At 60.9% G+C, this 135,447-nt stretch overlaps 8 protein-coding genes and 2 non-coding genes across 19 annotated transcripts in view; 7 read left to right on the top strand and 3 right to left on the bottom strand.

Annotated features, from left to right (window-relative positions):
• LOC142429926 (transmembrane protease serine 9-like) overlaps positions 1–13,927 on the top strand; it is a 15,147-nt gene extending 1,220 nt beyond the window's left edge. Inside the window, exons 3-15 of the mRNA XM_075535146.1 lie at positions 176–317; positions 590–820; positions 1,061–1,266; positions 6,205–6,296; positions 6,634–6,790; positions 7,000–7,141; positions 7,583–7,813; positions 7,954–8,104; positions 10,922–11,056; positions 12,352–12,508; positions 12,600–12,744; positions 13,038–13,295; positions 13,759–13,927. Coding sequence (XP_075391261.1) covers positions 176–317; positions 590–820; positions 1,061–1,266; positions 6,205–6,296; positions 6,634–6,790; positions 7,000–7,141; positions 7,583–7,813; positions 7,954–8,104; positions 10,922–11,056; positions 12,352–12,508; positions 12,600–12,744; positions 13,038–13,295; positions 13,759–13,914 — 2,203 coding nt within the window. The 3' untranslated portion in view covers positions 13,915–13,927. The remainder of the gene's footprint in view (positions 1–175; positions 318–589; positions 821–1,060; positions 1,267–6,204; positions 6,297–6,633; positions 6,791–6,999; positions 7,142–7,582; positions 7,814–7,953; positions 8,105–10,921; positions 11,057–12,351; positions 12,509–12,599; positions 12,745–13,037; positions 13,296–13,758) is intronic.
• Positions 13,928–14,876: 949 nt separating this feature from the next.
• MED16 (mediator complex subunit 16) lies at positions 14,877–24,267 on the bottom strand. Of its 4 annotated transcripts, none has more exons than XM_075543918.1 (15): positions 24,132–24,267; positions 23,228–23,383; positions 22,557–22,664; positions 22,295–22,464; positions 21,092–21,523; positions 20,059–20,164; positions 19,374–19,529; positions 18,775–18,986; positions 18,195–18,401; positions 17,881–18,091; positions 17,372–17,505; positions 16,612–16,804; positions 16,072–16,288; positions 15,714–15,797; positions 14,877–15,509 (listed from the first exon to the last, which is right to left on the bottom strand). In XM_075543918.1, the coding sequence occupies exons 2-15, from the start codon at positions 23,358–23,360 to the stop codon at positions 15,383–15,385; spliced, it is 2,490 nt and encodes an 829-aa protein (XP_075400033.1). In that variant the 5' UTR covers positions 23,361–23,383; positions 24,132–24,267; the 3' UTR covers positions 14,877–15,382. The 4 variants fall into 4 exon arrangements, with proteins under 4 accessions (XP_075400033.1, XP_075400051.1, XP_075400042.1 ...); XM_075543936.1 differs by having other exon boundaries at positions 23,228–23,378; XM_075543927.1 differs by lacking the exon at positions 24,132–24,267 and adding an exon at positions 23,935–23,966.
• A 278-nt stretch (positions 24,268–24,545) lies between these two features.
• On the top strand, positions 24,546–24,652 carry LOC142438144 (U6 spliceosomal RNA). Its single transcript, XR_012782574.1, has one exon. It is a non-coding gene; the product is annotated as a U6 spliceosomal RNA (small nuclear RNA).
• A 2,603-nt stretch (positions 24,653–27,255) lies between these two features.
• On the bottom strand, positions 27,256–36,364 carry R3HDM4 (R3H domain containing 4). The gene is made up of 8 exons (XM_075543906.1): positions 36,241–36,364; positions 31,689–31,843; positions 31,078–31,202; positions 30,443–30,569; positions 29,819–29,904; positions 29,564–29,649; positions 29,418–29,473; positions 27,256–28,249 (listed from the first exon to the last, which is right to left on the bottom strand). The coding sequence occupies exons 1-8, from the start codon at positions 36,324–36,326 to the stop codon at positions 28,146–28,148; spliced, it is 825 nt and encodes a 274-aa protein (XP_075400021.1). The 5' UTR covers positions 36,327–36,364; the 3' UTR covers positions 27,256–28,145.
• Positions 36,365–46,157: 9,793 nt separating this feature from the next.
• KISS1R (KISS1 receptor) lies at positions 46,158–48,788 on the top strand. Its single transcript, XM_075535133.1, has 5 exons — positions 46,158–46,401; positions 46,759–46,883; positions 47,656–47,791; positions 47,986–48,218; positions 48,345–48,788. The coding sequence occupies exons 1-5, from the start codon at positions 46,158–46,160 to the stop codon at positions 48,786–48,788; spliced, it is 1,182 nt and encodes a 393-aa protein (XP_075391248.1).
• Positions 48,789–57,980: 9,192 nt separating this feature from the next.
• On the top strand, positions 57,981–93,513 carry ARID3A (AT-rich interaction domain 3A). Its single transcript, XM_075543892.1, has 9 exons — positions 57,981–58,095; positions 61,022–61,654; positions 62,496–62,838; positions 84,033–84,105; positions 86,194–86,377; positions 86,884–87,131; positions 88,130–88,408; positions 89,097–89,195; positions 90,309–93,513. Exons 2-9 carry the CDS (start codon positions 61,281–61,283, stop codon positions 90,512–90,514), a joined length of 1,806 nt encoding a protein of 601 aa, XP_075400007.1. The 5' UTR covers positions 57,981–58,095; positions 61,022–61,280; the 3' UTR covers positions 90,515–93,513.
• An 8,022-nt stretch (positions 93,514–101,535) lies between these two features.
• On the top strand, positions 101,536–106,561 carry WDR18 (WD repeat domain 18). Of its 2 annotated transcripts, none has more exons than XM_075543872.1 (10): positions 101,536–101,779; positions 102,965–103,075; positions 103,970–104,103; positions 104,198–104,339; positions 104,588–104,731; positions 104,849–104,913; positions 105,005–105,129; positions 105,317–105,483; positions 105,904–105,972; positions 106,163–106,561. In XM_075543872.1, exons 1-10 carry the CDS (start codon positions 101,570–101,572, stop codon positions 106,292–106,294), a joined length of 1,299 nt encoding a protein of 432 aa, XP_075399987.1. In that variant the 5' UTR covers positions 101,536–101,569; the 3' UTR covers positions 106,295–106,561. The 2 variants fall into 2 exon arrangements, with proteins under 2 accessions (XP_075399987.1, XP_075399997.1); XM_075543882.1 differs by having other exon boundaries at positions 101,536–101,787.
• Positions 106,562–109,903: 3,342 nt separating this feature from the next.
• On the top strand, positions 109,904–120,207 carry GRIN3B (glutamate ionotropic receptor NMDA type subunit 3B). Of its 6 annotated transcripts, none has more exons than XR_012783449.1 (9): positions 109,906–110,421; positions 112,048–112,640; positions 113,840–114,872; positions 118,402–118,547; positions 118,623–118,738; positions 118,820–118,971; positions 119,069–119,333; positions 119,416–119,492; positions 119,743–119,879. XR_012783449.1 is itself a non-coding variant. In XM_075543820.1 (9 exons), the coding sequence occupies exons 1-9, from the start codon at positions 109,990–109,992 to the stop codon at positions 120,149–120,151; spliced, it is 3,123 nt and encodes a 1,040-aa protein (XP_075399935.1). In that variant the 5' UTR covers positions 109,907–109,989; the 3' UTR covers positions 120,152–120,207. The 6 variants fall into 6 exon arrangements, 4 of the variants coding, with proteins under 4 accessions (XP_075399927.1, XP_075399945.1, XP_075399958.1 ...); XM_075543820.1 differs by having other exon boundaries at positions 109,907–110,421; positions 119,169–119,333; positions 119,743–120,207; XR_012783450.1 differs by lacking the exon at positions 118,623–118,738 and having other exon boundaries at positions 119,169–119,333.
• On the bottom strand, positions 120,142–125,443 carry TMEM259 (transmembrane protein 259). Its single transcript, XM_075543860.1, has 11 exons — positions 125,021–125,443; positions 123,261–123,524; positions 122,890–122,989; positions 122,466–122,576; positions 122,270–122,392; positions 122,074–122,174; positions 121,891–121,948; positions 121,721–121,804; positions 121,504–121,636; positions 121,297–121,396; positions 120,142–121,117 (listed from the first exon to the last, which is right to left on the bottom strand). Exons 1-11 carry the CDS (start codon positions 125,246–125,248, stop codon positions 120,623–120,625), a joined length of 1,797 nt encoding a protein of 598 aa, XP_075399975.1. The 5' UTR covers positions 125,249–125,443; the 3' UTR covers positions 120,142–120,622.
• Positions 125,444–125,780: 337 nt separating this feature from the next.
• LOC142438145 (U6 spliceosomal RNA) lies at positions 125,781–125,887 on the top strand. The gene has a single exon (XR_012782575.1). It is a non-coding gene; the product is annotated as a U6 spliceosomal RNA (small nuclear RNA).
• The last annotated feature ends 9,560 nt before the right edge of the window (positions 125,888–135,447 follow it).

Raw genomic sequence — 135,447 nt, 5'->3', positions numbered from 1 at the left:
GGGCTCTGAGGGGGGTGGTAAGACTGGGGGGTCTGAAGGGGGCATAACTCTGATGTCTGAAGGGGGGACAGCTGTGGAACAGAATTAGACTAGGATGCCGAGCCCCCGGAGTGGGGAAGGCAGGGCTGGGAGGACGGTGGACAGGGGCAGGGAGACCAGTGCCTTGCTCCCTCAGGGACTCCACCCAGGTGAGTGTGGTGCTGGGGGCCCACGACCTGCAGGCCTTAGAGCCCAGCCAGCAACAGTTCACGGTCTCTCGTCTGTTTGAGAACAACTACGACCCCGAGGAGAAACTCAATGACGTGCTCCTTCTGCAGGTGGGGGCCGTGGCCCGGGGGCCAGGAGGGGGCCCAGGGGCGTGGGAGATGGGGTCCACCACTGATGACGACTGGCCCCCAGGCACGGAAGAGGGCACAGTTGGCACCCAGGGGCGGCCGGGGCAGGAGGGTCAGGGTGTCCTGAGGGGACTGAGGGAGAGTGGTCATGAGCAGTGCCCAAGGAGGGTGGCACATGGCCCCAAGGCATTGGTGTACTGGGGCCAATCGTAGGGACCTGGGGCAGCGTCTCACCATCCACCCTTCTGCCCCAGCTGGACCGGTCGGCCAACCTCAATGCCCAGGTGGCAGTGGCCCCACTGCCTCAGCAGGAGCAGCCACTGCCCCATGGCACGCGGTGCCTGGCCATGGGTTGGGGACACCTGGGTACCCACCTGTCGACGCCCCGGATCCTGCAGGAGCTCAACGTCACCGTGGTCACCTTCCTGTGCCGGCCACAAAATGTGTGCACACTGGTCCCCCGCCGCAGGGCGGGCATCTGCTTCGTACGTCTTCCTCCCTGCAGCCCCGGACTGGATGCTGGTGGGAGCAGAGGCAGAGGGACCCCGGGCAGGCTGGGGGTCGAACCCCACCTCCTCTCGCTGAGCTGTCTAGGTTTCCCCTGCTTTTTATAAGAAAGCGTTTCACCCCCAAGTGCTGTTTGTTCAGGCCCCCAGCCCCACCCCACCCCCAGCACCCTTCCACCTTGGGCCAGCCAGGTAAGTGACAGCCGCCCGCCCTCCCAGGGGGACTCCGGCGGCCCCTTGATCTGCGACGGCGTCCTGCAGGCCGTGGACTCCTTCGTGATCCGGGAGTGCGCCACCCGCAAGTACCCCGACTTCTTCGCCCGGGTCTCCCTCTATGTGGACTGGATCCGCTCTGTGCTCAGCAAAGTGGAGGCGAGGGGAACCCCTGGGTCACCCCAGCAGGCTCTGGGGCCGGACCCCAATTCGTGAGGGGGGACTGTGGCCAGATCTTCCCTGGAAAGCTGCTTCGTGTCAGCTGTGTCCACGGACCAGCCTGGGCTCCGGCCTGCCCCCGATGGAGGCCCCACGATGATATCAATAAAAGTGAACCCCCTCTTTTGGCTCCTAGTCTGTCCTCCCCATGTGTGGAAACAGGAGATTGCCTGAAAGGTCCTCATATCTAAGTCCTGAACCCTAAACTCAGGGTGGGGTGGGAGCGGAAGCCGGAGCAACCACACACACACACACACACACACACACACAATCACAATGGGATTCTGGCAAGGCCCTGCCCTGCCTGGGCTGCCAAGTGTGGTCACCCAGACGTCTCCCGGACGGCCCTCAGCTCAAGGCTGTTAGAACAAGGGGTGACCAGCGCTGGGAAGAGGGTGCTGGGGGAGTGCAGAGTTCCAGCCCAGCTGCAGGTGGCTGGGCCACAAAGCCATTAAGGAGGCTTTGTGGGCCAGCCAGAGGCCAGCCAGGCTACTGGGGCGTGTGGGGAGGGGGGTTTATGACCAATCCTAGGATGTGGTGCATTCGTTATGCAAGGCCAGCCCCAGCCGCTCCCTGGGAGAAAGATGGGGCTTTCCCCTCGCATAAAGTCAGTCTCAGAAAACCCTCCGGGCTGGGCCGTTCCACTCTGTCCTGTAGGGTGGCCCTGAGTCGGCATCCACTCCATGCTGTGAGTTGGGGTTGGGGTTGGGGGATAGGAAGGTCCAGGCACTGCCTGGCTGCAACAATTGGGGGCAGGGGTGTGTGTGGCAGTGGAGTGCAGGGGTCGGAGGGAATGGGGCGCCCCAGCTCACTGCTCTGTCCAGAAAGGAGGGCTTTATCTAGTCCTTTCCGTGGCTGCCATCTGGTGGCAGCGTACCCACTCTAAAAGCCTAAGACGGGCCTTCCGGGAGCGCTCCTTCATGGGCCGCGGGGTCGGCACTAGCCGGCTCACTTCAAAGTCAGCCGTGGGAGCCCACCAGCCACCCTGCGGACAGAAGACAGACGAGGGGTGGGCTTCTGCAAGGACGCGCAGGCCTGGATGCCATCGGGGCTGCCATGCAGGGTCGCTGAGAGGCGGGATGGGCTCCGTGGTGGCAGTGGCGGCAGCAGGCTGGGCTGGTTGTGAGGACCCATGCTAAGGCCAGGTCTGGCAGGAAGTTCCGCAGAGAAGCCCCTGGAGAGGGGTCGCGTGGGGGGGCTGCCATGATGCCCACAGCGTGCTGGGGTTTCAGGCAGCAAAGCCCTCAGGAAAAGCAGGCAGAACTTGAGCAAGTGAGATTTGGGAGACCTTGGGGAGTGAGGGGGTCACAGTGACTGGGGGAGTGCCCAGAGGCCCCAGTGGGTAGGGACCCCACAAAATCCCTCAAGTTGGTGCTGACTCACAGCGACCACATTGGCAAGGTAGAATTGCCCCTGTGGGTTTCCTAGGCAGCCCCCCTCCATGGGGAATGACAGCCTGGTCTTTTCTCCCTCCCGGAGGCTAGTGCGAACAGCCAGCAGGGACAGCGGTGGGCTTGTGACTCGCTTTTATCACAGGGTGACTTGGATGGAGCGCCTGGCTCATGTCCTCACCGTCAGCTCGGTGACACTAAGCTATGGCCTGTCACCACCCCTGTGGCCTCAAAGCCAAACCTCCCCGCCCACCCTCCCCACCCCACCGTCACCCAAAGACCCAGCCTCCCACCCTGCACCGGCATTGACTGAATCCGTGATTGACGATTCAATACGAGTCTTCAGTGTGATGGTGGGGTCCCCCACACCTTCAGTGGAACGGGTTCCACTCAAGTCTGTGTTCGCACCCTTCATGTCGCCCGATGAGGGCATGAAGCCTGCTCACTCAGGGTCCGGGCAGGACCGAAAGAGGCCACCAGCAAGACAGACAGGCGTCACCGGGACACCCCCCACCCCAGTGGGGAGAACTTGGCTGAGATGATCCGTGATTTCAGGCCAGAGCTGTTCCCAGACACGCTCCCCCCAGCACACCCCCAACTTCCTGCAGAGACCCCCAGGGCGGCATGGGCAGCAGTGAGCGTCCAGAAGCCGAAGCCAGGCCTTTCTTCTGAGGCGCCTCTGGGTGGACTCAAACCCTGCCCCTTGCCGGGGAGCACACCCCTGTCTGGATTCTGATTCGCAGCTCTGTTCTTGGGGTGGGGTGGGGGCAGCTGCTTTAGCCAGACAAGGCAGAAGGCGTCTTTGTGAGGAGGGTTGCGGTTATGATCAGAGTCCACGGTGCCCCCACCCCTGTCCGCCCATGCGCAGACACTCACGGTGCCCCCACCCCTGTCCGCCCATGCGCAGACACTCACGGTGCCCCCACCGCTGCTCCGTGCAGATGGGCGCCTCGCATCACGCCTGTGGAAGACTGACCCGGTCTGGCTTGTCTGTTCAGGCCTCTTGGCCGCTGATTCAGAAACATATGTCCATTATGTGTCTTTGGAAGCCCCCTGGGGCCTGTCCCAGTCTCCCCACCACCATCACCACCTTCACTTCTCCAAGCTAGGTCACGGAGATGGGCCCCCCCCACTGGCCCCCCCCCATCTTCCAAACGCTGTTCTGTCTCACCCTCGCACGAAGACGGGAGACTTCTGAAATCCGTTTTGCAGATGAGGAAGCCGAGGCTCAGAGGGGTCAGGTCGGTGACCCGAAGTTACACAGCGGGCAAACACGCTGGGATCCGAGCCTGGAGGGGACACCCCTAACCACCCCGGGCGGGGGTATGCAGTCGGCGCTCAATAAATGCCATTATCCCCTTGGGGATGTCTGCTCTCCAGCCTGCCCTTTCCCCGCCAGCCAGAGACTGGGCACAGCATTGTGTGCCGGTGTCCTCAGGCGCCACCCGTCGGTCCACCACAGCGACCCTGTGCAGCACAGAAGGAAACGCCGCCGGTCCTGCGCCAGCCCCACAATCGTCCCGTGCCCACTGGTGCAGCCACTGTGTCTGTCCATCTCCTTGAGGGCCCTCCTGTCTCTCACTGACCCTCTGGCGTCCTTCTCCAGGGACTGGTCTCTCCCAACAACATGTCCAAAGTACGAGTGGCCGAGTCTCGCCATCCTTGTCCAAGGAGCACCCTGGCTGTACATCTTCCAAGACAGATCGGTCTGCCCTTCCAACATTAATCTCCTGCAGTTCACCTGACTGACAGACCAGGGGAGGGTGGATACAGCAGGCTCGTACTAAGTGCTCTGTGGAAACTAGCAGCAGGGTGTGGACCCCACCCAAGGGAGAGGCAAAGGCAGGACCTATTAGTGTGTGTCTGACCAAGCAGGGGCTGGAGAAGGGCCATTAACTGAGCACCTACTGTGCATCAGGTACACACTGGGACCTGTTGCCTGTGGTCACACAGTGAGAGGGGCCAGGGACAATGGCTCCAGCCAGACCCAGGCTCTGAGTGTCTCGCCGCCCCCACCCCACCACCCGCCTGTCCCAGAGACAGTCCGTTGGCTCCCTCCCCCAAGGCCTGTCCCAGAGCCAAGGGGACGTTGCCTCTTGCAACAGCCTTGGATGCGGCCGTTGGAGCTGGAGCCCCCTGGGGGAGGTGGGAAGAGGAAGCGGGGTCCGGGCACGTTCCCATCCTGTTGTTACCCCTTGGCACCACGTCCAGCAGGAGCAGAAATCCTCTCTGTAGCCCCTGCACCAGGCTGCTCGGTGGGCAGGGGGTTGGAAGCAGCTCAGCCAGGCAGGGCCAGGCAGCCTCCCGTCCTGAACCTCTGCTGGCCTCCCGGCACCGCAGGCCCCCGAGCAGGGGTGAACGCTCTGCCATAGACAATAACCAACTGAGGCTGGAGGGCCAGGCCCTGAGTTGGCAGCCAAGCCGGGAGCCAGAGGCAGCCCCAGTCACCACCCAGCTGTGACCCGGAAGCCACAGGTTCGAAGCCTGTCACTCCCACTTTGTTGCTGGGTGGATGGCCTGTGGGCCAGGGGCTCTCCACCTAAACGGGTCTCAGGATGAGCCCTGGAGCGTCACGTAGCTGCCACCGTCATTGTTAGTTTTTTAATCGTTTTCCTCGGGCTCTTATAATATTCCATGCCCAATTGTTTCAAGTATGTGTACGTATGTTGCCATCATCATTTCCTAAACATTTACCTTCTGCCTGAGCCCTTGGTATCAGCTCCTGTTTTCCCCCTCCCTCTTCCCATCCTCGTGACCCCTTGATAACCTATAAGTTTAGTATTGTCTTCATGTCTTACCAACTGCTGTCTCCCTTTACCCACATTTCTGTTGTTCGTCTCCCTGGGAGGGGGTGTTATGCATCCATCTACCCTCCTGGTATCGCTACTCCCATTTCTGTACCTGAGGGGATTATCTGACCTGGGTTCTCATCTGTACCAGTGCACATGTTCCTGTCTAGCCAGGACTGAAAGGCAGGATTGAGGTCATGATAGTCGGGGGTGAGGCAGCCTCAAAGAACCAGAGGAATATTGTGTGTTTCATTGGTGCTATACTGCGCCCTGGTTGACACATCCCTTACCTGTGACCCTTCTGTGAGGGGATGTCCCATTGTCTACATATGGGTTTGGGGTCTCTGCTCCAGGCCCCCCAGGTACACAGACGGCCACAGGCTAGGCTGCACCTAGCCACGGTCCCTTAGACCAAGATGCCCAAATGACGGCATTCCCAGAGAGAGGAGTGTCAGGTAACCTGACCCGGCCCTGTCCTCTGGGCTGCTGGCGGAATCTGCCTGGTGGCCGGTGAGTTTGGTGGGTCTGGGATTCTGCAGTGCGTTTGGGATGCGGTTGTCCTTCTGCTCAACAGTGGACCCGCTGTGTCTCTGCAAAGCGGGCGTCCTTGGGTGTCCCGAGTCTCCTCTCCTGGCCCTCTGCCTGCTGCCCCCCCTCTGGGTTCCACCCCCTCGGGAGCAGGGAGAGGAAGTGGGGGTGTCCAGCCCTGCCATGGGGCAATGACAAACGGCCACTGTGTCGGGGCTATAAGAGGGGCAGGCTGGCAGGGGGCAGAGACCCAGAGTCCCTGCCTGACCATGACCCTGGCCCTCCTCCTCCTGCTACTGGCCGTGCTGCTGGGCGGTGAGTGCAGCCCCTTCTGCCCGCCTGTCTGTCTCTGGGACCCATTCTCCACCCGCCGGGCGGTGGGGTGGGTGTCAGCTAGGGTGAGGGGCTTCATCATCCAGAAGAGGAGACTGAGGTTGCCAGGATTCAAGCCCTGGGCCAGCAGGCACCCTCTCTCAGGCCCATGAGCAAGTGTGGCTCCCGCTGTGGCCTGGGTGGGGCTTCCTGGGCAGACGGCTTCCCCACACCATGACTCAGTTTCCCTCTCTGGGAAATGGGCGGAAAGCATCTGGGCTCTTGGGAGTTGAGTGTGGCACCCTTGGCTGGGGCTCACCGCTCCCATGTGTGATCCCAGGACCCGCCCTGGCCTCCGAGATCGTGGGTGGCCGGGAAGCCCGGCCCCATGCCTGGCCCTTCATGGTGTCGCTGCAGCGGCGCGGGGGGCACTTCTGCGGGGCCACCCTCATCACGCCAAACTTCGTCATGTCTGCGGCCCACTGCGTGAACCGCTTGTGAGTCACCACAGAGGGCTAAGTCCCTTCCCGAAGCCTGTTTCCGTCTGGAACATGGGGAGGGGCACTACAGGGCTCCCACCAGTCCCGCTCCCCTTAGGCACCCAAAAGAGGGTCAGACAGGGGAGGGGCTGCTTCAGGGCCCTGAATGGAACAGGGCTGAGCCGTGGGGTCCCCTAATCACCCCTGCCCACACCCCTTGCCCGTAGCGACTTCCAGTCGGTGCAGGCAGTGCTGGGGGTCCACAACCTGCGGCAGCGTGAACCCACGCGACAGACGTTTGCCATCCAGAGAGTCTTCGAAAACGGCTTCGACCCCACCAGCCTGCAGAACGACATTGTGATTCTCCAGGTGCACAGCGGGGGGGGGCAGCTGGGGCCACTTGTCGGGTCCTGAGCCCCAGACCTGGACACTGTCCGGGCAGGTGTCCCCGGCTTGTACCTGGACTCCACCTCTGCCACGTGGGGGAGATAAGAGCCCACCTCCCAGGCTGGCCACCTGGGGTCCTACAGTGAGCTGCTGCCAGTAGCCGAGGGCCGTCCACTCGCCAGCCCCGGTGGCCTCGTGGTTCTGCCTCAGACAGCTAGCCACAAGGCGAACAGGTCAAAACCACAAGCTGTGCCCTGGGAGAAAGAAGAGGCTCTCTGCTCTCACAGAGAAAGCCAGTCTCAGAAAGCCCCGGGGCCAGTGCGACCCCGTCCAGTCGCTATAGGGAAACTGGGGCACAGGGGGAGGGGGGTTACTGCCCGCCACCCCAGGTGACCTGCTGCTACTCTGCCCTGCCCTCCACAGCTCAATGGGTCTGCCACCCTCAATGCCAACGTGCAGGTGGCCCGCCTGCCTGCACAGGGCCAAGGCGTGGGCAATGGAGCGCAGTGCCTGGCCATGGGCTGGGGCCAGCTGGGCACAAACCAGCGGATCCCCAGCGTCCTGCAGGAGCTCAACGTGACGGTGGTGACCTCCCAGTGCCGGCGCTCCAACGTGTGCACCTTCGTGCGTCGCCGGCGGGCTGGCATCTGCTTCGTATGTACCCTGCCACCTGGCCCCGGGGACAGCAGCAAGGCCTGCAGTCAGGCTCCAGGGAGGACTTCCCATGCCCTCTAGGGTGGCGGGTGGGTGGCAGGCCTTGCATCCCGGCCTCCTGACCTTGCCTGCCTTCGCAGGGGGACTCCGGGGGCCCCCTGGTCTGCAGTGGGGTGATCCAGGGTATTGACTCCTTCATCCGGGGAAGCTGTGGCTCCGGACTCTACCCAGACGCCTTTGCCCCGGTGGCACAGTTTGCAAACTGGATCAACTCCATCATTCGCAGCCATGGTGACCACCCTGCTCCCCACCCCAGGGACCCCGCCAGCAGAACCCGCTAGGAGGGGCAGCCTGGCCACGCCCCTCCCCTCCCCTGCGCACGGCTGCTTGCCCTGGTTAGGCACAATAAAAACCCTTTCTGTCCTGAGATCGCGCCTGGGAATCTGTTGGCTGTGTCGCTGGGGGCCTCATGGGCGTCTCTGTCTGCATATGCTGTCACTGGGTGGCGGCAGTCAGAGCACTGGGACAGGAAGCCAGGAGCCCTTCCCTGACCAGGAGCTGGATTTGGGTTTGGAGCCCCAGCTCTGCGACTCTGAGCAGGTTGCCCACTGGGTCTCTGTGCCCTTGTTTCCCAGGGGGAGGGGCAGGTGCTGTCTGGGAAGGACCCAGCCTGTCTTGTCCTCCCCTCCCCCCAGCCTGTCTCCCCCCGGGACAATGTTGTTGGTGTTGGGTGTCATAGAGCCAACAGGACCCAGCGGCCGCGTGCTCAGCAGAAGGAAACACTGCCTGCACCTGCCCCTGGGCCCGAGCCCATGGTGCAGCTACTGCCTCCGTCAATCTTGAGGGCCTGCCCCTCTCACTGCCCCTCGACGTTAGCAGGCACGATGTCCTTCTGCAAAGACCGGTCTCTCCTGATAACGTGCCCAAAGTTGTAAGACGAGGCTCTGTCCTTGCCTCTAGGAGCACTGGCCTGACTCGATGCCAAGGCAGACCAGTGTGCCGTGGGAGCGGCCCACGGCACTTCCGCTGTCTTCTCCGCAGCCCCGTCCAAACGCATGGCTGCTTCTTCGGGCCTCCTTATTCCATGTCCAACGTTGCCGGGCCACGGGGATGCCAGGGGGACGCCATGGCTGGGGTCAGTCCTCCGAGTAGCATCGCTGCTCTTCAGTACTGGACAGCAGGGGGTATTTCCCAAGGCAGCCGCAGCCCTAATGGAGGGCAGGTCTGAGGCAGCGGCCCTGGGGGAGGGACTGGCCCAGACCCTGCTGTCTGCCTCCTGACCCACCTGAGAAGGACCCACTTGGACCACAGGGGAGTCCGTAACAGACACATCTCTCCATTAAGCGCCCCGCCTCTGACCAGAGGCAAAGTGACCCAAACACGCAGATCAGCGAGAGCGAGCACGTCCTCCCACGAACCCGGCATAGCCGCCCGCCCCGTCCTTCCCCGGCCTGAAGCCTCTCTCCCTGGACTGCCGGCCAGGCTGGGTCCCGTCTGTGCTTCGCCCGCCCAGTGCAGCTGAGGGACAAGCCACTGGCCAGAGACGGCCTTTAGCAGCCCGGTGTCGGGGAGGCCACGGTTAGCGCCCCACCCAGCCTTCTGCCTCACGTCCCCAGACCCTGTTGCACCCTTGACCGGGCCTCCCGCCCTGCAGCTCGACTCCACAGCCACCGGCGTTTGCTCGTGATTGGTCAGCGTCTCTGATTTTAATGAGGAAGCACCTGCGACTGAACCCATCACCGTGTGAATTGTGTTCTGTTCTTCTCTGTGTGTGAAAGAGCCCAGGGGCAGAGAAAGGGGGGTGGGTCTCACATGGCTGCTCCCTGGGGACCCTGCGGGATACACACTGGGCTGCTTACCACCGGGTCATCGGCCAAACCACCGAACGTGCCATGAAAGAACGAGGCTGTCTGCTCCATGAAGGCTCCACGGCTCTAAAGCCCCACGGCTCGGCTCTGCTCTCCAGTCACTCTGAGTAGGAATTGCCTCGACGGCAGTGGGATTTTGATTAACTCCCACATGGATACGCATGACACCCACCCACTTCTAGTCCGGCACCTCCACCCTGTGGGTTCAAGGGAGCGGGACCCAACATCGCTACCTACAGAGGCCACGTGACCCTAGCTCAGCCAACCAGAACATGCCATCTCCAGCCCACAGTGATTGGTTTTGGAGGAGGCATGTCAGCCAAGCTCAGCCAATCAGAGGCAGCCCTGAGACTTTAGCTAGATTGATGGGGAATCAGGCCTTCAGTTTAGGGGGAACTGGGGTGGGGAGGCCCTGCTGGGCCTCATGGGAGAGTCTGGGGCCCCTGCAGTGACAAGAGGGAAGCCTGGTGAGGAGGTAAGCCATTGAGGGGGGAAGGAGAAGCCAGAGGTAGAGTTTTGACATTGTTCAGGCTCCTGGATCGAGCCACACCTAAAGGCTTAAAAAGAAAGTCTAAACCCACTGCCATGAGTCGATTCCCACTGGGTTTGTGAGACAGCCCATCTTTCTCCTGAAGAGCGGCTGGCGAGTTTGAACTGCCAGCCTGTGGTTAGCAGCCAGCCCGAACCCACAGCACCACCGGGTCCTGATATGGCAAGGCAGACACCCTAAGCTTTGCATCGAAACCCCCCTTGGAGGCTCCCCCCGTTGAGCCTGCTTTTCCTGTCACTCACAGGCAGCTGCCCCCACAGGCCACCGTTGGAGGTTCCTTTCCCTGTGGGTGCATCAGGCCTCAGAGGCTGCAGGGACAGGGGGTGTCAGGGGACCTTCCCCCACCCCCACACCCCCTCCTCTCCAAGTTGGAGGAGGAAGAGAAGGCAGAAGATGAGGAAATGGGTTGTTTACAAGCTGTGGTTTCCAGCGGTTGTTACGAAACTTCAGGCTGCAAGGACACTCAGGGGTCGCCAGGAGATGGGGGTGGGGGACCCAGTCCTCCTCTGCCCCTGCCCATCCTGAGGAGCTGTCCTCTCTCGGCCAGCCTGGCAGAGAGGCTGAGACCCCTGGCTGCTCTAGTGCCAAGTCTGGAAGGAGGTAACCCTCACACCACCTCCTGCTGGAGAGAGACAAGGCCAGTACCCCTCCCCCCAGCTGGACTGCTGCCCACCAGCAGATGTGCCTGAGGGAGCCGCCCAGCCCCCTCCACCCTCATAAAAGCCCCCCCCGGCCCTGCCTGGCCAGTGCCTGGTCACAGCAGCAGCATGGTGGACATCTCAGTGTGCCTGGTGGCTCTGGTCCTCCTGGGAGCCTCAGGGTGTGGTGAGTGGGCCTGGGTCTGGTGGGATGGGCCCCAGGCTTAAGAGGGTCAGTGAAACAGGGCCACCTCTAGCTCCACCAGGGGTGCAGGAGTGGGGGTGGGCGCTGAGTGCACATTGCTGCCGGGCACCCTCACGTCGGCTCCGCCCCACAGCCGCCCCCTGGACACCAGCACGAAGCCCTGCCTGGCCCTGCACTGTGCTCACAGTTGTTCTGCTGTTTGAGCCCAGCTGCAGCCCCAGGGTCGGGTCGGTCCGAGCTGTGCAGGGCCTCCTCTACTACTCGTTCCCTCCCCTTTACCAGCGGGAGAAAGACAGGCCGTCCACTCCCGCAGAGAGGGACAGTCTCAGAAGCCCACGGGCGCCCTTCTGCCCTGTCCTGTCGGGTCTGGGTCAGAACTGACTCGGTCTCTCCTGACAACATGCTCAAAGCACGCGAGACTCCCATCCTCGCCTCAGGAGCGCCCTGGCCACACTTCGCCCAAGTTCTGCTGGCCGTCCGTGGTGCTGTTGGTATTCCTCGTCAACACCACAGGTTCAAAGGCACCTGCCGCCCGGGGGCCCCTGTGGGACAGAGTAGAACGAGAACTGCCCATGCCCGTCCTCTTTACTGGAGCGTGTGGACAGTCTCTTCTGCCGCTCCTCAGAGGCTCTCAACATCAAGCAGTGCACTCCGGCCATCCAGTCTCCACTCTGCTCACAGCCCGGTAACTTGTCCGCATCCGCTTTTGGGTGTGAGGAGCCCTGGTGGCCCAGTGGCTATGCACTGGGCTGCCAACCACAAGGTCAGCAGTTCAAGACCACCAGCAGCTCCGCTAGACAATGATGTCATGTCATCAATGATGTCATATCATCAATGATGTCATGTCGTCTGTCTGCTCCAGTAAAGAGTGACAGCCTCAGAAGCTCACAGGGGGACGGCTCTACCCTATCGAGTCACTATGAGTAGGCATTGCCTGAGTCTCCTGTCTGGGCGTCAAGAATCTGAAACCAGAGGGGTAAAAGTGGAGGCCCGGCATAGCGCGGCAGGCAGGGGCAGGGCTGCGACGGGTCTCTTCTCTGGGGCTTCCCTTGAGCACTGAGGGGGACGCAGGGCTGGCGCCTGCCCAGCCCCCATCACGCCCTATCCTTGCCGCCTGCCCTGCGTTTCTGCCTGGGGCCCGGGAATCTGAGTTTTCAACCTGGGCAGGAAGACCCCCCCAACGGTGGTGCGGCCTGAGGTTTGGGGGTGTCTGAGGGCTGAACCTAGGCAGAACCCAGGTCCTGTGCTCTGCCCTCACCCCCTGTGCCCACCCGCAGATGCACAGCCCCGGGGCCGGATCCTAGGGGGCCGCGAGGCCGCGTCCCATGCGCGGCCCTACATGGCGTCGGTGCAGGTGAATGGCAGGCACACGTGTGGCGGCTTCCTGGTGTCCGAGCAGTGGGTGCTGAGCGCAGCGCACTGTCTAGAGGATGCGTGAGTGCTGGGGGGCCGGGGCAGGGCGGGGTGGGGGCGGCGCTGGGTGGGGAGGGGCTGTAGTCCGACCCTGGGCCCTGTCTGCTCGCAGAGACGGCGGGAAGGTGCAGGTGCTCCTGGGCGCGCACTCCTTGTCACTGCCTGAGCCCTCCAAGCGCCTGTATGACGTGCGCCGCGCGGTGCCCCACCCGGACAGCCGGCCGGACACCATCGACCATGACCTCCTCTTGCTGCAGGTCAGCGGAGTCTCGTTGTAGTCCATCCTGCTGCGCCCGGACCCACATCCACCTGTGCCGCCCCCTTCGCGTCCCACCTAGTCTAACCGCAGTCTCCTCTCTTCCGGGACCCACGTCCACCTGTCTGTCCCACCCAGCAGTCTAACCGCAGTCTCTCCTACTGTGCCTGGGACCCACGTCCACCTGTGCCTGCCCCTTCCGGTCCCACCCAGAGTCTAACTGCGGTCTCTCCTGCTGCACCCCACCCCACCACTCGCTTCCCGCCTTGACTCTCTCCCCTGTGCCCCCCGCAGCTGACGGAGAAGGCCGCGCTGGGCCCCGCCGTGCAGACCCTGGCCTGGCAGCGCGAGGACCGCGACGTGGCGCCCGGCACGCTCTGCGACGTGGCCGGCTGGGGCGTGGTCAGCCACTCGGGCCGCCGGCCGGACCTCCTGCAGCACGTGCTCGTGCCCGTGCTCGCCCGCTCCACCTGCAACCTGCGCACCTACCACGACGGCGCCATCACTGAGCGCATGATGTGCGCCGAGAGCAACCGCAAGGACAGCTGCGCGGTAATTCGGGCTGGGACAGGGGGCGGGGCCTGGTGGGCGTGGCCCATGGGGGCGGGGCGTGACGGAGGCGGGAGAACTGGAGGGTGGGGCAGGTAATGGAGTGGGGCGGACAGGGGGCGGGGCTCAGAAAGAGGGCGGGGCCTGAGCGGAAAGGAGGGCAGCGCTGGGCAGGGTCTAAAGAGGTGGCCCAGAGGGACGGTGTCCGGGATGGGGCGTCCCCGGGGCAGAGACCAAAGTAGGGGTTAGAGAGGGAAGAGAGGCGGATTTAAGAATTAAGGGGGCGGGCCCCAGATGAGGGCGGGTCCTGACTCAGTGGGCCAGAAACTTTCAAAGGGGTGGAGCCTAAAGGAAAGTCTCGCATCTTGGTGGGCGGGGACCTTCCTCAAAGGGGCGGGGCCTGGGGCAACGAGGGGCTGGAGTGGGGCAGGCGCGGCGCCCCCACTCACGGCCCGACCCCTCGCAGGGCGACTCCGGGGGTCCGCTGGTGTGCGGGCGCGTGGCCGAGGGCGTGGTGACCTCGGGCTCGCGCGTCTGCGGCAACCGCAAGAAGCCCGGCATCTACACGCGCCTGGCCAGCTACGCGGCCTGGATCGATGGCATCCTGGCCTGCACCGCCTGAGGCCCGCACCCCCCACCCCGCAATAAAGCCCTCAGCCCCGCATGTGGTCAGCCCTTACTGAGCGCCCCTTGCAGGTCGGGGATCCCTGCTTACTCTTCCCTGGAGGCCCAGGGTACTGGAGGGATGCCCCACCGCTGTCCCTCTAGGTCTAGTGTCCACTCCTTCCTCTGGTGCCCTGGGGGCCTGCTGTGTGTGAAATCCTGCTCGGGACTGAGACACAGGTGCGCAGAGACCCCAGGGCCGTTCTTATGACATTTCCCAGAAAGGTAAACTGAGGCTCAAGGTCATTCCTGTGCTCAGAAGCTCATGGCCAAAGCATGCCATACTCGGTGCTTCCAAGTTCAAATGAAACAGGGGCGTTGGTGGGTCTCAGTTTACCCTCTGGACAGGAACGGAGGTGACAGGGTGAAGCGCCTTGCTCTTTCTCCCACTGGACACGGGCCACGCTTATGAGCCACCAGGCAAGAAGCCTGGACCACTGGGAGGGCCCCTGGCCCATTTGTCTAAGAAAAGACAGCATCTGAGAAGTGAGGCCACAGGCCCCCTGGACTCCTGCTGCCCGGCGGTGTGGGGACGGATGCCCAGCACTCCGCAGCACGGACCGGCCTGCACGTCCTCCTGTGGTCTCTTCCACGGGGAGAATGAGAATAGACTACCACGCAGCAGGCCGCACACTGGGCCTGCCAGGCCTTTATGCCCCATCACCCGGAGGGCCCAGCGGCTTTAATCGGTTGGAGGGCATGTTGGTGCTGAAGGCTGACCACTGGGGAGGGGGCTGAGCTGCCAAAAAGGGGGTGGGGAGGGAGGGTGTATGGTGGCAGAGAAGCTGACACCTGCCCAGATTTCAGAGCCCCCACCCACCTGCCCCCGCCGCAGCAGGCCTGCCTAACACACAGTAGGTGCCCACCCCAGACAGACAGCAGGAGTGGCGAAGCAGGGGGAGAGATCAGACGGGCACTGGCTGCAAGGACACTGGGCAGGGTTTATGAGGCTGCATGTACCAGCCAAGCTGCCTAGTTTCATAACAGCCACCCAGCAGGGTGCTCAGGCACCACCAGGACGGCAGGTAGGGCCCCAGCCACTGCTGCTCAGACCCTTCAAGATAAGACACCTGGGCAACCCTGAGCTGGAGCCTGGGTTCCCCAGGCAGTCTAGGGAAATCTCTGTCCAGCCCAGAGCAAGATTAGTCACCACTTGGGTCAGGCGTCCTCAGGTAAGCGCTGTGGAGAACAGGGGGGTCCTCCCCACTGGGCGTCCACACATCCTCACTGCTCGGTCCAAGGTCTGAGGTGCCCCGCAGCCACATCTGCAAGGCCAGCTCTCTTCCTGTGTCAGGAGGTGGTGCCGGGGCGTGTAGCGGTAGCACCCAGGGCGGTGGCAGTGGCACGGGCTCGGTTTATAGAGCCAGTACATGGGGCTGCAGTGTGGAGCCAGGGCTGCCGGTGAAGGCTGCTTGCAGGGAGGCCCCTCAGGGGTAGCCGAGTCGCAGGCGCCTCCACAGCCCCCCACACAGGCAGTTCTTGATCCAGCGCTGCTCCCACTGCCTCACTGCCGTCGTCTTGTTGGGCGACTTGAGCATGGTCACGCAGCCACACCTGCAGCAGGCCGGCGGGCAACATGGGTAAGCCCGCTGGGAGACCCACTGTCCCTTGGGTCTGGGCTCTGCACTCCCCACGCTCCCAGGAGCACCGTCCAGGGCCACCACTTTACTCTGTTCACTGGCTCCTGAATGCAGGTACAGTCCTGCCCCATGCGGTGTGACCCATGGGGATGGGGACGTGCAGGTGGGAGGGGCTCACCTGGTGCAGGTCTTGCACTCCTCTGTGGGGTAGGCCCCCAAGTGCAGCCGGCGGAGGTGGTCGATCTTGGGCTGGCCTGGTGCTCTGGGTGGACAAAGAGGAGAGTGTGAGGGAGGCCACCGCCATGCGCCAGGCCTGGGCAGGACGTCTGCATGACAGCCCTTCCAGGTCTGTGTTCCGAGAACCCTGTGCAGGGGCCACTCCACCCACCAACACAGGGACCAGGCCTCGCTAAAGGCTGCCTGGAGCAGGGCCCGAGCCAACGGCTCTTCCTAGAACAGCCTCCTGCAGGAAGAGCTCACCCCAGGGTGAGAGGAGCAGTGGGCCAGCACTGATGAACCTCCTGAGTGGCACCCACCTGGCCAGGCCATCAAGCTGAGAGGCGGCAGCACTGCCTGGCAGCGTGGGCGCCCGGCCAAAGTGCAGTCGCAGGGGCTGCTTGGGCTGCAGGCGGCTGACGAGCCCGTCACTGACCGGCAGCCAGTCCAGACTGGGGATGAGCAGCTGGCTGGGCAGCAGGCAGCACTCATCCACCAGCGCCTCGTCCGGCTCACTTGTGGGGCCCTCGTCACGGCCTGCGGGGGCAGAGTCCAGTCCTCCCTCTGCCAAGTGCCTTTGACAAGCTCCCCCTTCTGGTCCCAGTCACCTCATTTGCCAATGGGGACCCACTCATTCATTTAAGATTCACTCAGTCACCCCGGGGACAGCAGTATGCCAGGGCATGGTCACGGCAGGAGTGAAGCACACAGGTGCCCCCTGCCAGCCTCCAGCCCCATTACTTGCTGCACCCAAGTGGACATGGCAGGCCATAAACAGAGCTGGTTTGACCAGCAAGGGCTTATTTTCTGGCGGGGGTGCCAGCAGGACTAGTGTTTTGGGAGGCAGTGGGGTGTCTTACAGCAGATCCAGAGCTTGGTGAGCAGCCGGAAGAGCAGGGACATGCTGTCCTGCGTGTCAGAGGTGGCCGTGTACACAGGCAGACAGCTGGGCTTCAGCAGGCCCCAGATGCGGATGACGACCATGAGTTCACGCAGGATGCCCAGCGAGGTGCCGTCCCGCAGGAAGCTGTGGCCAGGCCGCAGTGGGGAGCCCTGCAGGATGCAGGTACACACACACACACACACACACACTCATTTCTGCAGGTGGGCAGCGTCCCAGGTCTCCAAGAGGGGTCACTGTGGGACCCAGTCTCTGGAGTGTCAGTGGGATCCCCTAAGCTAGGGTCCTCACCTGGGGCTGACTGTGTCTGCAGCCCTCCCCTGCCTCCCCCCACCCCCACCCCACCGTCTGGGGATATTTGTGGTGGCCGCAACTCAAGAAAGAGCTACTGGACAGGTGGAGGGCCTGGGATGCTGCCCCACACCCCCAGTGCCCAGGGTGCCCGGCCCGAGAAGGACCCGTTGGGGCAAACTCGCTCAGACAGCGAGCAATTGCAGCTGAATGAGCAGTCACTCATGGTTACAGGTTGGGCTGCGATCCGAAAGGTTGGCAGTTTGAAGCCACCATCTGCTCTGTGGGAGAACGGCGAGGCTTTCTACTCCCAGGAAGAGTCAGCCTCTCAACTCACTGGGCAGATCCACCTGCCCGATGGGCTTGGTGTGAGTCAGCATGACTCTGCCTGAGGCCTCGAGGACACAAAGCCGGGTGGGGGCACGCACCTGGTTGGGCAGGCTGGCCAGCAGGTAGAGGACGAAGTCGCCCACCCACTGCAGGAGCTGCTGCAGAGCCTGGAGCGTGCTCATGTCCAGGACGAACTCTTCCGTCTTGAGATTGATCATCACCTTGTCAATGTCTGGGGGAGAGGGGCACTCAGCATACACACACACACTTACGCACACACACCCCTCACATGCACAAGCATCCCCCGTGCACGCATTGGAACAGACACACTCACCTCACCTAAACGCAAGCATGTTTTGCACAGGTACAAACATGCGTCTCATGTGAACATAAGAACATGCAGCCGTGTGCACGCGTAGGGACATGTGCACAAGGGTCCCTTGCGCATCTACAAACAGCAGTACATGTGCCTCATGCATGTGCGCACGCACATAACATGCAGACATCTTGTGCACTTGCACTAGTCTCATGCGGGCACACGCACAAACATACATGTTCACACACTCGCGGAGGCAGCGGAGGGAGGGCGGAGGGGGGCGGCGCCCACCGACATCGGCGATCTTGGAGCAGACCTCGGTCAGCCGGTCGCCGGGGCTCTTGTCGGGCGTGTTGAGGCAGTGGGGGCGCAGCAGCGACCTGAGTGTGGAGCTGATGGCGATGAGGAAGAGCTTGGCGTGGTAGTCGCAAACCCGCGTCACCGTGCAGGGCGAGAGCTTGCACAGCGACGCCTTCATGGCCAGGATGCGTGTGGACAAGACCTGGGGCCAAGAAGGCGACTCAGTGGAGAGAGCGGGGCTGCAGCAAAGGCGGGGAGAAGGCCACAGGCCTGCAGGGGGCAGTGGGTGCGGGCAGGGGCGGCACCTGCTGCAGGGCGGCGCTCTGGCGCGTGTACTCCTCGTGCAGCCTCTCGACCAGGCTCTGCACCATGGCCGGCTGCACGTGCAGCAGGATGTCCCACCAGTCGTAGCCGGTGACCATGCAGTACTCAAGCAGGAAGAGCAGGTGCTGCAGGGCCAGGGGCACCTCCAGAGGGTGGCCCATGGACGGCGAGATGCGCAGCATGTTCAGCTGGGGGCGGGCATGCACAGGGGAACGTGAGATGCCCACCTGGGGAATGGGCCTGGGGCAGAGCCTGGCCTCAGGCCATGTAGGGGGTGAAGCACAGGGGGGCTGTCTCAGGGTCCCAGGGCAGACAGTCCCCTCCCAAGGGTGAACCCGCCAGCAATAAGCCTGACCCGAGGTGTGCCCGCCACCGTGGTGAGGCCCTTGTAGAGGTGCCCAGGTGACGAGCAGCAGAGATGTGCGTGTGGCGGGGACCCTGTGGTGCATGTGAGTGGCTTGGGGAACTGGGAGGGTGCCCGCTGGCACAGTCACTTTTCAGATGAGGAAAACGGGGCTCAGAGGAGTGGGACCCCAGAGGGCAGGGCCGTGCAGGGCAGACCTTCCCGTGGTTGTCGATGCCCACGAGGGCCAGCGAGGTCCAGGAGAGCTGCATAGCCTTGAAGTGGACAGCGGGGCCAGTGGTCCGCGCCCGCTTGACAGCTGGCTCGTCGCCAGAGCGAGGCGCCGCGGAGCTGTAGAAGACCGCCATGGTCTGCAGGGACAGGCGGTGCACGATGTGGACGCTGCCGTCGTGGAAGGCCAGGGCCAGCCCTGGGGGGGCGAGGGCGGGACCGTGAGGCTCAAGGCACGGCAGGGTCTAGCACCTGCCCAACTGCCCACTCAGGGCTGCAGGGTGCCTGTGGGGCCATGGAGCATCTGCTGCCAGCAGTAGGGTGCCCTCCAAGCCACCCAGAGCCCACCACTCAGGGTCTGGCTGCTCTCCCCTCCCTTCCAGTAGCAGAGCCCCAAGGTCAGGGGAGAGGGGAGGAGGGAGCTCCTGACAGAGGCAAGGATCCTGCAGAGACCCAAGGCCCTGCTGGTTCTCGAGGGTCCAGGATGCTGACTGCTAAGGACCCCAGGAGGTGGCCGCCCCCCACACACAGGGCCCACTGCCGGCAGCCCCGCCCCATTGCTGCCCCGTCCCCAGCTCTGGCGTACCCAGGCCAGGGTAGAACTGGGTGTCGCTGGCCACCTTGAGGTCGGTGTTGGTGAGCGAGATGGGCAGCTTGGGCAGCGCCACGGCAGACACTCGGTCCAGGTCATTGGTGGCTGACAGGATCCGCCACTTGAGGATCATGGGCTGCTTGTCACCAACTGGAACAGGGTCAGCGCGTAAGAACAAGTCCAAACTTGGGTCCTGCCCAGTATCAGGGCGGCAACCAGGGACAGGACAGCTCAGTGCAGGGAGGCCAGTCAGGCCCACCCATAGGGCAAAACCTAAAGATGCTGAGCACACCAGGGAAGCCGGACAGGGATGGCAGGCCCACCATCACCTCATGGCCCCTCCAACCAGCCAGGGCCAGCCACGTCCTCTCAGGGAGCACCCCTGACGAACCAGAGGCCCTGATGGATCGTCCCACCCTACAGCTCAGGGGCAGGGAAACCACAGGGTTTCCTCTGGCAGGGGCTGGCCTGGGGTCGGGGGCAGGCCGTGCTGGGCAGGGTGCTGAGACCCCTGGAGTAGGAGCAGGTCAGTGGTGGGACCATGAGCAGGGTGATGGGGTCCAGAGGACAAGAGCAGGTGGTGCCCTGGGCAAGCGTTGGCACTCCCTGGGTCTGTGCCCTAGTGGACGAGGGTTCCCAGAGGGTTCCGTCAGAGGGGTGGGGGGAGGGGCATGCTCACCGACCGGGGAGATCTGCTGGAAGATGTTGTTAACTGGGAGACCCTCCTTCCGCAGCGACCAGCACTCCACCAGGCTGTGCGTCTGACTGGACGCACACAGCAGCACCTGGGGGGGGGGGTGAGGATGTGAGGGGGTCCACAGGGCGGCAGTGAAGGGTGTGCTGGGAACCCAGTCTGGCTTCAGCTGAGTCCCCGCATCCCCAAACAGGCTGGAGTGCCATTGGCAGTGGTGAATCAGGTTTAGAAAGGTTCTCTGCAGTCACTGGCTAACCCAGGGGACCTGGGCTGCCCTGAACACTGTCCTGATGGGAGGAAGAGGAGGGGAGGGGAGGGGACAGGCAGGACCAGCCACCATCTAGCGTCACTGCAGTGCCAGGCCTGGGAGTACTAGGGGCAGAGGCTGCGGGGGCACCCTCCTGCCCTGCCAACACCCAGCCTGATCCGGCCCCCACTGAGAGGTTGTGCCAATTCAGCCCCATTCAGACAGAGGTGGGTCCTGCACATTCAGACATGGGAGTAAGCCACAGGCCACCCAGGCCTTGTGATCTGAGTATCCTCATGGGCGGGAAACGCTTCTCCCTGGAGCCTCCAAGGGTCCTTTAGTTCTAGCTCCCTGAGATCCGGTCCTAGAGCCCTGGAGGCGGCTGGGCTAGGTGCTGGCTGCTAAACTGAGGCTGGCACTTCAAGCCTACAGGCCGCCCCGTGGGAGGGAGAAGGCCTCTGCTCCCTTACCGAGTTCTGGGTCCCTGAGCCCTCAGGGGCACCTCTGGGATGTCTTGTGAGGAGTCGCTCTGAGTCAGAACAGACTGGAGGATGGGGGTGGAGTCTCAAGACTGGTCTCCCCTCCCCAGGGGCCTCCTGACTTAGACTTGGGGGGCGGAGGAGCACAACTGCCCCCAAAGCGATGGCATGCAGGCCTTCCATGCCCACCCGCTACCAAGAAGCACACATGCTTGGGCCGGGAGCCACACACTCCTGTCTGCGGGATGGACACACGCATGCACACGCACCCACGGCCCCCCACGGTGCCCACCTGCTCGGACATGTCGCGGGCCAGGAAGTTGAGGTGGGTGATGGCGGGGCAGCGGCCCCTGCGGTTGGGGTCAGTGGTGCAGCGCATGAAGAGGGAGGGCAGGATCTCAGTGTCGATGCGGCACTTCTCGCTGACCACGCTCACGCACACCTTGTAGAACTGCACGGGCGACGCACTGCTGCCGTCCGCCGTGGCCACCACGATGTTGCCGCCGCCCGTGAAGGCGATGTCAGCCAGCGCCACACGGCCGCGCAGCCGGCACAGGCTCTCGGTAGAGGTTAGCACCTGCCCACTGGGCTTCAGCAGGGACACTGTGACCAGACCGCTGACCGTGACTGCGATCCAGCCCTCCATGGGTTTGCCGCCGAACAGGGTGAGTGATGGCGAGAACTTGACCCGGGAGAACTTCTCGCCGAAGCTGGAGGCGCCCGACTGTAGGGGGGTGGCAGGGGCCCAGGGTGAGACACCTCCCCATGGCTGCACCCAGCTAGAAGACACCACCCCCAGGACCCACCCGGCCTGCAGGGCCAGCCTTGCAGACTCTCCGTCTCCCCGTCCATGCTGAGTGGACACAGGCCCATGGGGCTCAGTGACCACGGGCAGGGCAGGGCTGGCCAGGGGCACGTAGTCCAGCTGGGCAAGGAGACTGAGAACCACCCCAGTCAACAGACGACGGTGCAAGGCAGCCACCAGTTCCTGAAGGAGATGTTACCGACGGGGAACCGGCGGGCTGCCACCCAGGTCGAGAGGCACAAACAGGCTTGCTGCGGGGGCTGGGCAGCAGGCCTCCCACAGCTGAGGTGGATGCTTTCGCCAGGGGAGCAGGCTCAGGAGGTGACATGCACAGTCCCCTTGGGCTTGCCAGTGACCCTGGTGCCAGTTCGGCCAACGTGCCACCAAGCCCCCCTCATGCTGGACAGGGACTCGAGGGGTTTGGCGTCCGGGTGGCTCCCACCCTTCAAGGTGAGGCGGCCGGGGAGAAAGACCACAACGTCCCCTGTGTGATCACAGGGTGGTCCAAATTCAGTTACTTGGGCAGCTCAGAGTAGCGGCCACCAGGCACTGACAGCTGGAGTGAACCCAGGGGAGGGCCTCTGCTCAGGGGGTGCCAGGGGAGGGAATCTGCTTGGGAAGTGCTGGGGGACTCTGCATAGGGTGGGGTGCCAGGGGCCGATAGCTGGACACACATGGGCAGCCACTCACCTTCTCCACGTGCAATGCCAGCTTAACTCCGTTGTGCAGCCAGGACAGGGCCACGATGGGGTCCCCCTCCACCAGGCTGCCCACCGGGCTCTCCCAGCTGTTAGCCAGGTGGTCGGACATGCTCCAGCACTTGATCTGCCCATCGGCGTCTGCTGACAGGAGCCGGGAGCCTGCGGGGGAGAGTCGTGTCAGAGCCTTCCTAGTGAGCCGTTCAGTGCAGGGTCCCGGGCGCAGGTGATGCTGGTGGTCGGGGCTTCCTCACCCGACTGGTCCCACTCCAGGCAGGTGATAGCCTCGCGGTGCTCAGAGTGGATGGAGTGCACATCCCATGGGTGCTCCGTGTCCAGGATGTGGATCAGGCGGGTCAGGTCTGCCACACAGGGCGGGGTGAAGTCAGTGGGCCCAGAGGGGCTGCCCACCCAAGACCCAGCTCAGAGACACCAGGGACACACCAGCGGACACGCCGAGGTGCAGGGAGGCAGGCAGGGACCCATGGCCATCTGTGGACAACCCTATTCTCACTAGAGGCCAGTCAGACGACAGACGCAGAGGAAATAAACAGGGCGCTGGCAGTGCTGCCGGCTCTCCCCCTAAGTGATTCTCTCCTAAACTAAGCTCGCCTTAAGCAGACAAGGGCAGCAGGGCTCGGCCTGGGGCCGTGCGCCTCAGAGCCTGGCAAAAGCCATACTGCAACTCCACTTCAGTGACCCACCGTGCCTGGGCCTCACTCGAACCCAGACAGGGGAAGGCTGAATTCACCCTTGTGCCTCATCCCACTGCACCCCAAGTTACAGGCAAGGAAATGGCAAACGAGCCAGCTCAGTGGCTGGTGGGTAAGGGGTGGCTCCAGGCCAGGGGCACAGTGGTCGGTGCTGTGCTGGGTAGGGTCCATGGTGGACGGCAATGGGTGGGGTTGGCGGTGGGCGGTGGCACCTTGGTCGTCCTGGCGGAGGTCGGTGGTGAAGGCGATGAGGTTGCGGCAGGACCAGGCGCAGGCCAGGGGAACGGACGGGCAGTGAGTGCTCTTGGGCCATTTCTCCCACTCACACACGTAGGCCAGGTCCATCCTGCTGGCTGGGCCCTTCTGTCCTGAGGGAAGAGGCTCGTCAGCCTGGAAGCCGGGGTCTGCTGTGTGCACTGGGCGTGGTGGGGCGGCAGTGAGGAGGGAGACGGCAGACCTCTAAGGGGAACAAGGGGCAGGCACAGCCAAGTGTCCTTCGTAAATAAGCAGGACCCCCGTTGATCACTGGAGCTCAGGCACCTTGGGTGTGGACTGTGGGGCTGGGGATGAATTAACAAAGCGGGGGGAGGATCTGCTCAGGAGGGGGGCTCTCAAGCGACATTCAGAAAAGATGGTTAACCCCAGAACTCGGCCAATGAGGGACTGGGGGAAGGGGCCTTGCAAACGAGAGGATGAAATGCTTGTGGAAGGGCTGGGAGGCGCGCCCCCGCACGATGGGACGAGACTGGTCCAGGCTAGTGATGGGCGAGAGCCTGTGCCCCACCCTCTGCCCCCTCACCCCACGCCTGACCCCAAAGCGTTCGCCCTCCAGTCCTCGCCCCCATCCTCCCCCTCCCCCCGCCGTGACCCGCAAGCCTTGGCCCCCGGTTGGCCTCAGGCTTCCCCCCAAAGTTCTGACCCCTTTCGCCACACGCCCACAGGGCGCCCCAGGCCGCCTACCCAGCACGCTTTGCGCCCGAGCCCCGCCCCCGCCCCGCCCCCGGGCCGCGAACCCTGGAGGCCACGCCTCGGGCTGCTTCACTGCGGTCCGCGCTCGCCGGAGCCGCGGACGCCGTCCGGACGCCAGGTGCTCAGTCGGGGCAGCCCCACGCTCACCTGGCACGCCGTGGACCAAGTCGATCGGGCGTCCGCGGCCTCCACTCGCGCTAACCCGCCGGCTCCGGCGCCGCCATCTTCCGCGGCACCAACGAGTCTCCAGTGCGGCGCCGCCGTTTCCCAGAGACTTGTGGGATGGCGGCGTCCCCGACTCCGCCCCCTGGCTCATATTTGCATAGGGAATATATTTGCATAGAGTTGATTCCCAGCAGCCACCGCAGTTATATTTTTCAGATTAATCGAACACTTTATCTACCTCAGTTGATACTTTAACACTTCAATTATTACGCCAGGTGTTGAGCTAGTTTCACATAAAGCATTTATAGACTACTAGAAAAATTATAACTAGTCACCCTAATTAAAAAGTTCTTTATTTATTCTACTATAAATACGCAGTGATGCGCCTTTGAGTTTGTGCTCGCTTCGGCAGCACATATACTAAAATTGGAACGATACAGAGAAGATTAGCATGGCCCCTGCGCAAGGATGACACGCAAATTCGTGAAGCGTTCCATATTTTGGTCCTGTTAACAATCCTCTTCCTGGAGGCATGATGGCTCCCCGATGGGCTGAGCTTCCTAGGACGGCAGTTCGGAACCACCAGCATCTCAATCCACGTGGCTGTCTGCTTGCCCGGCAGTTGCAGTCGTGGAAACACAGGAGCAGTTCTGCACTGCCCTATAAGGTCACAATGGGTTGGCAAGGACTGCCCCTCTCCCCACCCTCCAGGCGAAACCAGAGGCGCTGTTTCTTTCCCCAAACCTCATTCTCTTCCCTCCTGATGCGGTGAAGACTTCGTGTAGTTACAGGGGCTGGTGCACTATGTTCTAACCCAGACCCCGGGGCACCCCCAGATTCTGGCGTGTGCAAAGTGAGGCAAAGGCCCACACAGCTCCGAATGGGCCGCCTGAGACCCTGTCTGCACCGGAGCAGCCTGGAGGGGAGAGGTGCACCCACACTCCCCCGAGTACCCCAACTCCTTAGCCCATACCTGCAGGTCCCTGCAGCCAGCATTCTTGTCCCCACCCCGGGAACCACCTCTTCAATGTGGCTTATAAAATACTTAAGTTGCCCGTGCCAGATGTATCACACCCCACTAGAAGGAACAAGACTCCTCAGAGGAAATGAGCAATCCGTGGACAGGGCTGGACAAAATTCGGCAGGAGCATCTTGCCACGCAGGAAAGTCAGGTAATAATCAGTTAACAAGCCTCACAGTGTTGGGGTACCTGGAGAGGAGGCCGGAAGCACCCGGCAGCTCCCAAAGGAGGAGGTGGAATAACGAGCCACAAGCGACAGCAGTATTGTATGAGACAAAACCCCAAGTAGGAAGCAAATGTCCTTGCTTTTGTACTGCTAGAAATAGTGATTGTACACACAAAGAAACGGAGCCAGGCAGGCTGGGAAGGCGGCAGGAGTCTCCTGTCCCCGTGTCTGAAGTTAGGACGATTTTTAAGTATTGTCACCAGGCTCGTGGACCTTACCACACCTCGCACCTGGTTAACCTGTGGTGTATGACCACAGCCCACATCGTTTTTAATGCCACCCACTTCTAGGGAGACAGGTGAGGCTTTCTGCGGGGTACAGAGTCACAGCCTCAGACACCCACGGGCGGATCGGGGCTCTATGAGTCAGAAGGGGACAATGAGTTTTGTTTTCATGCGCAAGCATGATGTCCTCTCTGAAACTCCCATAAAAACGTCTCCTTTTGAAAAATAATAATAGGAGAGGGAGGGGGGAAATGAGGAGCTGACACCAAGGGCTCTAGAAAGAAAATGTGGTGAAAGTGATGGCAGCCAATGTACAAGTGTGCTTGGCACAGTGAGGGATGTACGGATTGTGATGAGAGGTGTACGAGCCCCCAATAAAATGACTTTACAAAAAGGAAAAACAAATGCCTCCTTTTCCCTTGTTCAGGGGCATGTTGCCTTAGGCCCCTGCATGTCTCCCCATGTCCCATGCCAGGGGCTTCTCTCACTGATAAACCTTTCTGTGGGTGATCCTTCCTGAGCCGGGGTGCTAGTTTGAGTACTTTAAAGAACCAAATCCACAGAAACTTATATGTATAAGAGAGAGTTTTAGATAAAGGGTAAGTGCACATCAAGAAAACATCCCAACCCAGTGCTACCCAAGCCCACAAGTCCAACATTAATCCATATGTCTGATGACAATCCACAAAGTCCTCCTCCATCTCACAAAACACAAGCAATGACGCCGACTCCAAGGAGGAAAGCCAAATCAGTGAATGTGTAAGCATCTCAGTGCTGACAGGGGTCTCCACACGGCTGCTCCAGCACCCAGGGCTGCATCGGGGTAGGTCTATGTGGCTTCTCCTCAGGGATCTCTTGCAGGAAGTGAGCCTTGCCAGCTGAAGCAGGGAACTGGCTAAGGCAGCTGCACCCTGGTCTGACCATCACAAAGCAAGAGACCCGAGAAATGGAAAAGCGAGGCTCACGGAGCCATTTATCTCTCGGCCCTTCAATTAACCCCACATGTTTATTGGTCAGGTTGGCATAGTAAACATTAATTATCTCAGCTGGGAAAGAACTTCCCATCAGAAGCAAGGGGAGACAATCTCTTCTCCCTGTAGAATTCCAGATAATGGTGTGGACCCTGCACCCGCTGGCCGCTCAGTGTGGATGTCCTTGTAAAGGGCACAGCTGGGAAGGCCACAGTGGGTCACTGTGGTTCCCCAGACAGCCCTGTTCCAGGAGCTGAAAAACTTGGGGTGACAGGCACACCCAAACTGTCCCTACACTGGGAGGGGCAGTGTTCACAGACTACTCCCAACACCTCCCTGTCCAAATTATTTTGGGTGGGGAACCAAAACACCAAACTCACTACAAAATTATATGAAATTTCAGTGGGAAATAAAACTGGCCATAAAGTGTAGCCAAGTGCTCTTCTGTGTCAGGGCACCTGCTTCAGGCCAGGGATTTGCCTGCGTCGATCATCTTAGTAATTATCCAGCCCACTCCCGCGGTTCATTTTGGGGAACTGACTCACCTGGGGCCACGTGGCTGAAAGGAGGTGGAGGAATTAGAACCTAGGTACCTGAGAGATCAGCTGCCCCGTGGGTCCCAGCTCCGTGCCCCGCCCTCTCCAAAGAAAGAGACGCGCAGCCCGAGGGCAGAGCACCAGAAATTTATTACACCCTTCACTTTCCCCAAAGCACAACAAACTACACGCAGGGGGAGGTCCCCAGCACTGCTCTCTCAGCTCAGGGCAAAGACCTGAGGCAGGCTGGGAGGGAGAGGGGATGTGGCGGGCACAGGGGTTTCAGGGGGCGGAGCTTCTGGCTGGAAGTCCGGGGGCCCCAGTAATGAAGGGGAAGGAGGTGGGGTCAGGGGCGTGAGGGTGGGACACTAAAGATGCCCCCACGCCACACAAGCAAACCACATCTACCAGAAGGCACCAGGCGGGCGCGCTCCAAAAAGAGGGTGGAACCAGCCCTTAATGCGCAGCTCCAGGCCTGGGTTTGGGGGCCCATGCACACACACGCACACGCACACGCACAAACACTAGACATGCTCCTGGGGCGGCAAGGCGTGGGGCCCCACAGCCCCTCAACCCCAACAAAGCTGGGTGGGGGCTGGACGGAGACCCTCCCGGTTTCTGGGGGTCGGGGGTGGGCAGAGTTTCAGCTCTCCCGCTGAGACGGGAAATTTAAAATCTACAACAAATCACGTCGAAATCCTTAAAAGGGATTTTAAAAAACCCAGCATCTCCCTTCTCGCCCGAACTTCAGGAAGAAGCCGAGCAGAGAAGCAACTCGGAGGCGTCCAGGCCAGGTCTCCCCACCCAAATACGAGTCCCAGAGCAGGGAGCTCCAGGGCCACTGGGAAAGGGGGTGGGGTGGGAAGCTAGGTCCAGCCACTAGCCCTTATGGAGCGAGCTGGTGGGGGTCGGGTAGGCAGAGGAGAGCGGGATTCCGGGATGAATTCTAAAACAAGGGCAAAATCATTTCAGCAGGGGGAGGGCTGGGCCGGGAGGGGTGGGAGTGGGGGGGCTGCCATCAGCTGCGCTGCTCCAAGTAGGCGGACAGGAGCAACCCAGGTGGCAGAAAGTCCAGGTGTCGGTTGCTGACTTTCATCTGTCGCTTGCCCTCCAGGTCCGCACCTGGATAGGGGGTAGGGGTGGGGGGTGGCGAGAAGGAAGGGGCTGTCAGAATCACAGGCAGACAGCTGGGGGAGGGGAGGGTCCTGCTGCTGCTTTGGGGGTCCTCGGGAGTAGAAGTGTCTGTGACCATACCCTCACTCATTCTGTCCATAATCCCATTACACAAGTCCTGGGGGGGGGGGGCGTGTACCAAGGTCAGAGCACTGGACTGCACACAGGTCAGCGGTTCAACGCCCCCAGAGACTCTCAGAGGAGCAAGTTGAGGCTGTCTGCTCTCGTACAGACGGACTACCTCAGAAACCCCAGACAAGGTCCATGTGAGTCTGCATCAACTTGGCCCGTGGGTTTTCTAGGTCGGGATTTGCCCCATTACACAGATGGGGAAGCTGAGCCCCACACAGATGCTGACCGTGGAGCCTCACCCACGTTCTCTGGCCTCTAGCCTGGTCCCTTCAAGGAGGCAGCCTCCACCGCTCTAAAGCGTCCAGCACCTGGAGGGCATGCTGGCCGCCTCATCTCCCCCCACAAACCGAAACTCTCTCAGCCCAACCCATGACCCTCTCCTCACGCCACCGCAGCATGACTCCCACAAGAGAGGTCCCCCAGCCAAACCTCTGCACCGAGTCTGCAGGAACAAAGGCCGGGGTGGGGGCTCCCTCATCAGCCCGCCTGCCTGCTGAGGGAACAGAACGCAAGAGGAACTATCCTGGGGTTGCCATGGAAACCGTTTCCCCAGCAACTCCAGGCAGGAGAATGTGGCGTGGAGGAGGACCAGGCGTGGGGAGCCGGAGCCAGTCAGGGCCTTTGAGGCCCTCACTGGGGCCAGTCTCGAGATACCCTGTGCAGAGTGGGGGCCAGGCCAGCAGGGGGGCTTGTTCTTCCTAGGGGGGACACAGAGGCAGTATTCTGACTACACCATATACCCCAATAATTCTGAGCCCAGTGAGGCACCTCACCACCCCAAAGCATCCTGAGCCCCCACCCTGAGACTGTGGCCTGAGAGGGGCCTGTGTCCGGCTGTCCAGCTCTCTGCACTGCGTCACTGCATGGGGCCACACTGACAAGGGCTGTGGCCAGCTAAGTGCATTCAGTCCCAGGACAGGGAGCCAGCCTTCCGCTGGGTGCCCAGACCCCGAGTGACCTTCGCCCAGGCCCCCCAGACACTCACTGGCTGAGACGAGGTCCATGTACTGGCAGATGGCGTGCAGCAGGAGCCGCTCGAAGCTGCAGGAGGAGGGGCGGTGAGCACGCAGGGCCTGCAGCCTGGACTGAAGCCCCTAGTGCGCACGCACCCACCGCCTGCCCGCTGCTCACCTGCTGTCCAGCATGGCCGTGTAGACCGCCTGGGGGGACACTGAGAAGAAACTCAGTAGACGTTCCTCCCAGCTCTCCAGCGTCTCCTGTGAACAGACCCAGAGGTCACGCCCTGCCCTGGCTGGGCGGCCCCCAATGCTGACCGACCAGGAGACGCGGCTTTGCACTCCTGTGAACTTCTACTCACTCTGCAATACCCACCACCGCTGCCCTCACCACTCCCATCTCAAGTCCCGCGTGGTGCACAGCACTGACCATGGGGATGCGGCTCCGCTTGAGGATGGCGCGCAGGCGCCTGCTTATGCGCTGGAAGCACTCCCGCGGGCTGTAGGTCGGGTCCTCTGCAAGAGGCCAGGACAGGCTGTCCAACCAGGCTCCACCCCATCTGCTCCAGCACCCCCAATACCGCACGGGCCCGCCTCCAGTCCCTTCTGTATCTACCCCCACACCAGAGCCTAGCTCTCTCACCCCAACCCCACCCACAGATTTCAAGGCGCCACCCCTGGCCCCCAGGTCCCGCCCCAAACCCCAGGTCCTGCCCACAAACCTCATGGCTCCACCCCACGATTTCACTGTGCCACCTCAGGCCCCGCCCAACCACCATGGCCCCACCCACAGATCTCACGGCTCCACCCCTGTCCCCCTCTGTGGCAACACCTAGGCCCTGCCCCCGCACAAAGCTCCGCCCACAGGTCTTAAGACTACCCCTGGTCCTCTTGGCTCACCCCAACCCCGCCCACAGACCTCAAAGTTCCCACCCTTAGTTGTCCTACCTCCAGACCTGAGGCCCCGCCCCATCCATCCTGGCCCCGCCCACAGACCTCATGGCTCCACCCCCGGCTCCCACAGCCTCCACACTGAGGCAGGGCCTCTACGCACCTCGTCTCTCCTCCCCGCGGCAGGGCCCCCTCTTCCTCTGCTGAGCCTTGCTCCTGGCCTCTTCCTCCAGGTAGCGCAGCACCCGCTCCTGCTCCTCCCCGGAGCGGTTCATGAAGTCGTTCCAGACCTGGAAGAGAGGCCGGGAGGATGGCTTCCATCCAATGGACCTCCATGTCCCCGTTCGCCAAGGGGACACACTGTCAGGAGAGGTGCCTAGTGGGCGAAGGGTCCGGACCGTGAAGTCCCGGGGAAGAGCCCCGGCCATGGGTGACATCGCTTCTGGGTCTGCACATTCATCCCTATGGGTGAGTGTGGGTGAGCAGAAGGTGCCAGGTCGGCTCCTAGGGGTGACGCGTAACCGCAATGTATAATCGCAAGCTCAGCAGTTCGAGTCTCACCAGCGGCTGAAGGAGGAAGGTGAGGCCTTATGCTCCCTTAAGATTTATAGCCTCGGAGGCCCACAGGGCAGTTCTATGTGGAGTTGGGGGTTTTCGTTTGCTTGTTTTGTGATGATCACCAGTATTGGGGGGTCCTGGGGGTTCTGGCCTGGTCTGAGGACCCAGGGCAACTGACGTGGCAGTAGAGGTGGGGGCCTCATGAACCTGGACGGTGGAAATGAGGGGTACGGGGCCTACCTTGACATAGGTCTCATTGTTGCAGGCTTCAGCAAAGATTCCGGGGGCTGCAGGGGGCACCAGGTCCCCCTCCTCCAGGCCAGGAGTACCTCCATCAGACTCCAGCAGCGTCAAGAGGTACTGGGCTGGGTAGAAACAGGATTCCTGGGTCATAGGGTCTCCATGGACACCCACAAGTCATGCTTCTCCCCTCTCAAATCCCTTGCCTGCTCCCCCCCAACACCCCCTCCCCAGGCTTTTGCTTGTAGATCTTCCAAACTCTGGCTAACCACTTACTCTGTACATCAGCTGCCCCTCCCAGAATGCACAGAAACCATACAGCCTCTAGCATGCCTTCAATCTCCTGCTGGCTTGTAACACTCTTATACGTCCTGCAAAGCCCTGGCTTCGATGCCCGAGAGCTCTCTGACCTGACCCTGACTTTGCAGAAAGAGCGGTCCCTGTACCTGACTGGGTTGTCTGCCCTACCTCTCTACGTTCCCATCTTTGCCCAGCTCAGGGCTAGCAGCACTGTGAGGCAAGCTGCCCTACCCTGACCCAGGAGCCCCACTACCACCACCACCAGAAGCCCCCCCACCCCTGCCCCGGGAGCCTCCCCGCCCCTGGCTCACTGTTCTCCAAGCGCTGGAGGCTCTTCCGGCCCTTGGCCTTGGGAACAAGGTCTGAGTTGCGCACAGCTTGATTGATAAAATGCTGCTTCCTTTTCGAGGCTGAGAACCTCTTCACATGGGAGCTGGCCAGAGCGGGCAGGCAGCTTGGCAGGGGCCTGTGGGCCGGGAAGAGGGCAGTCCTCAGGGTCCCAAGCCAGAACCCCACCATAGCTAAGACTTGCTTGCTGCCCCCCAGTGATGGGAACTCACTCCCTCCTGTGTGCCTAGTTCCAGACCCTTAAAATCTTCATTTTTGTCTCATGCTCACAAAGTGGGGGCGTGTCCCCTATCCGTGACAGGTTAGTTAAGCCCAGCACAGAGTGGGCAAGACATCTGTGTGAAGTCACAGGGCTGGCATGTGCTAAGGCAAGCTGATCCCATCTGTCCCAGCCCCTCTCCCCACCCCACCCCACCCCATCCCTTTATTTCTGGCCAGAACAAGGCCCTGGCAGCTAATCCACCCTCCTTGGAGGGAAGGGCTCTAATTGTGGAGAGAGATTAGAAGACATGGCTGTGGCAGGGGACCCCTGCAGGTACCTCAAGAGCCAGGCCACAGGCAGCATGTGGGAAGCCACAGGGAGCATCTAGGTTGGTAACTTCCCCACAAAGATAAAGGCCCAGGCTGCCGGGTCAGCTGCCACCGGCTCCTGAACCAGGGGCTACAGATACCAGTCCCCAGTGCGTTCACCGGCCCTGACATAGTTGGATCCGCAAAGGGTCTGGGGTACCGGGACCCGCCATTGCCTAGTGCCCTCCCCAGGAGGCCAAAGTGGAGATCCCTACTCCTGGGTGTGTCCCTGAGAGCCAGGCGGACCAGTCCACGCAGACCGTACCCATGCCCACACCGAACTGCTCACACTCGCCAAGTGCCTATAGGTGGGCAATGACTAAACAAGGGCTAACCCTGCCACACAGGGAGCGTCACCCAAGGACAGTCATGACGGGGGGCGGGGAAATCCCTCAAAATAGCCACGCTCACTGCTGCAGACCCCCATAGAACAGGTCAAACCACTGTCACTCTTTATAGGAGTGGCCAGTCTCGTCTTCCTCCCTCGGAGTGGCCGGTGGATTCAAGCTGCGCACAAAGCCTCACCCACTCGGTCACCTGGCTGGCCTTAGCCGTTACCCCAAACTCACTGCCACTGAGACAATTCTGATGCACCGCGACCCGACCCTGTGCGCAGGGTAGAACTGCCCCTATGGGTTTCCAAGCCTGTGCCTCTCTAGAGAGCCTCATCTCACGAGGAGCAGCCAGTGGGTTTGAACCCCTGACCCCGGGGATCCTCCGATGTAAAGAGTCCTGCAGCCTCAGATCAGTGTTCTGTATCTCAAGCTGCTGAGAGCCTGAGGCCGAGCATGGCGAGGCACGGCACAGGTGCCCGTCCCTGAAGTCCAAACCGGTGCAGACACCACTGAGAGGCAATGCGCACGCATGCGCCTGCATACCCAAGTGCACGTGGGTAGGGGGCACGCAGGCAGAGGCACAGTGTGGCTTCAGCCCAGAGTCAGGCACTGGGCTCTCCCAGAACCAAGCCGGCTGGGGACAGGAAAGCCAGGGAGGAGTGGGGATGAATGAGAGCCATGCTGGGGCTGCCAGTCCATGAGAGAGCGATGTTTGGAGAACGACTAAGGACAAAGGAAGAAAAAGGGAAGTCGCTGCAGGTGCCTGTGGGTCTGAGAGGGACGCCGGGTACCTGGAGCAGCCAGACACCCCCTCAGTCTCAGCTGCTGTGTGCTTGGGTCCCTCTCCCACGGGGAACCCACCTTCTCGCCACACTGGTCTCTCTCTCTCTCATCGCCCCACAAGGCAAGGACTACTGTTCTGAAACCCATTTTGCAGGTCTGGAAACCGAGGCACCAAGAGATGACGTCTCTGCCCAAGTTTCCACAGTTGCTGGGTGCCATGAACAGGGTGGCTGGGGCAGGACACGGTAGCCATGGCCAAGGCCCACAGCAACAATGGGCACCGATTGAGCCCCTCAGAGGGCGGCCTGCCCAGCTTGCACCCACCCTCAGCTAAGATTGGCCTCTGGGAGCTCCAGTGCCTGGTCCCCAGTCCTCCCTCCCCCCCCCCGCAGGACGAAGGCCACATGCCTGCTGGGGCAGATAAGAGGAACTGTGTCACTGTGTCAGCATAGGGTGGGGTCTTCACAGCAGGTCCCTGGCCATGCCCCATTTTACAGATGGGCCCTGAGCTCTGACACTCAGGGGTCTGTCTCTCTGGTGCTAGGAATCAGAGGGCAGCAGATTTGAACTGCTCACCTCACATCATAAGGCCATCCTGCTTCCCTTGTGAGTCCTAAGCAGGAGTCCACTCTGGACCTCGGTCTGCCCTCCTGGCACTCAGGGGAAGACCCTAGAGGCCCAGCCTGCTCGTCCACCCACAGACTCATGAGCACCTCGCTGAGCACTGGAAAGGGAGTCCCACCACCAATCCTGCTGGGCTCCGAGGCAGGGGGCAGGGAGCCACCCACTGCCAGTCCAGACCCAGAGGTGGCAGGATGGGGCCGGGCACAGGGAGCCACTTGTCAGCAGGCTGGAGTCAGGCTGGCAGTGCCAGGGGATGTGTAAACAAGCTTATCCACTCAACAACACCCGTCTCACTCCTCCCTCTGGCTCAGTCAGCCCCACGGCCCTCCCTGGGCCTGACTCACGGACCAGCCTGGGCCCTGGCCCCCAGCTCGGCCAAGAACACAGCTTCCTGGAGCAGCCACCTCTGGTGGGCTTCCACTGACACCCCTCACAGAAATCAGCTCCCACTGTCTGTTGGCTGAAAGGATAGCTAACCTGCTGACAACTCCCACTTGAACTCAAGCCTGAGAAGACCGCCAGGGCACAGGGACCACCCACCCTGGGGACTGTCTCTGGTGACCTCAGAGTCCTGCTGAGACCACAGGTCTGGCCAGGGGCAGCCCTTAGCCAGAGCCCAAGCCTGGGGTGTGGGAAAGTGGTGGCAGCACCCAGGGCAGCGGCTGGGGGCTCCGGAGGGCTGGCCATCCTTTGGTGTCTCAGCTCTGTCCCCTGTGAATTTTGCTGCTGCACCTCTTACACCTGGCCAGGCTTCCTAGGCACACACCCAGGGGAGGGGCAAGAGGGAACCCACTTCCCGGAGCAGGAAACAGGTTGCAGAGCGGAGGTGACTCAGCCAGCTGGCTGGCTGGGGGAGGCCTGGGTTATCAGCACCCCCTAGGACAAGGGGAGGGGCCCATGGAGCATTCCAAGGCAGGTCTGTCTGGCCGGAGACTATGTAGCCAGCACACACTTGGGGGATGGAGGGACAAGGGACACAAGGGGGCCGTAAGTGTGACGTGAGCATGTGGCGGCCACACTGCATCTAAGCACGGATACTTTGCACACCTGCCCACTTGTGCTGGGTGTTTAAAAAACCCAAAGAGAAGCTAGGGGCAGGGGGCAGGGGTAGGGCCTACCCAGGGTACACCCCACCTCGGGGGACTGGAATTTCCCCTAAAAGAGACTTTGGTTCCAGATGCCCATGGTGTTGGGGGACCCACAACGTCTCGGGGGGAGGGGAGTGGTGTTAAAAATGAAGTCCTATTAACAAAAGCCCCAGTGGCACAAGTGCACAGACAGAGCTAACCCAAAGCCCAGGGTTCAAACCGACAGGGCATCGTCTGGTGCACCCACAAGGGTGACAACAGAGAAAAGCCCTCCAGGCCAGTTAGAGGCTGTCTGGGTTGGGATGAGGGGGGCACTGTGACTCAGAAAGGGTCCCACGGCCCCTAAGGACAAGCTCACAGCTGTGCAGAAACAAGGAGCTCTGTTTACAGGACCGACAGGAACCTACGAAGAGAAAGTGTAGAAAACACGTTGAGATGTTTACACTGAATCATTTGCCCACACCTCCCAGCAGCCGTCACTGGAGCTCAGAACAACTCTGGCACGCACGGTGTGAGGGGCGCCTTTTGCAGGGAGGGAGACTGAGGCACAGCCAACGTGGACGATACGGGGGAGGAGAGGGACGGAGAGGCCAGGCAGCCGTGCTGGGGGGTCCTTCCCACCGGCCCCCACAAGCTGGGTTAAAGGGCTAGACAGCCCTGGGGAAACAGCATATGGTCCCGCCCCGCCCCTGTAATCTGGGTGTTGACTCAGAAGAACAGCGAACGGGCGGGCGGGCGGGCGGTCTACCCAGGAGCGGACTGGTCACTCGAGATGGGTGCGGAGGGGCTGGGGGCACCCCCACCCCAGATTAGGCAGCGAGTAGCGAACTGTCTGACATCACAACATATTTGAGGCTAGAACCCCGCGGGTAAAGGCCCCCAGGTGGGTGGACACCCCCCTACACACACACACACACCCCCACACACATCCCGGGGGATGGAAAGGCTAATGCGGGGCGTGCACCCCCCCCCAGAAACCGGTGGGCTGCTGTCGCGCCCTCGGGTGACCCCCGCCCCGGAGATGACCCCTCCCGGGAGGTAAACTGAGGAAGGGGGCCGGGTCCTGGCTGCGGGTGCAGACCGGGCGGGGGTCCCCGCCCGCCGCCCGCGCTCACCGTATGCGCCGCCCGCCTGGGGAACCCCCCGCCGCCGCCGCCGCCGCCGCCTCCGCGCCGCCCTCCGGCTCCTCCAGCGCCACCATGGCACGGCCGCCGCCGCCGCCGCCGCCCGGCAGGGCCTGGGGCCGAGCAGGAAGTGACGGCCGCGGGGGCGGGGCTCGGGACGTGGGGGGCGGGCCTCGGGGGCGGGGCGGGGCTCGGGACATGGGGGCGGGCCGCGGGGCGGGGCTCGGGCCGCGGGGCGGGGCTCGGGACATGGGGGCGGGCCGCGGGGCGGGGCTCGGGACGTGGGGGCAGGCCGCGGGGGGCGGGGCGGTCGGGCGCCGGGGGCGGGGCTCGGGACGTGGGGGGCGGGCCTCGGGGGCGGGGCTCGGGACGTGGGGGGCGGGCCTCGGGGGGGCGGGGCGGCCGGGGGCGGGCCGTGGGGGGCGGGGAGCGGGGCGGGGAAACTGAGGCGCGCTGGCGGGCAGGGGGAGCGGGGCGGCCGGGGGCGGGACTCGGGCCGCGGGGGGCGGGGCGGGGAAACTGAGGCGCGCTGGCGGGCAGCGGGAGCGGAGGACGGAGATACGGAGGAAGGGAGTCGGGGGCGCCCAGGGCAGGGTGGTGACTGCAGAGGAGACTAAGGGCCGGCGGGCGTGGGGCGGGGGCGCCGCAGCTGGAATCCCCCAGGGAAGCGACGTTCACCAGGGGAGATGGCGGAGACTGCGGGGTGATATTGAGCAGGGGCTGCATTGGGGATACCGAGGCAGAGAGCCTGAGCGGGGTGCTGGGAGAGATGGAGTGGGGCAGACAGGGCTACAGATTGGTGGGAAGAGTTTGGGGAAACTGAGGCGGGAGATGGGGGGCTGGCTGAGGAGGGTCTGCAGCAGGGAGATGAGGGGCGATGAGAGGGAGGTGGAGGTGGGGGGACAGGAGCGTGACTGAGTAGGGGGATGGGGTGAGGATGAGAGGAGAAGCCTAGTGGGAAGATGGGGGAAACTGAGGCGGGGAGCCTGAGGATTGACCGCGGGGCAGATTGAAGCTGTGACCCTGAAGGAGACCAGGGCGCCGTGAGACAGGCAGAAGGAAGGCTGAGAGGGGGGGCTGAAGTGAGAATCAAGGGGAGGGGAGATTAAACAGCAGGGAGAGATGGGAGCCAAGGGGAGCTGGGGGGAGAAACTGAAATGGAGGGTCAGAGACACAGGTGGGAAACTGAGGCTGGGGGAGAGATTGGGGGGGCCTAGCACCAGAGGAGGTGGCAGAGGAACGAACTGTGGTGGACAGGCAGGGAACTGGAGGGGGGGCATCCCCCTCAGAGGTGGGGGTGAGGGAACAGAAGACTAATATACCCCACGACCACCATGGAGGGGCTCCCCCCTCCACCACTGCCAGCCCCTGCCAGACCTCGAGAAAATGGAGCCCTTGGGACACAGCTTCCCCAGCCTCAGTTTACTCCTCTCTAAAGATGTCAAACTGCTCAGGGAGAATGGTGGTACTCCCCACTCCTCCCCCCACCCTGCTCACTGTGGCTCTGAGTCACCCTCAGGCTGGCCTGGAGCTGAAATGCCCCCCAAGGCTCAATTCCAGCCACACCATAGACAGGTTTCTAAGGGGTACAATAACACTTAATGAGGTCCCCAAGCCTTAAGAGCAATCAATTAACACCTTAAGAGTAATCAATTAACTCCTTAAGAGCAATCAATTAGAACCAGGAAACATCAAGGGGAGGATATATTTACTTTGGGGAAAGGCAGTCCCTGGGAGGAATCCTTGAAGGTCCGCTTTGTTAAAACTTCTCCGAATTATAGAAAGAAAACAAAAAAAGGTCAAGCGCTGCCCCCACCCCCTCCACCCTTTAGGGTCTACCCACTTGACACGCACCCTGTGTTGGGACAGGACACTTGGGACCCAGCAGAGTCCAGGACAGAGTGGGGGCCACCCTGAGCAGCCAGTGGGAAAATCATGCTGGCAGAGAGAGCAGAGCCCCGGACTGGTGGGGCTTGGGGATGGGGCATGAGGGAAGGGCAGGTGCTCAAGGTCTGGTCACCCTGGGGTGATGGGTCTGGTTTTCAGCCAGGGTGATGGGGGGGGGGGCTATGGGTAATTTTGGAGCGGAGAATCAAGCCTGTCCCAGACGTTTGAATTCACTGTTCAGTCCCCACAGTTCACAAGCAGTCTACGCGACCTTCTGCGAGTAACTATTTCTAATAGCCTATGAATGTTCCCAGAACATTGAAAATAAATGTGAACTTCCCAAGTGCCTTGAGGAAGTAAGGATAGCATCAATGGCCAGACCTCGGACATCACACCTGTAAAGGAAGGGAATTGTCGTCTACTATGATGTAAAAAAAAGAAAAATCTCAATAACACATGAGCAGACAGAATCCACCATGGCTTCAAGAACTTACTGTAACCAGGTGAAATGCATTCCACAAACACAAACTGCACGATAGCAATCCTACAGACTACCTGTCTTAGGCTGGGCTCTCTAAAGAAGCAACACCAGGGGACACAAAAAAAAGAGGCTTATACAATGGACCTGGCTCACATGGTTGTAAGTGTGGGCAAGTTCCAAGTCTGTGGATCTGATGCCTGGCTGGAGGCTTCTCTTGAGTCACAGGCGCAGGGACTGATGGACCCAAAGCCACCATGTCAGATGACAGGCTTGTGACGGCAGAGCAGGGGGAACACAAGCTCAGCAGGTAAGATGCTAAGCAGCTGGCTCAAGTCCAAAGATTTGGAAGTCGGATGATTCAGGATGGAGATCCATCCTAAAAGCAAGCAAGCCTTTCCACAGCTACGACATATATTAGAAGTGGCCTGAATCCCAATAGCTTGGGGGCTCACAGGTCATTGTGGAGGTGACTGCATTATATTAGATCTCGTCATGGGGGGTTGCTGAACTCAACTGCAAAACCACTGGAGAGTTGATACATTTGCACTATGATTTAAAGGTTGCTGAAGGAACTCTGTTAGTGTTGTGGTTAGGAGTCGGGCTACAAATCATAAGATAAGGTCTGCAGTTCAAAACCACTAGCTGCTCCTTGGGAGAAAGCCAGGGCTTTCTACTCCTATGAAGAGTTACAGTCTCCTAAACTCCCAGGGGCAGTTCTCTTCTGTCCTACAGGCTCACTGTGACTTGCCATTGACTCCGTGGCAGAGGATTTGGTTCCAGTTTGAAAGAATATTAATGGCCGGAAGAACAAACACATCTGTCTTGGGGAAGTACCACCGAATGCTCCTTAGAATGGACAGTGGTACGGCTTCCTGACACATACTTTGGGCATGTTATCAGTAGGGACTAGTCCCTGGAAAAGGACACCAGGATTGGTCATGGAGGGTCGACAACAACAAAACCAGGAAGACCCTCAGTGAGGCGGAGGACACGGCAACTGCAACACAGGAGTGCTAGTGTGGCTGGCCGGGGACCTGGCTGGGCTTCATCCTGTCGGACACCCGGACACCGGGTAGCCAGCCAAGAGTCGGCTCTGAGTCCACACCACACCACCACACCACCCTGGTCTTTTCCCCCTTCTGACTGGCTCTCTGTCTCTCCTACGTGCCTATAATAAACAGTGGCCAGAATGCAACTGAAAATAGACGCTCGTGTGAAACAGCACCACAGGGATGCTGCCCATCCACCTGGGGGAGACTGTCCAGGGGCCAGGGCCAGGCTGCTCTAGCCAAAAATGAGGGACGCTGCTGAAGGACCCCCGACCAGCAGCAACGCTGTGCCGTGAGGTCAGAGGAGTGGACGATGGCAGCCAGGAGGAGTTGGGGATGGAGTGGGGGTCCCCAGGGAGTGGAGGGGTTCCCAGTTACTTGACTGGCTCCTAGCTGCACAGACCCCCTTTAAAAAATCTACCGCCGAAGAAAAAGAATGTTTGGAAACGGTCAGTGGTAGCAATTGTACAATTCTGCTGGACGTGACTGAACTGTAGACTATGTTATATGTTTTATCTGCCAATTAATTATTTTAATTTTTTTAAACTGCTACAAAACCCACTGCCACTCAGGCGTCTCTCCCGGGGTCATGTGATCTTCAACTCAGGTCTCCCGAGCAACAAGGCTGAGGGCCTGCTGAGCACCAGGAGCTATCTAGCCATCACACCCTCCACGAGCAAGTCTTAAAAACCACTCTGCAGAAGAGACCTCACCTCAGCTGGATCCGTTTTGCAGGATGGGGAGGGAGGGAGAAGACCACGTGGTTGCTGGCACGCAGCAGTGTGCTAAGGTCACTCCAGAGTGATAAGCAACCCTTACTGGAGATTAAAGCCATGATGCGGGGAAGCAGGCACGCAAGTCTCAGAGAAGGCAAGTGCATTTCTGTGGATGGGTAAATGGGAGGAGCAACCTCACATCAGAAAAAAGGCAAACCATACTTACACAGAACCCCGGGGAGACTATGCCGGCTACTATGTTGCTAACTTTTGGCCTGGTTTCTGTGCAGCCCTTAGTGACCCAGGGTGTGCGTAATGGGCCACTGAGACTTCAGGCTGCTCCTTCCAGGCGCACGACATCCTTCATCGGTCCCACCAGAAGGATCTGATGTGGAAACACCACTAAGTGGCCTGGGCTTTACCTCAAACTCACCCGTAGCTCAGGGACTTAAGTGAAACTCCCTAGTGTGAGAAGAAACAGAGGCCTGCTGTCCTGGGGGCACCGACCTGGAGAAAGTTGAGCTTTAGTCGGCTCTCTTGCCTCGACAGTGTCCACTGAGTGGTGTCCAGTGTCCACCATATACTTATTGATTTCATACGTTCCTTGCTTGAGTATGGCAAGTATTCAGCGGGTTCCGCCTTTGTGAGTGAATATTATTTCAAGCTCTGCCCCATCGCCAAGCATCCTCATTTGTGCCCACAGAATGCAGTCACTCACGAGTCTAATCTGTGGGCGTCACCAACCCATGCATTGTGCTTCATCGCTGGCCTAAACTTGTACACTTTCCTTTTCCCAACCACGTTTTAAGTTCTCTCCCACTGGCTAAATTAATGACACTATCAATAGAACTACTTTGTGCCCCACGGGGGTGATTGATAATGTTCTCTGCCGTAAAATGACAATGGTATCTCGAAGGTGAACCAGAGACCTATATAAACCAATAGTGGGTGAATGGATTGGGGGTTGGCCCTTAACTTTAGCCCCGATCTAAGAAGAGTTAGTTCTCATGACATGGCCCTGCATGTTTGACGCTCACCTTCATGAAGGGGTCACTGAAGATATGGGTGCTCTAGCAAAGTGTGGGGCGACAACTAGGTGGGGCCCAGCTCTTAGACAAAAAATAGTGTCTAGGGTCTTAAAATCTTGTCTTCAAACAAGCAGTCATGTAAATGAAGCATTAGCTAAGCCCACCTGGAGGAAGCACACCAGCCCATGTGAGCCAAGGATTGGAAATCCTAAAATCCAAAGGCGGGAAGGGAATCAGAGCTTACATTGTAAACTCTCAGCTTGCTGTGTGTCCTCACAGGGACATCCTTGTTCTTCAGCTCTCTAAAGAGGTCTGCGCCACGGATTTACACACTGCAATGTCTTTGACCTCTTGACGGCTGCGTCCACGAGCGTTGACTGTGGATCCAAGCAAAGCAAACGCTGGACAACTTCATCCTTGTCGCCTTTGCTCACGATGGTACCGATTGGTTCGGTGCTGAGGTTTTGGTCTTCTTTGCATTGAGTCACCATCCAGACTGAAGGCCAGAATCCATGGTCTTCACCAGCAAGGGCTTCCATCCTCCTCACTTTCAGCAAACAAGGTTGGGTCACCTGCCTATCACAGGTGGTTACTAAACCTTCCTCCTCCAATCCTGATGCCGCATTCTTCTTCAAATAATCCAGCTCCTCTGACGATCTGCTCAGCACACAGATTGAACGATGACGGTGAGAGAGCACAGCCCTGATGCACACCTGGCCTGACTGTAAACTGTGCAGGAGTCCCTTGTTCTGTCCCCACAACCGCCTCTTGATCCGTGGGCAAGTTCCTCATGAGCACGGTGAAGCATTCTGGAATTCTCTTCTCAAAGCGGTCCACAGTTCCTTATGGTCCACACAGTCGAGTGCCTTTGCATAGTCGATGAAACACAAGTCATCGTCTTCCTGGTCTTCTCTGCTTTGAGCCAAGATCCATCTGACATCAGCCGTGGTGTCTCTGGGCCCACGTCCTCTTCTGACTCCGGCCTGCACTCCGGCAGCTCCCTGTCAATGTGCTGCCGCTACCGCTGTTGCAAAGAGGCGCCTTTGAGGACTGAGCGGCGCCTGACCAAGCCCTAGTCTTCTCCGTGGCCTCCTATGCACGTGAAAGTTGCACGGTGACTAAGGAAGACCAGGGAAGGATCCATACATTGAGTCGTGGTGCTGGAGAAAGCTTCTGAAAGCCCCACGGACTGCTGAGAAGCTAAACCAACCTGTGTTGTAAGAAGCACGGCCAGAGCGCCCCTTAGAGGCGAGGATGGCCAGACTTCCCCTCACAGACTTTGAACATACTGTCAGGAGAGAGCAGCCCCTGGAGGAGGACCCTGCGCTTGGTCATGTGGAGGGGGCAGGAAGGGCTTCAAGTGCTGGACTGCATCTGCATCAAGGGGCTCAGACACAGGGACCCTTGTGAAGACAGCATACTGCCCTGCCCTGCGTCGTTCTGTTGGGAACAGGATGGTTCTGGGTTGGAGTCGACCGGATGGATCCTAACACCAGTGTGTGAGAGGGGAACCCCTAACCATTCACAGGGTCCCTGCACCGACATCAGTGAATTCCCTCTGACCATAATCTAGGGCAGGGGTCCTCAAACTGTTTAAACAGGGGGCCAGTTCACTGTCCCTCAGAACCGTTGGAGGACTGGACTATGGTTTTTAAAAAACTATGAACAAATTCCTATGCACAGTGCACATATCTTATTTTGAATTAAAAAAACAAATGGGGGAAAAACACCCGGTGGGCTGGATAAATGTCCTAGGCGGGCCGTAGTTTGAGGACACCTGATAGCTTTGTCGTCAGCAGGGAGCATTGTAAATTTGACCATGGCAGATTCTGCTGGATTACGTCTCATCATTTGGTCTCTCTTTTTTTACACTTTTAAAAGTTGGTTCCGTGAAAAAAAAATGTGAAGGAGAGTACACATGGGTCAGCCTCCAGCGAATCCCCTCCAACCACAGAGCCAGGGAGGTGAGCAGACCTTGCTGGCCTGCGGAGTTATTGGGACGTAGATGTTGCAGATGCAGTTAAGTTAAAAATCTAACCCCTGTCATTTATTCTCCCTTTTGACCTATTTTAAATTTGTTCTCGCTCCTGATAGTTTCTGCTTTCTTTTCAAATGAGGCTTTCCCTCTGCTTACTTTGTTATCGCTGTTAGTTTTGTTGTTGTTCCTGCGTGTTTTCTGTCTATGAAATCCAGGACAGGGGCATCAATAGAGACGGCGACTGGATTAATGATTTCTCAGGGGGATGGCAGGGGGGGTTGGAGGGAAATGGGGCGCTAATAACTATGAATACTAGAAAGATATTCTAAATTTTAGGAAAATATTCTAACAGTGATTGTGGTGATGACCATACAGCCCTTCTTGAGGTGATTGAACTATTGTGTGATATGTGGATAAAACAGGTTTTTGTCAATAACGTGGTTTAAAAAAAAAAGACGCACTGCCATCAGGTCAATTCTGACTCATGGTGTCCCCATAAAGCAGAGTAGAACTGCCCCTGTGGGTTTCTGAGGCTGTAAATCTTTTTATGGGAGTCGAAAGCCTCATCTTTCTCTCATGAAGCAGCTGGTGGATTTGAACTGCTGACCTTGTGGTTAACAGCCCAGCACCTGACCCAGTTCCTCTAACAGAACAGGAAGGAATGAATTCCAGGGGGCAAAGTCCCCTCACTCCTGAGGAGGGAGCCCTTCCCTCTATCTTTAGCACCCCCCCACACCCCAAGCACCCTCCCAGCCCCAAGCACCCACCCATGAACTGCCACTGCTCCCCAAAGCCCCCCCCCCCCATTTGCCTCCTCTGAGCCTTCCTGCAGGCAGGATCCGAAAACCTCCCAGGAGCGCCCTCTGGCCTTCCCTTTCTTCTCCTCCTCCTCTTCCTCCTCCTCCTCCTCCTCCTCCTCCTCCTCCTCCTCCTCCTCCTCCTCCTCCTCCTCCGGCTGGCCCTCCCCCTTTTAGGTCATTGTGGAGCATACATCTGAGATATAAAAAGAACCACTCAGCACATGCCTTCAGCCCTCTCTACTTGCCCCTCCTTCTAGATATTCAATGGCCTTGGAAACCTGAGGGTGGTTGACTCATCCACTCCCCCTGGTCGTGGCTTGAATTGTGTCCCTCAGCAGGACGGATTGAAAAAGCCTAACCTAACCGCTCTGCCTCTTCTCATCCGCAGGGGCCGGTCCCAGGAAAGGACTTCATGCTTGGTCAAGCAGAGGGGCTGTGAAAAGAGGAGGCCCCTCCAGGAAACAGAAGGACCAGCAACGGCAACAAGGGGCTCAGACAAGGGGCCCCTTGTGAGGACGGCACAGGACCCGGTGTTGTGGTGTTGTTTCATACCGTTGTGCCTGTCACTGTGGGTCGGAACCACTGAGAGTGTGCAGAATTGTGGGAGGATGTTTCTGTGGGTTAGAGGCACCCTCTGTGGTTTCTTTGTGGGCACAGCATTGGGTGACTATGGCATCCTGAAGCCGTTGCGACGTAAAGGCCAAGGATGCTAGAGAGTGGGATAATAGCTAAGCAAAGGTTGGTAGTTCAAACCACCAGGGAGCAAGTGTCCGGGGGTGAGGGGACCTGGTGATGCTCCCTAGTAGAGAGGACAGCACCAGCAACACCATGGGGCTGGCTGTGCCCTGTGACATGGGATCGCTGGAATCCCAGAGGCGGGACTACACAAACTAGCGTCTTTTTCTCTGCTGTGTGCTCTTCCACGCACCCTGGCCCTCCTGGTTGCACCTCCAGGTGTGGGGCTGTGGGTCATCTGCCCTTCATCTAGTCCATGCAGCTGATGGCTCACGGTGCCCATGTCCCCCTTGTCAGGAGCTCGGGTGTCTGCCAGTTACTGCCAGCTAAGTGGGCACGGAGGCGCCCCGGTGGCGCACTCTGTTAAGCGTTGGGCTGTCAACCGAAAGGCCAGGGGTTCAAACCCAGCAGGCGATGGGACTCAGATCAGGCAGGCATTCTGCTGCTTCCTTGGAAACTGACAGCCTCAGACTAGAAGGGACAATTCTCCCTCCGCTGTCCTACAGGGTCGCTAGGAGTCCGGATCACTCATAGCTGTAGGTTAGGGGTGCAGGTGGGAGGCCGATCCCTTGCAGCAGTCAACGTCCCGGCGGTGTTGAGCTCCTTATTTAGGCACAGGCATCTTCTGGCCGCCACACCTGGACAGACCTCACCTGCCATCTTCAGTGGCTGCCGGTGGCCAGGGGACAAATGCCTAACCAGCACTCAGGACACAACTAGCAGTCCGGACCAGCCCCCTGGAGACCAAACCCCGCGCGGGTCAGGCTCGGCCCTCAGGCGGCGCGGGCTGCTCCCTCTGGCTTCGAGTCGCCCCCTCCCCCCCCCCCCCGCGCACCCCGCTCAGCTGGGTCCTTCCGGGGTCCACAGTGGCCTGCCCCTCCCCCAAACCCCCTTCCCAGCGCGCCTTTCCCGACGGGCGGGGGAGTGGGCGGGGGGAGGGCCGGGGCAGGTGAAAGGAGGGTGCGCAGGGCGCGGCCGAGGCGGTGGCGAGCGCTGCCGCGGGAGGGGCGGGAGGCGGGGCGCAGGGGGGCGCCGGGTCTAATTGCGCGGCGGTTGCCAGCAAGCAGCGCGCCCAGCAGTGCAGCTCTGCAGACCCGCTGCGTCGCCGGGCCAGACCCCACCCTGAGACTCGGACTCCGCGGGCGCAAGCCCGGCGGGCGGCCGGGAGGAGCCGGTAAGGGCGCGCATCCGGGGGCGCAATCCACACGGGTGGCAGCGAGGCGGCGGCGAAGCCATGCGCGCGGCCACCACGGCGGGGCCCAACGCGTCCTGGTGGGGGACCACCAACGCGTCGGGCTGCCTGGGCTGCGGCGCCAACGCTTCGGACGGGCCGGCCCCGGCGCCGCGCACTGTGGACGCCTGGCTGGTGCCGCTCTTCTTCGCTGCCCTGATGCTGCTCGGCCTGGCTGGGAACTCGCTGGTCATCTATGTCGTCTGCCGCGACAAGCAGATGCGGACCGTCACCAACTTCTACATCGGTGAGCGCCCCCGCGCCCCGGGAGCTCCCTCTGCCCTCCGGAGGGTCAGGTCTCCAACTTCGGGCGGCCGGGCTGGTTACCTGGGGGGGCTCAGGATGTAGAGAGTTCGTGCCCGCCGCCCGCGGGACGGGTGGGACAGCCAATACTGGCGCTGGGGGGCGAGGGGAGGCTGACGCGGCCCGCGGGGCCCAGTTTGCAACGCCCGGCAGTGGCCTGGAGTCGGTGTGGTGGCTGTAGGCCTGCCACTGTGTCCCCATATTGCAGATAAACAAACTGAGGTTCTGCGGGTTAGGGACCAGGGCTGCTGGGTGTGGGGAGGTTTTGGGGGCCCAGGGCCCTCACGCGGCTCGCCTGCAGCCAACCTGGCCGTCACGGACCTGACCTTCCTGCTCTGCTGCGTACCCTTCACGGCCCTGCTGTACCCGCTGCCCGCCTGGGTGCTGGGCGACTTCATGTGCAAGTTCGTCAACTACATCCAGCAGGTGCGCAGGCCAGGCTGGGGGGCCTCGTGGGGCGGGACCTGCGGACGTGGGCGGGCCCATGATGGGCGGGGGAAGGGTGCGGGAGGAGGGGCCAGGATGGAAGAGGGCAGGCCTGTCCCTGGGGCTGGGCAAAGCCATGGTGGGTGTAGGTAGGACCGAGACGGGAGGGGCGGGGCCTCGACAACAGGGTGGGGCCATGACGAGAGGGGCTGTGGGACTGGGGTGTGAAGAACTGGGGGGGGTCTGGTCGTTGGGACCGGGCCCAGATGAGACTTGGGGGTGAGGGCTGGGTGGGGTAGGCCAGGACGGAATGGGGGGGAACAGGTCACAGGGGGCGGGGCTACGGAGAACACAGGGGTTGGGGCGGGATCTGACTTGTGTGGGCGTGGCCAGGAGGCTAGGGGCGGGGTCATGGCAGGCTGCAGAGAGAACACAGGGGTCTGGGTAGGGTCTGGACCGAGCCATGACAGAAGGGCGGGGCGGGGCCTGGACCGCAAGCAGAAGTCAGACCCCTGTGCAGGCCAGACCGCTCCTGCCAGTGGGGTCTAGCGGGCCCAGGATTGCCCTCCTCCGCTTTCTGTCTCAGGATCTCAGCCCAACCCCAGACCCCTTATGCTCCCCAGCCCCTCTGCAGCTCCCTCAACCTGTGATCCCGGGACTGTCCTTCTTGTACTCATGTGGTCGGACTTGAGGGAACCGACTGAGAGGGCTGCGGGCTGGGGTGGGCGCTGGTCAGACAGCGCGCCACACGCCCGGCTCCCACTCCGCGCAGGTCTCGGTGCAGGCCACGTGCGCCACGCTGACAGCCATGAGCGTGGACCGCTGGTATGTGACCGTGTTCCCGCTGCGCGCCCTGCACCGGCGCACGCCCCGCCTGGCGCTGGCAATCAGTCTCAGCATCTGGGTGGGTGAGTGCGGCGCGGGGCCCGGGCGGGCGGGGGGTCACATCCGGGTGGGCCCTGCCGCCCTCTCCGGGCCTCGACTGCGCTACTGGGAAAGGGCGCGATCGCCCTTGCGCGCGCGCGGAGCGCCCGCCCGGAGCGGGCACCAGTGTCGGCGCCTAGAGGCTCTGCGGGCGGAGGCTGAGCCTGGCTACCCGCAGGCTCGGCAGCGGTGTCAGCACCAGTGCTGGCCCTGCACCGCCTCTCGCCAGGGCCACGCACCTACTGCAGCGAGGCCTTCCCCAGCCGCGCCCTGGAGCGCGCCTTCGCGCTCTACAACTTCCTGGCGCTCTACCTGCTGCCGCTGCTCGCTACGTGCGCCTGCTACGGCGCCATGCTGCGCCACCTGGGCCGGGCCGCCGTGAGCCCTGCGCCCGCAGACGGCGCCCTGCAGGTGCGCCCGGGTGGCCAGCCTGGGGCGGCGGGAGGAGGCGCAGTGTGTGGAGGGGTGTGACACCACGGGGAGGGCCCTGGGGGAGGCGAGTCCCCCGTTCAGCCTCCTCCTTCCCCCCACCCCCAGGGGCAGCTGCAGGCAGAGCGCGCGGGCGCAGTTCGAGCCAAGGTCTCCCGGTTGGTGGCCGCGGTGGTCCTGCTGTTCGCCGCCTGCTGGGGCCCCATCCAGCTCTTCCTGGTGCTGCAGGCGCTGGGCCCTGCGGGTGCCTGGCACCCGCGCAGCTACGCCGCCTACGCGCTCAAGATTTGGGCTCACTGCATGTCCTACAGCAACTCGGCGCTGAACCCACTGCTCTATGCCTTCCTGGGCTCCCACTTCCGACAGGCTTTCCGGCGAGTGTGCCCCTGCGCCCCCCGCCGCTCCAGGCGCCCCTGCCGCGCTGGGCCCTCAGACCTGGCCGCCCCCCACGCCGAGCTGCACAGCCTGGCGGCCCACCCGGCCCCCATCCGGACGCCGAGGCTGAGCAGCAGTGGGCTGTGTGTCCTGAGGCAAGATGCAGGCCCTCTCTGAGCCGACTTTGAGAGGTCCGGGCTGCCTGAATAGGGCCTCCCCTTGTTAATCGTTTTATTATAGTTACACATGGTCATAGTGGAAATGTTTGGTCCTTTTCTCCAATTTGGCACACTAAACAAAATGTTTACTCATGGTGTTTGCTGCTATTGATATTGTAAATGACTAGCTCTGTATGTTCTTGTACTGAAGATGACTTCACCTGGCACCTTCTGGATCTTTCCAGAAAACATCCCAAGACGTGTTCACATGCCCTGCCACCTGTGGTTCGATGTAATACTGTCAGGTGTCTATCTTGTTCCAGAGAAAATAAGTTGCTTATAATGGAAAAAGCGAGTGAGACAAGTTATTATTTCTACCTGGAGAGGGTCTGCAGCCTTGGTGGGGGGGTTAGAGGTGGGGGTTCTAGGCAAATCAGGGTTTCAGGTAAATTTTCTGTTGACCACACTGCCCATGTGAGGAGCAGGAGTGTTCGTTACATAACCAACCACCCTAAAGCCAAGAATCATGGGACATCTGTTTATTCTCTTTTATGGTTCTAGAGCAGGCATCCTCAAACTACGGCCCACGGGCCATATGCGGTCCGCGGAGACATTGATCCGGCCCGCCAGGTGTTTTTGCCCCGTTTGATTTTTTTTACTTCCAAATAAGATGTGTGCGGTGTGCATAGGAATTTGTTCATAGCTTTTTAAAAACTATAGTTTAATGGGCCTGAGGGACAGTGAACTGGCCCCCTGTTTAAAAAGTGTGAGGACCCCTGTTCTAGAGCCTGGCAGGGCTCAGCAGGACAGTTCTGTTTCCTGGGTGTCTTAGTGATTCAGGACTGCTATACAAGAAATTCCACAAGGGGCGGCGGCTTTAGCAAACCACGTTATTGTCTCACAGTTGAGAAGGCTGGAAGTCCACATGCAAGGTGGCGGCTGCAGGAGAAAGCTTCCTTTCTTTGTGGGCTCTAGGAGGTCTTTGTCCTCCCTCAACTTCTGTGGGCCTGGCATCCGTCCTGGTCCTGCAGAGATCTCAATGTGTTTGGGTGTTAACCTTTCCTTGGGTCTAGAACGTTCTCAGCACAGGGACCCTAGACCCCGAAGATGCACATTGATCCCAGCTGTTCTTTCTCTCCCGCCTCTTTGCTGGCACGTCTAATCTCTTTCCTAGCTCAGGGCGGATTGACTGAAGACCACGCAGGCGCAGGCGCAGTCTAGTCGTGTAAGCTGCATGCTGCGTCATGGGCATCACAAAGGTTAAGACTCCTGGCATATGGCGTAATTACCTCAGATTTCAGAAGGGAGGATAATTACGTTACCGGGAACGGTGGTCCAGCCAAAGTGACACATGTTTTTGGAAGAGGGACACAATTCAGTCCATAATTGCTTGCTGCCCTCCACTGCCCTGGACTAGGGCTGCCCAAGAAACCCTGCTCTCAGCTGTTGGACGCGCTCCTGAGCGTCCTCACAGTGTGACAGGGGCGAACTCCAACGTCACTCTTTATTCCAAGCACGGCAGGAGCTGGGGTGCTCTCAAGGCCTGGGCTCTGGAGCTCCAAAACATCACTGCTCATTAGAACCGTCCCAAGCCTCCTGGGGGGATGGGCAGAGTGGGTGGGGCCTACAGGAAGGCAGGGACAACTCCACGCACTCCTCGCCCCCACCCCACCCCCCAGGTCTCAGACTTACCTGCTGGGGGAGCTGCTCTAGGGACACTGTGGTCCTCCTGCTAGCTGCCCGCATAGCCAGGCCTCACTCTGGTGGACCGGCACCAGGCGCAGTCACGCGCCATGCCCAGGATCTATGTCCATCCAGACCATGCGGCTCACGGAGGAGTTTCCATTGGCTCCTTCGCCAGGCACTTCGTCCCAGTCCTCCTTCCTCGCCAAGCTCTGCCGAACCCACTCAGCATCACAGCGACGCAACACACGCAGGTGCACGCAGACACACACATTGACACACAGGCACATACAGAGATGGATGGATGGACGGACGGATGGATGGATGGATGGATGGGGGCTGCGCACGGGGTGCAGCAAGCCTGGGGCCAGCCTTGCCCTTCCCGCAGGGAGGTGAGGAGCCTAGCCCTGTGAAGCTGTGGGTGGGGCGGGCGCTGGGCGGTTCAAACCCACCAGCCAGTGGAGGGAGAAAGGTGAGACGCTCCGCTCCTTGTAAAGAGTTAGAGCCTCAGAAACACAGAGTGGATATGCGCTGGAATCGGCTCCGGGGCAGTGGGTTTACTTTCATTAATTAATTTATTTGTTTGTTTGAGCCACCGGTAAGACCTTGAAACATGCCCCTCCCCCCCCATTTACTGAGAGGACAGGCCATGGTGCAGGTTAGTCCATTGCGCCCAGGTGGAAATGCCCCCGGGGGGTGAGGTGCTGCCCTGGTTCCACGTCTCTGGCTCTTACTTGTCACACAGAGTGACTGCCCTCTCCACACCCAACCTAGAGTTCTGGCCACCATCAGTCTAATGTCCTTGTTGCCTCCCACCTTCTCAGCCTTGGTCTGGGGTGACCGTGGGCAGGCGGTGGTCAGCCAAGCACACTACTCACGCCTGTTATTAGGCCTGAAAGAAATCCCGCTGCCTTTGAGCTATCAGTCCCCCTGGTGAGCGGGCTGGGTTCCAAGCTTAAAGGGTAAGCAACCTCAGAAGCAGGTTTGGCAGTAACCTGCCCTCCATTTCACGATGGGCTGCGCAAGGTGAGCAATTTCTCAGAGTTACGGCTTCACACACCCACAGGGGCAGGTCTGCCCTGTCCTCTATGAGTCAGCACTGACTCCATGGCAGTGAGGTAGTAAGAGGAGCCCTGGTGACCTAGTGGTTTGTGTGTTGGGCGGCTGACCTCCAGGTTAGCGGTTTGAACCCACCGGCTGCTCTGAGAGAGAAAGATGAGGTTGTCTGTGCCAATGAAGACTGACAGTCTCGGAAACCCACAGGGGCAGTTCTGCCCTGTCCTGTAGGGTCACTCCGTGTCGGCATTGACTCACCGGCAGTGAGTTTTTCTCTGCTTGCAGATCCTACCCTGCCTCCCTCTCCCTGCTCCCCCAATTCCAGCCCCGGGTGGGGAGGGCTTCCTTCAGGCTTCAGCATCTCAGGTGCTGCTTTTGTACCGAGGACACCTTCTCTCAGCTCAGCTGCCGCCACCTCCAGGAAGCCCCCCTGGGAGCCCCTGCAGCTGGATCAGGCAGTCACAACTAAGATGTTGAGGTCACCCTGGGCTGGGCCTGCTATGCGCATGTCTGCCTAGGTCCCATCATCTCTGAGCAGCACACCTCAAGAAGGCTGAATAGACTAAATCACTGGGAGACGTGTAGCCAAGCTCCGGGTGATTATGAGTGGCGAGGCCATGTGGGCAGAAGGCTGGAGGCAGCGGCAGGATTTCTTGGTACAAACAATGGGCTTAATAACACACTGGGAAAACGGCTTCGTGTGGTTGGAGGAGCTCAGAGAGGGGGAGGTAGGAGAGGCTGCGTGCTGTCCCCCGAACCAAAGGAGCCCCTCCTCAGGGCACTAAGGAGGGAGGGACCTGCCACAGGGTCCCTCTCCAGCGGAAGCCGGCTTTAGCACCAGTCAAGGACCTCAGTGTTTTGTTTGTTTTAATTAAGGTTTCACTACTGTGGCCTTTCATTCTCAGTATCTTTATGATTCCCGTCATTATTGCTCTGTGGGGACATCATACAAACAGGCCTATCAATGCTGTCTGTGATGCGTGGGCTCAGATACCAGGGAGACAAGCCAGCAAAAGGTGGCAGGGGCGGGGGTGGTGTTTGGGAGGCAATGTCATCCAGGCAGAGGACAGACAGCCACGCTGGGGGCAGGGTGGAGGGCGGGGGGTTCTGGCTCTGAGTGGGGAGGGACCCTGAGACCCAGGCTCTGGGCGAGGAAATTACCTGCCCAGTTTGGGACTCTCTTGCACAACAACTGCAGTGTAAAACCAAACCAAACCCGCACTGCCATCGGACGGATTCTGACTCATGCCGACCCTGCAGGGCAGCCTAGAACTGCCCCTGTGGGTCTCTGAGAACATCACTCTTTCTGGAAGCAGAAAACTTGTCTTTCTCCCGTGTGGAGCGGCTGGTGGTTTCAAACGAATGACCTTGCAGGGAGCCGCCCAACTGGTAACCAGGATAAGTGGACAGCAAGTGGACATGCAGGTGCCCAGTCAGCTCCAGGCCCAAGACACATGTGGGACATGCACGTTTAGCAGACTCGAGTCCGGTCTGAGCCGGAGGCCCTGCATGTGTGAGCACAGCCGGTGCTCACCCACTGCCCGCAAGGTTGACAGTTCAAAACTGTCCCGGCTCAGCTTTCCTTCCGACCCAGCCTCGGGATCCCTAAGAAGTAGTTGATTCTGCCGTACAGGCATAGGTGATTGTCTCCATGACAACCAACAGCAATGTTCCCACAAACAAGCCCACTGCCCTGGAGTCCCGCCCACTCACAGCGACCCCCAGGGTCAAGGAGAGCTGTTCCCCGGGCTCCCACTGCTGTGCATCTTCACAGAAGCACTGTCCCATCTTTTTCATCTGAAGCAGCTGGTGGGTTCGAACCTCTGACTTTGTAGTTAGCAGCTCAACGCACAGCCCACTGCTCCACCTGGCTCCCAAGTGTGCATACTTCATGAGTCCTGGTGGTGTGCGTGGCAGGTTATGGCACAGTAGGGCTACTAACCTCAAGGCCACCGGTTTGAAACCACCAGCTGCTTTGTGGGGAAAAGGCGAAGCTTTCTAGCAGCATCAACAAAACCCAAAACTCACGTCCACGGAGTCGAATCGAGCCATACCAGCCCTGTAGGACAGGGTATAAGCGTCCCCGTGGGTTTCCGGGGCTGTGGCTCTTTACAGCAGCAGCCAGCCTCCTTTTTCTCCCGAGGAGCGGCTGGTGGGTTTGAACTGCTGACCATAAGGTCAATGCTTACTTAGCCCAGTACATTAGCTGAAGCTAAAATGTCACCGCTCCTTTCACCGTCATCTGGGGACCCTATTGTGAAGCACTTGGGAGGAACTGCAGAGGAGAACATGGCTCTGTGGGTCTCGGTTGCCCAGGTGGGGTCCGGACAGACGCCTCTCTCGTTTGGAGAAGAGCAGGCGCCACCTGGCGGCCTCGGGCGGAAGCCGAGGCTCCGCCCACCCGGCGGCAGCCCCGCAGGTGTCAGGTAGGTGGCGCGCGCCGCCCGTGGAAGTTTCCTCCTTCCTGGAGTCTCCAGCGCCCAGGGGTCCCAGGCATTTTCACTCAAACCTGAACCCCTGCCTGCGAGTGGGAACCTCGGGGGCCCCATATTCCACCCACGTCGTGGCCTTATCCTGCCCCGGGCACCTAGTGGCCCCCTTCCTCCGTGATGACAACGGTAGGGAACGATGTACCAAGGACCCACAATCAACCAGTACTCATGGAAGCAGTAGTCAAGAGATGGCAAGACAGGTAACATTAGGGAACTATGCTTATTTAGGCTTTTTGGCGTTACCTTGAGGACTAAGGTGTGCCTGACCCAAGCCATGGTCATCTCCGTTGCCTCATTGCATGTGGACGTTGGACACTGAATAAGGAAGACCTAAGAGTAATTGACGCATTGAATCGTGGTGCTGGAGAAGAACATTGAAAGTACCATGGACTGCTGAAAGGACAAACCAGTAAGTCTTGGTAGAAGTGCAGCCAGAGTGCTCCTTAGAGGCAAGGGTCGCAAGACTTTGTCTCACATGCTCTGGACGCTTTGTCAGGAGAGACCAGTCCCTGGAGAAGGACGTCATGCTTGGTAAATTAGAGGGACAGCAACAAAAAGGACAGCCCCTCAGGAGGCTGAGTCGACAGACTGGCTGCATGGATGGGCTCAGGCACGGGAACAATTGCAAGGACAGGGCAGGACGGGCAGGGTGTGGTTCTGTTGTGCTTCGCTGGCACCCAGCACCAGCAACAATACAGTGGTAGAGCCCTGGAGGAGCACTGGGTTGGGTGTGGTTCAAACCCACCAGCTGCTCTGCAGGAGAAAGAGGCTGGCTCGTGCTAAGCTCACAGTGCTGCTGTCCCTGAGGGTGGCCACAAGCCCGCCTGGACTCGCTGCCTGCAGTAGTTCAGTTCAGAGGCAGATTTGACCCAGGCTGGGCCGAGCATCCTGGTGGGGAAATGGAATGGAAAGGTAACTGAAGTCCTCCACAAACACTTTGTGTGCACTGGGCTGCTAACTGCAAGGTTGAGGGTTCAAACCCCTTAAGGCTGCTCCCAGGGGCAAAGATGAGACTGTCATCTTCGCCCATGGAGATCCCCCCCACCATTTGGGAAGCCCTGTCCCGGGTACCTGTGTGTACCAGTGGACGAGAGGGCCCGGTGGATTTGGTTCGCGTTCAGACCCACTGCTACGTTCCCGTTCTTCTGAAACGAGTTAAACCATCTCGTTGGGGGCAGGAAACCCTAGTGACTCAGGGACTTTGAGCTCCACTGTGAAATGGACCGTTGGCAGTGGGAGGGAGAAAGAGGAGGCTGTCTGCCTTGTGGAGATGGCAGCCTCAGAAATCCACAGGGATCCTCTGTCCTGGAGGGTCATCATGAGTGGGGATGGACCCAATGGCTATGTTGGGTTTGCTTTGCCTGGGTTTGGGGCTCAGGCTGCCGGGCACGCAGCATCCTCTTGTTGGCTTTCACAGGAGGGTTGCCCCCCCCACCCCAAACTCCGAACCCAACCTGGGTGGCTGCGGCTGTGACAGAGGGTTAGCCTGGTGCTAGAATTCTTGCTGAGTGGAGGATTTCCAGCCCACACTCTGGCCCTGGGCACTGAGTGGGCTTTGGCAGAGCGAGCTTCCTGACCAGAAGGCCAGTCAGGATGAAAGAGTTGGTGATCGGTTTCCGGAAACAGGTCAATTAAAGCCCTTTGGCCATCAAAGGTCCACTCTGAATGGATGATGGGGTTGGGGCGAGACCAGGGGTCCTGTTAGGGATTCATTGCTTCTTCCCTGAAATCAGAGTCACCCCCTGTTGAGGTCAGCTACCCCCCACGCCCCATCACAGCAAGTATGATTTCATTCATTCAGCTAATACTTTTAAGCACCTACTAAGTACCAGGCTCAGTCCTGGGGCTTACACCATGGGGAGGGGGGTCTTCTGAGGAGGTGACATGCTAGAGCTTGAATCTGAAGGGGCTGGCCATGGGGCTGTGGGAGCTTCAGGCAGTGGGGTCAGCCAATGCAAAGGCCTGAGGTGGGCAGGCGTGAGGGGTATGAGCAGGGTGGGAGGTGGGCAGTGGCCTGGGTGCTGGAGGAGGGTCCCAGACTGTGGTTGTGAAGCTGAGGTAGCTCTTTGGTGCATCTGGCTGACACTGGACACTGGACTTGGGGGTTGGGGAGCGGGGGCTAGGCTCGCCGGGCTGGTTTACCACCAGAGAGGGCAGCTACATACCCAGCCAGAGTACAGCTGGGATGGGGAGTGGGGGGCGCAACTCCCCCAGCTCCAGGCATCCCAAGATGGGTCTGGAGCCAACCAGTCTGTGTATAAATTCCCAGCTCCCTCATTTGGCTAAAAATAGGACCCCCCCACCAGGCAGCTGTGATGTCCATGTAAGCCTTGCTCCTGGGCCCCAGCTGGGGTGGTGGTGGCAGAGGAAACAGACCTGCCCCCTTCCGGGATCCCTGCTCATATCCCTGTGAGCAGATCCAAGTCTCACTAACCCTCAACTCAAGTCCAAGAGGAAGGAGCAAATTGGAACCCATTTTACAGAGGGGGAAACTGAGGCACGGTTTGTGTCCCACCCCACTGTTACCCCAAATGCAGCTAGCCCAGGTGGGGCAAGGGGATGGATGCTAGTCTGTCTGGAGGTGTTGCCTGTGTCTCAGTGCCCTGGCCCTTTAAGGATCATGGCTCTCCCCTCCTCACCCTCCAAGTTCACCTGCCTGTCAGTGAGGCACGAAAATTCCCCCACCTCAGGGAAGACGTTGTGACTCTTCCCTGGAGGTAAGCAGCTGAGATGGGTGTTTAATAGCCTAAAGGTACTGACCTCCCAGTGGGCCAACCAGACCCTAGGACCTCAGGCCCTAGTTCTGTGTGTGTGTGTGTGTGTGTGTGTGTGTAGGTAGGTAGGTAGGTAGGTAGGGGGGTGGATAGAGACATTTCCGGCCTGGGGTAGGAGGCTACTTCCCCCCTCAGGCCTGTCACAGGGCTTGGGGAAAGGGCAGGCTGAAGTGGTCTCCCAGGGTAAAGACGGGGTATAAGCCCTGCCCGCCGGCCATGGCATCCGCCTGGGGTAGGGGAGGGGGTGCTGTCCCCCACATCTGTGCGGGCAACCTGAGTTCCCCGACTGGCCACCCCCCACCCTCTAAGCCCCCAGAGGCCACCGCAGGGAGCAGGTTCTGTTGGATCCCACGCCCACCACCCATTCCCCTGTGTTGTTTGCAGCTCTGTGTAATGAGGCGGTGACAATTTTATGAGCACCCCGCAGTGGACACCGGCCGGTGACGAGGAGACGTCGACGCGGAGAAACGTGGGGACGGCGGTCTTGCCTCTCCTGCCTCTGCTCCTGATGGGGTTCCCGGGGCCTGGCGTCCACCCCACGCCCACTTGGAGGCCAACCCCTTCCCACCTGGCCGGTCCCCACTTCGGAGCCACGGGCCCTTCCCTTGTCCCCTGACACTCCTCTCTACCTCCAACCCTTAACCTGGTCTCTAATCCTCCACCACGCCCATTCTACCGTGGAGCAAACCGAGGCTCCCAGCCGGTTGCAGTGTAAGGGGTCGGGGTAAAACTCCAAGTCCGGAAGGCCGCTCCTCCGTGACCGGTAAGCGAAGGACTCAGACCGCGCGAGGTTCTACTCCCTACGGGGCCGAGGCTCGAGCTCAGCTCCTCCCACCTCGGGCGCTCCCAGCTCCGGCCGCGCCCTTCGCGCCCTCTACGCTCCGTCCCCGGCACGCACTTTGCCCACCGTCCCTAGGGTGAGGGCGGGGCCTCCCGCGTCTACCCCCCCTCCTCCTTTTATTATTTATTATCACTTAAAGGGGCCGCGACCTCAAAAATTTCCGTCCACTCTCTTCGCCCCCAGCACCCCAGGGCGAGTTCTACGTCGCTCGGGACCGAGCGCTGGGCCGTGGGGGCGTCCGGGGGAGGGGGAGGGGGCCTCGCGAGACCCCTCCCCGCGTCCCGGGCCGTCGCGCTGAATCACCGGCGAGGTATTTGCATCAGAGAGCGATTCGTCAGCCGCTGATTTGTCTGCGGGGCGGTGAGCGCGCCCGGGGGTTGGGGGGGGGCAGGGCGCGGAGGGGCGGGGGAGGCCGCGCGCGGGGCGACTTTACCAATCGGCTCTGATGGGGGTGTAGACGCGGACGCGACTGGCGGCGCGGTGAGTCGGCGCGCAGCGCGAAGCCGGCGGCGGTCCCGGGCTGGCCGCGCGCAGCCGGGGCCCCGAGGTCACTGGCCGGGTCCGGCCGGACGCGGGCGCGCTCTCCCCAGAGGCCCCCCGCGCGGTGAGGCTGGGCCTGCCGGCGGCCTTAAAAACCACGGGTTCCGGCCGCAGGGTGGGCGCAGCGTGCCCCGGAGTGGATGCGGGTTGGGGGTGGTCCCCAAAGTTAAGCAGGAAAGTGGAGAGGGCCTGGAGCCCTGAGCGCGACCCTGGACCGTCGGGGCCAGGGTGGACTCCTCCGCGCCCGCTCCTCCCGGGTCTCTCCGTCTCCTAAATTGCGCAGGGGCGCACCGGGGTGGAGGGGGCGGTCGGGGATCACGGGCGCGCGCTCCCCCTCCCCACCCCAGCGGAAGGAAATCGTCTCGGTGCGCGCGCGGGGGGCTACGCCTGTTCGGCTTTGTATTTAATGTTTGCCCTCGTAATTAAGGCGTTTATCGGGGCGCCCGAGAGAGGGGTGGGGGCGCCGGGTGGCCAGGCGCGCGCGCAGGCGGGCGACCCTTCCTGGCCCGCTGGTTTATTTATAAAGTCGCCTCCGAGGGCACAAGGGGCCCCGGGAGGCATCGCTGGTCCCTGCGCTCGGAGTCTGGGCTCGGCTCCCCGTCGGAGCCCCCAGGAGAAAGCGGTCCCCCAAAGTTTCCAAGGCCGCCCCCTACCCCATACAAAAGCGGCCTCAGGAAGTGCGGGAAGGCTTGTTGGTCAATTCCAACGATGGGCGTCCGAGCCCGGCGGCCGCTTGGTCAACGCCTTCCGTTTGCGCTCGCTCGGCGGCCGGGGGAAGCCATTGCCCCCCCCCCCATGCAAATCGGCCGCTTTCGTAGAAGCCTTTGAAAGCCCGACGGGGTTTTTGCAGTTCTATTTCTTGTCCAGTTTTTCTTTTTCACTTCCTCCGCTCGCCCCCACCCCGGGGCCCTTTTCACCCCTTCCCCAGCTTTCTGCCCCGCCCCTCCCCCTCGGCTTCCCCTCTTGGAGTGAGGGCCCCTGGGCCCCAAGCTTACACAACTCTTTAAATAACCGTGTTTTGCAAGGCCCCAGCCCAGCGGGTGACCTCTCTGGGCAGCACTGGGGGAGGGTGTGGCCCGATCCCCCCTCCCAACGACCACCCTGCAACCCCCCCCCTGTACCCATTCCGGCCCAGGGTCCAGGGCCTGCCTCCCCCTTGCCTCCCTCGGTAAGGTTGTCATAAAGTGGGGGTGGGGGCTGAGGACAAAGGGTTCATTGGGGGAGGGGTCTGGAGGAGGTGGGCGTCTCCAGTGTAGGGTTAATTGGTGGGGATGGGGGGGGAGTGTAGTCCTGGCCTGCGTGGGGTGAGGGGGCGCTAGGGTTCCCACCTGTCCCCACCACCCACCCAATGAGGAGGCCTACTTCGTGCCCCTCCCCCACAGCAGGACTGAAGGGAAGGGTCATTAAACCCAGCCGACTTGGGGGGGGACCCTGGGGGGAGTGGCTTCCTCTGGCCTCTTCCTTCTGCCCCCCAAAGGGGTGGCGTCGCCTGGAGCATTTCCGTAGTGGGGGTGTGTGTGTGGCTAGTCTTGAAGTTGTCAAAGGTGGGGGAGGGGCAGTGAACCCAACCAGACCAGACACTGGGCATGAAGTGGCCCCTCAGCACTTCTGGGGCCCGAGGGTGGCCACTGCCCAGGGGGTGGGAGGGTGGGTGGATGCTACTCTTCCCTTCTCTGAAGGTCAGGGGCTGCCTAGTCACTTCCCAGCCCCAGTCCAGGGGCCTTTGTGTGCTGGGACTGGGCCCTCACCAGGCAGACTCGGAGACTGGGGCCCTTACACACCCCACCACCTGCTCCCACCCCACTGCCCCTTCCAACAGTGCTGAAGTCACAGTGGGGATCCTGGGGGGCGGCCATTTGAGGAGTGGGACATTGCAAGGAGAGAGGTGTAGCTCCCCCACCCAGGGGTCCCTACTCCATCTCCCACCCCCAGCCTGATGGGCCCAGGACTGGCCTAGGAGCATTTGGGGGCTCATTGCTCAGTGGTGGGGTGTGTGGAGTTCTGGGCCCATGAAAGGCCTGGCTGTGTCCCCTCCCCCTTCCCTACCATGCAGTGTGGGCTGTCCCTGGGGGCTGTTGGTCTCTGCCCACTGTTTTATTGGTGGCCTTGGTGGGTGGGGGTGGGGGACATTGGTGCTCCTGCCCCTGGTCCCCGGTTGTGTCTAGTGTCAGGGTGTCAGGGACCCTCAGCACTAGTGGGGACCAAGCAAAGTGCATTCTGGGAAGTTACCTCCACTTGGGGGCCCCAGAGGCCTCCCTCCTTGCTAAGCAAGGATCCGTCAGGTATCCTCAGGGCCTCAGGCCCCTGTGCCCCAGCACAAAGAGGTAGGGACAGAGACTCACCCCGTGTGGCCTGAGGGAGGAGGACTTCTGGGGCCCTCTGTCTCTTCCTCCATAAGGGACTGCCTGACCCCCATGGACACACCTATGGGGGTGCTACAGCTACTGCATTTCTCCCGTGGTGGTCTTGGCCCCCCTCCCCATCAGGGCCTTGAGATGAAGTGGGCATGCCCTGGGGATGGGCAGGTGGTAGCCCTGCACGTGTGGCCAGTGGTGACTGCTGTCCTCAGCCATGGGTGAAGCAGAGTGCAGGGACCCCGCCCTGGAGGGATGCACCTATGGGAGCCTGAGCAGCACCTGGAACCCAGCCTAGAAGCCTCCTGGCCCTCCCTGGCAGCCAATCAGAGCAGGAGAGTAGTCTCTAAGATGAGCCATTTTCCCCCAGGGCAGCGGGCCTGGGGGCAGCTGGCAAGGGGGCCCGTGGGGAGTCCCAGTCTGGAGGCTCCAGCTTTGCTCCATTGGGAGGGCTGGAGGGACTTTCCCAGGGTCTCTGGGTGCCCTGACCCCCTTGCCTTGCCTCCCCACAGGTTTGTACCAATGCTTGGATGAGCCGGCCACCCGCTGCCCGGCATCACGCTTGACAAGGAGGCCCCTTAAAGGCCTGCTGCTGGCATGCCCTGCCAGCCCTTGGCCTGAGCCCGGCGGCCCCCGCCCCTGCCCCCTGCCACCCTGCACTGCCCCGGCTCCCCCGCGGCCCCCACCCTGCAGTGCGGCCGGGCACCCTCCCCACAGGGGCCGCCCCCTCCGCCTGCGCCCAGTGCCCGGGGCGGCCCGGCCCGCAGGGCCATGAAGCTGCAGGCTGTGATGGAGACCCTGCTGCAGCGCCAGCAGAGAGCCCGCCAGGAGCTGGAGGCCCGCCAGCCACCCGAGCCCCCCGCCGGCCCCCCGGCCCGCGCCCGGCCCCCCGCCACCACCGAGGAGGACCGGGAGCCCGAGAGCACCCGGATGCAGCAGGCGCAGATGGCCGCCCTGGCCGCCATGCGCGCTGTGGCCGCGGGCTTGGGTCACCCGGCCAGCCCCCGAGGGGGCTCTGAGGACGAGGATGCCACCACCCCCAAGGGCACCCCCAACCCGCCTGCAGCCCCCGGCCGAGGCCAGGAGGGGCCCCCGCCAGGCGAAGGCGTGGGGCACTTTGAGGACCTGGTCTCAGACGAGGACCTGTGAGTTGGGCCATGTGGCCAGCGGACCCGGGGGCTGGTGTTTGGGGGGCATCTCTTGCTGGTGGGGCCCCATGGGCCAGTGCTCCCTTGGGCAGGCCTGTGGCCAGGGTTGGGTTAGGACCGTGCTAAGTGTGTTCCATGGCTTGTCCTTGTCCCCCTCCCCCACATCATGCACCACCTCCGGCCTGTGCTGGAGCTGGAGTGACCCCGGGACCACATGGAGCCTCGAGTCGGAGAGATGTTGGAGGGGAGAAGGGGGACAGGGCCAGGTCAAGGTGCAGCTGTGGAGGATCCCGGGGAGGCTCCGAGGGTTGGGGGCCCAGCCAGCAGGCGAGCAGGTGCCCCGTGCTCACTTACTGAGCTGCAGGAACAGTTAGGTGCACACCCACCCACCCACACACACACACACACCCACGTGTGTGCCAGAGGTTGTGTGGCTGGCCTGAGTCTCTCCCACCCCAAGTCCCTCAGAGTCCTTGCCAAAGGGACAGGCCCGGTGGGGACTCTTGGGAAAGCCCTGCCTCGAGTTTGCGGGGACTGTGTCTGCAGGTGGGGGAAAGCAGCGGGGGTCTTGAAGGCCAGGGTCCCATGGGAAGACGTGACTGGGCTTTGGAGGCCAGTCAGGCTGGCTGTGGAGCGAGGCGTGGTGGGGGGGGGAAGGCAGGCCCGAGCTGCAAGCAGGGCACTGGTGTCTTGTGGGATAGGCCCAGGTAGAGCGGGCCCAACACCCTCCGCTGATGGCCAGGGGCAGCCTCTCTGTAGCGTGAGCTGGTGGAGAAGCCACAGCAGGAACTGGGCCCAAGCCCCTCTGCCCCTGACTCCCGCCCTCTGCCCCCCACAGCAAGCACAGGTGGGAGGAGGAGGAGCTGGAGGAAGACCTGGCCGAGGAGGACGAGGACCTAGATGAGGAGGAGGAAGAGGAGGAGGAGGAAGACTACGAGGAGGACGAGGATGAGGAAGAGGGGCTGGGCCCCCCGGGGCCAGCTGGCCTGGGCTCCGGAGCTCTGTTTCCCCGCAAGGCCCAGCCAACCCAGCCCTTCCGCAGCGATGGCGTACCCCGGGCGCTGGCTGGCCAGGAACGCCAGGGTCCTGGCCCTGCCCACCCTGGGGGCACTGCCCACTCGGTGCCCCCCCTGCAGCCGCCAGACCACGGGGACTGGACCTATGAGGAGCAGTTCAAGCAGGTAGGCCCCGGGGCAGGTGCCAGGGATGTGGATCTCCACTTTGGGTTGTGGGAAGCACTCATTCAATGTGGGGGTGTCATGGGGGTGCTTATTCAATGTGGAGGTGTTCGTTCAATGTGGGAATGCTCCCCAGTGTCCCCTCCAGGGGGCCTGGCCGGCAGCAGGCGTCTGGGCATCAAAGGCCAGGAGGTGGTCAGAGTGAGCGTGTATGGGAGAACCTCGGCTGAGCAGCTCACTGGGGGGCAGGGCTTGCATGCAGGCAGCGACGGATCCCCATGGATGTGGTGTGGGATCTGATGTGATCGGTCAGGTACTGTGGACACTAAGCAGGGTGTGTGTGGCTGTCCTGTCCTCGAGCAAAGTCCAGCCGCCCGCTGTGTCGGAGGGGAGGTTGGGGAGCACAGACACTGGTCCAACTGTGGTTGTACTGGGGTCAAGGCTGTGCGGGTAGCTGAGGTTGAGCCGGCAGGGCCTCGGGGGTCCAGTGGTGGACGGAGCCCTGGGCCTAGGAGGGGAGGAAGCCGGGGCTGAGGCAGGGGCAGAGGAAGTGGCCAGGCGGGGCAGCCTTTGAAGGCGGCCTCTGGGCTGGGCAGATGGTAACCAGATGGCCACCTTGGGCAGCTGGCCCCACTGGACCTCCTCCTCCCATCTGAGGCCGGGACCCCTGGGGCTGCCCGGGTGGGGGGCAGGGCCTGGCACGCCGTGTGGCTGGGGCAGCCCCAGGGGAACCTGGGCTCGGGGCCTCTTCTCAGCACAGAGGTGTCCTGTGGAACCGGCCAAGAATTAGGGCCCAGTCCCGGAACTGTCCTTCCCCTTGTTTCTGTGGGTACTTCGGGGAGATGGGTGCCCTGGGAGCGACAGTGCCGGGCAGTGCTGTGGGGCATGGGGTGTGAAGGGAGGCTCCTGGGGGGTCGTGGGGGGCAGGCCTGGAACTTCTGAGCAGAGCCATCGGAGGATTTGCACAGCAGGGTGGAAGCCATGCCCCATGGGGCTCTGAGGCCTGCTGCGGGGAGGGCCCTGGGAGTGTGTGCCCGAACCTGCCCACTCTGTGGCAGCATGGCTCATCCAGTGGCAGTGGCAGGAAGACCACGGGCTGAAGCAGCAGGCTCTGTGCCTGACCCAGCTGCCACCCTGCCCTCTGCCCTCCTTCCTTGACCACTGCCCAGGCCCCCTTGGCTCCTGAGCCCTTTGCTGATCAGGGATTGGGGGTGGCCAGGCTGGGCAGGGGCCCAGTTCCCTGACCCCAGAGCCACTAGACCCCAATGGTGATGTCGAAGGGCCGCTTCTGGGTCTTTCTGAGATGGGGAAACCAAGGCCGGGACATTCCCTGCCATCGAGTCAATGTGGACTCACGGTGACCCTACAGGACAGGGCGGGACAGCCTCTGTGGGTGTCTGAGCCTGTAACTATGGGAATAGAAAGCCCCGTCTTGCTCCCTTCATGCAGGCTGGTGGTTTCAAACTGCCGACCCTGCAGGTGGCTGCCAACTCCAACACTAGACCGTCGGGACACCTGCTCAAGACCAGACGAGATGGCGGGGGCGGAGTGGACAGGTAGCATGGCCACATAGTCCACGCCCCTCGAAGGGCTGAGTGGTAACGGGTTCATATCCACACTGCCCTCACGGTGTCCTTTTGTCAAGGTTGTCTGGATGCTGGGGTGGCAGCTGGCATCTTAGGCTGGGGACACCCAGAGGGCCCATCAGGAGGAGACATAGGGGCCAGTGGCAGGAAGGAGCCAACCATGGGTTCCCCCAAACCACAAACCAAGCTGACTGCCGAGAACTGTCTCCCAGAGGTTCCAAGACTCAATCTCAGAGTGCCCCTTTCTCCTGAGAGTGGCCCCTGAGCAGTCCAGTGCCCGGCCGCTGAGGCCCCAGGGCCCCAGGTGTGTGTGGGGGTGGTGGGGGTGGGGGCATATGTGCAAAGGCCCTGGGATAGGTGGAATGTGACTGCACCAGGCTCAGACGGCACCTGATTGGGTCTCCCAGAGGTTGAGGTTGGAGGCTATGGGACGGGTGTAGGCCAGCAGGCCTGCCTGTGGCCCGGCCAGCTGCCTGGCTGGGCCACACCTGCGCTGCAGTGTCCACAGTAGCCTGGCCCTGCTGGCCAGCAGATGTGGGTCCTGTTGACTCTGGAGCTGGCCCCCTTCCTGGCACGCGGCAGCCCGGCCGGCCGCCCACTTGGCCCGCTCCCTGCTGCTTCCGCCTGGTCTTGGCAGGCACAGGCCGACTTCCACGTGCAAACCCTCAGCCGCCGTCTGGGGGAGCTGCCAGTGGGCTCCCTGCCCAGGGCACGGAGTGAACGGTCAGATGGGCGACTCGGATGTCAGCCTGCTGCCCCAGTTGGCACTCCTGAGACCCCCTGCAGGGGCCCTGGTGATGTTGTGGCCACAATCCAATCCGCCGGGTGCCTGGCGGTAGGTGGGTGCTCTCGGAGACCCTCGGGAGCTGCTCAGCCCGGTCCTGGGGGGGTGAGGGGATGGGGTTGGGCATGCGGTCGGAGGCATCGCTGGTGCCAGGCCCTTGCGCCCTGATGTGTTGCCCACCATCGTTTCTTGTGGTGTGGCTGTCACTGCCCGTGTGTGTGTGTAGGGGACACTCGGGCTGCGCCGCTGTAATGGTCTGTGTCCCTGGGCCCAGCCCGTCTGTCCACTGGCAGGGGCTGAGCCTGGGTCTGGAAGGCTCCCTCATGGGCAGCCACTTAATTGGGAGACAGTGCTGTGGAGTCCCAACCCCCACGGATGGACGGAGGGACGTGTGTGAGCAGCGGTGCTTGTGTTTCACAGTCGCGTGTCAGCCCGCCACGTCCGACCCCCACCCTCGGCCAGCTTACCACGTGCACCGGCCCCCCCATCCTCAGACACCCGCTGGGCTGCCCGTGGCTGGATTTACCTGTTGGCAACTTTCTTGGGTGCAGGTGGTGCAGGCCTGTGCCTGGCTGTGCTTGCCCGTGTCACACGCAGGTCCTGTCCCTGCTGTGGGTGACCCTGTGTGGGGGCAGGATGGCTGTGTCATGTAACGGTTGTACCGTGTGGTGGTTGAACTGTGTGATGATTGTGTCATGCGGTACCTGTACCATGTGGCAATCGTAGTGTGTGGTGGTTGTGTTGTGTGACAGTTGTGTCATGTGGTGGTTGTGTCTTAAGGCGTTTTATCATGTGGCAGTTGTATTGTGTGGCGGTTGTGCTGTGTGGCGGTTGTGTCGTGTATTTGTGTCATGTGGCGGTTGTACATGGTGGTTGTATCATATGGTGGCTGTGTCATGTGGCGGTTGTGCTGTGTGGCGGTTGTGTCATGTATTTGTGTCATGTGGCGGTTGTACATGGTGGCTGTGTCATGTGGCGGTTGTGCTGCGTGGCGGTTGTGTCATGTGGTGGCTGTGTCACTTGATGTCATCTGAGTGGCCGTCCTATGGCTCTCTGTGTGAGGAGCTGTGGCCTGTGGCTACCGGTGTTGAGAGTAAGGGCCAGTGTTTTCCATCAGTGTCTGCCCAGCCTTCCGCCCTCCCGTGGTTTGGATCTGCATCGTGGCCAGGACCCCCCACTGTCCCAGGTCATGTCCAGGGCCCCAGAGTTGCAAATGGGCCAAGGACAGCAGGAGGGGCAGTCAGGGGACCATGTGCCCTGTCCTCACGCAAAGGAGGAGCCCTCAGCCCCCCGCGCTGCCCCTGTACAGATGGGGGAGCGGAGTTGTTTGCTGGCTGCAGGGGTGTGTGTGTCGGGCTGGGCTGGGATCCAGGACCTGTGGGAGGTACTGCCTAGCTGAAGGGGCCTCACCAGACCACTGGTCTGGGGCGTGCCTCCACCACACGCTGCCCTCTGGGACAGAACCTAGACACATGGGCAGAGGTGGGGCCGCCCTCAGGTGGCCTGGCATGGGCCATGCCCCCTCACCGTCCTTCCCCAGACCTCCCGCCCAGTATCGCAATCTCCCTCCACCTCCAGTCCCTGGGAGAAGCCTCCACCACCAAGGCGCCCTTAGCAGGAGGCAGGGGCCAATATGGGGCGTTTTTCAGCCTTTTATAGGGTCACCCCCGTGCACTCGCACAAGCACACACATGTACATACACCTGCGAGGGGGAGGTACTGGGAGCTGGTGTGTGGTGGGGGTGCTGATAGCTTGGGGCTGGGCCCTGAGAGCCCTTGGCAGGCCTGGCCCGGGCAGGAGTGGAGGAGCCAGCAGGCAGCTAGGCCAGCAGGGCTTCAGCGGGCGGGTTCAGACGGACGTTTCCGAGGACAGCCGGGGTTCTTGGTGGCAGGCCAGCATGGGCAGAGGTCCAGCAGCTGCCGGGAGCTCTCAGACACAGGGTATGTGCCGAGTGGCGGGCAGCCAGGCCCCCAACGCCAGTGGGATCTTCCTGGGCGCTGGGCTGGTGGCATTTGTGGGCAGGGGAGGTGGGCCGGGAGCCCCTGGGGTGCACGGCCGCCCCACCTGTCTATTGCAGCTGCTGTGGCTGCTGGCACAGGGCCAGCTGGGCTGTGGCGGGCATAGGAGGCTGCCTGCCCGCCAGCCCCTGGCACGGCGCCCTGGCCCGTGGCAGCACTGGGAACTGCCCTGGCTCGGCCGGAAGAACCTTATCTGGCCCTCACCCGCCACCCGGCCACCAGGTCAGAGCCCCACCGAGCCTGCCCACGCCCACACCAGTTCTCCACCCTGCTGCTCGCTGCCAAGCGTCCTGCCCGCCCCAAGCTTTCTAATAACACACGCCACTGGGCTGCAGATGCCACCCTCCAGACAGGGCTGCCGGCCCCACCTCCGGCCCGTGCTCACGTCCCACAGGGAGCGGGCCGTCTGCGTGACGGTGGTGGGTGGGCCAGCACAGGGTGACCCTGCAGTTAGTCTCACAAAGACGCGGAGCCTGAGCAAGTGGGCAAGTCAGGCAGCACCCAGAGCGGAGAGGAGCGGGCAGGACAGTGGGAGACGGCAGACCCTGGGAGCAGGGCAGTGAGGAGAGCCAGCCTTCCCCAAGAGCCAGTGCCCTGGCTCAGGCTGGCAGGCCCTCTGCTGAGAGTCCCGCCTGAGGGCTGCCTGCAGGCGTCTGTGGGGCTTCTGCTCCAGGAGGCACTGGCGCACCCAGATGGGCCCTGGTGGTGCGGCTGGGGAAGCAGGAGCCTGTCGACCCCTGTGCGGTGGGGCTGACCCACGGCTGCTCTGAGGGAAGAAGGCAGGAGTTGGTTTAACCCCGTTGCAGCGGCTGCGCCACGTGGTCGGCCCTGAGGGGGGTGCACGGATCCGAATGCATCAGGAAGTGTCCTCTTTCCCGGTCAGGGCCACGCAGTGCTTCCTCCCTTGTGGTCGCACCACCCCCGGCCTTGTGGACGTGAGCCTGCAAGGGCAGTGCCCGTCCCTCCCCGCTCTCTGATGCCAGGGGAGGGAGTCCCTCGGGGGCCGGGTCCTTGGCCACAGGAAGGCGCTGGGTGTTCCTGGTGGAGAACTTGAGAGGCGGGGGTGCCTGGGGGTGCTGGTGACAGGGCAGGTGTCAGGGCTCACGGGACAGGGCTTTCCCAGTCCGGTGGCCTCGGCTCTGCCCACACCTCCAGCCAACACAGAACTGCACGCCTGGGCCCTGCTGGGCGGGCGCCAGGAGGCTGTCTCCAGGGACGAGATGGCAGAGAAGCTCAGAGACAGGATCAGCTCGCCCCTGTGGGTTTCGGAGGCTGTGACTCTTTACGGGCGCAGACAGCCTCCTCCCTCTCCAAGCAGCGGCTGGGGGTTCCGAGTTGCAGTTAGCAGACCCTCGGAAGCCCCTCCCCAGCCAGGTCTCTCCTTCAGACCTCCCGCAACTCAGGTCTTCCATTATCGGCATCTGTGTTAGTCCGGGTAGGCTAGAGAAGCAAATCCAGGGAGACGCATGTGTGTAAGGGAGAACTTTATATCCAAGAGCAATTGTACACTGAGAAAACATCCCAGCCCAGGCCAATCCAGTCCATCAGTCCGATCTTACCCCAAATGTCCGTACTGGCCCATAAATTCCTCACGCAGCACATGCAATGACGTCAAATGCGGGAAGATCACAGGCCAGAGGGTAGGAGGTCTTGTGGACCCAGTGGCGGTGGAAGGATGTCAGCGCTGGCGTGGGTCTCCACGTGGCTCCTCCAGCTCCAGGGCTCTGGCCCCATCAGCGTAGCTCCATGTGGCTTGTCAGCAGGAAGACGGAGAAGCTTCGGACACGACGGACAGGAGACCTGATGAGCCCAGGGAGAGCCTCGAGGTCGCCTTTCATAAAGGAAGCGGAAGGTGGCGGAAGAGACCTGGGAGAACAGACCGGGGGACGGGTGTCGGGAGAGACGCTTGCCCAGGGTCGCCGACGGGGTGATGCCGCCAAGTTGGCAAGGAGGTTCCTGGAGACTGAGTGAGAAGTGTAACAAATACACGGAGGCCCAGAGCACGCAAAGCCCAAAGAGGAGGCACGCACGCAGCCAAAGGAATGGGAGGGGAGAAACCCAGCCTGGAGCTACCGTGTTGACGGGCCTTGTAGACAAGCCGGTGGGCTCCGAGGGAGGGACGGAAGGAATGCCGAGTTGTCTGTTGCCCATCGCCAAAGCCTCTGCTTGACCTTCCGCCATTCCAGGAGGCAGCAAGTGAGCAAGAAGCCAGGTGTGAAAGGAAGAGGTTCAGACTGCCCTGAAGGCATCTCTGGGGAAAATGAGTCTCCAGGAAGCGATGGAATGCCGACGGGATGTTTCAGCAACCTGGTGGAGCTCTGGAAGCCCACACCGGCGCAGACTAAGAATTTAAGACCAGCGCTGCCTGGCCCACCAGCCGGGAGAGGTTCCGCGTCCATCCGGATCCATTCCGAGGAAAGGTGGCCCAACGGAATGTGGGAATGATCAGCCTGGATTTTTCCAAGCGCCAGGGTTGGGAGAGGGCGTGGACGAGGGAGGGCCATCATCCTCCCATCAGACAGACAGATCCACCTGAAGGCAGACAGCACTGGAGAGATGATTCTGCTCCTCAGAAAAGCGTGAGACCGCGTGGGTGACAGCGCACCGTGGGTCCCCTTGCAGAGTACTGTGTCCCAGAACATGCAGTTGTGCTCGTGAGAGATGTCAGGTCAGGAGAGGGTGCCCCAGGGCTGTATCCTCTCACACGCTGTGCCGTCTGTGTGCCGCAGATCTGCAGAGGAGCCGGGTCACCCAAGGAGGTGGTGGTGTCAGGATCGGAGCCCATCTTAGGAACAGCTCGCCCTGTGCGGGTGACGCAGCCCTGCCTGCTGAGTGTGAGGAGGCCTGGAGGCCTTCAGCAGGGACGAGGACTCAGTGTGAGGGAGACCCCAAACAACTGCACTGCTAAACGCCATCGCGGTACACAGAGACAATAACGACGCTGCTAGGGGACTCGAGATCAGTGTTCACAGAGGGAGGTGGTCGGGAAGTCAAAGGAGGCTTCGTGTTGGGCGAATCTTCGGCACGAGGCCGCCTTGAAGACCAACCTCCAAAACAAGCGTGCTACTTTGAGGACTGAGGTGCCCCGGACCCAAGCCATGGCCGCCTCCACGGCCTCAGGTGCATGTGGAGGCGGATGGACACTGAGTGAGGAAGACAGAAGAAGAATCGGTGCATTTGGATGACGGCTGGGAGAGCGTACGGACTGTCCAAAGAGCAGACAGATCTGTCTTGGCAGAAGCACGGCCAAAGTGCCCCTGGGAGGCACCTGGCGAGACGTGGCCTCACCTACTGTGGACGTGTTGTCAGGAGAGACCAGTCCCTGGGGAGGGACGGCGTGCTCGGGAAGGAAGAGGGGCGGCGTTAAGAGGAAGGCTCGTCCCAAGATGGACGGACGCCGTGCCTGCAACAAGCTTGGCTGTCAGGGCAACTGGGAGGGTGACGTGGGGCCTGGCCGTGTCCCACTCGGACCACACAGGCTCACTGTGAGTGGGCCCAAGGGGCCGCTCTGAATCACAGGTGGGGCCCTACAGCGGGCAGCAGGGTGGTCCCAGCACCGCAGGTAGAAAGGCCTGGTGACCGGCCGTGGGGACAGGCTCTGCAATGTCCAACAGCACCTCTTGCGTCCATCTCTCTGTGTCTGTGTGTGGCATAGGCGTCGGGCCTGTTTGGGCGAGTCACGCGGGCCCTGGTGCGTAAGTGTCTGGAGGTTGCTCGCGCTGGATGGAGGGCTGGAGCCTGCACGTGGGGCACCCTCCCCGTGTCTGTGACTGCCCTTCTCGAGGAGCAGCTAGGTGGGGTGGGTGTGGCCGCACCCTTGTTGCTGCGGGGGGCCTGGGCCGCTGGTTAACCATTAGCGGAGGTGGCGGCTTGCCTCTATGGGTCAGTGGCTCTAGCCAGCGGCTGGAATGGGCTCTGGCCCCCCCCTCCCCGCTGGCCCTGCCTGTCAGGGCTCTTGAGACGGCTGTGCTGACTCAGCCCTGGCTGAGGCCTCTGTGCGGGGGTGGGGCGCATCAGGGCTCTCAGCCCCATGTGACCTGGCACGAGCCGCTCTGTGCCTCAGCTTCCCCACCTGATGTCCAGCACCCTCCCAGCCCCCCAATTCACTGACTCTTGGCCTGGGAGCTGCCCCAGCTGCTTACCGCTGCCCCATGGACCGCCCAGTGGGGTGCAGGGGCCCTGGCCCATTTCAGGGACCCAGGAGGTTGCCTGTTAAGGATGGGCTAGCAGACCCAATGCCCCTCCCCCCTGGGGTCAGAGGCCAGCCGAGGAGGCTCACCCGGTGGGTGGGCACGCGAGGGGGCGGGGCCCAGACCGCCTTCTCTCTGCTTGTCCCACAGCTGCAGCCTGCAGACAATTGGGGGTCACAGGGTTAAATGGTAACTAATCTGCCCATTGAAGGCCCATGAGGGACACAGCTAGGCCAGTGCTGTGGCTGGGCAGGCAGGCCCCGGGGTCCAGGGTCAGAGGACAGGGGAGGGACCTACAGCCAGCACCCCCCACTCCGCAGCCCCCTCCAAGACCCCACCACCCATGCATGCTGAGTGTCCAGTGCTCGGGCTTCCTGGTCAGCAAACGAGAGGACAGCATAATCCATGTACCAAAGGAAGCCGGCCCCCCCAAATGACCCTTGTTCCGGTCTGTCCTGACCCATAGCGACCCCACACACAAGGTAACACCCACGCCGTCACCCTCACAGCGGTCCCTATGCCTGAGCCCACGTGAGGCGGCAGCCACTGTGTCCGTCCATCTCCTCGAAGGCCGTCCTCTTCCCCTGCCACCTCTGCGCTTTACCAAGCACACTGCCCCTCTCCAGGGACTGCCCTCTCCTGTCCACTCGTCCAAAGGACACGACACGCAGTCTCTCTGGAGCGCCCTGACTGCACTGCTTCCGAGACTGAGGGTCTGTCCTCCTGGCTGTCGAGTTGTGCTGGATCATCCTCGCGCCCAGGTGGGGACAGTGCCCATGGGGCACTGATTCCAGATCCTTCTCTGTGGCAGCAGCGGGCCAGCCCCCCGGGCCTGTGGGCCGGCACCTTCCCCGCCACACGGCATGTCGGGCCTAGTCTTCAGAGCCTGCCACCAGTCCCCTCCGCCCGCTTTCTCAGCGTCCTCGAAGTGAGACGGGCTGAGGCTGGACCGGACACTCCGCTGCACCGCCTGGGAGAGCGAGGCCCTGCCCATCCGTGTGCAGACCCCCACCTCCGGGAGAGAGAGCTCTTGCTGATCCCACTGCCTGGCTCGGGTGCTTGCTGGATTTGGAAACCTGGCCTCCTGGTCTGGGGCCCCAGCCATGCCGTCAGGCCTGATCTTAGGGACCCCGGGCAATGGGGCAGGATGTGGGCATGGGCATGGGTGGACCTGGCTATCTGCCCTGGTGGTGCCTCTGGGTGCGAGCACTGACTGAGCCCCTGCTGTGTGCCTGGGTGGCACGGTGCCGCAGTCTGTGTGTGTGTGTGCGTGCGTCTGTGTGAAGGTCTTAGTGTATCTGTCTGTGTCTGCATGCCTGTGTGAACACTGAGTGAGCTCCTGCTGTATATACAGGGCACACCAGCTTGGCACCTTTCCTGGATGTGCCGGGTACTCAGAGGCGAGGGCGGAGTCACCGGATGGGTCTTATCTCCTGGGTGTGTCCCTGTCTGGTGCCCAGGAAGCCTGAGACTGTCCGTCTCTGAGTGTGCCCACAGCAGCGTCCTTGGACCTTAGAGGGTGGCCTCTGTACTTCTCCTTGGTCCCATGTGGGGGGCTCACACGTCATGGGGGGTCTGGGCACCTTGGCTTCCCTGACCATATGGCTGACTTGTTCACGCCCGCGTGGGGTTGGTGGCTGAGTCCCAGGAAAGGGGTGTTTACGTGGACATGGGGGTAGAAAGAAGCCCCTTGAGGTACGGCCCCATTTACAGACGACATGCAGCCCAGAGGGGCTGCTCCAGAGGCAGTGCCCGGCCGAGTCCTGCCCCACCGCTGGTCCAAGCGTCCACGTGCCCTGTCCTGGCTGTGGGTCAGCTGGGAGGGCAGGCCAGCCCAGGGGAGACTGGGATAGGCTGGGCAGGATGCCAGCCAGGGCAGGGGCCGCCGCCAGGGCAGGGAGCGGCAGCAGGTCTGTGCCTGAGCATGCCCACTACAGAGAGGGCCGCTTGGAGGGGCCGCCTGCCTGCCTGCCAGGGGGAAGGGCAGCTACAGGGGAATTATAGGACAGTGTGGCTGGGCGGGCCCTGAGAGGAAGAGGCAGACAGGCAGACAGGGTTGCTGAGGCTCAGAGCAGGGTGTCTGTGGGGGTCCCTTTGAAGCTGAGGAATGCATGGGAGGCCAGAGAGGAGAGGAGAGGACAATGGAGATGGGCAGTGGGGAGAGGGGGTCGAGGCTGAGTAGAGGCAGGAAGAGCAAGGGGACTCCTGAAATGAGGGGATCAGCCTTGCCCCGCTTAGGAACCCCAGTCTCTGAGGGTGGGGGGCAGGCCCAGGGCCTGTGAGTTGTGACCCCCTCCAGGATTGAACTAGGATTTAGAAGGGGGGAGATTTGGACTGGGCTTTTGAGATCCGTGGTAGAGATTTTCCAGGTCCCCCAAGGTGTGGGGCCCCTCCACAGCCGCCCTCCACCCGTGATGCTCTGCTGCCACGCCCGGGGTCGCCCTGAACCAGGAGCCAAGGGTGCCTCTGTGCCATGGTTTCTCTGCCTGTGACAGCCTGCAGCACACACACACACTGGCATCCTCCATCTCCTCACTGTGATCTGTGCTGGGTGTGTGTGTGTCTCCCCCCGCCCCCCAACTCCCTTGGACTCAGTTTCCCCAACTGTGAAAGGGGGCTGGTATGCAATGCCCTGAGGGAACCCTGGGGCCAGGTAGTTAGTCGAGAGCCTAAAGGCTGATATTCAAACCCATCCTGGCAGCCCGCCTGGGCCACAGCCACAGAACCCAGGGGAGCTCTCCAATGCCAGCCTGCGCATGTGTGTCCTGAGTACCAGCCTGCGTGCACGTGTGTGTCCTGAGTACCAGCCTGCGTGCACGTGTGTCTCCTGAGTACCTGCCTGCGTGCACGTGTGTGTCCTGAGTACCAGCCTGAGTGCGCGTGTGTCCTGAGTACCAGCCTGCATGCACGTGTGTGTCCTGAGTACCAGCCTGCATGCACGTGTGTGTTCTGAGTACCAGCCTGCGTGCGTGCGTGTCCTGAGTACTAGCCTGAGTGCATTGTGTGTCCTGAGTACCAGCCTGCGTGCACGTATGTGTCCTGAGTACCAGCCTGCGTGCATGTGTGTCCTGAGTACCAGCCTGCATGCATGTGTGTGTGTCCTGAGTACCAGCCTGCGAGCGTGTGTGTCCTGAGTACCAGCCTGCATGCATGTGTGTGTGTCCTGAGTACCAGCCTGTGTGCGTGTGTGTGTGTCCTGAGTACCAGCCTGAGTGCATTGTGTGTCCTGAGTACCAGCCTGCATGCATGTGTGTGTGTCCTGAGTACCAGCCTGCGTGCACGTGTGTGTCCTGAGTACCAACCTGTGTGCACGTGTGTATCCTGAGTACCAGCTGGCATGCACGTGTGTGTCCTGAGTGCCAGCCTGTGTGCACGTGTGTGTCCTGAGTACCAGCCTGAGTGTATTGTGTGTGTGTGTTCTGAGTACCAGCCTGCATGCATGTGTGTGTCCTGAGTACCAGCTTGCATGCATGTCCTGAGTACCAGCTGGCGTGCACGTGTGTGTCCTGAGTACCTGCCTGAGTGTATTGTGTGTGTGTGTCCTGAGTACCAGCCTGCATGCATGTGTGTGTCCTGAGTACCAGCCTGCGTGCATGTGTGTGTGTCCTGAGTACCAGCTGGCGTGCACATGTGTGTCCTGAGTACCAGCTGGCGTGCACGTGTGTGTCCTGAGTACCAGCCTGTGTGCACATGTGTGTGTCCTGAGTACCTGCCTGAGTGTATTGTGTGTATGTGTCCTGAGTACCAGCCTGCGTGCACGTGTGTGTCCTGAGTACCAGCCTGTGTGCACGTGTGTGTGTCCTGAGTACCTGCCTGAGTGTATTGTGTGTGTGTGTCCTGAGTACCAGCCTGCGTGCACGTGTGTGTCCTGAGTACCAGCCTGTGTGCACGTGTGTGTGTCCTGAGTACCTGCCTGAGTGTATTGTGTATGTGTCCTGAGTACCAGCCTGCGTGCATGTGTGTGTCCTGAGTACCAGCCTGAGTGCATTGTGTGTGTGTCCTGAGTGCCAGCCTGCGTGCACACGTGTGTGTGTCCTGATTACCGGCGTGCGTGCCCGAGTGCGTGTGTCCTGGGAGCCAGTTGCTTGCACAGGAGCGTACTGCTTCTACAGCTGTCCGCGGTTGCGTCTGTGCCAGGGAGTGGTGTCTGCTAGGAGCTCAGGCAACGAAGGGTGCTGGGCGGCCCGTGTCCTTGCCCCACCCAGAATCAGTTCCCCAATTCCCTGCAGGGGCGGGGTGGTGGAGGTGGACTGCAGCAGGCCTGGGAGATGACGGGAAATGAATGGGGTTGCCTGGCGGGGAGCCCCAGACTGGCTCAGGGGCACCCAGGTGCGTTGAAGGGGGCAGCGGCAGCGAGGGTCAGAGTTGGTCAAGCTGGTGTCGCCCAGGCCCAGGCCTTGCTGAAGCCCCACTGTGTCCCCGTGGGCCGTGTCTGCCATCTGTGAGTGGAGAGGCAGGCCTGCTGGCCTCGGGGAGAGTCCTGCTGGCTACTCCCCTGCCGGTCACCTCGTCCACAGCCTTCCTCCGGCACTCCGAAGCTCCACTTCACCACACCCATGGTCACCCTGACATCCCCGCCTGGCAGATGGGCGGCAGGCCAGTGGGCGACTCACCTCCATTGGACTCCATGTGGCCCCCTTTCCTGAGGTGGCCCCAGTGTCACCTCTGCAGTCGGCTTCGCCCTCCTCTCGGAGGGGCCATGCTGGCTTTGACTTTGACTTTGGGTCGCCCACCCCCACCAGACCCCCTGTCAGCAGTTGGGGGTGATTCCAGACAACTGGGCTTCTTCCACTTGACTGACCCCTGCTGTGACCCCACTGAGCCCTGTTCCCCCGTCATCCATTCTCCAACCTCTGTCCTCACCATCCACCCATCTGTCCATCCATCCATCCACACGTCCACCATCCGCCCATCCACACAACCACCATCTCTCCATCCACACGATCACCATCCATCCACATGGCCACCATCTGTCCATCCACATTTCCACCATCCACATGTCCATGGGTCAATCCAAACATCCACCATCAATCCATATGTTCACCATCTGTACGTCCACCATCCACACATCCACCATCTGTCTATCCACACATCCACCATCTGTCCATCCACCATCCGTCAATCCATATGTCTACCATCCATCCATCCACATGTCCACCATCTATCCATCCACACGTCCACCATCTACCATCTATCTATTCACACGTCCACCATCCACACATCCACCATCTATCCACCGACACATCCACACGTCCACCATCCATCCATCCACAGGGCCACCATCCATACGCCCACCATCCGTCAGTCCACACGGCCACCATCTATTCATCTACACATCCACCTTCTGTCTATCCACACGGCCACCTCCATCTATTATCTATCCTATCTGTTATCCACCCACCCTCCATCTGCCATCTGGTCTGCTCATCCTTTGGCTCCCTAATGTTCTCACAAGGTCACAAGCTGGGGTCAGGCACAGCCTGACAGTGCAGGCCAAGTCCCTCCCTATCCTGTGGAGCCCGGCAGCAACTGCCCCCACCCTACCCCCTCACTTTCCACAGTTGCAGAAAGGGCTCAAGGGAGGTGGCTGTGGGTGTTGCGGGTCTGTCCCCAGGGACAGCCGCTCCCTGGCCACCTGGGGTCCCCCCGCCCTCGGGCAGCAACAGTCACAAGAGCTGAGTCATCTCGAGCGGGGTGGGGGTGGGGTAGTGCCCCACAAGGCGGGAGGGCCTTATCAGGGACCCTTGGGGCACAGGTGGTGCTGTCAGGTACCAGGCTGAGGCCTGTTGCCCTCTGCCCTCTCCCCTCTCTGTTAGGGACCTGGGCTCTGTCCTTGGGGCCTGTCACCTGTTGGGGGTTGGGGATGGGGGTGTGTTCAGGGAGCAGGTGGGAAACCAGAGCGTCAATGTCTGACCAGGTGACATGCAGCCCTCGGCCATGCTGAGTTTGGGGGCTTTGGTGGAGGGCAGTTTGGGGTCAGGCAGGGTCCCTGATGGTGGATGGGGTCAGTGCAGAGGCCCTGAGGTGGCTGGAGCCAGGTGAGGAGGGGTCAGGCTTTCTCCAGAGGGCGTAGGGAGCCCCACCCGAGGGGCACAAGCAGATCAGATCCGGAGCCCCTTGATTCCAGAACGTCAGCCCCACCCTCTGGGAGGCAGTCCTACCTGACCTTCCTACCTGGTTTTACCTAGGCCTTTAAGGGGGGGGGGGCGGCTGGGGAGACCACCACCAGCTGCCACCTTCCCTTACCCTCAGTTACACTGTAGTTACACCATAGTCTCAGTGTTACACTGTAGTCTCAGAATACTATACTGTAGTATCAGAGAGTTACACTGTAGTCTCAGAGAGTTACACTGTAGTCTGAGAGTTACACTGTAGTCTCAGAGAGTTATACTGTACTCTCAGAGTGTTACACTGTACTCTCAGAGTTACACTGTAGTCTCAGTTACACTGTAGTCTCACACAGTTACACTGTAATCTCAGAGTGTTACACTGTAGTCTGAGTTACACTATAGTCTCAGACAGTTACATTGTAGTTTGAGAGTTACACTGTAGTCTCAGAGTGTTACACTGTAGTCTCAGAGTTACACTGTAGTCTCAGAGTGTTACACTGTAGTCTCAGAGTTACACTATAGTCTCAGAGTGTTACACTGTAGTCTCAGAGTGTTACACTGTAGTCTGAGAGTTACACTAGTCTGAGAGAGTTACACTAGTCTCCGAGTGTTACACTGTAGTCTCAGAGAGTTACACTGTAGTCTGAGAGTTACACTGTAGTCTCAGAGAGTTACACTGTAGTCTGAGAGTTACACTGTAGTCTGAGAGTGTTACGCTGTAGTCTCAGAGTGTTACGCTGTAGTCTCAGAGTTACACTGTAGTCTGAGTGTTACGCTGTAGTCTCAGAGTTACACTATAGTCTCAGACAGTTACACTGTAGTCTCAGAGAGTTACACTGTAGTCTCAGAGTTACACTGTAGTCTGAGTGTTACGCTGTAGTCTCAGAGTTACACTATAGTCTCACACAGATACACTGTAGTCTCAGAGAGTTACACTGTAGTCTCAGACAGTTACACTAGTCTGAGAGTTACATTGTAGTCTCAGAGTGTTACACTGTATTCTCAGAGTGTTACACTGTAGTCTGAGTTACACTGTAGTCTCAGAATAACACTATAGTCTCAGAGAGTTACACTGTAGTCTCAGACAGTTACACTGTAGTCTGAGAGTTACATTGTAGTCTCAGACAGTTACATTGTAGTCTTAGAGTTAGGCTGTAGTCTCAGAGAGTTACACTGTAGTCTCAGAATTACACTAGTCTCAGAGAGTTACACTGTAGTCTCAGAGTTACACTGTAGTCTCAGAGTTACACTGTAGTCTCAGAGTAACACTATAGTCTCAGAGAGTTACACTGTAGTCTCAGACAGTTACACTGTAGTCTCAGAGCATTATATTGTAGTCTCAGAGCATTACACTGTAGTCTCAGAGTGTTACACTGTAGTCTCAGAGTTACACTATAGTCTCAGAGATTTACACTGTAGTCTCAGACAGTTACACCGTAGTCTCAGAGTGTTACACTGGAGTTACACTGTTAATATTACAAAGCATCAGCTCTTCCAGAGCCTGAAGGACACTGGAGCAAGTGAGGTTTCACAGGGATGTTCCTCGCTGCACTGGTCCCAGGGCCAGCCCAAGTGCCCACCCCCAGTTGATGGACAAATGCGATGGCTCTGTCCCTGCCAGTGGCCTCACCAGAGAGAGCACTGCGGTTCCGACACAGGCTACAATACGGCTGACCTTGAACCCGTGCTGCAGAGTTGACAGTAGCCAGACCTTGTGCATGGTGGTTCAGGACAGGCAACCCCCCAGAGACAGGACAGGGGTTGTCGTGTGCTGTGGCCTCATAAGTGTTGGCCTGCTAGCCTCACGTAGTCAGTGGTTCAAACCCACCAGCTGTCTGGACGCTCCTACAAGGACCCACAGCCTGGGAACCTCCCGTGGGAGCCAGACTCGGCACTGGGTGTTAAGCACGGGGCTTGCTGGCGGAGAGATGGGGCCTCGGCTCTGCCCTGTAGGGCCATTGCGTAGGCCCACAGGCTGGCGACTGCACACTTGTACACGGCAGCAGTTTCCCGTAAATTCCAGCCTTGAGACGTTTTGTTCTGTAAAGATCACGTGAGAGTCTCCTACATGCCTTCACTCTCTCTCCCCCACTGCTCACTTGTTTTTTCTCCACCTTTGGTCGTCAGTAACCCCTGAGGGGGCCCCCTCTCCCTGAGTAGGGGGCCAGGGTCTTGCCTGCTCTTCTCCCTGCTGAGCCCTTGAGGCCAGCAGGTGGGTGGCTGCTGAGTGAGACGGAGCCCACCTACTCTGTGCAGACCACCACAGACCTAAGAGAAAGCAGTCTGGGGTTTCCATGGGAGGATGAGGGGAAGTGGAGCAGAAATTGCCCCCTCCGCTCCACCCTGTGGGCCGCACTGGGGTCCCTGTGAACCCCCTGGGCAGTGGGCACATAGCTGGTTCCTTGGTCACCTTTGTCCCCTGGTCTGGTGTCCGCCCGACCCCTCCTAGCTTCCCTGTCCTGGGTACCCCCCTCCCCTCTGCCAGTAGGGAGGGAGGCGGTCCCCACTGGGGCCTCAGGGACTTTGTCCCTTGGAGGGGGCTGAGCAGACACTGAATGGGGGCGAAGGTTCTCTTGGGCCCCAAGAGCAAAGTGAGCGGTCTCTTTACAGCCGGGCCCTCAGCCTTGGGAGAGCACCCCCAGGCCCCGGGGTGGGATTGCAGGTGGGAGCTGGGGAGGGCCAGACTCTGCCACCTGGGGCTTCCCCAGGACCAGAGAAGGGGAGCTTGGGTGTGGGGGCCTTGACTGCCAAGAGCATGCACCTCTCCTGCTGCCCCTCCCCCTGGGGCTGGTGGTTGGGGGCGGGGAAGGGGAGGAGCGGCCTAGTTCCGGAAGGTTCTTGTCCCTTCCTGTGCCCGGGAGGCCCCTCAGTTATCACCGCGTGGTCAGCAGCCCCACTGACCCCTGCAGGATTTCTCTGCCGCCCAGTTTCGCCATAAACAAGAATTTCCTGTTTGCCCGTAGGAGGAGGAGGAGGAGGCTGCAGTGGTGGTGGTTCTCACCCCCCACCCCACCGCCCAGCTCTCAAGCCTGAACACCTCCCTGCAGTCTAGCCCTTCCCCCGCCTGCCCTGCCTCTGGCCATGGGGCCCAGGGGCAGTGTTAGAGGACTGGGGGCAGTGCCTGCGGCTGGGGGCAGTGCCAGGGGCCCCAGGGGCAGTGTTGGGGGCTGGGGAAAGCACTGGGTACCCAGGAACAGTGCTGGGTACTCAGGGGCAGTGCCAGGGGCCCAGGAGCAGTGTCAGGGATCCAGGAACAGTGTTTGGGCCGGGGGCAGTGCCAGGGGCTCAGAGACTGTGTGAAGGGCCAGGGTATGCCATTTTTTCATCCAGAGGGGTTGTTGTGCCCCCTGCCACACCACACACACACACACACACACACACACACTGCCGTGACATAGTAGCAGCAGCAGGCCATGCAGAGGGCTGAGGGAAGCTGAGGAGGGAGGGAGGGTGGGGTGGGAGGGCTGGCTATCCAGGCCCATGGAACAGCCAGCACTCAGGCTGGGGAGGAACCTGCCTGCCTGCCTGCCTGCCTGTGGGTATCCATGGGGAGGGACGAAGCCAGGACTTGGGGCCTGGTGTGCCCTCCCCCACCCCTGACCTGGAACAATGGCTCCCTGCCTCACGTTCCCCTGTGGGGGTACACTTAGGATGTCTGCTGGGTGCCCCCGCACCCCAGGTCAGACGTAGCCATGGGCAGGCTCAGGGTTAGACCATGACCAGGGACACGTCCCTGTGTCCTTCCCCGTGTGGCGGGTGGACTGGCTCCGTGGGGAGCTCCCCGCACCGACCTGAGGGAGAGCCTCTGGTGGGCTCAGACGTGTCCATGGGAGGTAGAGGGGCTGTGTATGGGGAGCTGTGGTGTTGGGGGGATATGGTGCGGGGACTGTGGTCTAGGGGATGCATATGGGATGGTATTGGACAAGGGGCTGGAGTAGGGTGGGGCTCTATGAGGAGCTGGGGTGTGGGGAGTGGGCTGTAGGGGCTTATGGTATAGGGGATGGCGTAGGGGGGCTGTGGTATAGGAGATGAAGTGGCGGTGGGGCAGGCAGGAATTGGGGAAAGAGTGGAAAGTACCGAACACCTAGCTAACTAGCCTGGGCAGAGGCCCCTCCAGGAGAAACTGGGGCAGGAGTGGTCACGTGGCACTCAGCCTACCGGGAAACAGTGGCTTTGCCGCTAAGTGGTCAGGAGCAGAGGGTCCTGACACCCCCAGCACCATCCTCATTCCCACACCCCCGTCACCCTTCCCTCCAGCAGGCCGGGGTCAGCTCTCTCCCGGGGGCTGAGTGAAGGGGCTTCTGAAGGCTCCAGCCCTGGTTGTTGCCTTTTTCCTGCGGAGCCCCCGCTGGTTTCAAACAGCCGACCTTGTAAATTGCACTGTGCATGGACACGGACGTGGGCAGCTCTGTGGCCTGGGTCCACTTCCTGCCAGCTCTGAACTCTGATCCAGAGGGGAGCCTGGACACCATCCCCAGGTCCCACAGGGGACAGCACTGCCCAGCCCAGAGCCAGCTTCACCTGAAGTCTGTGTTGTCAGCTGCCCCCCCCAAGCCCAGGCCTTAAGCCACCCCACCCCCGCAGGCACTGGGGGGCCTGCAACCCCCATTTATGACCCTGCTTCAATGACAGCCCCACGGGAGCTTGCCACACTCTGTTATGGCCTGACCACCTCCCGTTTGGTCTTGGGGGTGCTGGTCCTGCCCCCAACATATGTAGCATCGTCGCCAGCTGGATGCCCAAGGTCCAGGTGTGAGGAGGGCCCTGTTCCCAGGGGTCCAGGAAAAGGGGACAAGAGGAGGGTGGACTTCGGTCTCCCAGGCTTCCTGGGTCCAGTCCGCCTGCTCCGCCGTGTGGCCGCCTGCCCTCTCCTCTGCATTCTTAGGACACCAGCCATGGTGGGGCCTCCCCAAACCTGGTGTTCTCACTTGTGGGCCCTCTCTTGCTGACCCGGGCGGCCATCCCCTGGGACGTCCCTGGCTGAAAAAGCTCACGCCTACCCCAGGGGCCTCTGCCAAGCAGCTGTGAGTGTCCCAACCCCAGGGGGCCCAGGGCCAGCAGTGTGCCCCCGTACCACCAGGCATCTAGCAGGAGGGGCTGGCAGGGCAGTGGCCAGTGCCAGCGAGAGAGTGGGCATCGAGGGCCCCCAGAGGCAGAGCAGGGCCCGCTTCTGGTTCAGCAGAGCCGCGGGCAGGCCGGTAGGAATGGGTGTGTCCGTGCTTGTGAGATGCTGGCCACCCGTCCAGCACGTCCACTGCAGGGTTGGGCAAGCCAGGCCACCGCGGCTACTGTAAATCAGAACAGGAATGTGGGCTGGTCAGTTGTTCTTGGGCGAGTGGGTGGGTGGGGACAAACGTCCCAGGTGGCCCTCAGGCCATCTCGACCACGCAGTGCCCACCTGTCCCCACTATTCACACGGGCAAACCAAGGCCCAGGGAGAGCAGGGCAGCCAAGGGAGGCTGGGACCCAGGGTCCCCCAGGCGGTGGCCAGAACCCTAGTCCTAATGAGGGATCCAGAAAGTGTCCCAACCGAGGCCTAATTGGTGGTTTCAAGACTACCCCCACCCCCCAGTCCTGAGTCTAGGCGGCTGCATTCCCCAGAGCTTAATTTAAAGCCCAATGTCTGCCTGCCCCTCCCCCGGTTCCCTGATATCCCCCCCACCCAGCTCTCTAATTATCTCTGCCCCTTCCCCCACCCACGACTGCTGCCCACCATGCCCACAACCTGCGGCTCAGCAGGAAGAGGGTGCCCTGCCCATCAGCACCCTTTTGAGCCCACTCCCCTTGGTCCCTTACACTTCCTATCATGGGGAAACTGAGTCACAGGGTCACGTGCCCCTGGCACCAGGACTCAGGTGGCTGTGGGTCCAGCAGTCCAGAGCAGCCTCTTCTGCCCCACTCCTCAGTTTCTCCATCTGCAAAATAGGGGCTGACCCTCCAGGGCAGGTCACCTGTGTGTGACCTGGGGGTGGGAGGGTGCCACCTGGAGGTCACCTGTCTGTGACAGCAGATTGCCTGTGTGACCACAGGTGGGCTGGACTGTGTCCCCTGCACACAGTCTTCACCCTGGGCTCCGACGTGTGACCTTGTTTGGAGTTGGGTCTCTGCCAGTGGCCAGCTGGGGCAGGTGGACCCTAGCCCCGTGACAGGGTCTCTGTGGTCAGAGGGGACCAGGACTGTCCGAGGGAGGCCTGTGACCACAGAGGCAGAGCCAGGAGGGATGTGGCCACAAGCCCAGGAGCCAGGAGGCCAGGCCGTGCCCCCCCTGCTGGTCTCCAGTCTGAGCGTCTGGTCCCTTGCCTTGTCCCTACCTCGTGGGACTTCTCGGGGAGCCTCCCTGGGCACTGGGCCTCAGGGTGCCCTCTGCAATGGCTCCAGGGCCACCAGATCCCATCTGAGCAGTGGGGAGATGGCCCGGGGCAGGGTCTGCAGTGCTGGGGGTGGGGGATGCGCACCTGAGCCTGGTCTCACTAACACCCACCCCCACCCCCCCGTCCCGCTCTCCCAGCTCTATGAACTGGATGGGGACCCCAAGAGAAAGGAGTTCCTGGATGACCTGTTCAGCTTCATGCAGAAACGAGGTGGGTACCCCCCCCACCCCGGCTGAGGAGTGGCCCACGTCACTGAGCTGCCCACAGTCCCATCAAGAGGGGGAAACTGAGGCCCACAGGTCATGGAGCTCCTGAGCCACCAGCAGGCCGAAAGGGCATGGCCAGCCCTGGGCTGGCTCTGCTTTGTCTGGGGCCTCTGGCCACCCCTCCCCCCATCAGCTTCTGTAAACAGCCAGCCTGGAGGGGGAGAGATGAAAGGAGGGGCCAGGGTGTCTCTCTCTCTCTCTCTCTCTCTCTCTCTCTCTCTCTCTCTCTCTCTCTCTCTCTCTCTCACACACACACACACACACACACACACAGCAGCCTGAGATTAACCCTTCCAGAGCCGGGGGCAGAGGAGTCAGGATGGCTAAATGGGCCCCCTCCCTTGGTGTTATCAGCTAGGCCCAGCCCTGGCCTCAGCCCTGCTGCCCACCCTGTGTCCGGAGAGCCCCCTCTCTCCCTCCCTTGTTATCGTCTGTTCCCTCCTGGAGCCCCTTCCCCGAGCCAGTCCACAGAGTGGCCACTGCCTGGCCCAGGGACTGGAGTCCAAGCATGAGGGCCTGCCCCAGAGTGGGAGCAGGGCAGGGGCTCCCAAGTCTTTGGTGCAGCCCGTGAGCACACAGGGCCTCAAAGGTCAGTGTCCAGACAGCCTTCCCTCCCTCACCATGGAAGCCAGGATCCAACAAACTCCTATGCGTCCCTCAAAACCCCAGCTCCAAGGCCCTCTCTTCCCCTGTCGTCACTGTGGATCCCTCTGTGACTGTGGCCGCTGGGCCGGAGAGAGACTCCCGCCCCCACCCTCACCCTAACACCAAGTTCTGCATCCTGGGATCCCTTGTTTGTTTCAGCTAGAGGGAGAGTAATCTAACACATACCTATACACCTACACACATACAGAGATACACACAGACACATACATACACAGATACACACACAGCAACACACAGATGCAGACACACAGACACAAGCACACACATCCACCAAGTCTCGAGTCTCGGGGGGCTGAAGAGGAGGGCAGGGGCCCTGCTGCAGCCTGTACCCCTGTGCCCTGCATGTCCCTGGTAACACCCTTCCTCCGTCAGTGCCTTTCCCTGGGGTCTTGCCAAGGCAGAGGCAGTCTGCATCCATCCATGTCGGGGGAGCACTCTGGGCTCTGTGGGGTCTGGTGGGGGTGGGTGGGACCAGGCCATCTTCCCCTCCCCCGGCTGGAGCTGCTTGCTTGAGACCCTGAGGGTGTGGAAGGTGATGCCACCAAACCTGTCCCCCATTTAAGCTGGACCCTGCTAGCTACAGGTGATCCCATGGGGGCAGCCTCACTCTGGTGGGGCTGCTGGGCCTTGAGGACCTCGGGGGAGGGGAGGGGTGGGGAGGTGGGGGGTGCTGCAGAGGAGTGGTAAGAGGAAGGGGCTGGGGTATCAGGGATAGGAGGGTGGAGGTCAGGGATGGACGAGGGGCCCCAGGGTGGGGTCGTAGTCTGAGGGTTTCAGATAACCTGCCGTTCTCCAGGCCAGCCCCCTCTCCCCTACACCAGGTAGCTAGCTCACTGCCCTCTCTGGGCGGCCCCCATGCCCTGCACTGCAGCAGCAGCATGGTTTGGCCAGCCCTCCCCCAGGGGTGCTAGGCTCCGGGCTGGGAGGCCACCCCTGGAGCTCCAAGCAGCTTGGGCAGCTGCTGTGCCTGGTGATGGACATGGGCCTGGTCCCTCCTGTGGGTCCCCGGCAGGCCCTGGCATCTCCTCTCCACTGCCACCCCACCCGAGCCTCGCTCGGCTAGTGACCCAGACCCCAGCTAGGTAAACTGAGGCCTGGAGGGGATCCCAGTCAGGCAGCAGAACCCAGATCCTGGCTGGGGAGACTCAGGCACAGCGGGGTCCCAGGCAGGCAGCAGAGCCCTCTCCTGAGTCCTCTGACTCAGCCCCACCTCAGGGGACACGGGCCAGACCTAGGGACATGGTGGAGGTCTCCTTGGAAAGGTGTTCTGACAGCAAGCAGATGGAGACAGGGGTGCTGAGAGCGGGGACCGGGGCCGCCCTGCTGAGAGCGGGGCTGGGCCTCACCCACACACACCACCCTGCAGGCACGCCGGTGAACCGCATCCCGATTATGGCCAAGCAGGTGCTGGACCTGTTCATGCTGTATGTGCTGGTGACAGAGAAGGGCGGCCTCGTGGAGGTCATCAACAAGAAGCTGTGGCGGGAGATTACCAAGGGCCTCAACCTGCCCACGTCCATCACCAGTGCCGCCTTCACCCTGCGCACCCAGTGAGTGACTCCCAGAGCCTGGCAGCCAGGTGCCAAGTCCTGGGGGCAGGGCAGGGGGCGTGGTTCAGCACCTGGCCCTCACTGAGAGATAGGAAGCTCGACCCCTTAGTGGCTCTGAGGGAGCAGGGCCTGGCCGCCTGCTTCTGCAGAAAGTGACAAAGTCCAACACGTGTGCAGGGCCTGTCCGTGGAAGGGTGTCTGAGTGTGTGTGTGTGTGTGTGTGTGTGTGTATTCGCATGACTGAGTGTGTGTGTCTGAGTGTCTGTGTGTGTGTATGAAGTGAATAGGATTCAGCAGACCTTCTAGACTAAAACGGATGAGGAGGAAAGGCTGGGCCACTGAATTTGGAGGCTAGTCTGTGGGAACTTGGGGCCCGTCTTGAGATGGAGTGGGGCGGCCAGGGACTGACGCGACGGCGACTTGCAGGAGCAGCACTCAGTTGTGGGGGAACTGAAGATGGCGAGAGCCTGGGGTCACCTCTCTGCTGCCCGCCCGCCCGCCCGCAGGTACATGAAGTACCTGTACCCCTACGAGTGTGAGAAGCGTGGTCTCAGCAGTCCCAGTGAGCTCCAGGCCGCCATCGACAGCAACCGGCGTGAGGGCCGGCGCCAGGGCTTCGGGGGCTCGCTGTTCACCTACTCCCCAGGCGGGGCCCACAGCATGCTCTCCTCGCCCAAGCTGCCCGTGTCCTCCCTGGGCCTGGCCGCTGGTACCAATGGCAGCTCCATCACCCCAGCCCCAAAGATCAAGAAAGGTGAGAGGCTGAGGGGACCTGGGTGTGCTCCCGCCCAGCTGTGCAACTCCAGCTCTGGGTCACCAAGATAATGGGCCCCGAGGTGCCAGAGGGAACCGCATTCAGCAGTCCGAGGATGTGACCAGGGGCAGACATTGCTAATCAATCACCATCCTATGGCCCTGCATCTACCCACAGCAGACAGTCACAAGCACTCTCCTCCCATGGCAGACCCTGCTAATCGCTCAACCCTGGGCCCTGGCAGGCATCTCTGACACCGTTTTCTACTGGTGCCTTCACATTAGGCTAAGCATTGAACTGTGCCCCGTTCAGATCCAGGAGAAAGATGAAGCAGGCTGTCCCGGGGCAGAGGCACAGCCTCCGAGAGGCTAGGACAAGTGTGAACCAGCTCTCTGTGGATCAGCTGGTGGGTCTGGACCACGGAGCTTGCTGTCAGCAGCCTCCAGGGCACCCTGTGCCTGTGGCAGGCATTATTAATAAATCATGGCTGCCCAGTCCCACACCGAGGCAGGCGTGACCAACTGAGTGTGCCCTCACTCCTCCGGGGCAGGCAAGATTAATAGCGCGCCCACTGTCCTCCTTCCCTTCGAGCGAGTCTCAGCACACCCCGCTCCCTCTGCACCCACCAGCAGTGGACCAAACCAGCCTCCCTCAGCCGGTCCTGAAGTGACTGCTGGGTGTGTCCTGAGCCAGCCACAGCCCCTTGGTGTGCTTGGCTCTCCATGTGAGCCCAGTGGTGGTGTGAGGCCTCATGGGTGTGCAGGGAGGCGGCACAGCGGGGGCTTCCTCGCGTGCACCGAGGTTTGCCCGCTGGCGACCCCGGCTCGGCCCGAGGCAGACATCACTGATCGATCCCTGAGGCCCTGGGCTGCTGTGTGCCCGCTTTCCCGGAGGCGGGTGAGCACCCTGGTCGGTGGCGGTCTTCAAGCGGGGTGCACGTTCCTGGGTGTGCTTCCGCCCGGACACTCAGGACACCCATGCTCTTCTCCCCTCTCCAGAGGAGGATGCGGCCATCCCCATTACTGTGCCGGGGCGGCTGCCCGTCTCCCTGGCTGGCCACCCCGTGGTGGCGGCCCAGGCTGCTGTGCAGGCGGCGGCGGCAGCACAGGCGGCCGCCCTGGAGCATCTCAGGGAGAAGCTGGAGTCCGGGGAGCCCCCCGAGAAGAAGATGGCGCTGGTGTCGGATGAGCAGCAGAGGTTCATGCAGCGAGCTCTACAGCAGAACTTCCTGGCCATGACCGCGCAGCTGCCCATGAGCATCCGAATCAACAGCCAAGGTGCATGCCCAGTCCCTGTGGGCTCCGCCCTGCAGAGCAAGCGCATTCCGGGAGACGCGGGCCGCGGGGTCTGTGCGTGCTGATGGGGAGCGGGCACCACAGGGCCGAGTGGCCGAGGCAGGGGGCTGGATGGGGGCGGTAGCACGCATAAGTTGAGCGTGCCACTGTCCTCGGCTCAGTGCGCTCTCTAACCCAAGCTGACGCCCCGGGACATGTCCGCGGCCGCCAGCCAGCCGAGGGCAGACTACTTGCGGGCAGCCAGCTGTGTGGGTCAGCTCAGCCGGGACACGGCGGCCCGGCTGGTGGCCTCCGGGTTGGGAGGCGGATGGGAAGCAGGTGGCGGCCCGGGATGTGTCTGGGACGTGTTATTTGTGGTCAGGAACTGTGAGTCAGTTCTGACTCACAGTGACCCAATGTACAACAGGCCGAAGCACCGCCCGCCAGTCCCTGCCCCGGCTTCGCAGTCATGCCTGTGCCGAGCCCATGGTTGTCCAACCGGGGACTGGTCTCTCTTGACCACACGTCCAAAGTCCGCGAGACCAAGTCTCGCCGTCCTTGCCTCTGCAGAGCACTCTGGGCGCACCTCTTCCTGTGCGGATCTGTTTGACCTCTTAGCGTCCGCGGGCCGGTCAGGCTTCCTTGCCCGCGGCACCAGAGTTCCAATGGGTGGTTTGTCCTCTCCCCGCAGCCTCCGACAGCCGCCAGGACTCAGCCATGCACCTGAGCAGCACGAACGGCAGCAGCAGTATTAGCATGTCCGTCGAGATCAATGGCGTCATGTACACAGGTGGGGCCTGGGCCACGTCTCCCCACGGGCACGGTGCGGGCTGGGCTGCTGGAGCTGGGACCTCAAGCAGAGGGCTTCTCAGGATAGGCGGTCAAGGACAGGTCCTCCCCCACAAGACTCGGGACACACTTCCCTGCACGGGGCCTTTCAAGGAGCCCTGGTGGCGAGTGGCTCACGCTTTGGCTGCTAACACTCGGCAAGGCCAGCGTTTCAAACCCACCAGCCGCTCTAGGAGGAGGGGAAGGCTGTCGGGTCCAATCAAGAGTTACAGTCTCAGAGCCCAACAGGGGCAGTTCTAGTCTGCCCTGCGGGGCTGCTGTGAATCAGATTAGACTCCGGGAGCCTGCTCCGGGTGGTGGTCAGCACACAGTGCCCTGCCCCCCATCGACCAGTCCTTCAACCCTGTGTGGGGTCCCTGAGGCTGTGAGTGAGAGAGTGATGGTGGATTACTCCGTGTCAGTGTGAGAGATGGTGGATTACTCTGTAAGTGTGAGATGGTGGATTACTCTGTGAGTGTGAGATGGTAGATTACTCTGTGTGAGTGTGAGATGGTGGATTACTCTGTGTGGGTGTGAGTGAGAGATGGTAGATTACTCCGTGTGAGTGTGAGATGGTGGATTACTCTGTGTGGGTGTGAGTGTGAGATGGTGGATTACTCCGTGTGGGTGTGAGTGTGAGATGGTGGATTACTCTGTGAGTGAGAGATGGTAGATTACTCTGTCAGTGTGAGTGTGAGATGGTGGATTACTCTGTGAGTGTGAGTGAGAGATGGTAGATTACTCTGTGAGTGAGAGATGGTAGATTACTCTGTGTAAGTGTGAGTGAGAGATGGTGGATTACTCTGTGAGTGAGAGATGGTGGATCACTCCGTGGGAGTGGGGGAGAGAGATGGTGGATTACTCCATGAGTGTGAGGGAGAGATGGTGGATCACTCTGTGTGAGTGGGCGAGAGAGATGGTGTGTAAAGCCATATGGTGTGTAAAGCCATATGTGTGAGAGACTGTGTGTAGACCTCTGTGTGTGCCCATGTGAGAGAGGGACAGAGGTGCTCTGTAGACAGGGAGCAGCATGTCCCCTGCCCGGTGGTGACCAGCCTCTCCCATCCCATCTTAGGGGTGCTCTTTGCCCAGGCGCCAGCTCCCACGACACCCACAGCTCCCAGCAAAGGCGGCGGTGGGGGTGGCGGTGGCGGGGGCCGCGGAGGCAGCGGCGGGACCAGCAGTAGCGGCGGCGGCGGCAGCAGCAGCAGCTCTGGCAGCCAGGCCGGACCCCCACCCGCAGCGCCCTCCTCGGCTACCTCAACTAACTCGGTGCCTTAAGCGAAGTCGCTCCCGCCCACCTCCCCACCGGCCGGGCAGGGGTGGAGGTGGGCCACCGGGCCAGGTGCCGGGAGACACGGGTGGGGAGGGAGGGGCCACAGCTGATGCCAAAAACGCAGAGAAGAAAATATATATCTACAGATCTATATAAAGAAAGTTTAATAAAACGAGGAACCAAGGAAGACTGGAAATTCTCAGGTTGTGGACGCTGGAGAGATGAATCAGGACAGCCGAGGAAGTCGCAGGCAGGTGTGTCTGCGGGGGGGCAGAGGGGGCAACCCGTGCCCAGGACCCTGCCTGACGCCTGGGGGTTCTGCCCCCCCCCCCAGCTTTGCAAAGGCGTTTGTTTTCTTACCAAGAGAAGCAGCCACACTCAGTGCCCGCGGGGTCCCCGAGAGCGCCGGGCTTTCCTTTTGTAAATACTGTGTCTCTGCACGGACGGGTGGTGGGGCAGCCTAGTCAGAGCACAGCTATCGCCACTCATGTTCATTCAGGGAACTCATACTTGAAACAGAAAAGAAAAACCAGGAAAAATGTACAAGAAAGCACCCACACACGGGTAATCATCTCTCTTTCCCACGAGGGCTGGGGTCCCAGGGTGCCTTCTCTGGGAGGCGGCTGGCCCCCCCCTGGATACTGGGCTCCTGGCTGGCAGGCTCGCGGGGGGGGGGGGCGCATATTGGTGCTGACTGTCCAGGCTCATCCCCTCTGCTGCCCCTCATACTGCCCAGCACTCTGCCTGGGACCTGGGAGTCTCGGGGTGCTTGGGAGAGGGTAGAGCAGGTGGGACCCCCAGGATCTGTCTCAGGGATGAATGTGGCCTGGGGTGGTGGGTTGCTCCCACAGCAGCCTCTGGCCTCCCACCGCAAAGGGCTGTTTTTAGGGTTTAGGGACCATCATTACTGAGGGGTGCCAGAAGCTGGCCCTGCTCAGGCTGGGTCTGGGAGGCCTCCTGCCCCTCTTGGCTTTGTCTTTGTTTCTGCCTGACCCCTCATCTGTGGAGCCAGCTTACCCCACCCCACCCCACCTCCGCCAGCTCTCTTATCTCATATGGCACCTGCTGCCCCAACCCTTCCATTGACTCCCCAGGTTAGAAGGTGTGATGGGGATTCCTTCCAAGTGCAGAGACACCCAGACCCGTCACTTACCCAGTGCCTGCTGGCTGCCGCCTTCCCCTGGGCCGTGTGGTCCCAAGGGGACCCTGGCGTCTTACCTGTCTTACCTGGAGGCTAGTTAGGTAGTTATGTGCTGGGTTTTAATTTCTCCAGGGGGCAGTGTTAACCCCTCGGTTCCCAGGCTCGTGGAAGCTCCACCTGTAATTGGGCCCAGGGAGCTGGTCCACATGGGGAGGGGAGGTGTCTCGCTGGCCTGCAGGGGTGGGGGCACCTCCCTGGCTCTGGCTCCATTGTGTTGCCGTGGAAACTGTCTTTGGGGATGAGGCGCTCTGGGGCGAGGGCTTTTGCTGTGTCTTAGGGGAAGGAACCCCATTTCTGTGGCCATTTCTCTGGGTCAATTAGGGCCCCTCTCGTGCAGAGTGGGGGGTGCAGGCACCTGGGGGCTTTCACTGTGGCAGGTTCTCTCCTCCTCCTCTGGGGGCAGGCCCATAGCACAATCATGGACGGAAAGGGGTCTTTCTCTCCCCAAAGAGGGACACTGGCCTGTCTGTGCCCCACTGTCACCACCCCACCCCACTCGGTGTTCTGGGTGTCCTGCCCTGTAGGGGGTGGGTCTGCATTCTGTCTACCTCAGCACTGACTTAGATGCCAAAGCCTGAGCCCCAAGCCCACCCAGGGCTCTCAGAAGGTACAGGGGGATCCCGAGGCAGCCCCTTAGGCTGGGCACCCTGTCCACCTGTGTGCAGTGGAGCTGTGAGTGTGGGTGTCAGGGGGGCTGCCTGTGCCATAGACCCCTCACCTGGGCAGGCTTTTAACTCAGGGGACGGGGCCTGCTGCTGAGCCCCTATGGCTGTAGAAGCATGTGGGGCCCGGCTTCTTGGCTGACTAATGAGGAGGTGGGTTGAAGGGGACGCGGTAGATGAGTGAGGAGGCTCCTGGGGACCCTCGTGTCCTGCGCGGTCTGGGCCAGGAGCCCTGTGTTGGCCTCTCTTGTCTCTCTGTTCAGCCCCCAGCCAACTGGGAAGGCCTCATGGAAGGAGTCGCTTTTGGGGGTGCAGCTCAGCATCTCTGATGAAAATCAGGGGGGCACAGGAGCAGCAGTCTTGCCCACAGGGACTTCGCCCCCCCCACTTGTATGCTCTCGATTCCAGAGGGGGGACAGAGCTAGTGGCATGACACGCCTGGGAACCCCACTAACTCGGGGACCCTGGGTGCTCAGGGGCCAGGAGGGGGGCCCCCCTGTCCTGCAGACGTTTGTGGATGGGCTGTTTCCAGAATCTTCCTTGTGACCCGTCAGCTGGCCAGGTCTGGCTGTCTGGCTGCAGGGTGGGGGTGGGGGTGACGGGTGAGTTTGTAACCCACATTGCCTTTGTACAGTCACGTTGTTGTTGTTTTGTTGTTTGCTTTTATCATCTTTGCCCACTTTGTCCCCCTCCCTGCTTTGTTTTCCTATCTTGGCAATCAAATGACATTCAGCCCTTCCTTGTCAGATTGTAAAATCCCAGGCACTCTGGGGTCTGTTAGCAGCGTGGGCTCCACGCCTGAACTCAGGTAAAAAGGATAGAAACTTTTTCTAAAAACCCAGCAGAAACCACATTCTACCTCTGGCCCGGCCCGGCTTGCCCTGCGCACAGTGGGACAGCCCTGCGCACAGTGGGACAGCCGGGCTGCTTCAGTTTGTGCAAAGCATTCAGGTATTAAAGGAAAAAAAAAAGGACTATAAAAGACCAAAAAAAGGGGGGGGAAGGGTGTGATTTTGAAATTTAAAAGAACACTGAAAGTTTACATTTTATAATAACATTATTATGCAGATTGTATTTAAACCTCAGAAATATTTAAGACAATTGTAACCCTGTAAAGTTGATGAACTATTAAAACGAGACAAAAACACTTCTGACTTTTAACAGAAGACAACGGCTCTGTGGTGTTTTTTGGGGGGCACTGGGTGGACAGAGGGCCGGGCCCCAGCGTGTTGAGCCTGACTCTGGATGGAAACACAGCCCTTGTCCTGGGAGACTGTGTCCCAGTGATCTAGGGGCATCTGAGGGTGCCGTGACTTGGCGTGGGGGGTAATGGAACTGAGTGGGTGGAGGCCAGGGGTCCTGCTCCACCCCCTGCAGTGCACAGGGTGGCCCGCCCCGACCGGGACCCTGTGCCGGCAGTGCTGAGTCGATACTGCAAATCAATAACGTTCCTGTGGCCAGGCGATGTCACCCCGAGGCCCCTCCAGCCCGTGACTGGCGTCCCCGCCCCTCCCCGCTCTGTGTGTGCCTTTCGGTGGGCAGTTAAGCACTCATCCACACCTGCCCACCGCGCCCGGCAGACAGCCCAAGCGGTGCGCACGCAGACAGGTGTGTGGTGTGGTGCCAACCACCCAGTTCTGACTCAGCAGCAGCCCTGAGAGCGACAGGATTAAACCGTGCCCCAGGCCAGTCCTGCGTGTGTGAGCTCACTGAGCAGCTGCCCTGTTACTCCATGTCGCTGAGGGTCTGCCTCTTCCGATGACCCTTGACCTGCCATGGTGCCCTTCTCCGGGGTCTGGCCCCTCCTGACGGCATGCCCAAGGTACGTGAGACAGCGCCTCGCCATCCTTGATTCTGCCGGGCAGCTGCGTTCACTGTCTGGCCCTCCGTGTGTCTTCAGTGTCGAGCGCGAGGCGGTCTCTTCAACAGAAGAAGGGAACGTTGCCTGGGTGGAGAAGCCGGAAAGGAGCTGTCACCACCCTTGTCCATCTGTCTGTTCAGGCCTTCAGAGTAGCTGGCTTGCACGAAGCAGAGTGTGGCATCAGCGTGGGGGGAAGGCTCATCCAAGACCCTCAGTGTGCAGACGGCACCGCCCTGCCCGCCGGAAGTGAGGAGGACGTGCAGGCCTTGCTGATGAAGGTCAAGGATGGCAGCCTGCAGGGTGGACGCCCCAGATCTTCCCGTCTGCACCAGTACACAGCGTGATGGACAGAGAAGGCCATATTGCCAAGGGTTTTGCTCTGTTTGGACCCACAGTCCACGCTCACAGACGGAGCCGTCTAGAAACCAAACCATGTGGCCACTCTCTGGGTGATTCCACCGCAAAAGACCTCCCTGAGGACCCGAGCCCACTGCCCTTGAATCCTTCCCGGTCACAGTGACCCTGTAGGGCCGGGGTCACCAAACTCACTTGGCCTCCTGCCTCCTTTTCAGAAGACAAGTTTTAGAACTCAGCGTGTGTCATCCCCCCCCCCCCCCCCCGCACAATGAAACCTCTGTTCCAGGATGAAGTGCCAGCATAGCATCTGCGTTTGCAGTGCCTCCTTACCCGCCCTCCCCCCGCCATCATCCCAGTACCCCCCAAAGGTGGGGGTGGGATCACCCACTTAGGAAAACACTGCTCTGTGGCTTCCGCAGAGAGGATGGCTGCATGCAGCCCGCCCACCGTCCAGTGCCTCACGCCCCACAGCTACGGCCTAGGACATCCTATGGGACACTGGCGCCACATCCTATGGGACACTGGCGCCACCCAGCCCGAGGCTGGCCCCTGACAGCAAGTGTCCCAGGGTATTAGAGGTCAGGATGGTTGGAGGGTCTTGGGGACCAGCGGGGTCCCCTACATTGGGTGCTCGTCTGAGGGGATATAGGGCCCCGTGTGGTTGTCACGGCTGATGGACGTTGGTGCTGCTCACAGGCCACAGTGCCCAGGGACACCCGCCTCCAGGAAGGCCCTGGGGGGTGAGGGCTGGGAGGGCTCCTACTGCAGGCCTGGTGCCACTGACCACTCCATCATCATTGTCCCTGCTGCACAGATTCTCCAGGTGACCTGGCTGGGCAGGGCCTGTCCCTGATGGTTATCTGACCCCAGCCCCTGGCCTGGGGCAGCCTCACTCCATACCCCTGGGGGGGGGTCCCTGTCCCAGGAGCCTTGTCTTCATTTCCACTTCTGGAGGTGCCCCAGGGCCTTTGCACGTGCAGCTCTCCATGCCCAGAAGGCCCCTCCGACCTCACCCACCACCTTTCCTGCTGGGGGGGGGGGGGAACAGATCACCTGCCCTTCCAGCTCCACCCCTCCCCGAGGGCATTACTTCACCCTGCCCTGCAGGAGCTCACCCAACACTGCTTCCTCCAGGGGCTGGGAGTGAGTGTGCTGCTGCTCCAGGGATGATGAGCACACATGCACACACATGCACGCCTGGACACACACATGCACCCTGGATACACGCGCACACGCATGCACAGCTCGTACACATGCACACACCCCGGAGACAGGCACACGCATGCATAGCTTGTATACATGCACACGTACACACCCTGGACACAAGCTTGTACACACCCTGGGCACACACACCTTGGAGACGCACACACGCATGCACAGCTCATACATGCGCCTGGACACACGTGCACATGCATACACAGCTCATGCACACACCCTGGAGACACGCACGTGCATGCACAGCTGTACACACACACCCTGGACACACGCACATGCACAGCTCATGCACACACCCTGGAGACACGCACATGCACAGCTGTACACACACCCTGGACACACGCGCATGCACAGCTGGACACACACACCCTGGACACACGCGCATGCACAGCTGGACACACACACCCTGGACACACGCGCATAGACAGCTGGACACACACACCCTGGACACACGCACATGCACAGCTGGACACACACCCTGGACACACGCACATGCACAGCTGGACACACACACCCTGGACACACGCACAGCTGTACACACACACCCTGGACACACGCGCATAAACAGCTGGACACACACACCCTGGACACACGCGCATGCACAGCTGTACACACACCCTGGACACACGCGCATGCACAGCTGTACACACACACCCTGGACACACGCGCATGCACAGCTGGCACACCCTGGACACACGCGCATGCACAGCTGGCACACCCTGGACACACACGCACATGCACAGCTGTACACACACGCCCTGGACACACGCGCATAAACAGCTGGACACACACACCCTGGACACATGCGCATGCACAGCTGTACACACACCCTGGACACACGCGCATGCACAGCTGGACACGCACACCCTGGACACACACGCACATGCACAGCTGTACACACACCCTGGACACACACGCACATGCACAGCTGTACACACACACCCTGGACACACGCACATGCACAGCTGGCACACCCTGGACACACACGCACATGCACAGCTGGACACACACACCCTGGACACACACGCACATGCACAGCTGTACACACACACCCTGGACACACGCGCATGCACAGCTGGACACGCACACCCTGGACACACATGCACATGCACAGCTGGCACACCCTGGACACACGCGCATGCACAGCTGGACACACCCTGGACACACGCACATGCACAGCTGGACACACACGCCCTGGACACACACGCACAGCTGTACACACACACCCTGGACACACGCGCATGCACAGCTGTACACACACGCCCTGGACACACGCGCATAAACAGCTGGACACACACACCCTGGACATACGCACATGCACAGCTGGACACACACCCTGGACACACGCGCATGCACAGCTGTACACACACCCTGGACACACGCACATGCACAACTGGACACACACCCTGGACACACGCGCATGCACAGCTGTACACACACCCTGGACACACGCACATGCACAGCTGTACACACACACCCTGGACACACGCGCATGCACAGCTGTACACACACCCTGGACACACGCACATGCACAGCTGTACACACACCCTGGACACATGCACATGCACTGCTGGACACACACACCCTGGACACACGCGCATGCACAGCTGGACACACACCGGGACACACGCGCATGCACAGCTGGACACGCTCACCCTGGACACACACACACATGCACAGCTGTACACACACCCTGGACACACACGCACATGCACAGCTGTACACACACACCCTGGACACACGCACATGCACAGCTGGCACACCCTGGACACACACGCACATGCACAGCTGGACACACACACCCTGGACACACACGCACATGCACAGCTGTACACACACACCCTGGACACACGCGCATGCACAGCTGGACACGCACACCCTGGACACACATGCACATGCACAGCTGGCACACCCTGGACACACGCGCATGCACAGCTGGACACACCCTGGACACACGCACATGCACAGCTGGACACACACGCCCTGGACACACACGCACAGCTGTACACACACACCCTGGACACACGCGCATGCACAGCTGTACACACACGCCCTGGACACACGCGCATAAACAGCTGGACACACACACCCTGGACATACGCACATGCACAGCTGGACACACACCCTGGACACACGCGCATGCACAGCTGTACACACACCCTGGACACACGCACATGCACAACTGGACACACACCCTGGACACACGCGCATGCACAGCTGTACACACACCCTGGACACACGCACATGCACAGCTGTACACACACACCCTGGACACACGCGCATGCACAGCTGTACACACACCCTGGACACACACGCATGCACAGCTGGACACACACCCTGGACACACGCACATGCACAGCTGGACACACACGCACATGCACAGCTGGACACACACACCCTGGACACACGCGCATGCACAGCTGTACACACACCCTGGACACACGCGCATGCACAGCTGTACACACACACCCTGGACACACGCGCATGCACAGCTGGCACACCCTGGACACACACGCATGCACAGCTGGACACACACCCTGGACACACGCACATGCACAGCTGGACACACACGCCCTGGACACACGCACATGCACAGCTGGACACACACGCCCTGGACACACGCACATGCACAGCTGGACACACACACCCTGGACACACGTGCATAAACAGCTGGACACACACCCTGGACACATGTGCATGCACAGCTGGACACACACACACAGCTGCACAGGCTGCACATTCACCTTTTATCCACTTCAACGCTGCGGCCCTAACAAAACAAGCCTTGGGGTACCCACTGGAGGGGACCCCCCCCAGGCCCCCAGCCTCCCCCTCAAATGTAAGTGACATACCTATCTGAGCTCAGGACAGTGTGGCCACCACCAGGGCAGGCCCCAACCCTGGCCTGGCCCTGCTGGTTTACTGCTGACGGAGGCGGCTTACCCCTCCACCTTCACCTGTGGCCTAGTTCCACACGGGACTGTGTCTATGGTCTCGGTATGCCTCCCAGGAAGGCCTCAGGGGTCAGAGGCCAGAGGTCAGCCCTGTACCAGCTACCGGGAGATAAGGTCGTCATAAGGCAGGGCCCCTTTAGGCAGGCAAACCAAACCTGAGGAGCCAGCTGGGGTGGGGACAGGCGCCTGGGTCCCAGGGTGTTGGGATTTTTCACGTGTGTGTGTGTGTGTGTGTGTGTGAACTCAGCACTAGACCTCCTTAGCAGCAGCAGGGCGGGCAGTGTCTGAGGGTCACTGAGAAAAGGGGGCAAGTTTAATTTCAGCCAAAATCCCAGAGCTGCAGGCTCCTGGGTGTGTCCCCAGGAGCAGAGGAGCTGCAGTGGGGTCAGGGGGCCGCCAGTGCCCGCAAATGGGGTGCCAGCTGCCTATGCAGGGATATGTGTGCTCGGTGCCTCAGTTTCCCCACCTGCACCCTCCCAGACTTGGTCAAGGAGGGGCGCCCAGCAGACCCTGGTCACTGGGTGGTCCACAGCCGCCCTGGCCTTTTGTCCAGCTCCACTGACACAACTGGTCTGTCCTCATTCCAGGAACAGAGCTGGGGGCGGGGTGACCTCTGACCTCACACAGCCGCCTGGCCAGGCTGGGTCCCCAGGGGAGGGAGGGGGGAAGACGTGCCTGGGCTGGGCCCTGGCTAGAGGCCTGCAGAGCAGAGGGGAGAGGGACTGGGCCGGCTGCAGCTGTTCCAGTCGCCATCAGTCCCCTCCCAGCCCAAGGCCCACATTGGGCCCTACATCTTCCGGGCCTCTCATACTCCCCCACCTGCGCAGGGAACCCGAGGTCCAGAGGGAGGCAGAGCCACTTCCAGACAAGGAGCAGGGCGCCTCCACCTGGAGCCCCGGTTCCAACCCCTGCCCGTGTTTGGAAGACCGACCGGCCATGGCAGCCTGGAGCTCTCAAAAGCCACACTATGCGAGTCCTCGGAGCAGCACTGGCTACAGACTCGGGACACACACAGGGACCCCTGGGGGGGGGCAACAGTTTAGAAGTGTCAGTTTGCGACCAGGCCCTTCCAGGTCTTCCGGAGAGCCGGGTACCCTGCCTCGGGGGCTGCACAGGCCCTGGGGCACCACCTCCTTGATCTTCACTGCCATCCAGGAGCTTCCCACTGGACTGAGGAGAACGGCCCCCGGGGGTTTGCCAGGAGCAGAAAGCCTCCTCTTTCTCCCACAGAGCGCCTGGTGGATTTGAACTGCTGACCTTGCAGGCTCAAAAACAGCTGAGGATGGCACAGGGCACCAGGTCCTGTTGTACATCGGGACACTGGGGTTCAGAATCCACTAGTCTGCACCTAACACCCACCCCCAGCCTGGAGGTGTAGCAGAGGGTCTGAAACCACTACTATTCCCATTCCGAGGGAGGGAGAAAGACAGACTTTCTTCTCCCTAGGGAGTTACAATCTCAGAAACCCAAAGGGGCAGTTCCACCCTGACTTATAGGGTCACTGTGAACTGGCATCAATGCGATGGCAGGGAGAAAGAGACTCTCTATTTTGGATTACAGGAGGTAGTTGGCAAGAGGGGTGATATATATATATTCCTGATATATATACACACACACATATATAGTCCTGATACACACACACATATATATAATCCTGATATATATATATACACACACACATATAGTTACATATATATTCCTGAGAAGCAGGCAGTAGACCCAGTAAGTTTCGAAACCTAGGCTGTAAGGATCCGCCAGGCCCGTGCGGTGGAAGTCCATCTGCACACCGTCCTCCTGTTGCGGGCCTCAGAGCTGCTGGAGACCAGGACACCCTGCCTTCCTGGGCTTACCGACGCTCCCATTGTTCCGGCTTCAGGATCGAGCCCCCGCACCTCCAGGGCCCACTAGAGGCCCTGGCACAGCGGTTTCCCTTGCCTGGCACGCACGCGCCCGGATGGACCTCTTCTGGGACGACCCCTGACGATCCCCGGGAGACCCCGCTGCTCCCGGTCCATGGCTCTCGCCTGCCCCCTGATGTCCATGACGGAACTGCATGGCCGCACGTTGACGTTTCAAAGCAAGGTCCCCGACCTCCCGAGAAGGGACCCCTGGTCCCACCCTCCCCGTAGGGCGCACGCACCCCTAACCGCCCCGAGCTGCCTGGAGGTGTTCTGGGGCTTAAATCGCACCCCGGATCCAGCCCGGTGCGACACTGCTGGTGGGCACCGCTGACCCGGGACGGCCGTGGACTTAAAAAAAAAAAAACACACCAAAACTTTCCGACACGGGTTTGCAAGTTAGGCGGGGTCCAGGCCCCGGCGCGCGTTTGCGGTTCAAATATTACACATTTGAATTCTGCAACGCCCCACCTTAGAGCGGTCTGGGGCGGGCAGGCTGCACCGGTAACAGTCGGTGCGACACAGACCAGATGTGCGCGCCGCACGAGCGTCCGCAATGCCCCGGAACCCACTGATGGCGGGGACACTGCAGGTTTTCTCCATCGGGCCTGCGAGGCCGGGGCCCTGCTCGTTGAAAAAGGAAGAATCCAGAAGCCACGCCAGAGCTCGAAATCTCCCATCAGTTGCTCGCAGCCTGGTCTTGTTTTCGCCTCCACGGGTCTCTAACCGCTCCACCGCCCCTCCCTCCCGTGGTCATCCCTGTCCCCGGTCCTCCCGGCCAGGAGGGGCGCACGCACGCGCGGTCTTCCGGCCTCCAGAGGCGCGCCGGCGTGCGTGCCTCTCTAGCCCGCGCGTCGCTGCCGCCTGCGTCTCGCTGCTGGTAGCGCACTTCCGACGCGGTGGCCCGGCAAGATGGCGGCGCCCATGGAAGTGGCCGTATGCACAGACTCGGCTGGCCAGCTGTGGAGCTGTGTCGTGTGGGAGCTGCACTCGGGCGCCAACCTGCTCACGTACCGCGGCGGCCAGGCCGGGCCCCACGGCCTGGCGCTGCTCAATGGCGGGTACCTGCTGGCGGCGCAGCTGGGCAAGAACTACATCAGTGCCTGGGAGCTGCAGCGGAAGGTTTGGCGGTGCGCGCCCAGGACCGCCCCGCGGGCCTGAGACTCGATGCAAAGGAGGTTTAGAGGGCCTGCCCGTGTCAGAATTGGGGTGCAGGGCCGGTGGGGTGGGTGGGAGAGGACGAGTCGGGATGCTCTGCGCATGCCTAGACCGGGGTGTTTTGTTTGTTGTTTTGGGTGGCGGGGGGTAGGTGGGGAGCGCTTTTGGAAGAAGACGCGCCCAGGGCCGGGTGCGAAACGTTGGTTGCTGTGCACGTGCTCAGGGCCAGGCAGCTGTGTTTTGGGGTGGCTTTGGGGAGCCGGTTTCTGGGAGGCCAGTGTACAAGCACAAGAGGGGCTAGGGCCTGGTTTGGGGTCGTTTGTTTCTTGGACGCCGCACAGGCGCAAGCCCCTGGAGCGCACTGTGGATTTGAGAGAGCGCAGGGTCTGGGGCAGAGCTTTGGAGACTCCTGCACCGATCTCCCTATGTCTTAAGAAGTCACCCCCATGGGGTTGATTTTTGGTGGTTGAATTTTCCGAAGTAGACCTTTCTCACAAGAACTTAAACGACCATCATATCAAGGGCTCCTGGGGTGACTCTACAAGACAGGGTAGAATTGCCCCCCGTGGGTTTCTGAGAATGATTCTTTGTGGGCCTAGGGAGCCTCATTTTTCTCCTGTGGAGTGGCTGGTGGCTTCAGACTGCAGACCTTCCCTCATGCTCTCCCCTCAACAGAGACCGGGCCCTCCCCATCATGTCCCACGACTCCCTTCCATCGAAGTGACCCAAGAACACAGCCCTCAGGGCACCCCCATTTTAGAGACAGGACACTGAGGCTACCAACCAGCACCCCACTGTAGGGGGAGGCAGGGGTTGACGGTGTTGTCCCATAAACATTGGCCTGCCAACCAGAGTGGGCTCTTGAAACCCGCTAGCCGCTCCTCCAGAGAAAAGTGAGACTCCCTGCTCCCTAACAGCTTACAGCCTGTGTCAGGTCTCTGAGTCAAGGAGAGGATGAAGACTGGCCTGGCCACTGAGTACCCCCTGTCCTGACCCCCCCCACACACACACACACACTTTCCCAGAGATAGCCCAAGACAGTTGCTCTCCTTACTTCCTGTCCCAAACTCCTCGCTCATCCCTGGACCTGCCCTGCCCTGTGAGTGAGCCCCCCTGCATGTGATGACACACAACCTGTTGCCCCCCCAGGACCAGCTCCAGCATAAGATCATGTGCCCCGGGCCTGTCACCTGCCTGACCACGTCGCCCGATGGCCTCTACGTCCTGGTGGGCATTGAGGAAAGCATACACCTCTGGGAGGTGAGGAGCCCACCACTGCCCAAGGCTGGGGGGTCTTCCTGCGGATCCAGGTCGCATGCTGCCCACCCTCCCTCAGAGATCCAGAGCGCGCTGGCTGTGGGAGCCCTGCAGTGGGCTTTTAGTTTCTGCCATTGAGTCACGGCGACCCCCGTGGGTTTCCGAGACTGTAACTGTAGATGGGGTAGAAAACCCAGTCGGCCTCCCGCACATCTGCTGCCGCTGCTCCCGAACTGCAGTCCATGCAGCCCCGCTTGTAACCATGTAACCAGGGGCCTCGCTACGGTAGGCAGAGGGTCTCGGGTTGGAGCCCAGAGCCCAGAAGCTGGGATGGGGGTCACCCAGGCCCCGGGAGGAAGACCACAGCAAGAAGCATGGTGATGCCCCCCCCCACCCCCAGGTGGCCCCCAGCCTTGCCAGGTGGGCTTGGGGACAATGGGCTTCCTGTTTCTACTGGCATTTCTGAGCGGCAACCGCTGTGAGCACAAAGGAGACCTGCTCCAGGCTCCCCGACAGCCCCTCGAGGGGACTGTGCCTCTAGGATCCGCCTTCTGGAGGAATCGTGCCTGCGCGTTCCCACACAGGCGGCCGAGCTCCATCTGCCCCAGCCCCACTTTGCATTCATTCTGTGCACGTGTGGGCCTCTCAGTGCCTGGCTACGCTGGCTTAACCCTCCACAGCCTTGGCACCTGGCTGCCCGGGGTCAGAAGCATGTCCCCTGCTTGGCTACATCGTCTCCTTCACCCCCAAGAGAGCAGTGTCCGCTCACCTCTCCTCCCAGAGGATCCTTCCCCATAGCCCCTTCCCTTGGGGCCTGGCTCCCGAGTAGTGCCCAGCTGGGCTGTGGACTTGTGGGTGGGCACTAGCGCGTGGCCCATAAGGATGGCCCACCCCCAGGTCTGTACGGGGAACTTGCTGTGCCTGCTCAGCCGCCATTACCAGGATGTGGTGTGCCTGCGCTTTACGGATGACGGCAGTCACTTCATCTCGGGGGGCAAGGACTGTCTGGCGCTGGCCTGGAGCCTCTGCAGGTAGACATCGCCCAGGACCGGGGTGGCAGCCTCTCAGGAAAGCAGGGTGGGCCAGGACAGTATGGTGGCTGGACTGAGCCCACCTCCCCCACAGCGTGCTGCAGGCAGACCCGTCCCGGATCCCAGCCCCCCGGCACGTCTGGTCCCAACACACTCTGCCCATCACAGATCTGCACTGTGGCCTCGGGGGGGCGCAGGCCCGGGTGGCTACTGCCTCGCTGGATCAGACAGTGAAGGTGGGTTGAGCCCCGCCCCCACGCACCCCACTCCCATATGGGCACCACCCCCAGACAGCTTCAGATCCCCGAGCTGCCCCCAGAGGCAGGCGCTGAAGCTGATCCCGCAGGCCTGGCCGGCCTTCAGATAGCACCACTGGTAGGGAGACAGGGCCCATCCCAACAGTGCCCCAACAGGGGTCCCAAAGCTCTGAGTGCTGGCCTGACCGGCCCCCACCTTCCCTTCTGCCGCGCCCCTGCACCCCCAGCTCTGGGCGCTGTCGTCTGGCGAACTGCTGCTGTCTGTACTCTTCGACGTGGCTGTCGCGGCCGTGACCCTGGACCTGGCCGAGCACCACATGTTCTGTGGAGGCAGTGATGGCTCCATCTTTCAAGTGGACCTGTGTGCCTGGGTGAGCGTGGGCTGGGTGGGGGGTAACTCCCAGTGGGCCTTTGGGTGGAGGGGCGGCCTTCTTCCTGGGCGACCTGTCCACCTTGGTGAGTGTGGCCCGTGGGCCCTGTCCCCACAGCCCGGGCAGCAAGAGAAGAACTTCCAGCCGGAGCAGGAGCCCGGGAAGGTTTTCAGAGGACACAGGTGGGTGGGACTTGGGGAGGGGTGGGGGCTGGCCGGCCATCCTCACCCAGCTCCGGGTCTTGAGCCGCCCTCTCGCTTTGCCCGTACTCAGGAACCAGGTGACCTGCCTGTCTGTGTCCACGGATGGCAGCCTGCTGCTCTCGGGCTCCCACGACGAGACCGTGCGGCTGTGGGACGTGCAGAGCAAGCAGTGCGTGCGCACGGTGACGCTCAAAGGTGGGGACAGTGTGGGGACACTGAGCCTCGGGGCGGGGGACCCTCAGGTGGGCCCCTCCAGTTCACTGCCCACTGGGGCAGGAGGGGTGGGGTGGAGTGGGCCTTGCTGCCTCCTGCCCCAGTAGTGAGAGCGCCCAGGGAGCAAACTGCAGGCTGAAACTGCAGTGACCTGTGGCCCCGCCCCCAGGCCCCGTGACCAACGCCTTCATCGTGCTGGCACCCGTGGCCATGCTGAGCTCCGACTTCAGGCCCAGCCTGCCGCTGCCGCACTTCAACAAGCACCTGCTGGGGGCCGAGCACGGTGATGAGCCACACCGCGGGGCGCTCACACTGCGTCTGGGTGTGCACCGCCAGGTACACAGAGGGGGGGTGTTGCGGTTTGCCCCCCTCCCCCCACAGAGACCCTCCCAGCCCAAGGACCATGACCTGCAGTTTGCTGGTGGAGGCCCCTGGGCCCTACGGGGGTAGTGTGGGTATAGCTGCGGCCGAATTCAAAGAGAGCCCATGTTCCAGCCCAGGCCTCCGTGTCTCACCCCATGGGTGTGAGAGGAGACTGGGTACCCCAGAGGGCTGAAGTGACCCTGTGCCCCCACTGGCTACATGCCCTGCCCCTGACTGGGGGTCTCGGTGTCTCCCAGCCGTCCTAAGGACATCAGCCCCCCATTCTGTGTGACCCCAGGAGCTGGCATGAGGGCACAGGCCCGGTGTGCAGGGAAGCTTGGGGCGGGGGACAGAGGATAGGTGAGTCCTCCGGACCTACCCCCCTCATTTCAGGGTTCGGAGCCCAGTTACCTGGAGCGTGCTGAGCAGCTGCAGGCCATCATGCGCAACGCCATGGAGAAGGTGCGTGGGGCCCAGTTCGGGGGCTGGGCCGTGGACCAGGCTAAGGGGCACAATTACAGCCCCCACCCCACATGCCACCCTGGTCCTTGCCGCTCAGGGGGGAGGTGGAGCAAGCAGAGACCTCACAGTGACCCCCAACCCCTGGGCCACCTTGGTGCCTGCTGGCCTCTGACCTGGTCACTGCCACCAGAACGACCTGGGTGGCCAGGACCAGCTGCGAATCCGAGTCACAGAGCTGGAGGGTGAGGTGTGTAACCTGCGTAAGATCAACCGAGACCTCTTCAACTTCTCCACCCGAATCATCACTCGGCCCCCCAAGTGAGCACACACTGCCTGCCTGGGGTGCCAGGCACCCTGTCCTCTGTGGGACCTGAGCCCCAGGGCCCGGGTGCAACTTTCCTACCTGGACCTGAGCCCAGTGCACCAGGCCTGGCCAGAGCCCCCCCCCCCCCCCACTGAGCTCCGGTGTGGAGGTCTCTGAGGAGGAGGGGACAGCGAGGCCGGCTCCGCTGGTTCTTTTTGTCATGTTTCCTGTTGGCGCTGCTGTGGTGTTTTCTTGTTTTGTTTCATTTTTTAAGAAAAAACAAAAACCGTCTAAATGCTTCTCTTTTTGTGCCGCTTCTGCCTGGGGGTGGGCGGAGGACGGCGCCTCCTAAGTTCCAGGTTCAGAGGGGCCAGGGCACCCCACCCCATTTCTCTCACCACCGGAGGCTCCAAATCACTGCTGCCTCGCCTCCCACCAGGACCCCACCTGGGGACAGATGGACACACACACCTGGGGTGTTCTCACCTGGGGAGCGCTGATGCCCCCATGCACAAACATGGCCCGCCAACTGCCAGAGAGACTCAGGTGGACACACAGCAAACCTGTCACCAAGCAGCATTTGTTCGCTTACAAGACTGACCACACCAGGCCAAGGTGGCAGCTGTGAGTGGCCTGCCCCAAGCGGAAGGAGGGGGCCTGAGGCCTTGCCCCTCCCTATGACAGCCATGGAAGGTCAGGACAGGTGACAGGGAGGCTGTCATCCCCCAGCAGGCTTACCTGTGTCACTGGAACCACCTTCAGGGGCCCTCAGTGCCCCAGGGCCTCTGTCAGCCACTGGCCAGTGCGCCTGGAGACAAGCCCAGACACAGGCCTCAAGGCCGGCGGCAGAAGCTTCCAGAAAGCTGACTAGCTGGACAGCCCTGCTTAACAGTCCAGAAAGCCCTGTGATTTAACAGCTTCCCGTAGCCGCCAGAGCTGAGTTCATGCTTTGGGCTGGTGTCCTCTGCTGGCTGCCCAGCTCTGCGGCAGCACACCAGCCTTGGGCACTGGGTACTGTGTTACCCCCACCCTCAGACTGTGGCAGGGAGCAGGGGAGACCTCAGCCAGGACCTCCCTCCTGTGAGGGATGAGGGGTTTTCTGATCATCTCCGACCATGAAGCCCTGGAGGGGAGGGGCCTGCAAACACATGCCAGCAGGGCTCTGAGACTGCAGCCTGCCCACCCCCACCCCCGGGTTTTGTGTCAGCTCAGGTCTCTGGGGAGCTAGGCTGCAGGCCAGGAAGCGCCTGGCTGGTGTCCTGGTGACTACGTGACCATGCTTCCTGCTGCCACTTCCCCTGGGCTGCCTCCTGGGGGCTGCTCCACCCCAGCATTAGGCAGTGCCACACTGGAAGACCCCTCCCCCCCCCCCCCCCCCCCGGCATTGCCACTGACACCCTGCTTACAGACTGACAGCATGCCCAGCTACAGCAGCGGCACCTGGCACCTGCCCAGCAGAATGACTAACATTCCAGGGGCCTCTGCTGGCCGCCTCTGTCCCTGCTGTCAAGGTCGCTGCCCAGCCCTCTGGGAGGCTGGTGGGCCACATGCCACAGGTGTTGCCCTGAGATGGTGCCTGGGGGACAAGGGCAGATTGGAATGGGACCAACAGGTGAACTGACCCGCCCCACCTCACCCTGGAACTGTTCCCTCCGTGGAGTGGGGGCCAGGCTCCCCTCGGCCCACAGGAGCCAGGGTGGGTAGCTGGTCAGTGGCCTGGGCTCTCATCCACAGGGGCAGGTTAGGAGGGTGGCCCAGGTCTGGTTCCCCTGGAGGTGAGAGTGTGCCTGAATGCCCAGCAAGTGTTTGGGCTGGCTTGGGAGTGGTGCCCGCCCCCCCCCCACCCCCCAGGGGTTGGCCCCTCCCTGTCCTGCCCCTGGGATGTGGGAAGGGAGCGGAGTCCCTCTGCCCTCAAGACTCAGACACCACCATTAATGGGCTGGGCTTCAGCAGTTTTCCATCAGCTAATGGACTCCCTGTCTGCCCTTGCTCTGAAATGCCCCAAAAAGATGGATTTGGGCCGGAAACTCCCTGAGCAGAGCTGGGATGTTCTGTACCTGAGTGGCTGCCACATCCCAAGATCTTGGGAGACTCCCAAAGCCGGGGGTGGGGGCAGGCTGGCAATTGTGCTCTGCCTCCCCAGGGAGGGGGGATGGGAAGACAGAACAGGACTCCTTGTGCTGCCCTGGGGGGTGGGGGCTCCTGGACCTGTCCACATTCCGCCAGCTTTGAGGCCCTGCTGCTGGCTGCCACAGGAAAGTAGGTCACTGGACACCCTGGCCCAGAGCCCCCAGAGAAGCTGCCCCCAGGCCAGTCTGCTCTCCCTCAGTATGGGGGCCCAGTCAGAGGGAGGGCTGGTGCCTGCAGTCTGTGCAGAGCATGGGTCTTGGCAGCATCTTCCCATATGTGGTCTGCTACCCTCCCTTGCTTATGAATCTGGCTGTGACTTAGTTGTTGACACGCCAGGGTGCTCACTGCAAGGTCAGCTGTGCAAAACCACCTGCCTTGGGAGAAAGACAGGCTTTACTCCCTGTGCTCTAGGATCGTTCTGAGTTTGCAGCGACTCGATCACAGTGTTTTTCTTCTGTCTCAAAAGTATTCGACCCTGTCTCCCCTCCACAAACCCTGTCTCAGCCTCACAGAGAGAGACAGGACTACCACCATTGTTGGGGTCTTCCCTGACCCACAGTGACCCCTGTACAACGTACCGGACACAGCCAGCCCTGCTCCATCCCAACAACCAACCGAGGCTGGGGCTCAGTGTGGCAGCAATGTCCATCCAGGCACCGAGGACCCTTCCTTCCCTCTCACGGGCCCGCTGCGTCACCCAGCACGGATGTCCTCCCACATCCGTCCCATTCCTCTTGACAGCATGTGCAAAGCCTTGTCTCAGACAGGGCAGGATTTGCAGCACATCTGGGGGGAAGCAATTCTCCCCCTAAAGGCTAGGGGTGACGGAAGGCGGGGTCAAGCAGGGTAGAGAGGGTGTCATGGGCCAACATCCTTGTCCCAGCAGTTGCTCAAGCATCAGACACTTGAGAGACACCTGATGTGTGTGAGCGCCAGGCTCACCAGCCAGCCCCTGCCCTCACGCAAAGCTGGGGGTTGAGGCCCACGGGCAGTGGAGAAGGTGGACCTGTGATGGTGGAGGCAGGCAGCGGGGCTTATACGAGGTGATGGGGGTCCCTATCTTTCTGGGGGCAATCAGGGAACATTTCTCTCAGCAGAGGCATTTGGCATTGGATTTTGAAGGGTGGAGAGTAGTTCTCTGGTCCAGTTTGACCTTCCCAAGGCTGGCGGGCAAGCAGTCTCTCTGGGAGGTCCCTAGGATGGATGAGGGTTAGACCAAACTCCTGTGGGGTGGTCTGGGCAGGGACGGTCTGTCCACCCTGGTGCTGGAAGCCAGGGCAGATCCTAGCCTCGGTTTTCCTTAGTAGTACTGCTGACCTGCTCAGACCGTGGGGGGAGGCCCTGAGTGGGGGGTCCCTTTGACATAGAATCTCCCCACCCCCACCCCCCGCTGTGGATCCTCGGTTTCTTCTTCCGTAGAGTCAGGAGGGAGGGGCTAGGGCCGCCCTGTGCGGAGGCCAGCCCGCAGGCTGCAGGGGCGGCACCGGTAGGCGGGGCCGCGCGGGGAGGGCAGACCTGCCCACGGTGCCCCCTTCCGCGCGGTCGGTGTTCCGGCGGCTCCGACCCGCGCCCGCAACTTTCCCATGGAGTTTGTGCGACGCGCTCTGTGGCTGGGCCTGGCGCTGGCGCTGGGGTCCGGCCCTGCCCGCGGCCACCCGCAGCCGTGCGGCGAACTGGCGCGTTCAGGGGGCTCGCTGCGCCTGGGCGCCCTCCTGCCCCGCGCGCCCTCCGCCCGCGCCCGCGCCCGCGCCGCCCTGGCCCGGGCCGCCCTGGTCACACCGCGGCTGCCCCACAACCTGAGCTTGGAACTGGTGGCCGCCGCGCCCCCCGCGCGCGACCCCGCCTCGCTGGCCCGCGGCCTGTGCCGGGCGCTGGCCGCGCCGGGCGTGGTGGCCCTGCTCGCGTTCCCCGAGGCGCGGCCCGAGCTGCTGCAGCTGCACTTCCTGGCGACCGCCACCGAGACCCCAGTGCTGAGCCTGCTGCGGCGGGAGGCGCGCGCGCCCCTCGGCGCCCCGGTACGCTGGGGCTGGCGGGGTGGGGGACCGGGATGCCCGGGAGTCTGGAGGCGGCAGTCCCGCGGTGGCCGGAACCCCGACACGAAACCCAGAGGCGCGCGGGCAGGAGTCACCAGGACGGCGCCCGAGGGGAGCGGAGCTCGGGAGCCCAGCCGCGGCCCCAGGCCTCCCCGCCCCGCGCGCGTGGCCTGCTCCGCCGCCGAAAGGTCCCCTATTCCCCTTCCCCCTCCCCCCGAAGTTGGCAGCAGCGCCGCGTGTCTGGGAAGGGGCAGCCGGTCCTCGAGGTGATCGCTCCAGATACCTGGATCCTCCCAGGGGCCCCAAGGCGAAGACCGCGCCCCTGCCCCTCCGGTCCCTATGCTTCCTGTGCGTCCTCGGGTCCGCATCCTACCATCGCCACCTCCCCCTGTCCTCTCCGCCCGCCCCTACTCATCCCGGAGTCCTCTCTACTGTCCGCGCCCGGCCTGGTTCAGGGAGGGACCCCGTTGTGTACCTTTGGGGAAGACTGCCCCGGCCCAACGGGGAGGGTTCCTGGGAACGTGGGGGGCGGGCTGGGCGTGGGTGGGGTGGGGCGAAAAAGACGAGTATGAGTCTCAGGCGGCAGCCGTGATCCCCCGCCCTCCAGGCCTCCTAACTCCAACCTGGGGTCCCCTCCAGGCCACCCCTTGGGGTGGAAGTTCGACTCTAGAGCAACCCTGGATTTATTAACCGGTGGTACCAAGGCCAGCTTGGCGGTCGGGGTGCCCATGACCCCAAACCAGGCCTGTGGCGCCCTCTGCCGACGCCTCCCGAAAGTGCGCCTCAGCTGGCCTGAGGGTACCAGTCCACCCCGCCCACCCCCGCCTGCCAGGCAGGTGCCCCCTTGCACTCACTCGGCTCCTTGCCCCACCGGGGCAATATCCTGCGACCCTGTTCGCAAAGGCCCTCCCTCTCCATGAGACAAGCCACCCCAGGGGAGCTGCTCGGGTGTCCCCAGGCCCCTCTGCTGAGGTCCTTGCCTGGCACAGAGGCAGTGGTGGGTGAGGAAGGGTCTCAAGAGGAGGGGAGGCAGGCTGCCTTGACAGGGCATCAGCCAGGTCTTGTCTTAGGGATCTTCTTTCTGGGGTTGGGGGAACCCCAGAAGGGGAGATGGGGTTCTGCCTGGGAGGTGGAAGACTTCTGAATAGAGAAGGGGAAAGCAGGTGGGTTTTGGAGAATGTGTAGGAGTTGGCTAGCAAAAAAGGGAGAAGGGTATACCAGAAAAAGGAGGCCTGGGAGGGGTGGGATCGGGGAGGGAGGGGGACAGGGGAGAAAAAGGGAAACCGAGCTGATTCCAGGAACCCAAGTGGAAGGTGAATTATGAGAATGACGAGTGCAACGAATGTATAAGGGTGCTTTGCTCAATTGATGTATGTACGGACTGTGCTAAGAGCCTTATGAGCCCCAATAAAAAGATTTTTAAAAAAAGAAAAAGGAGGCCTGGGTCCAGACGCTGACCAAGTGGAGGCAGTGGGGACCCATAGAAGGTGTTAGAGAAGGGGTGTCCGGTCGTCAGGCATCTGCTGACCGTGCAACTCCTGCTAGAGCTGGGAAGCCGGGGTAGTTGGTCGGGACCCTCACAGTGCCTGCTTTTCCCCTGCCCACCAGAGTCCCTTACACCTGCAGCTGGACTGGGCTAGCCCACTGGAGACGCTGGTGGACGTGCTGGTGGGCATTCTGCAGGTGCACGTCTGGGAGGACGTCTGCCTGGTGTTCTGCCGCGTCCGGGACCCCGGGGGTCTGGTGGCCCTCTGGACACACCGGGCAGGCCGCGCCCCGAAGCTCGTCCTGGACCTGAGCCGCCCGGACACCAATGACGCAGGGCTGCAGTTGCGCCTGGCCCCGCTAGGGGCGCTGGCAGGTGCCGAGGCCCCGGTGCCGGCGGCCGTGCTCCTGGGATGCGACGCGCCCCACGCCTGGCAGGTGCTGGCGGCCGTGCCCCGGGGGCCCCGGTGGCTGCTGGGCACGCCGCTGCCCGCCGAGGCGCTGCCCACCACGGACCTGCCGCCCGGTCTGCTGGCTCTGGGTGAGGTGGACCGGCCCCCTCTGGAAGCTGCCATCCAGGACGCCGTGGAGCTTGTGGCCCGTGCCCTGGGCAGTATGGCCAGCCTGCAGCCAGAGCGCGCCTTGCTCCCCACCGTGGCCAACTGCACCGCGCCGCGGCCTGCTGGGCCAGAGTCCTCGGGCCGTTTCCTGGCTAGGTGAGTAGGACCCTGCTGAGAATGATGATCTCTCCAGGCCGGTGGTCATGTGTGACCTTCTGTCGGTGGGCCACCCAACCCCCTAGTCCTTCGAGTGGGTTCCGCCCCAAACGACCCTTTGAGACCCATGTGTTCTCGAAGCTGTAAATCGCCCGGGGCGGACAACCTCATCTTTCTCCCAAGTATTGGCTGGTGGGCTCGAACCACCGACCGGCCGACCTTGAGGTTCGCAGCGGAGGCTTGATCCACTGCACGACGGGGGTTCCTTCAAGGCCCCCCAAAGGCCACCTCGACAGGCCTCGCTGTACTGTCCTTACAAGGTGGTGGTTTTGTCCCTGTCTGGGGTGGGGGACCCAGAAGCAGAGGTCAAGAACGGGCTTGGGATGGCGTTTTATTGGGGTGTCTGGGAGAAGGAAGGGGCCCTCGTGGCGCAGCGGTCCAGCTCTGGGCCGTGAACCCCGCAGCTGTCGGAGGAGCAGCGGCCAGAGGAACTTCCTCGGGCTCCCTTGGAGGCGCTCGGTGCAGTTCCGGCCTCGTCCTATAGGGGCGCTGTGAGTCAGCCGCTGTTCGACCTCCGGGGGTTCAGTTTCGGGTACTTTCTGGAGAAGAGCAGCGTGGTGGGCGGCGCAGGCGCCGATCCACCCTCAATCTGATCCCCCCAGGTCCCCGAGGGTGAACTGCACCCCGGAATCAGCTCCACCATGAGTCTGGGAGCTTTTGCACCCCCATATCTGTCCGTCACTGGCTCAGCCCAGCCCAGGGATTGGGGGGTGTGGGTGTGGGCTGTAAAACAGTGAGAGTCCCTGGGAGGCAGCTGGGTCACCTGGAGGCACACCCGCACCGAGCTCAGGCCCCAGGCCTCTGGTCACCAGCTTGCTCCACTTCTCCGAGTTCAAGGTGAGGCTCTCCGGAGTGGCCGCCTTGGCTAAAGTCCCCGGGACAGAGGGGGGGCGGGGATGTAAGACCGGAGGGCGGGCTTGGGGGAGGGGCCGGGCAGCAGGGGCGGAGCTCTGGGGCGGAGGAGCTCCTCAGGGAGACAGCCTCTGGCCGGACAGAGGGGGCTGGGGGTCACCAACAGTGTCCACTACTGCCCCCATTGTAGAGAAAAGAATGGGGCGCGCCCGGGCGCTTAAGGCAGGTGGAGGTGAGGATCTGAGCTTGGCAGAGGGTGACCGCCGCCCCCCGCCCCCCGCCCGCAGGTTCCTCGCGAATACATCCTTCCACGGCCGCACGGGGCCGGTGTGGGTGACGGCCGCGTCCCAGGTCCACATGGCTCGCCATTTCAAGGTGTGGAGCCTGCGCCAGGACCCGCGGGGAGCCCCGGCCTGGGCCACGGTGGGCAGATGGTGGGACGGGCGGCTGGAGCTGGAGCCCGGGGCCGCCGCCCTGCGGCCCCCGCCGCCGCCAGGAGCCCAGGCCCGGCCCAAGCTGCGCGTGGTGACGCTGGTGGAGCACCCGTTCGTGTTCGCGCGCGAGGCGGACGAGGAGGGCCAGTGCCCGGCGGGCCAGCTGTGCCTGGAGCCGGGCACCAACGACTCGGCAGCGCTGGATGCGCTCTTCGCCGCGCTGGCCAACGGCTCAGTGCCCCGCGCGCTGCGCAAATGCTGCTACGGCTACTGCATCGACCTGCTGGAGCGGCTGGCCGAGGACGCGCCCTTCGACTTTGAGCTCTACATCGTGGGCGACGGCAAGTATGGCGCGCTGCGCGACGGCCGCTGGACCGGCCTGGTGGGCGACCTGCTGGCCGGCTCGGCGCACATGGCCGTCACCAGCTTCAGCATCAACTCGGCACGCTCGCGCGTGGTCGACTTCACCAGCCCCTTCTTCTCCACCAGCCTGGGCATCCTGGTGCGCGCGCGCGACACCGCCTCGCCGCTGGGCGCCTTCATGTGGCCGCTGCACTGGTCCATGTGGGTGGGGGTCTTTGTGGCGCTGCACCTGACGGCGCTCTTCCTGACGCTGTACGAGTGGCGCAGCCCCTACGGCCTCACGCCACGTGGTCGCAACCGGGGCACAGTCTTCTCCTACTCTTCTGCGCTCACCCTCTGCTATGCCATCCTCTTCGGCCGTACCGGGTCCAGCAAGACGCCCAAGTGCCCCACAGGGCGCTTCCTCATGAATCTGTGGGCCATCTTCTGCCTGCTCGTGCTGTCCAGCTACACAGCCAACCTGGCCGCCGTCATGGTCGGGGACAAGACCTTTGAGGAGTTCTCGGGGATCCACGACCCCAAGGTGCGGCGCCTGTAGGGGAAGGGGGAGCAGGGGGCCTTCAGAGATGGGAGGGCGGACCCAAGAACCGTCCCACGGGCGATTCTGCGTGCCCCCGAGAGGGTTAGGAGTTGGGCTTCTAACTGCAGCGCCCGTGGTTCCAAACCACCAGCCGGGCTGCGGGAGAAAGTGGAGGTTTTCTACTCTGAACGGAGTTCCAGTTTGGGACCTGACAGGAGCAGTTCCCCCCCTCCCCATGTGGTGTCCACAGGAGTACCCCATGGCAGTGGGTGGGGCGAGCAGAGCTTGAGGAAGGGGTCCTGGGGTGACAGGGTGGGTCAGGCACTGCACCGGTCCATCCTTTCACCAGCATCAGCACCCTCTGAAGAGGGTGCGCCTGTCTGCTCCCTGAGCCTCTCAGTCCGAGGAGCTCACCCCGGTAGCAGGCATCGGAACTGACTCGGTGGCGGTGGGTTGAGTGAGTGCCTCCGGGAGCCCTGGTGGCAGGGAGGGTTAAGCACTGTGCCCTAGCCAAATGCCTGTATTTGGAATGCAGGGGGAGGGAGGGGGGAGCCGGAAAGATGCTGTCTGCTTCACCGAGTTCCGGCCTCGGAACCCAGAACAGGTTCTCCTGGGTCCTGATGGGGTCACTGGCAGTCAGACAGGAGCACCGAGGGACAGTGGACTCAGCTTTGGGCTGCTGACAGGGTTGGTGGTTCGAAGCCTCTGACCACTCCAGGCAAGCTGTTTTCATGGAGATTACAGCTTTGGAAAGTGTGTGTGTGTGTGTGTGTGTGTGTGTGTGTGTGTGTGTGTGTGTGTGTGTGTGTGTGTCAGGGCCAGTCAGGAGCCATGGGTTGAATTTGGGGTGTGCCAGACACTGGGGAGACAGCAGGACAAGCAGGCAGAGACTCCTGGGGAGACAGCAGGACAAGCAGGCAGAGACTCCTCAGGGACATCCACACCCAGGTGACAGTAATTGAGATAAATGAGCAACATAGATGTTGCGTGAGGAGGTGAAATGTGGGACAGAACAAAGGATGGGAGGCAGGGTGGAGATGGGATGGGCATTTCACCAAGTGGAGGTGGGCTCAGGGGAGGCCTCTTGGGGGGCTCACATGGGGGTGTGTTTTAAGTGAAGATCAGGCTCAGATAGAGGAAACAGAACGTGCAAAGGCCCTGACGCAGGACGTGTCTGGTGGGTGGGGCAATCTAGTGAGGGCAGGGAGGTGGGCTCCCCAGGGAAGGCCAGTAGAGCAGAGCTAGGGCAGGCTGACTCCGTGCTCATGCACTCCCTGGCGGCGACCTCCCTCCTGGAGGACAGAGAGCAGAGAGGCAGTGCTGGGACCTGGCTCCACCTGGTTTATTTTAATGGACATTTTAGAACACGCCTCAGTAGCTCACTGTCATCTCCTCAAACTCATCTCTCTGCTCTAGAATCAGCTCTCGGGGAGTTACATCCACCGAGTGGCCCCTCCCCCTGCCCACCGGATTGGTTTGAAAGAATCCCAGAATTGGTATCACCTAACTCCCCGGGCCACCCACACCCCACTCCCTCCGCAGTTTATCTGTCAAGTTCATCCACCGCATGCAGTTGACCTCTCTTGCTTCTTGCTCAGTCCATTGTGCTGTTGTCCGGTGCCGCTGAGTGGGTTCTGACCACACAAACCCCACAGGCAGCAGGACAAAACACCGCCCAGACTGGCACTGCCACCAGCCAGTGCCCATTGATCTCACCGAGGGCCTTCCTCTTAACAAGCATGGTGTCCTTCTCCAGGGACTGGCCCCTCCTGACAGCATGTCCAAAGCATGCCCAAGGAACGTTCTTTAGGCACTTTGTCCGGAGACAGATAGGCTTGTTCTTCTGACAGTCCATGGAATGTTCCACCATCTTCACCAACACAATTCAAAGGCATTTATTCTTTGGCCATCCTTATTATCCCCACACTCACACGCACGAGGGGACTGAACCCGTGCCTGGCTTGGGTCAGGTGCACCTCAGTCCTTGAAGTGACATCTGAAGAGACCTCGTGCAGGGTTGACCCCTGCCGTCCCATTGGTCCCGAGGGCTGCTTCCAGCAGGTTGATTGTGGATCCCAGCACAATGAGATCCGTGACGACGTCGGTCTCGCCTCCATTGGCCATGGTGGTGTCCACTGACCCGGAGTGAAGATTCTGGCTTTGGTTTGCATTGAGTTGTAATCCATTCGGAAGGTGGTCTTTTGGGGTCCAAGCCCCCTGCGCTCTGCAAGCACGCGGGGTCGCCTGCATGTTGCGCAGGGGCTCAATGAGCTGTCCTCCAAACCCGACCGCATTCTTCTTCACAGTCCAGCTTCTCATGTTGCCTGCCCGGCACACAGACTGAGTGTGTGTGTGTGTGTGTGTGTGTGTGTGTGTGTGTGTGTGTGTGTGTGGTGAAAGGGCACAACTGTGATGCACACGCTCATGGTTCCCAGCCCCTCAACAGCCCCTCGTTCCTGTTGTTCGGCTGACTGCCTCTTGGCCTTGTGCAGGCTTCCTCAGGAGCACAGCTCCACATAGCTGCGCGGTCATCACACCCTTGCCTGGTCAACAAGAAATTTCTCTGGTAGTCTTGGCTTTCGGCTGACGTGCCTTTGACGGCAGCAAGGACACCCCTTGCTCCACGTCCTTCTGAGTCTGGTCTGAATTTGGGCAGCTCCCTGTTGATGTGCTGCTGCTGCAGCCGTTGCTGGGCGGACGTCAGCCCCATTTTGCTCGAGTGTGCGCTTGGCTTGAGTCGCCTGGTTTGGGACCCTTGTTTTTTATCACCTGTGCCCGCGCTGCACTTGTTGAAGCGTCAGGCTGCTTACCCCGTCCCGCGTCCCACGTCCCGCCTCCTGGAGCTGGCTGAGCCCTGAGCATGCTCTGCCCCATGTGGTAGCACTGACATCAACATGAATGAAAATTATGCTAAACATTCAGGTCCCCGGCTGCCACCAAGAGGGTAGCTGCCAAGTGAGGTCACAGCCACCCAGGAGGGAGAATGGGAGGCCGGCTGGCAGGCAGGGTACCTCTCTAGAGATCGACAACCTGGGAACCCTAGGAAAAGTCTACTCCTCCATCTGAGTCAGGCCCCTGCGGCCGTTGCCGGGGAGAAAGCAGCAGTCTGGTGCACCCTACATAGACTCCCCAAGTCAGAATCCACTCAGTAGCAATGGGTAGGGACACTGCAGGTGTTTCAACTTGGGGGTGGGGGTGGAACAGCTATGGGCATCTAAACGAGTCCTGGTGACCTTATGGTTATGCGTTGGGCTACTAACTGCGAGGTCAGCAGTTCGAAACCACCAGCAGCTCTTCTGGAGAAAGAGGCAGCTTTCAATGATCTGGGACAGCTTTAGTCTGTCTTGTAGGATCCCTGTGAGTCAGAATTGACTCAATGGCAGTTTCTTTTTGTTATTTAAAATGGCATCAAATGTGCGGAGACCAGGGATGCTGCGCCGAAGCCTCCCGGGGCGCAGGACCGCCCCTGTGGGGTGCAAGACAGGCCTTAGTTGAGGCTGTGGCTGGCAGGCTGACCCTCCCCTCCCCATAGCTGCACCGCCCGCCGCCCGGCTTCCGAGTGGGAACTGTCCGCGAGAGCAGTGCCGAGGGCTACATCAGGAAGAGCTTCCCGGAGATGCACGCACACATGCGCCGCCACAGTGCCGCCACAACGCCGGACGGCGTCGCCATGCTCACGTGAGCACGGGCTGGGGCAGGGGTGCGGGCAGGTGAGCACAGGCTCCGCCCACACACACACACACCCCTCTGCAGGAGTGACCCCCCTAAGCTCAACGCCTTCATCATGGATAAGTCCCTCCTAGACTACGAGGTCTCCATCGACGCCGACTGCAAACTGCTGACCGTGGGCAAGCCGTTCGCCATAGAGGGTGAGGGAGGGAGCCACGGGCCGGCTGGGGAGACTCCATGGGCTGGCGCAGTGGTGCCATCCTGCGGGCTGCCTTCCCCAGGCTATGGCATCGGGCTTCCCCAGAACTCGCCGCTGACGTCCAACTTGTCCAAGTTCATCAGCGGCTACAAGTCCTCGGGCTTCATCGACCTGCTGCACGACAAGTGGTACAAGATGGTGCCGTGCGGGAAGCGGGCCATCGCTGTCACCGAGGTGGGCACAGTCCCGGCCAGGCCCACCACACACCGCTGTCACGGTTCAACCCTCAAAATCCCAGCTCCAGAACCGCCTCCCACACACACTTTTCTAGGTCCACGTCCACCCCGGGCCACACCTGGGGTCCCACCTCCCTGCCCCTGGCTCGAGGGTGGGGCACCGCAACTGGACAGCTGGCATCCTGTCACCTGCAGACCTTCCAGATGGGCATCTACCACTTCTCGGGCCTGTTTGTGTTGCTGTGCCTGGGCCTGGGCAGCGCCCTGCTCAGCTCGCTGGGCGAGCATGTCTTCTACCGCCTGGTGCTGCCACGCATCCGCAGGGGAAACAAGCTACAGTATTGGCTGCACACGAGCCAGGTGTGGCACCCCGCCAGGCTGCAAGCAGGGGGGAGCGTGCCCTGCCAGACTGCACCCCCAACCGGTCCCTGTGAACCCCTAGAAAATCCACCGGGCCCTCAATGCTGAGCCGCAGCCAGATCTGCAGAGTGGAGAGCAGCTGCAGGCACCTGAGACCAGGTAAGGGGCCGGGGCCGGACCCGGAAAGCCTCAGCATGGGGCAGCCTCCCTGGGGGTGCAGGGTTAGTCTCAACCCTCAGCGATGGCCCCTTTCTGGCTAGAGAGGTCCCAGCACCCACTGGGTTCTTCCCTGAGACCCCAGTTCCATGTCACCAGGCTGCCTCCCCTGCCTCGTGGTGGGGCTGAGTCCATGTGGCATGGTAGGGAGTGGCACCACCTCCAGCCAGCTGCAGCGCAGCCTCGTCCCCAGTGGTGCTGCGGAGCCTGGGGCGCAGGTGGCACCGGCACGGGGCCGAGGTGGCTGGAGGCGGGTGCGCCGTGCCGTGAGGACGGAGCAGCGCCGTGTGCGCTTCCTGCTGGAGCCCCCAACTGCCGACGCCGATATGGACATGGGCTCGGCTGCAGGCCCACCGGATGGCCCTGTGTGGCTCTGCTCCAATGGCCGTGCACCCACCCCACCGTCCTCGGGTGGCCCGGGCGTCAGTGAGCTGGAGGCGCTGGAGGCACACATTGAGGGGGTGCGCGAGCGGCTGCGACAGGCGCTGGTGCGGCGTGGCGAGCTTCGTGCCCAGCTGGGCGACAGTGACAGGCCCCTGCGCCTGGCACGTGAGCGCCGTGGAGATATGCCCGGTGGTATGCACACAGTGGCAGCGCTGTAACAGAGGATTTATTCTATATACAAACACAATTTTGTACACTGCAATTAAATAGTGGAAAAGCGGCCTGGTGTCCTCATTGAGTGGCCGGGAGCCAGCGGCTAGAGAAGGCACTGTACTTGGCATTCCAGGCCGCCGGCCTGCCAAGGAGACAGGGTAAAGCTGTGCCACCCTGCTGGCCCCACTGAGCTCCATCCACGGGACACAGCACTCGATCTTCAAAGCCCTTTCTAGAACCTCCCAGAAAGCCCAGTTAGCTCCTGTGCCCTGACTCAGTGGGCTGCCTACACTTCATGGCTGTCAGGCTAGGCAGCCTGGCCACCATCAGGCCCATCAGAGCAGACCCCGGCCCACCGGAGCCCAAGAGGGTAGGGCCTGTGGACCCCAAGAGACCTGTCAGTATGAGGGACCTCCCGGCTGCCCGTGTCAGTAGGGTCATGCCCAGCTGGCTGGGGAGCCAGGGCCCGCACGGGCTCAGCTGCCGGCCTCTGAGGACGTGCTCTCGGGGCTCGTGGGGGCAGAGCTGGGCTCTCTCTCCTGGGAGGCAGGGGTGCCCACGTCCTGGGGCGTAGGGGTGGGGGCTGGGCCGCCGGGGGCTGGGGTCATGCGCCGCTCCAGCAGGGAGGCACTCAGGCCCGACAGGAAGGAGGCATCAGTGAGGATGGCTGCTGTCTCCGCCATCCAGCCCAGGTCACCACCTGCCGCTGCCGCCACAGATGCCGCGGCTGCCACCAGGGAGCTGGGCGCCACAGCCTCGGGGGTCCCTCTGGTGCCAGTGGCCACAGGGCCCAGGGCAGGGGGCTGCGCGGTGGGCTGGCCGGGCGCAGCCTCGTTGTTGTTAAGGCTGTCCTGCAGCGCTGTCGGGGAGCCGGGGCCTGGCGCAGGGGCGTGCAGCAACAGCTCTTGGATGCGCACCTGCTGCAGGATGGCCGGCAGCTCGTGGTGGTGGAAGAAGTAAACCATGGAGTGCTAGGGGGAGGGGCGGGAATGAGAGTCAGAGCCTCCATGGCCCAGCCTTGACCCCTGTAGCACCTTGGCTCTGCTTCATCTGTCCCCCACAGGAGGACCAGTGACCCCATCCCAGACTCCCCACCCCCTCTCCAGCAGGGCCCAGGCCCCACACTTCCTTCTGCTGGTCCCACACACACCTGGATGAAAAGCCAGGAGGTGACCAGGGCCAGGCTGCTGTACTGCCCGTTGAAGCGGTAGTGGTAGGCGTAAAAGGCGAAGTGATACAGGAAGAAGAACCTGTGGGCAGATGGCGGGGTGAGGGTGTCGCAGTGCTGGACGTGGGGGCGGGGCAAGGGGTGTTCCAGTGCTGGAGGTGGGGGGGGGGAAGCCGATGGGGAGCTCACCGCAGCCAGTGGCGCCTGCTGGTGCTGGTATGGCAGCAGATGGCGTCATACTGGTCAGCCAGCCACACGATGAGGATGATGTAGAAGGCCGTGGTGGTGTCATTGAAGAACTCGGACATGATGGCCTCCATGCCTGCATAGCAGGGATTGGGGGGGGGTCAGGGGTGTGGGCACTGGGTGGGGTACAGGCAGGGGTGAGGAAGGGGGTGGGTCTCACCGACAAGGGCCAGGATGACGGTCAGGAGGGGTGCGGCAGGGAAGGCGACAGCCATGTTCATCTCCAGCATCTGCAGCAGGTCCACTGCGGGCACGAGGCCGTGAGGGGAGGGGAGGGGCGGTTGGCGAGGGGAGGGGGCTGGGCGTACCCATCAGTGCCCGGAGACTTACCAATGAAGACGAAGATCTGGTGGTGGGAGTAGCGCAGAAGCATGGACACGCTCAGGGTCTGTGGGGACACTCGGGAAGGTGAACATCTGCAGGGGAAGGGCCTCCTGCTGCCCCCACCCACCCCTGTGAGCTGCCCCAGCCCACCAGGGCAGGGGTGTGCAGGGCTCCTGGGGGCCCACTCACAAAGATGACCATGATGACGAAGGCTGCCAGGTAGGACGTACGGGCCATCCACATGCTGACGAAGCGGTAATGCTCGCCCGAGACCACGTTCCGCAGGAAGCCTGAGTGGCAGGGGTGTCACCTGTGTGCCCTGCCCCTCCTCGTCCGCCAGGCCCCTGCCCCCTCCTCGTCCGCCAGGCCCCTGCCCCCAGCGCACCCTTGTTCTCCTCGTTCTCTGCCAAGCCCTTCACGCTTGACATGAGGATGTCGTCGTAGCCCAGGAACTCGTCCAGCAGCAGGCGGCTGAAGCGGTCACCGAAGCACTGGTCTCGGGTCGGGTCTGGGGGCCCACAGGTAGGCGGTCAGCATGGCCCCCTGTCCACCCAAAGCCCACAACCCGGTACCACACTCACCCAGAGTGACGACCATGACGGGGATGCTAAGGCGCTGCCGCGTGGCCTGCGAGAGCCGCAGGAAGCCGTACTCCAGCGAGTACTCCACGATGTACTCGTCCTGCGGCCAGGCTGGGGCGGGGCAGCGAGGAAGGAGACTGTGGGGGCAAGGCCTGGGGCGGACCACTCTGGGGGCGTACTGCAGGGGTGGGGTAGGCTGAGGCTACGGGTGGGGTGGGGGCAGAACTAGAGGGGTCAGGAGCAGGGTCTGACACCTCAGGAATAGATCCACGTCTGGTGTCCCCATACCACACCCTTCCAGATGGAGGGGCCTCCCCTGCCCCATCATGGAAGGGTTGGGCACAGAGGCCCTGGAACAGAACTAGGGAGTCTGAGGGTCCAGGTGATCAAGTGCCCTTCTCAGACTCAGGGCTGGGGGGCCTACCTTTGGGGGGCGTCTCAGGGAAAGGGAAGTCTTGGCTGCTGTTGAGTGTGTCCCTGCTGCCCAGAGGCTTGAATACCTTGGGCTCGATGTCCAGCTCAAACTGTGGGCACCAGACCTGCGTGAGCCAGCACCAGCGGCCGGGATCCGCAGCCTCCCAGCCCCACCCCCACTTCCTCACTCCGTCCATGGCCAGGTAGAGGTCTAAGTCAGTGTCTCATCTCTTCCCTCTGAGACCCAGGCCCTGACTCCAGAGCAGGGCAGCACGTGCACATGCATGGTAATGGGTAACTCACCACCCCTGGGTCCCCACCTCCACCAGAGAACTTAGCTGGACCCTGTCCCCCTGCCTCACCAGCGGGGGCAGCCCTCACCTGGACAGAGCTGTTCCCGAACATCTCCATGGTCAGCTCCTCCTCCTCGTCGTCCTCCTCCAGCTCCAGGCCTGGGAAGCCGCCGCTGCGGGCACTGCCCTCACAGAACTGCAGGAAGACGGGCGCGCGGCTGGAGTTGTGCTGGACCTCGACTCGCAGGACACCCTCTCGCGGCCAGTGCTCCCGCACGTGCTCCAGGCAGTTGATGGGCGAGCGGGAGAAGGCGACGTGGATGTAGGCCAGGACCGCGAGCACCAGCAGGGCCTGGGGGAGGACGGACGGGTCAGTGAGGCCACGGAGGTCTTACACCGCCCCAAACCCAAGGACGCACAAACAGCTGGGCCCTGAAACCACCACTATACAGAGGGCCTGGTGCCCGGGCAGGGGGGACACCTGCAAGTTGGGCCACTCTTAGGTGTGGCACGGGCAACACCTGGCTGTCCGCTCACACTGGATTAATGGCCAGGTAGAACCAGAGGTGAGAGGTGTGTTCCCCCTTGCCTGAAAGCCCCATGGGACTATCTGGGGACTAGGCAGGATCCCTTGTCAGAGTGGCCCCGCAAGCACTGCCCCAACAGGTGGAATCCCAAGAGGGCCCAATGGGGCCCTTCAGCAAGGTCTACTATCCCAGAGAGTTGGGTCAGGTAATGCCACCTTCAGGAAGCCCGCTGGCCCTGCTGCAGGGGACCCCCTCCGCTGTTCTGAGGGCTGACCACAGCAGTAGGTCCACAAGGAGATGAGGCCCCAGGGACACCGCTCACTGGTCTGTGCTTAGTGCTGTGTCCACAGCCTGGACTGGCCCCATGTAGAAGTGGTGGACGCTCCCCTCTCACCAACCAGCAATCCACCATGAGCCCGGACACCTGGCACGCTCTGCTGCCTACACAGGCCTTTCCCAACATGCCTTTGGCACCCATCACCCAGTAACTTCCCACTGTCCCAGATCCTGAGACTAGCATGAGTGAAGGCAGGCGGGGTAGCGGGGTCTGAGACCCGAAGCCCCTGGCTCCTCCACTGGGTGTCCCAGTCCAGCCTGGTTACTAGAGTTACACTTCCCAGCAACCCTTGGGCCCCCGAGGTAGTGCCAGGCCCCCAGCTGTGAGGGGACCACGCAGGAAAGTCTGGTGTGGAAGGACGTCACTGGCCACCCCTCTGTCAGAAAGCTCACACACACACAGATGGGCGGCTGGAAGGGCTGCACTCCAAATCCCAGCGCTGGCAGCCCTGTGGGCATCTCCCTTTTCAGGGGGCGGGGACTGTCGTAACAGAGCCAGCAAATGACAGGCCACTGGCTGCTCCTCAGACGCCAGGTGATGAGCCCCCCACCCTCCCGTCCCCAGACCCTCAGCCTGGGGGCTTGGTGACATGGGCCAGCCCGGGTCCGAGAGCTGTCCTGAGTCCTCTGTCCCACCTGCGGAAGGGCCAGTCAGCAAGGACACGGAGTGACTCTGCGGGTACAGAGCCAGGTGCGGGCGGGGTGATGGGAAAGGGGGCGTGGAGCCCCAGGGCAGACAGGTGGTGAGGGGCGGCAGGGGGTAAGTTCTGGGCAAAGCCCAGGGCAGGGGGTTGGGGGCGGCGCCGGCGGGGGTCTGCAGGGCCGTGCACAGGCTGGGACCCCGGCCTTCGGAAGGCGGGCAGGGGCTGGATGTGGGTGCTGGAGGGAGGCGCGGCCGGGGATCTGGGACCGGGAGGTGGGGTCCAGGCATTGGGCTCCCGGGTGCCCGCAGGGGTCTGGGGTCAGGGGTTGAGGCCGCTGTCACCTTGAGCAGCACGAAGAACTCGAAGAGGCGGCGGAAGGCGGGTGGGAAGAGGCGCGAGTAGGTCACGGCCATCTTGAAGAAGAGCGCGTGGAAGAGGCGGTCGCGCACGTTGATGAGAGGATTGGGGTTCAGGTTGGGGGTGCGAGGCCCGCGCGCGGGGGTCGGGCCGCCGCCGCCGCCACCGTTGGGCCCAGGCCCCGGGGCTCCCGGCGCCGCGTGCTCCGACATGCCGCCCAGTGTCGGGCCCTAGCGATCTGCAGGTCCTCTGAGGCGCGCCCCGGCGGCCATTGGCCTCTCGCCGCCGCCGCCGCGATCCTCACCGCAGCCCGGCGGTCGCCGCCATCTTCCGCCTCCTCATCCGGCCTCGTCCCAGCTGGTGCCACTCCCGGCGGCTAGAGCGTCCCCTGCGCCCGCGGAGAACGCTGGGATGCCGGCGGCCTCCCGCGGCTGCCCGCCCCTCCCACCCTCTTCGGGCTCCGGGGAGTGAGGGGCGGGGCTGCTTGTGAGCCGGCTCTTTTACATATTATTTCCCACAAGCCTTCGCGCCTGCCGTCCACTCTTTTCGGCTGTAAAAGAGGTAAACGATTGAGGATTTTAGACGTGATCAAAGACATGTAAAGTAAATTAAACTAGAGCACATGTTCTCTCAGATTGATTATGGTAAATTATGCTAATATATAACGACCATCTATAGTAGCCCTAAGTGTTAGGTATTTTGTAATTTTGACGTTTATATACTTCTGGGGACAGCTTCGCAGTTGTGCTCGCTTCGGCAGCACATATACTAAAATTGGAACGATACAGAGAAGATTAGCATGGCCCCTGCGCAAGGATGACACGCAAATTCGTGAAGCGTTCCATATTTTGGCCAGCGCGTGCAGAGAGGTTTTGGGCAACCGCCACACCACGGGAGGTCCACAGAGTCGTGCAGTCAGCCCCACAATCTGTTCATTCTTGGTTTCGGGGTTTTTTGTGTGGAAAATATTCATTATATTTAAAGAAATGTGTAATCATTTCCCCCCAACCTCACCTGCCATAACCTTAAGAAACTGTTCATTTAGATTAGATTTACCTACTGTGGAGTTCATGTAAAGAAAATCGTACCCCAAAAAAAACACCTTAGAAAACTCAATGCAAAAGAAAGCGGAACATCATAGACACCAGATTAAATTTAAAATGGGTGACAAGGTGTTACACTGTAAACTCTCGATCGTCATACGAGCCCCAGTAAAATGATTTCTATTTTTTAAACTGTTGCAAACTGACAGCATCCGTTTCGCCCGCTCTCCGGAGCTCTCGCTGGCGAGGCTGCTCGCAGGCCTGCTCAGGGGTCGGAGGGGATGCTGGGGACACGACGCGCGGGCGACAAGGGCATGGGTGCTCCTTTCTCCGACTCCTCCACTGGGCCTGGCGCTCCGACCCCCGCCGGGCTGGCGGCCCGGACCCCCGCGAAGGGCGCGTCCCAGGCGCCTGGAGGCGGGCGCTCCCGCTGCCGACCGACGGACGGACGGACGGACGGACGGACGTGCGCGCAGCGCCGCACCCCGGATCCCACGCGGTCCGCCTGCTGGGTGCCCAAGGAGCCTGGAAACTCAACAGAGCACCCCTAACCTGCCGGTGTCCCCAGTGCCCTAACCTGCCGGTGTCCCCAGTGCCCGCAGTGGCGCGCTGCATCAGGCTCGCAACACCTTTCCTCCCCCCGCCCCCCACCCCACTCCCCGGCCGGCACCCCGGCTTCATCTCACCCTGGACGGGGAGTGGGGTTCCGGTGGTGGCGCGTTCACACGCCTTTATGACGCTTGCAAGTGCCCCCGACCCCCACCTTCAGTTCCTCGACCCCACTGCGGGGTGCGGGTGTGTGTGTGTCGCGACCCCCCAGTCTGAGAGACGCCACCCCCACCACACACCCATACGCGCCCGGAAACTGGAGCGCCCACGAGAGCGGCGCACCGCGAGCTGCGGGAGTGCGCCCAGCACCCTCAGAAAGCGGCGTGAGCCCAAGGCCGGGAAGCCAGCAGATGGGTGTCCACCCGGGCCCGGCGGGCAGCGCGGCCACTCATCCTGCAGAAAGGGGGGCGCGGCCAGCCTGCACGTGGAGGCGGACGGACAAGCCAGCTGGGGAGGGTCTGCGTCCAGGACCGGCGACTGACACGGAACGAGCTGCTGCGGGGCCATCGCTGCCGCCCACCCTGAAGGAAGGGGGCAGCTAGAAGGACCTGGACAGGAGAGGGGAGAGACTGCTGTGACTGCTCGGGCTGCGCCCCCCCCCTGTGTCGCCCTTCCAGCTGACACTGAGCTCATCACACACACACACACACACACACACACACACACACACACCTGTTCGCCCTGGGGAGGGAGAAGGAGGAGGAAAGGGGGTTGACAGCATCAGAGGCTGTGTAGCCCCACCGCTGGGACTGAACAGGAGAACTGTGTGGGAAGGGATATATTGGAACGAGTACCAGATGTCAATTAAGGAAAACTAAGAATATTTGGAGACAGCATGCAAAGGAAATGAAAGAAGGACGTACTGAAAAATGACAGCGCCCCTCCTTAGCTATTACCTGGAAAGCGATGGGCCTTCTGCCCCTAGGAAGATGGAGTCTCCGAAGCCCTTGGAGGGGTCGCAGGTTGGAATCAATGGGGGCAGGTGCGGTTGTAATTGATAACACATGCTTCTTTTTTAAAGATCGTTGTGGTGGGGGCTCTGACAGCTCACGCCCCACACATCAATAGTGTCAAGCGCATCTGTACACATGCTGCCGTCTTCTTCCCTAACCTTTACTTCCTATTTGAGCCCTTGGCATCAGCTCCGCTTTTTTCCCTCCTTTGCCACCTGCCACCCTGCGGACCCCTGGAAAAATGATAAATTATTATTTTCATATCTTCCACCAACCGCTGCCTCCCGTCCCCCATGGTTTCTGTCCACAACACATTCTTTAGATGCACGGTTCCGTTTCCTCCTCATCGTGTGGCAGAGGAAGTGGCCCTATCTGACGACCTCTGCCTTCCCTCTGGCCTCCACCTCCATCTCTACTCACCCATTCTGACGCACGCCATTCTGAGTCCATGCTGCCTCGCCTCCCCAGGCAGTGCTCTGGCACAGCAGAATTCATGGCAATGACCACACAGAACTCACAGAAAATCCTCCAGATTAAGGAAGTTAAAAACACATAATAAGGGGCCAGTCCCAATCCCAACTACGTGGACAGCTGCCCCTCCCCCCCAGAAGAATTCACTTCAGAGGACAGCACTGAAGCTACAGCTCAGGGAGAGGGACAGGTCTGATCAGAGCACGCAGGAGCAAATGAAGGGGGAGGAAGAGAGAGCGGAGGACATCCTGGCCCACCGAGCCCTGGGGACAATATTCCTGCTCAGAGCAGCCAATGCACACAGAGGATCATATGACCGGCCCCACTAAGAGACATGACATCCCTCACTGACCCATAGTCCTACGGGGGACAACACTGGAGACACAGTGCCGGAATTGCACCCTATCTGGTCCCACCACATCCAGGCGAACTATTTGCAGGTTTTTCTTTCTTTCTCTTAAAAAAATCACTTTATTGGGGGCTCAAACAACTGTCTTCACAATCCATACATACATCAACTGTGTAAAGCACATTTGTACATTCGTTGCCCTCATCATTCTCAAAACATTTGCTCTCCACTTAAGCCCTTGGCATCAGCTCCTCATTTTCCCCCTCCCTCCCTGCTCCCCACTTCCTCATGAACTCTCAATGATTTTTAAATTAACATTTTGTCATTTCTTACACTGTCTGACATCTCCCTTCACCCACTTTTCTGTTGTCAGTCCCCCAGGGAGGAAGTCACACGTAGATCCCTGTAATCTGTTCCCCCTTTCCACACCACCCTTCCTCTACCCTCCCAGTTATTACCACTCTCACCACTGGTCCTGAAGGGATCATCTGCCCTGGATCCCCTGTGTTTCCAGTTCCTCTCTGTACCAGTGCACATCCTCTGATCTAGCCGGATTTGTAAGGTGGAATTGGGATCATGATAGTGGGGGGGTTTCTTTTTATTGTCATTGTTTTTGTTGTTGTTTCGTTTTGTTGCTTTGTTTTGCTCTGTCTTGTTTTTGTGCATATTATTATCCCTGTAGGTCTATCTAGATGGGATAAACAATCTGGAAGAGAAAACAATGGGACCAACAGTTCTAGGGGGACATGGGAGAGGGGAAGGTGGGGGGAAATTAAGTGGTCTTCACAAGCCCAGGGACAAGAGAACAACAAGTGATCCAAATCAGTGGTGAGGAGAATGTAGGAGAACTGGTAGGGCTTGATCAAGGGCAATGTAACTGAGAGGAATTACTGAAACCCAAATGAAGGCTGAGCATGATAGTGGGAAAAAAGGAAAGTAAAAGGAAATAGAGGAAAGAACTAGGAGGCAAAGGGCATTTACAGAGGACTAAATACAGGCAGATATAGATGTAAAAATATTTATATATGATGATGGGGAAATATATCTATGTGCATATATTTATAGATTTAATATTAAGGTAGCAGATGGACATTAGGCCTCCACTCAAGTACCCCCTCAATGCAAGAACACTTTGTTCTATTAAGCTGGCATTCCATGATGCTCACCTTCCTGACATTGCTGAAAACAAAGCAGGTGCATAAGCAAATGTGAAGACAGCTGATGAGCTGATGGTGCCCGGCTATCAAAAGATATAGTGTCTGGGGTCTTAAAGGCTGGTGGATAAACAAGTGGCCATCTAGCTCAGAAGCAACAAAGCCCACACAGAAGAAGCACACCAGCCTATGTGTCACAAGGTGTCGAAGGGATCAGGTATCAGTCATCAAAGAACAAAAATTCATATCATTGTGAGTGAGGGGGAATGCAGATTGGGGACCCAAAGCCTGTCTGTTGGCAACTGGACATCTCCTTACAGAAGGGTCGCAGGGAGGAGATGAGCCAGTAAGGGTGCAGTGTAGCAATGATGAAACATATGACTTTCCTCTAGCGCTTTAATGTTTCCTCCACCCCACTATCATGATCCCAATTCTACCTTAAAAATCCAGCTAGACCAGAGGATGTACACTGGTAGAGATAGGAACTGGAAACACAGGGAATCCAGGACAGATGATCCCTTCAGGACCAGTGCTGAGAGTGGGGATATCGGGAGGGTGGAGGGAAGGTTGGGTGTGGGATACTAGCACTAAGGGAAATAGAACTGGGACTTATTCCCTGACTGGGATGGAGGGAATCTGGAAAGCCAGTGTTCCATGGTAGGAAAGCCGCCACTCTGGCACTTGGAGGTATAGTCCAAGCACATGTTCCTGTGGTAATCTGTCATTTCCACAGTTTCTCCCTTTAAAGCTGTGCTGCCTTGAAGTGAGCACACGGTTGATTCATTCTCCCTACAGAAGCAGATGCTCCTATTTGCTCGTTTTCTTCCCCCTGCGGCATCCAGCCCCTCTCACACCTTCCTCCAATAGCAGCTGGGTTTAGGGGGACTTTATCCTCCATGCCTGGATTCAAAATGTGTGCTATAAGCCTGACTTTTTGGCTGTATTAATTTGGTCATTAAATCTGTCTTGACAGCTTTCAATGTATAGAAAATAACCATGTAGCCACTGTGGCTCTTTTGAGTTTTATGTATAAAACACAAGGGGGAACTGTGGGAAACAGAAGGATTTCTTCCAAACTGTCTCCCCCAAATATATGCCAAACTGAGCTGCTTGCGAATGACTGTGCACTTGGAGGTCATCAGGAGTAGATCAGGATCATTCTCCCTGAGGGTTATCAGCCATCCAGAGCAAGCAGACACCACTGTTTATCCCATAACAAGTAGGGTCCACTCCCTTCTGATAAGGATAGTAGTTGGCTGTTTCCTTGTAGGAGACCCCAGAGAGGTCAAGCCCACCCAAGGGTGACCAAGATTAGGCCGCCATCATGAATCTAGGATCCACCCTTCTTGTCACATGTACACCTCTAGTCCCTCCCCTTCCTATCACGTGTACAGCCCTAGCTCATCCCTTCCTGTTACGCCTATGCCCATTGTACAGCCCTTTCCTATGATGTGTCTGCCTATTGTACTGCCCCTTCCTGTGACGTGTGATTACCTGTAATCATGCCCCCAGAGTAGATATAACCCTTGGTTAGCAATAAACGGGGTCCTCAAGCATCCTACTGGGTCCCTGCCCCCCTTGCCTCAGCCCATGCTGTGCATGGACCTGGCTGGTAAGATCATGGCCATCCAGGAGGTGAGCATGCTACCATGAAATGTGTGTGACTCCATTATTTCAATCTCTCTTCTATCTCTCATGCTCTCTATGACTTTAATATAATATTTATATATCTCATCTGTACAATTGTGTTTACTGAACCCCCTCCAACTACAGTAGGGTAGAAAGGGGAACTGATTATAAGGATCTACATATAACCCCCTCCCTGGGGGACAGACAAGAGAAAAGCGGGTGAAAGGAGAAGTCAGACAGTGTAAGACATGGAAAAATAATGATAATTTATCAATTATCAAGGGTTCATGAGGGAGGGGGTGGGAAGGGAGGGGGAAAAAGAGGAGCTGATACCAAGGCCTCAAGTAGAAAGCAAATGTTTTGAGAATGATGATGGCAACGAATGTGCTTGACACAATGGAAGTATGTATGGATTGTGATAAGAATTGTACAAGCCCCAATAAAATGATTTAAAAAATAAAATAAAGTGTATTGAGCTTCAAAAAAAAGACATCATCTGGTGTCAACTTGCAAAGGTGGGGGGGTCCAGCCTCTCAGGTGGCAGCTTGATGACCTCATCTGGAGGCTCAACCGAGATCAATAGCTCACTGGAGGTCAGACCCACACTCACTCTGCCTCCTCTTCCTGCTGACAAGACACATGGAGCTATGGTAGAGCCCTGCAGCTGAAGGAGCCACGCGGAGACCCACGCCAGAGATGCTTCCACCACCACTAGATCCACAAGACTTTCCACCCACTGGCCTGTGATCTTCCTGCATTCAGCGTCATTGCATGTGTTGTATGAGTCTGAAGAGGAATTCATCAACATATCAGACATCTGGGCTAATATCAAACTTATGGACTTGACCTGGACTGGGCTCTATAATTATGTTTTGCTATAAAACTCTCTCACACACATGAGTGTCTCCCCAAAAGGATCCTATTAGGAGGTCCTGAATAGAGTGGAGGAAAATGTGGGCTGGAACTTAAAGCCATAAAAGAGATCAGACTTACTGGTCAGAGAGAGACAGGCAGACCCTCCCCCCCCCCCCCCCGACACACACACACACCTCCCAGACCATGACCCTCAGTCATCCTGAAGGTCGGGCACTGAAACACAGGGAGGAGGTGGGATGAGTGAGGACCCCTTGGAGAGATTGCAAAGGATGAGTTGAAGCAAAATGTGTACGAACTGAGGTTGTTGTGAGGTGCCATGGAGTCGGCGCTGACCCATAGCGGACCCCGTGCACCACAGAAGGAAGCACATCACGGCCCGCGCCGTCCTCACAGTCGTTCCTGTGCCGGAGTCCCTGGATGCAGCCGCGTCCGTCAGCCCTCAGAGGGCCTGCCTCCTTCCTCTGCCCTCCACTTCAACAAGCACCCGTCCTTCCCCAGGGACCGGTCTCTCCTGGCAACACATCACCGTGTGAGACGACGTCTCACCATCCCTGCCTCTCTGGCCTTACTTCTTCCAAGACGGATGGGTTCCTCCTTTTAGCAGCCCACGGCACCTCCACTGCGCTTCTCCTGCATCACGAGTTAAATGTGTGTATCCCTCTGCAGTTTCCCGTGTTTAATGTCCGACTCTCACATGCACAGGCGGCCATGGAGAAGGCTATGGCTTGGGCCGGCTGCATCCTATTCCTCAAAGCCACGTCCGTGGCCGTCAATACTGCCCAGGAGACTGGGGCAGTAGATTCCCCTCAGGCGACCTGCCTGTGATCGCTTGCCAGCTGCTCCCATGAGCATTGGTCGTGGATCCCCGTTCATCATGGTGTATCAATAGCCCAGCGGTGAGGATTTTGGTCTTCCTTACATCGTGTCTTAATCTACACTGAAGGCTACAATCCTTGATCTTCACGGCAAGCGCTTCAGTTCCTCCTCCTTCAGCAAGCAAGGCTGTCAGCTGCATACCGCAGGTTAACAGGCCCTCCTTCAAGCTCAGGACACGCTCGTTCGTATAATCCGGCTGCTCGGATGACCTGCTCAGCCAATAGGTTGGACGAGTGTGCTGAGAGGTCACTGCCCGAGGCACGCCCTTCCTGATCGTAAGCGTGCAGTGTTTGCACTGCTGCCTCTCGATCCACGTGCAAGCTCTGAGCGAGCACAACGAAGTGTCCTGGAGTCCCCATTCAGCTCAAGGTCGTCCGCAGTCTATGAGGGTCCACACAGTCGAGCGCCTTTGCCCAAACACAAGTCAACATCATTCTGGCATGTTCTGCTTTGAGCCAAGATCCATCTGGCAGTGGCAACGATGCGCCTGGTTCCACAGCCTCTTGTGAATCCGGCCTGAACCTCTGGCAGCTCCCTGTCAATGGACTGCTGCCACTGTGCCTGGATGATCCTCAGCAACATTCCACCTGCGTGCAGTACCAATGGTACTGTTCTATAGTTTGAGCATACTGTTGGACCACCTTTCTCTGCAATCAGCAAAAATATGGGTCTCTTCCAGTCAGTTGGCCAAGTAGCTTTCCTCCAAATTTCCTGGCATGGAAGACTGAGTGCTTCCAGGGCTTCATCGGCTTTCTGAAGTCTTTTCACTGCGTATTCCATCAATTCCTGAAGCCTTGTTTTTGACTAATGCAATTAAGAATTGGTGAATGTAAAACTGATCTGAATTGGTGAATGTAAAATCGATCTGCTCACAGAAAGTAGTCAGGGGTTGGGGGGTGGGTGGGACAGAAGCAGAGGAAAGAATGCACAGACTAGCTGTGCAGACAAAACTGGTTTGCAGCCCCCATTTCAGGAGGCAGAACGTGATCAGGAATGGGTGACAGTCGTCCCAGCAGCACCAATGGTTTTGGCAACTGGTTTCCATCCGCAGTTGAAACAATCACGGACTTCCAGAACTATTTCTTGGAAGGTGCATGGCACAGCGACATTCCTTAGACGCAAGGATACTGAGACTTCATCTCCCGTAGTCAGACATGCTGCCAGGAGAGACCGGTCCCTGGAGAAGGACGTCACGCTGGGCAAAGTGACGAGGAAAGCCCTCCATGAGACAGACACCATGGTCGCAACCACAGCTTTCAACATAAGAACGACTGTGAGGGTGGTGAAGGACCAGGCAGGGTTTTGTGTATAAGAAAGAGCTTTATCGACAAGAGCAACTGTATATTGAGAAAACATCTCAGCCCAGCTCAGATCAAGTCCATAAGTCTGATATTAGCCCATGTGTCCGATACCAGTCTCTAAAGTTCTCTCCAGACTCACACAACACATGCATTGATGCCAAATGCAGGAAGATCACATGCCAGTGGGTGGAAAGTCTTATGGATCCAGTATTGGTGGAAACATCTCAGTGCTGGCGTGGGTCTTCACGTGGCTTCTCTAGCTCCAGTGATCTAATGTAGCTCCATGAGTCTTGTCAACAGGAAAGTCTCTCAGGAAGTGTGTGTGTCCCGCCTCCAGTGAGCTACTTATCTCCTTAGCACCTCCCAATGAGGTCATCAAACTGTGACCTGATTGACAGGCTACACCCCACCCCTTTGGTGTTAATAGTCTCAAGTTGACACCAGATTGTGTAGCTGCCACCGTGGCTATGAGTCGGAACTGATGTGCTGGCAGCTCAGCACAGCAACGTCATGGATATCCCAGACACGTGAACTTCCCCAGAAGGCCGGTCAAGAATGGGTGCAGCAGAACATCACCAGGGAGCTGCCCGCAGCTCAGGCGGGATTCGGAAGAGGATGTGGAGTGAGGGCTGCCACTGCAGGAGTGGAGAACATCAGCGAGATGTTCACCTGTGCTTCCTCGACTAAATTCCAGAACACTTGACCGCCCTCGTGCAGAAGGCTCCCAGAGCGGAAAGGAGTCCGTCAGACATCAACAAGGAGGCCTGCGGTGACTTCAGATCAGCAAAGGTGCGTGCCACCGAACTTCTCCAGTTTGCGTGCAGAACAAAGAGGCCCATAAGCTGGACCTTATGAAGAAGGAGGCAGGATTGGAGGGAGGCTCGTTAACAAGCTGCGCTGTGCAGATGACCTGAAAGTGAGGGGCTTGCTGATGAAGACCAAGGTTGGCAGGCTCCTCTGTGCACTGTAACCCCAGGTGGACAAAGCAACAGTCCTCACAGAGGGGCCAACAGACGACACCACGGTGACCAGAGACACGGCCGGCCGGAGGTGTCAGGGTTTCATCTTGCTTGGATGCACAGTGTTCACGGCAGCCGCGGTCAAGAGGTCAAATGGCATAAGGCATTAGGAAACTGTTAAAAACCAAATC

This window comes from Tenrec ecaudatus, chromosome 1, assembly GCF_050624435.1.
Source record: "Tenrec ecaudatus isolate mTenEca1 chromosome 1, mTenEca1.hap1, whole genome shotgun sequence".
NCBI lineage: Eukaryota > Metazoa > Chordata > Mammalia > Afrosoricida > Tenrecidae > Tenrec > Tenrec ecaudatus.
The sequence above is the reverse complement of the archived record's forward strand: the minus strand, read 5'-3'. Positions and strand labels throughout refer to the sequence as shown.

Excerpts from the sequence above, each read along its gene's own strand:
- MED16 (XM_075543918.1), bottom strand. The coding sequence starts at position 23,360 with ATGGACCTGGCCTACGTGTGTGAGTGGGAGAAATGGCCCAAGAGCACT. Across the intron at positions 16,805-17,371 it reads TGGCCAGCCTGCCCAACCAG|GGCTCCCCACTGCGGCCTGG; the intron begins GTGCGTGCCCCC and ends TGCATCCTGCAG. Across the intron at positions 15,510-15,713 it reads GAGTGCAAGACCTGCACCAG|GTGTGGCTGCGTGACCATGC; the intron begins GTGAGCCCCTCC and ends GGCCTGCTGCAG.
- R3HDM4 (XM_075543906.1), bottom strand. The coding sequence starts at position 36,326 with ATGGTGGCGCTGGAGGAGCCGGAGGGCGGCGCGGAGGCGGCGGCGGCG. Across the intron at positions 31,844-36,240 it reads CCAGGCGGGCGGCGCATACG|GCCCCTGCCAAGCTGCCTGC; the intron begins GTGAGCGCGGGC and ends CCCGGCCCACAG. Across the intron at positions 29,650-29,818 it reads AGCGGAGCCGCATCCCCATG|GAGACGCTGGAGAGCTGGGA; the intron begins GTCAGTGCTGTG and ends GTCTGTTCACAG.
- KISS1R (XM_075535133.1), top strand. The coding sequence starts at position 46,158 with ATGCGCGCGGCCACCACGGCGGGGCCCAACGCGTCCTGGTGGGGGACC. Across the intron at positions 46,884-47,655 it reads TCGTCAACTACATCCAGCAG|GTCTCGGTGCAGGCCACGTG; the intron begins GTGCGCAGGCCA and ends CACTCCGCGCAG. Across the intron at positions 47,792-47,985 it reads CAGTCTCAGCATCTGGGTGG|GCTCGGCAGCGGTGTCAGCA; the intron begins GTGAGTGCGGCG and ends GGCTACCCGCAG.
- ARID3A (XM_075543892.1), top strand. The coding sequence starts at position 61,281 with ATGAAGCTGCAGGCTGTGATGGAGACCCTGCTGCAGCGCCAGCAGAGA. Across the intron at positions 62,839-84,032 it reads ATGAGGAGCAGTTCAAGCAG|CTCTATGAACTGGATGGGGA; the intron begins GTAGGCCCCGGG and ends CCGCTCTCCCAG. Across the intron at positions 87,132-88,129 it reads AGCCCCAAAGATCAAGAAAG|AGGAGGATGCGGCCATCCCC; the intron begins GTGAGAGGCTGA and ends TCCCCTCTCCAG.
- WDR18 (XM_075543872.1), top strand. The coding sequence starts at position 101,570 with ATGGCGGCGCCCATGGAAGTGGCCGTATGCACAGACTCGGCTGGCCAG. Across the intron at positions 101,780-102,964 it reads CCTGGGAGCTGCAGCGGAAG|GACCAGCTCCAGCATAAGAT; the intron begins GTTTGGCGGTGC and ends TTGCCCCCCCAG. Across the intron at positions 104,104-104,197 it reads CTGGCCTGGAGCCTCTGCAG|CGTGCTGCAGGCAGACCCGT; the intron begins GTAGACATCGCC and ends CCTCCCCCACAG.
- GRIN3B (XM_075543812.1), top strand. The coding sequence starts at position 109,990 with ATGGAGTTTGTGCGACGCGCTCTGTGGCTGGGCCTGGCGCTGGCGCTG. Across the intron at positions 110,422-112,047 it reads GCGCGCCCCTCGGCGCCCCG|AGTCCCTTACACCTGCAGCT; the intron begins GTACGCTGGGGC and ends CCTGCCCACCAG. Across the intron at positions 112,641-113,839 it reads TCGGGCCGTTTCCTGGCTAG|GTTCCTCGCGAATACATCCT; the intron begins GTGAGTAGGACC and ends CCCCGCCCGCAG.
- TMEM259 (XM_075543860.1), bottom strand. The coding sequence starts at position 125,248 with ATGTCGGAGCACGCGGCGCCGGGAGCCCCGGGGCCTGGGCCCAACGGT. Across the intron at positions 122,175-122,269 it reads AGAGAACGAGGAGAACAAGG|GCTTCCTGCGGAACGTGGTC; the intron begins GTGCGCTGGGGG and ends CCTGCCACTCAG. Across the intron at positions 121,805-121,890 it reads CCAGATCTTCGTCTTCATTG|TGGACCTGCTGCAGATGCTG; the intron begins GTAAGTCTCCGG and ends TCGTGCCCGCAG.